The following is a 144,179-nucleotide window of genomic DNA, read 5'->3' as shown; positions in this document are numbered from 1 at the left end:
ATAAATAAATGGGGCCTAATTAAGCTTAAAGGCTTTTGCACAGCAAACGAAACCATAAACAAAATGAAAAGACAACCTATAGAATGGGAGAAAATCTTTGCAAATGAAGCAACCAACAATCTCCAAAATATACAAACATCTCATACAGCTTTATACCAAGAGAACAACCCAATTAAAAAATGGTCAGAGAGTTCCCATTATGGCTCAGCGGTAATGAACCCAACTAGTATCCATGAGAATGTAGGCTTAATCCTTGACCTCGCTCAGTGGTTAAGGATCCAGCACTGCTATGAGCTGTGGTGTAGCTTGCAGACATGGCTCAGGTCCTGCATTGCTGTGGCTGTGGTGTAGACCAGCAGCTGCAGCTCTGATTTGACCACTAGCCAGAGAACTTCTATATGCCACAAGAGCAGCTCTAAAAAGCAAGAAAAAAAAGTCAGAAGATCTACAGACATTACTCCAAAGAAGACAGACAGACGGCCAAAAAGTGCATGAAAAGATGCGCAAATCACTAGTTATTACAGAACTGCAAATCAGAACTTCAGTGAGATATCACCTCACACCAGTTAGAACGGCCATCATTAAAAAGTCTATAAAAAATATATGCTGGAGAGGGTATGGAGAAAAGAGTACCCTCTTACACTGTTGGTGGGAATGTAAGCTGGTGCAACCACTATGGAGAACAGTATGGAAGTTCCTTAAAAAACTAAATGTAGAACTCCATACAATCCAGTAACCCCACTCCTGGGCATATATCTGGAGAAAACCATAATTCAAAAAATACATGTACCCCAATGTTCATTGAAGTACTATTTACAATACTCAAGACAAGGAAGCAACTTAAATGTCCATCAACAGAGGAATGGATAAAGATGTGGTACATATACACAATGGAATATTACTTAGCCATAAAAATTAATGAAATAATGCCATTTGCAGCAGTATGGATGGACCAAGAAATTATCACACTAAGAAAAGTCAAAGATAAATATCATATGAGATCACTATTATGTGGACTCTAACAAAAAAGATACAAAAGAACTTACAAAACAGAAACATACTCAAAGATTTTGAAACCAAATTTAGGTTACCAAAGGGGAAATACAGGGGTGAGGGATAAATTAGGGTGGTGGGATTGACATATACACACTACTATATACAAAATGAATGGGTAACAAGGACCCACAGCATAGCACAGGGTAATCTACTCAATACTATGTAATAATTTACATGGGAAAAGAATGTGAAAAGAAATGGATACATGTATATGTTTAACTAATTTGCTTTCCTCTACATCTGAAACTAACACAACTTTGTTAAGCCAACTATACTCCAATAAAATTTGTTTATTAAAAAAAAAAAAAGCAGGGGTCAAAATCACTTCCCTGAAATGATTCTGGGTTCCTCTCCACACTCGTCCCCTTTGTCAAACCACATGGATAGGTCCCCTCCCCCGAAGCACTTCCTCTGAAGCAAGGGGTGACAACCCCCCTTAGACGTAGAATGATTCCTCACAGAAGTAACAAAATCTGCTCCAAAATGACTTACTGTCTGTTCTTCAACCACGGCTTTGCTACCTGAGCTCCCCACTGGCATCCCTTGTGTTGTTCTAACAACCTCCTGTTGCCCAGGCCACACTCACACCAATCTGGGGATGAGACCCAGACATGGGGGCTGGTTAAAGTTCCCAAATGGTCCCAGGGTGCAGCTATATTGTGCATCAGAGGCTCCTTGCAACCTAAAATAGCCAATGTCTCTCTTTCTCTTTATTTCACTGACATTTCCCCACTATACAATAAGAATATTAACATATGGTCATATTTACTGTATTTATTTGTCCCGATTTGCTGTTTCTATGATTTTGCCAGATACATACACACTCACACAGAGGTGCATGTGTATATGTATCATGTACAAACAATATATACACACATAGGTATATGTGCATGTGTATATAACGTATACACGTGTATATATATATCTTTAGTAGTGTCAGGAAGTATGCAGAACTGCAAGGTGACAGTTAGCAGGTACATTGCTGACTGATACCACGGCTATTAAATAAAGTGTGAGTTCATTCACAGCGGTCCCGGTTTGTTCAGTGTTAACTTGGTGCCATATTCTATACCAAGTGCTGGGAACTCAGTGGTTACGAAAACCGCAACCAGTTTCTGAGCTGATGGAGCTTAGAGAAGGACAGTGGACGGTCATCAATCACACGGACAAATATGATGTAGTTCCAGGCCTGTGCTCTGGAGGAAAAGAACATGCACTCTCAAGTACGTAACACTGGGGGCGGGGGGGCGGGGGGGGGTCCGAGGTGGGAGGGGCGCTCACAGACCTCTCTGAGGATTGTCCCAAGGACGTCTCTTACTCACACATGCTGTATTAAATATGTTCACATCTCTACAGCAAAGCATTTTAGAGTCCGTTATAGGAAAAGAGGCTTTTTTGGAGGTCCCGTGGTGGCTCAGTGTTTAACAGATCTGACTAAAAACCATGAGGTTGCAGGTTTGATCCTTGGCCTCGCTCAGCGGGTTAAGGATCTGGCATTGCCGTGAGCTATGGTGTAGGTTGCAGATATGGCTCGGATCCCACATTGCTGTGGCTCTGGTGCAGTCCAGTGGCCATAGCTCCGATTTGTACCCTATCCTGGGAACCTCCATATGCCACGGGTGTGGCCCTAGAAAAGACAGAAAAAAGAAAAAAGAAAAAAGGAAAAAAAGAAAAGAAGCTTTTTTTTTCTGGAGAAACTCTAGGCTCCAAGATAGACATCTAGAACACTGTTTGGGGCACAAGCTCTTACACTGTGAATTACATCGGACAAGCCTAATCACCAGCAAGCCTTAGATATGCATTCCATATGGGTCTCTAAGGAACTCAGCTGTGGTGTGGCCAACCACAGAGCCATCCACTCTGTGAACTGTCTACTGAGAGCCCTGGAGCCCAGTCTTCCCATCCTGACAATCTTCTCTTTGTTCTCCAGAATTCCAGGAATTCTAAGAACACCAGGATTAAAAACACACAAACAAAACGAAAACCAAACCTATATACACTGGAGGGAATTGGTGATATTTAAAGAAAGTTGTCAAACCGAGGTGCACCCAAAGAGTCAGATCCTCACTCAGTGTAACATTCATTTACCACCTACCCAAGCTCTATAATTGCAGATTATAGACCAAGCCCAGCTCTATAATTGCAGACCTAAAGCCTCTCAAGATCTACACTGTTCCTTCCTATAGGAGGGTGCATTTTTATTTTTTAATCCCTACCCACGCCCACTCTGGGAGCCATGCAGGGACTAGAATTCAGTAGGCATTATTCATGTTAAATAAATGAGGACCATTAGGATGCCTGGGTTCCCAGACATCCTCTGATGGGGTTATGAGCAGGCTGAGGTTGCCATAGGGCTCAGGGCCCTGGGATTCCTTGGTGGTGGTGATGTGTGTGTACCCACTCCTTTTTACTCATAGGAATTTTTTAGTCTTCAAACCAACAAATTGTCCACCAGGGGAAAAAAAAAAAAAAAAACACTGCCATCTCTTGGTCTAGTCATAGGGTGGGGCTTTGGAAAAAATTAGCAAGAGAACTCAGAGCTCCTAATAGTTCTTAGTAATTCTCAGTGGTCTCTGTGCTCTGACCTCAAATACTTTAAGGAGTTATAATTTTACAATCTGACCACCAAAGGCTATCAATGAGATTATGTCATGATACCCACAACCATCCAGGAGTGATAAGAACAAGGCTATTGCGGGGGAGTTCCCATTGTGGAACCAGGCTATTGGGAGAAGTTCCCATTGTGGCTCAGTAGAAATGATTCTGACTAGTACCCATGAGGATACTAGGGTAACTGTCATAGGATACTAGCAAGGCAGGTTCAATCCCTGGCCTTGCTCAGTGGGTTAAGGATCCGGCATTGCCATGAGCTATGGTGTAGGTCACAGACGCAGCTCAGATCTGGCATTGCTGTAGCATATGGGCCGGTGGTTACAGCTCCAATTCGACCCCTAACCTGGGATCCTCTATATGCCACAGGTGCGGCCCTAAAAAAAAGGAAAGTAAGAAAAAAGGAAAAAAAAAGAAAAGAAAGAAAGACTATTGGGAAATACACGTGAGAGGTGACACCCAAATCCTCACAGAGGAATCCTGGAGAATTTGTATTCAGTCATGGTGGCCGAAAAAAAATAGGTGTTACACACACACACACACACACACACACTCACTCACAAGACTGGTTGGTCTCTCAAACCCTATGGAGAGAAGAAAACCAGGTGATACTTGAATTTTAGGACCTGAGGTTCTTGTGCGCTGCCCCCAGGTGGCCAACAGGTTCTTGGATGTAAAGTAACTGTCATACTGATAGGATGTCTTCTATAATTCAATTCATCCCCAAATCACTCGGGTGGGTTTTTTCTAATAATCGCAATTCTGAATTGACGCCAAGAAAATAACTGTACACGCTATAGGCCAGTGGTGGAAAAAAAGTCCTTCTGTGTAAGATATCAAAAATGAGAGCAAGGAGAACTTTAAATCTATTCGCTTAATTGAAAAAATTGACATACCATGATTTTGTGTTTGCTTCCAAATATCTCTTAGGAATTGAAGCCGCCGTACAATGTGACAGAATCTTCAAGTAAATAAATAATTAATTGGGAGTTCCCTTCATGGCTCAGCAGTTAAGGAACCCAACTAGGATCCATGAGGATGCGGGTTTGATCCCTGGCTTCATTCAGTGGGTTGAGGATCCAGCATTGCCATGAGCTGTGGTCTAGGTCACAGACATAGCTTGGATCCCGTGTTACTGTGGCTGGCTGTGGTGTAGGCCAGCAGCTGTAGCTCCGATTCGACCCCTTGCCTGGGAACTTCCATATGCCATGGGTGCAGCCCTAAAAAGCAAAAAAATAAATAAATAAATAAATAAATAAAGTGATTAATTGCTTTCTATTTATGAGTCTACAACTTAGGTATCAAAGTATACATCTGGAAATGCTATTTTCTTTTCTTGCATTCTTAAGGGAAAAATCCATGCTTTTGAGAAAGGAATGTATTTACTTTTTACTCTCATGGCATTGATTCTGATTTGCACTTTTCATTTGACTCCATTAAAAAGAGAAAAGGTATCTTATTCTGCTGGCTCCAGTTGGTGTAAATCCCCTGTCTGATAGGTTGTCTCCGCTGCCACTGCTGCCGGGCAGGCACAGTGCATGGGACTTTGGTGCTGCGGTCAAGGAAATGTGTGCCTAGTGCGCAGTGGGCGTGGATTCCTCTTCCACCCACGTTCTATTGATCCGATACTGTGCCAGACAAAGTGCTCAGCCTGGGCTGAGGCAAGCGTGACCTTGAACTAAAGCTCTTTCAATTACTTTCAAATACTCTTAGTCTCTTCATGTGCAATGCAACTGATCAGATTTCAATATAAGAATAGTATTTGCCAACTTATTTCTATAGGAAATGATTTTTCTCTAGTATGCCCCATAAAATTCTGGCTGTGTGCCTTAGGTATTAGCCAGGAAATAGATTCTTTCTCGAATCTGAGTATTCTGGGTCTGCTTTCTTTGCTGCTGTGACCTGAAAGTGGGAAAGAAGAATCAGAGAAGTATGCATTCAGGAGAGTTGTTTTCTGATTGGAGTCTGAGATTTTGTGCATCTCATGGCCTGTGTGCCACCATTGGATCTTCTTCTGTGCCCCATACCTCAAGTATAATCTAATCCTTACTTACCTGCCCAGTATCAAACCAGTGATAATGTTGACAATTTTAGGGAATCAAGCCATGTTATCAGCCACGGATCTTGCAAAGTGCAGATATAAAATTGCTTTAGTGGTTTCTATTACAGAAACCATGGGAGGAATGATATTCAGAATATTTACAATAGGTAAGTTACAAGTACTGACCATTCAAAACAGACAACTGCAATTAATGAACTGGTATATACTGACTGAATGGTGCTTATTGGAAATTGTTGTTTTTTGGAAAATTTTTTTCATTATTTCCCCCAATACTTTCAGCACAATTAGAGTTTGTCCTTGGAACATTCGTGTTGACAGAATAGTAAGACTGTGTCTGCTCAAAGGTAGGAAGCAATGATCTAGAGTGCATGTGACAAAAATAGCATAAGGGCCACCACGTTTTCGGAGTATGTAACCCACTTGCCCCACGACATCCCTGACCGCTATTTGCAGATGTCTCCGGGGGAAGCCACCGCTGCCCTCAGGAATGCCAAGCAGCAGGAGTGGGCAATTTGCCATGCATCTTTGGATGCTTGCCAATCCACAGCCCTGCCTGGAGCCTTCTGTTTGCAGCTTCCCTACCCGGAGAGACCATCCTTGTGGTCTTCCTTGCTCAGAATAGTTTTCTGTTGATTTGTTGGAGGTTTTTGTGGAAGATGCAAGGGATCATGGAGTAAGTAACTGATTTTTCTTTTTTTTTTAATTTGAGAACGGCCTCTCCAGGGGCAAAAGATTCAGGATGACAGGATTCAAAGTTATCTTAGCAGAGCAGAGCTGAAATTTGACCTGCGAGTACTCAAAAATGGATCCCATCATGACAAAGAGTCCCAGGTTTGCTTTTCCAAATTATTCCGATAAATCAAACCATGCATGCAAATTATCCAGGTAATGGAAGTTAATAACAACTGCTGCTCATTTTAAGCAAAGGTTCTAAACATTTTCAACACTTAAAAAAATATTCATGGGAGTTCCCCTCGTGGTTCAATGGTTAACGAACCCAACTAGGATCCATGAGAATGTGGGTTCGATCCCTGGCCTCGCTCAGTGGGTTAAGGATCTGGCATTGCCGTGAGCTGTGGTGTAGGTCGCAGATGTGGCTGGGACCCTGCGTTGCTGTGGCTGTGGCATAGGACGGCAGCTGCAGCTCCGATTCGACTCTTAGGCTGGGAACCTCCATATGCCGTGGGTGTGGCCAAAAAATAGCAGAAAGAAAATATTCACCAGTTGTTCAGGAACCAGTGCCAACTCGTGTGTATGAATGATAATGAGGCAAGTCACACTGATCTTTTTTTTTTTTTTTTTTTTTTTTTTTTTTGCCTACACCTACACCCCCAACATTTGGAAGTTCCCCACCAGGAACCTGTGCCATGGCTGTGATGTGAGCCTATGCAGTGACCTGAGCCTATGCAGTGACAATCTTTTTTTTTTTTTTTCAGTGACAATCCTTAACCAACTGTGCCGCAAAGGAAATCCTCATATTGATCATTGAAACAAGGGACCAGGTAATTTTAAGGCAGGCAAGGGTGCCGTTTTATCTAAACTTTCAGTTCCTTTGTTAATTCCCCAAGCACGTGCTGAGTTTCCCTGTACATGAGGCGGCATGGGCAATGAATAAGACTAAGTGCTGGGCTTAAAAATTCACCAAAAAATCCTACCCCTTTCACTCACATCCTCAGAATGGTTGCTTAATTTTCTTAGACACATTACCTATGTAGGTAGATACAGCCTGTGAGTGAGTAATTAGAGAAAATGACCCAATAATCTTAGCATCTTCTGCCCTCAGGGAATCATGGGAGCCACCATAACAAAGAAACCAAAGGCCAGTGGGGAGAAGGCCTTTGTCTGAATGCTCAGCTCTGCCACTTGCTAGCTGCAGGTTTGTGTGCAAGTTATTTATCCTCACTTGTTAAAGAGGAATAATATCCAACGCTACATACAAAATGGAAAAATTATCTCACACTGTGCCATTCAGATAGCTACTGTTCAGTTACCATGAAACCCTCAGGATAGCGAAACATGCAGTAATATGAAATTAATACAGCAGATGCTCAGTTCACAAGGCATAAGCCCTCAAAGAGGCCCCATATTGTCTGAGGACCCCACAAAAGGGCTTGGGGAGAAAGGTCCCATATCTTGGAGCAAGGGAATACAATGGACTGGTCTCTTTATTTCCTTTCATCCTCCCAGCAGTCCTGTAAAAGTGATACTGCCACCATTCTGCAAAGGAGAAAATGAAGGCCACACAAAGTTGACCCGACCAAGGTCATACAGCAACTTGGGACTCCCAGTTTACCTGACTCCAACGTGAGTGCTTTTCCTCTAAGCCACTGACCCTCCAAGTCTGGTCTCAGAGGAGCAGGATCAGTACCACCTGGGAACTTGAAACACGCACAGTCTCAGCCTCCCGCCAAACCTGTTGAGTGAGAAACCCCAGAAGTGGGACCCAGGGCTCTGTGTTTCCATATCTCCAGACAATTCTGATACACATTCAAGTTCCAGAACCACTGCTCTAGGCCATGCCTTCCCTCTTCAGTTAGGCTCCAAATCCTTACTCTGTATTTAACAAAAAGCATGGAGGAAATCCCTAGGGCTCTGAATTTGAGTTGATGCCAACTTCTCAGCAATGATGAGTCAAGGTGTCCTAAGCAAGTGACCTCTTGGCCCACCTCAGCCAAAAGTGCACATAGGGAAGAAAAGTGGAAATGAATGATGCGAAGCATTTTTCATATTCTCTTTTTTTTTTTTTAAGGGCTGTACCCGTGGCATGGCATATGGAAGTTCCCAGGTAGGGGTCGAATCTGAGCTATGGCTGCTGGCCTATGCCACAGCCACAGCAACATGGGATCTGACCCACGTCTGTGACGTACACCACAGCTCACAGCAAAGCCAGATCCTCAACCTACCAAGAATGGCCAGGGATCAAACCCATGTCTTCATGGATACTAGTCAGGTTCATTACCGCTGAGCCATGATGGGAACTTCCATTTTTCATATTCTTAATGATGAAGTATTTTTCATATTCTTAGGTCCCTTGAGCATCCCCCCTTGGAGAACAGTAAAGCTTTCCTGCTTGATATTGTCACAACTGATGGTGTCACCCGACCATGCTACTTGGTCTTGGGCAATGTGATATATTTAAGAAGCTCCTATTATGGGCCAGACACTGAAAGAACAGTGGAGAACAAAATCAGCAAAGCCTCCCTTCAAAGAGCATACTATGTGATTTCTCCCAGCATTGGACACCTTTCCTAGAACCCCTGAGCTCCCAAGACAGGTGGACAAGTTAGCAATCCCCTCCACTCCCATCTGCCCACCACCACCACCCATCTACCTTTAGAATGGGAATCACTGTAATTCCTCAGCAAGGATGTCATCACGAGAAACAAGACAATCTGCTCAAACCCCCATGCCACAAAATATACACAGCCTATCCACCCAAAGCAGTGCAGCTGGCCAAACAAGCAAAGATCACGGAGAGGCCAGTCAAGCTTGGAGAAAGTTTTCCAAGCAACCACTGACCAGGATCCCAAGGCTTAGACCCCTAGGCTGCATACCTATGGGTCTCAGAATGAGTCTGAAGAGTCAAGTCTGCCACGCCAAGACCCATGTCTGTCCATAATTTGGTCCAGTGTTCGCTGAGCCTATGGCTGATGGATGCCAGAGTCATCACAAATGATTAGCCACCCTGGCTAAAGGGCAAACACCCTGAATCTGCTCTTTACTGACTATATAAGAACCATATTGCTTCCCACTGAAAATAAGTACTATTTGAACAATAAAAGGACCCCTAATGCATATTCCACCTGCCACTAGCCAGGCCTTTGAAAGCCGTTGCCTTTGCTGAATGATTCCAGCTGGTCCTCTCCTTTGTGCTGACTTTTACAGGCTCTAAGGATGGATACATGAGGTGCAGGTCAGGGTTTGAGAGAATGTAGAAGTCTTTCCCCCTCAACTCAACACATGCTTCTGCTTTTTGCCCCCCCTCCCTCCTGGAATTAATGGGGCTCAAGAGTACTAAAGCATCTAATTAAAAGCTTTTAGATAGTTCTGATCTGTACACAGGATGACTAGAAAACTGACTTCGTCTGAATGAGGAGAATCAATAATTGGGGGAAGGAGGGGTGATGTGTTCATAATATTTATGTTTTCTTGCGCCTCATCTAACTCGCAGGTAATTTCCAGAATCAAATTCTGACATGTTTTTTCCATCAAGTGGAGAACTTGAATTGAGATTAATGGCAGAGCTTTTCCTTACTTAAACTTCCCTCCCACCTCACAATGTGTCTGCTACAAGTTTGTGTCATAAATCCCAGCATAAAATTCCAGGTTGCTTAACTTGCCCATAAACGTGGAGCATGTAGTCATGTTATAAGATTCCTGACCTGAACATAAATTTCCCGTAGTCCAGGGGTGTCTTAAGGAGGAGCTAATATGTTCACCTGCTTGTTTTCCAGGCAATAAACCCAGAACAGGTGAAATGAGGAGGAAATTTAAATAAGATCAAAAGGTAGGTTCAAAAGAATAGACAAAGCCATCTGGAATGCCTCAGTGCTGCCAATCTCAAATAAGAGACCTGGTGGAATTTTAAGTGGAATTTCTAGTTTTCCTTTCTTTCCAATCTTGACTTTTCTTTGGGAGGAAGCTCATTGTCCAAGAGGTTGAGCCAGATACCGGCAAGAGAAAAAAAAATAGGAATTTCCTCTCAGCTTCTTGATGACAACCTCTCTCTCCTCTTCATCCCCCTTGTTGCTTCAAAATGTGTTGAGCTGTCTCTAGCATTTTATCTTGCAGAGTGAGCCTGGGGAGTCAGGAAGGTATTTGTTGAGTTAGTGTAAGGGGAGCATTTTACTTTGGATTTCAAATTTCTCTGCAGATGACAACATTCTATTGATGAAAAGAATTTGCTGGACAAGAATCAATTGTACACATAGGAGTATAAACTGGTATAGACTCCAATACAATTTGGCAATACATATCAAAATCCTTCAAATTATGAACAGACCCAGTAATCCCACTCTTATGAATACATCCTAAAGAGATAATTGTTCCAAGGCAAGAAGGTATGTGAACAAGGATGTTCACTGGAGCGCAGGAAAAGTTGGAAATAATCTAAATGCCCAACAATGAGATTGGACATATACATTCTCATGTATTGATAATTAAGAATATTATGTAGTCATTAAAATGATGATGGAGATATAAGATTGTGACAAAAAAGAATGTCTACTTACAGGAAATTTAAAAAGGCAAGTTACAAAATAATGTATATAGTTATTATCTCTCTAAAATTATTTATACATGTATATATGATTTATGAAATGTCTCCCATGAAATTCTTTTTAACAGACCACACATACTGAAGTTCAATAAATACACATCAAGCAACCGTCATGCTAACATACCATTATGTTTTCTCCTCCAATTATAGTGAAGTAAAATCAACAAATACTTCCCATGAAGATTTGGGTCTTTAAAGCCTTTTCAATGTTGGGCTCATTATCCTCATGCTATTTTGGTCAAATGACATACATCCTTTCATTTTGAAATGTTTTTCATTGAAAAAAAAAAACAGGTTTTATTTGTGGGAGTTGTTAGGAACCCTGACATAAATAAAGACACACACATCAAGGACAGCTATTTCCACATAGTGTCAGAAAATATTTCATTGTAGTGGCTTCTCTTGATTGGAGGCCAAAGCCCGAATAGGAATTGAGTAAGAAGGGAAAAAAAGTCTGACAAGTAATTTTCTCTAAAACAGATTTAGTACTCATTTCTATGAAAGAGCTTTACACACATTTCCATTCTAATTAAAAACATAATTGCTAACATACGTCTTTATGCTAGGAATATTCTGGTAAAGGAAACTCAAAGACTAGCAATTACATACATCTCTAAGAAGCCTAATTACTCACTTTATGGATAAAAACAAAATTTTTTAAACAAGCAACAACAAAAGCAATTTGTGACATTAACTCTTGACATCTTATTCTCCAACTTAGGTGACTTACTATAAAGGATACCGTAAGCTGGAAATCAAAGACAAGGCTTCTACTTTAGCCACTAGTATAACCCTCAACCCTGGCTGCCCCATAAAATCACCACCTCGCTAGTGATTCTGATTTAATATGTCTGGTTGAGAACTGGACATCATGTTCTTCTAAAAAACGTTGGGACTCTAATATGCAAGCATCATTTAGAAGACCTGTACCTTTATAATTGATTTCCTTCATTAGCAATTATTCTGGAGACTGAATGAAGTGTTACAGTTTGAAAGGGATTGAAAACATTGTTGAATACAGCTTTTATTTTGGAGAAGGGGACACAGAGGCCTGGCAAAGTCCTTATAACCGCTTTTTTTTTTTTTTTGTCTTTTTAGGGCCAAAGCTCAGGGCAATGACAGGTCCTCAACCCACTGAGCGAGGCCAGAGATCAAACCCCCGTCCTCATGGATACTAGTTGGGTTTGCTACCACCGAGCCACAATAGGAACTCCATAATAGCTTCTTTATTTTCCTCTTTTGGTGACAAAGAGAGGCAGTGAGACCAGAGGACTTCCTTGCTTCTGTCTTTCATGCACTTAGTTCTCAACCGTCTTTTTCCACATAGGCCCAGGGTTCCACAGCCACAATTTCCCTATTCAGTGAGTGGGATTTTTTGTTTTTTAATGAAGATTAAGACAAAAGCTGCCATTTGTGTTATGCTTTTGCTACATGGGGCAGTACCTCACATCACCACACCTTGGTAACGTAGGTATTATTCTATTCCCATTTTACAGATAAGGAAACTCAGCCTCAAAGGGGTCAAAAACTTTGCCTGAGGGCAGGCAGAACTAGGACATGAACCTACATCTACTCAACTCCAAGGTCCTCCACCCTGAGCACAGCCAGAGTCCAGAATCCTAACTGTTACCAGTTCCCAGAGATGGGATCTCAGCAGAGCCTCTCCAAAGATCTTCATTTCCTTAAGTGCTGCCAAGACAACAGGAAGGGGGAGAAAATCAATTCAATGGGGAAATGAGAAAAAAAAATTCTTGATACCAAGGGTAAAGTCTTTGCTGAACAAATGCCATAAGCAGATTGCATGGGCCTTTACTTGCAGAGTAGAACCAAAGACCAGTTAGGGACACTCAGCATTCTCGGGAAGAGCCTTTGCCCTGGTCCCAAGCAAGCCACTCTCACATGGCTAGGACTCATGTTCTTTGTCATGTGCTCACCTATCCATTGGCACATGCTCCACAATCTATTTGGAACTCCCTTCCCCTCCTCCTTCACCAGGCTAACCCCTCCTCATCTTTCAAGACTCAGCCATCATTCAGTCCACGCGGGCCTCTCTGGCCTCTGAAGGCCAAATCACATAGTGCTTTTTTGTGGCTCCATAACATCCAACAACACTGCTATCAAAGCACACAAGGTTGACTTATGTGTTTGCCTTCCCTCCTGTTACCAAAACACCAATTCCTTGAGGTAAGGCCTGAGTACCCCAGGGCTTAGCCCATTCCCTGTCACAGGGAGGGCACTCAATAAACAGATGCAGAAGGAATACACAAATAAATCATAAATGTGTAACTTTTCCACATGGGTGGATGGAATAAAGCATCCAAATGCACAGGGCGCAAAAAAATGTGTTATAGTTTTCACAGCAGGCATGAGAAACCAAGGGAAAGAACTTGGTTTGAAAAATAATTTTGACAAAGACTGGGGTGCTTAGTGAGTCTCTCTCTTGTCTCCCCACTTTACCCCCTCCCCTGGTGCAATGGACTGAATGTTTATGTCCCCACCTCATTCATATATTCCAACCTATTCCCTCAACACTATGATATTTGGAGGTGGTGCCTTTGAGAGGTGACTAGGTCCCGAGGGTGGTGCCCTCATGAATGGGAGTAGTGTCCTTATAAAAGAGACTCCAGGGAGATCTCTCACCCCTTCCACCATGGGCAGTTATAGCAAAAAGATGGCTCTCTGTGAACCGAGAAGCTAATCTTGGCCTTCCCAGCCTTTTAAATTGTGAGAAAAAATATCTGTTGTTTACATGCCATCCAATCAATGGCATTTTGTTATAGCAGCATGAATGGACTAATACGCCTGGTTAGGTCCTATATGTTGGCTAGAACTAAAGTTAATGAGAATTGGAGATTATTCTGTATCAAAGAGGAATGAATTTTTGAAGTTTCACAGGCAATCAGGAGGAAGGAGTGAGGAGGATGTAAGAGAAATAAGTGAGATGATGAAAGTCAACATACTATGCAATGTGGTGACTCCTATTGATACTCTGAAATTTTTTTTAAAAACCCACTAATTCATAAGTTCTTAATGTAAATGGTTTCAATGTTTTGTAGATTTAAAGACAATACCAAGGGAGCTCCTGTCATGACTCAGTGGTAATGAATCCGACTAGCTTCCATAAGGACTCGGGTTTGATCCCTGGCCTAGCTCAGTGGGTTAAGAATCAGGCATTGCCATGGGCTGTGGTTAGGTCACAGCTGCAGCTCAGATCTGATGTTGTTGTGGCTACGGTGTAGGCCAGAAGCTACAGCTCCGATTTGACTCCTAGCCTGGGAACTTCCACCTGCTTTGGGTGTAGCCCTAAAAAAGACAAAAATAAAAACAACAAAAAAATAAAGACAATGCCAAGTTTCACATTGCAGTAGATATGAAGTGAGCTAGAAGTAGCCCATAAGGACAAAAGCACCAAATACAGGGATTCATCAGCTTCCTGTGCCTCCTCTAAAGGTCTCATCCCAAATCAGGGCACTGGATAAACTGGTGACTTAAGTGCCAACAGCACCAACACTGAGAAGGTGATGCACACACAAAGCAGCTGCCGAGTGAACCCAGCAACTGAGATGCAGCCGCAGTTCACTGCACCAGTACAGATATTAGGTCTACAGCTTCTGTTACAGGTCCAGTGCAGTCAAATCTGGCCATTCAGACGCTCCAGTGTATACAATGCCTGGGGAGCAGCCTAGCACTCATGACAGGTCTCATTACCTAAGTCACTGTGACATCAAGATGGCCTTGGCTGCCACATGGCACACAGCGGTTCAAGTCCCTCTACACGGGAAACTTCAAATGCTCCCGGTTGGGGGTGAAGAGGGGAAAGGCAGGGCAACTCAGATACGTCCTGCTATGCAGGATGGATTCAGAACCAGGTAGGGTCCCAGACATACGAGACTGAGAATGATGGAGGCAACCTTCATTGGTAGAGGGAGCAGGGGTGAATTCTGTCAGGAATAATTGAAGGAACTGTGAAAATGCTTGGCCAGAGAAGACAAAATCTAGGCATGAGAAGGGTGTAGGGTGAGGGGAGAGATAGAAATTCTTTTTACATTTTTTCAACTTGTCCCATAAAGGCGAAGCTGAATGTGATCTGCGCGTACCAGCGGGCAGAGCTAAGACTGATAAAAGTTCTAGGAAGCAGGAGAGGATTCCTAAGAATCAGAAGCTGCTGGCATTGCGCCTTTCCGTGGGGACAATCCTGCCCCCTAGAGAACATTTTAGACATTTATAGGGCCTTTTCCACTTATAATATTGTCACACCTGAGCATTTACTTGTTAAAGTATATGCTGTTATTGTAAGTTTCTTTCCTGTTACCTCTCCTATGTATGAGAGTAAAGGCAACATGATCTTTTTCTAAGAAGAACCATGTTCTCAGTTGTATTATCTGTGAATTTCACTTCAGAATAGATAAGAAGTGGATGCCAAATACATGTCATGAAAACAGGGCACTGAATTTGCCCTCGATGTAAATGCCTGCTCCCGCAGCAAGGTGACAAGCCAGCAGATGTGGCCAAATCCATGCTACAAGCATTTTTGTGAGGTTTCTACCATACTCTCCAGGATAGTGAATTAGCTGCTGACATTTAAGCACTGAGAGACACCTCAACAGCCTGCATCACTGAGCTTGCATGGTTTCTTGACAAAAACACCCTAGAGAGGGTCCAATGACCCCCTTCCAAAAGGGTCCATGCCTCCCCCATCACCACCCTGGCCCCAGGCATGCCTCACCCACGTACACCACCTGCCAGGGTTCTTAGGAAGTCTGAGACTGGCTCCCGCTCGCCCATCTCAGCTCTCAGAAATCAGCGTGGTTCTCATAAGCAGCTGGCCTTCCTCCCTGGCAGGGACTTACGTGAGGGGCTGTAGGGGCCGGTTCAGTGCAAGGGGAGACTGAGTGGGTCATCCGCTTGGGAAAACTTCTCAGTTTTTCAAATGTGTGGCTCTTTGGGAGAACCTCATAAAACCTCTTCACTCTCTCCCCGGAAAAATGCACAGCCCCACCAAATGGTGCTTATAATTTGAGGGGACATAGGACTCATCAAGTATCTGATCATTCCACTTAAAATTAAGATTCTACTACTCAGCCATAAACAAGAACAAAATAATGCCATTTGCAGCGACATGGATGGAACTAGAGACTCTCATCCTAAGCGAAGTAAGTCAGAAAGAGAAAGACAAATACCATATGATATCACTTATATCTAGAATCTAATATATGGCACAAATGAACCTTTCCACAGAAAAGAAATGCATGGACATGGAAAATAGACTTGCGGTTGCCAAGGGGGAGGGAGTGGGATGGACTGGGAATCTGGGATTAATAGATGCAAACTTTTGCCTTTGGAAGGGATAAGCAATGAGATCCTGCTGTATAGCACTGGAAACTATATCTAGTCACTTAATGATGGAGCATGATAATATGAGAAAAAAGAATATACATGTATGTGTGACTGTGTGACCTTGCTGTACAGTAGAAAATTGACAGAACACTGTAAACCAGCTATAATAGAAAAAAATAAAAATCATTTTTAAAAAATTAAGATTCTTAATTCTCACAATGCCAAGTCCAGCTGGCTAGTCAAAGCGCACTTCCTACCCTGATTCTAACTTGGGAGACTTTTCCACGAGTGCCCAGATAATTTTGTGATGAGCTCTGCATAAGGGATAATGACATTCAGTGTGCTACACCTGTCAGTTAGCCACAGAAATCTGGTTAAATAACTGGTTCTCTGAATAAGCGACTAAGTAACATCTAAAATCCACTATTTTGGGAAACTGCCTACTTCCCAGAGGTCTCCAACCTGACCACAACCAATAAATAAAATCAATCATGAGACTAGATGCCCCCCGTCTCCAGTGACTCCTTAGGCCTATAATTAAATAATGAGGACAGAGATACGAACTATGTTAGACAAAGGGCTTAAAGAAATGAAATGTGGCAGCATTTATTTTCTAGAGAACGCCTTGAAGCTAGCGCCTGATCATGTTAATATTTCATTTTTATGTTTCTCCTGCAAAAGCCCCCCCTCCCCCGAGCCCTTCCCTGTCTCACAGCATTCTCAGACTTTAGAAGTCACACATCAAAAAATGTTTTAGATAGACAGCAACGTCCTGCCATATAGCACAGGGAACTACTTTCAATATCCTGTAATAAACCTTACGGAAAGGAAGAAACCATACAGAAACTAACACAACATTGTAAATCAACCACACTTCAATAAAATACATTTTTTAAGTATTTGAAATATACATTCTTATAAAAACCGATTTTTTTCCTCGTCAAGAGGGGAGGGTTAAAAATAACCCAGCATCCAAAAAAAAAAAAAAAAAAAATGACCAACAAGCCTTTCATTTGGCACATGTCCTTCCTGTGATTTAAACTCATCAAACCACAGCTGTCTCTGGATAAATTTAGAATCAGACATAACAAAAACAAGATATATAGAAGACTACTGAGGACGATCTTCAGAGGTGATAAAAAAAATAATATAAGTGTGTATAAAAACTGTGCTTAAAAACACATGCAGGGAGTTCCCGTCGTGGCGCAATGGTTAGCGAATCCGACTAGGAACCATGGGGTTGCGGGTTCGGTCCCTGCCCTTGCTCAGTGGGTTAAGGATCCGGCGTTGCCGTGAGCTGTGGTGTAGGTTGCAGACGCGGCTCGGATCCTGCGTTGCTGTGGCTGTGGTGTAGGCCAGTGGCTACAGCTCCAACTGGACCCCTAGCCTGGGAACCTCCATATGCCACGGGAGAGGCCCAAGAAATGGCAAAAAGACAAAAAAAAAAAAAAAAAAAAAAAAAAAAAAAACACGTGCAACCCTAACTTTACCTCAGGCAATCTATTAATGCAAACACTGGGCAGAGGTACAGCATGAAAGTTGAATAATGCTTTCTTAGAACAAGGCAGTATTTTCACAAAGCACATTTCATCAAGCAATCGTACGACTTCAGAAAGCACTGGAAAGAGAATGGGAAACACTCCCTGAAGCCAATAAAGCTCACTTGCAGTGCCGAAAATCACTGTCAAGAAATGGGGCATTCAGGGACAGGACTTTGGATCAAACTGGTGTGTTATTATATCACTATTTAGAAACGGAAAACTCAATTGTGCCCCTGAATGGCCTGTTTGTGAATCGGAACAGATGAAAACGTCTCTCTCTGCTCCCCTCTCATGCGGATCGGCGGCGCTCTGTCCTCAGCATTCAGACACACGTCCTTCTGACGTTCTGTCCAGAAATACCTGTGCAAATGCATTTTCTGGCCCAGCACAGAATTACAGCTTTTACTTGAAGCTTAGCAAAATAGTGGGTTGTGTGCGGTGATAAGAATTCCCAGGAATGGGTCTCAGGGAGAGACGGCATATTTTTGTTGTCCTTGACTTAACATTGCATGGTCTTTGTGTTTTTCAAGAGCCAAGCTCTCATTCGCCTGCAAATATGCTAGAAAGTGTGGCAACAGGTCAATGAGATCATGCCCTGCCTCTCGGCTGAGGCGCTAACCAGGGCACACTTTAAAAGAGCACCATAAGGAGTTCCCATCATGCCTCAGTGGTTAACAAATCCGACTAGGAACCATGAGGTTGCGGGTTTGATCCCTAGCCTTGTTCTGTGGGTTAAGGATCCGGCATTGCCGTGAGTTGTGGTGTAGGTCGCAGACGAGGCTCGGATCCTGTGCTGCTGTGGCTCTGGCGTAGGCCAGTGGCTACACCTCCGATTGGACCCCTAGCCTGGGAACCTCCATATGCCGCAGGAGCAGCCCTAGAAAAAGGCAAAAAGACAAAAAAATTAAAAAAAACAAAAGAGCACCATAAATCGAAATCCTCAGACTCGGGAAAATTGAGTGGAGGGAGATCAGGGGATGCATGGAAGGATCAAGGCAGCTAGCTCTGTCCCCAGTCAGGTTTTGATGAAGGAGCTGATGAGGGTAAGTTTGACTTCCCTTCTGGCATTAAGAAACCAGAAACTCCTCTGGTCTTATAGGTTTCTTCTGAACAGAGTTATGAACTTCACCAAGATGCAGGCCCCATCTGGGTCTACTGCCTCCGGGATTGAGTTCTGCATCAGCAACACCACACAAGTGTCTTAGCACAACCTCCGGGCAGGTGGAAATCAGAAAGTACCCATCACCTGCATCCTACATCTTCTGAGGTATGCCACCCCTTGAGCAGCACAGGGTGGCTAGTTGGACCTCATATTTAAGGAGTGGATGGGCAGGAAGCCTTAGGGTATTGCACCATATCCTCTCTTCTGAATATCAATAACATCGATTTCAAATTTTCAGACCCAGGAGGGCTTTGAAAAAATGGTGAGAGAGTGGGCTTCTGTCAGGTGGCATTCTCTAGGTGAACCCCACCCACGTTTTGTCACTCCAAGCCCAGGTGGGACCTTGCTTTGGTCCACATCCCAGTGGTGGCCTCCTCCAGAGTCCTGGGAACCCAAAGGAGGTTGTGGGGCGCCCTAGAGGACCAGGTGGGATCTCTGAATCCCTAGGAATGGTCTTACAGGTCTTCAAGAGAGAGGTAAACTCCAGAAACAGATGGGATCTAGGTAAATACTGTCTTCTAAGTGAAGCAGTTTTAATACATCCTCAGAGACTTTATCTCTGAGCATGTCTCTAAATCTAATGTTAAACAAATGGATGCCCCAAGCCATCCACTGGGTTGATTTCTACTTCGATTTATGTTTGTCGAGGGAGTCACTCTCAGTGGAATTCACTGATGCCAATAATCAGGGAGCAACTGCATATAAATCCAGGGATGAGAACCTTAGAGAGAAATTAATACTGTGCCTTTCCCCTCCTCCCTTAGACCTGGGATCCTTGAAGGTGTGTTTCTCTACTGCAGGATTCTGCCTTTGATTTTTCTCTTGGAAACTGCAAATGAAAATTTTTGAGGGCCAATGTAACTTCTTGGGAAGAACAAAAAAAAAAAGAAGAAGAAGGAGAGAGAGACAGCATCCCAGTGGTGCCAGAAAGGCTCGGGGGCACAGAAACCTCTAGGTCAGTATTGCCCAGAAGCTAAAAGAAATCATAACAAGACTTAGTCTCTTTTCATCTTCAAAGTCTGTCATAAGCTCTAAATCATTCATCCTTGCCATGCTGCTGTAATCATGCGATTTGGCAGGTGAAATAGACTTTTCATCTCTGGATCTCAAAGCACTCTATAAATGCCAATTAATCCTTACAACTGGTCCGTGAGGCAATGGAATATCAGCTAACCTACAGGGTACAGAGAGAGGTTAAGTGATTTGGTCCAAACCACACAGTAAACTGGCAACTGAAGTTAAGTTAAGAACTCAACTTTCTGGAGTTCCTGTCGTGGCGCAGTGGTTAATGAATCCGACTAGGAACCATGAGGTTGCAGGTTCGGTCCCTGGCCTTGCTCAGTAGGTTGGGGATCCGGCATTGCCGTAAGCTGTGGTGTAGGTTGCAGATGTGGCTCGGATCCCGTGTTGCTATGGCTCTGGCATAGGTCAGCGGCTACAGCTCTGATTGGACCCCTAGCCTGGGAACCTCCATATGCCGCAGGTGTGGCCCTAGAAGACACACACACTTAAAAATAATAATAATAACTCAGGTTACAGAAAATCCAGCTCTTGCTTTTCTGCCTCAGACTTTAGAGCCAGCTGCACTCAGATAAACGGTCCATTCATGCTTCTTGGATCTAAGGGGGCATGATTACAGGAGCTCACTTGAGCAGCCCTTGTGGATCCCTTGATTTCATCATAAGCCATTTCTTCCTCATCCTGAGTTGGACTCAGTGGGAGGGAAGAAGAGAAGGGGAGGACTGGCCCTCAGAGTTGGCCCTCTTAGCAATAGTCCCAGCCATACCTGGGTGCTCATTTTCATTATCTCAAGGCACCTAAGATCACCCCAATGCCCTTGGGCCTTGTTTTGGGAAGCATCTCTGTAAAGAGAAAATCTCTAGTCACATGGTATCTATCGTATTGTTTCTCCGGGTCATCGTAGTCTCTTCCCCGAGCGTAGCTAAGTGGCCTTAAATTCTATCAAACTCATGAGCTGTAACTATAATTCAGCCAAAGGCAGCAAAGATTTTCCTCATTGCTCTACACAGAGTATTCACCTCTTTTTATTTCCATTGTATCATGGAAATACCAGTGCAGAGTAAGCCCCAAAGTAGAAAGCAGAAGGAACAGGCAGATCTAAAGGCTGAGAAGATCCTTAAATGAAATACTTTTTCCCAGTCAGTGAGGGTTCATTGAACAGGATCTCCTGAACCCGCCTTTCTAGGAATATGGTGGTTGGCTCCAAGACCTTTAAGAAAATCAGAAACCATCCGGGCACCCCAAGAATGCATTCATAGATCAGCTGAAAGTGCTGAAGGGTCCTTCCTTAGATAGCATTTAATCCCGTCTCCTGAGGAACTTGCAGATGAAGCAATTCAGGCCCCAAATGATGAAGGGGCTAAGCTTGCATCATGTAGTCATGATGAGCTGGAATCTGAGGGTCCAAACTCTTCCCAAGGTGATGAGCTACATTCCTCATGCCCAGATATTGGTCCCTACACACAGTTAAAGCCTATTGTCATTGTTTAAGGTCACCTTAACCAGCTACAGATTGAAAATGAAAAGGGCTCCTTTGGGTCAGCCAGATAAATCCATGTCCAAAGCCCCCGAAGGAAGCTGGAGAGAAGGTGGCAGGGCCAGTCCCAGGAAGATTAAGTGTGCTCCTTCCTCCCAGACACTCTCACACCCACTAAGCAAAACCCTCAGTTGCATACATGTGGCCAGGGATACAACTATCAATTTTCTAGAGAAACCCACGGCAACCAGTGGAGGGAAAAAGGCCTCAGTGGGTGAGCAACTAAAGTCTCCTTCTGTGTTATCTAGGCCAGAAACCAGGCTTCCCCACCTCGTTCTATCCATTGCCGAATTTAAATAATGATGATAGCTACAAGACAGCTACAATTTGTTGGGTTGCAAGGGCCTGGACTGGATGATTTTCTTACATCCTCAAAAGCATCCCTATCTTCTGATGAGGAAGCTGAGTCTCAGTAAGGTGAGTGCATCGGTCTCCCTCCAAAACCTACTGCTGCCCTCCCGGCCACATGTCAGTCACCCAGGACAGCAGGTCCAGAGGTGGAACCAAGGGCCTCTGGTGGGTTTCCTGCCCAGGGGTTAGAAGAGAGGTGACTGGGCTTCTGGAATCAAGACTCACATGACAGGACACCAGGATGGCCAGTCACAGCAGGAGCAATTCCTGCTTGAGCTCCAAGTCCCAGTATTAGATATTTTGTCTTTATTTATTTTATTTATTATTTTAGGGCCACACTCGCAGCATATGGAAGTTCCCAAGCTAGGGGTTCAATTGGAGCTGTAGCTGCCGGCCTACACCACAGCCACAGCAACGCCAGATCCGAGCCACACCTGTGACCTACACCACAGCTCACAGCAACACCAGATCCTTAACCCACTGAACAAGGCCAGGAATCAAACCTGCATCCTCATGGATGCTAGTTGGGTTTGTTAACTGCTGAGCCATGACGGGAACTCCAAGATATTTTATACAATTGCTTTCACCTCTCCCTATGACAGTCTCAGGTGGGGCACTGTCCTGCCCTCTTCCCTAAAAAACCTCTTCCACCAATGCCATTCCCCAGAGAGTGACTGACCCCTATGGATTCTGGAGTCATTATACAAGATGTTGTCCTTTTCACAATCTCTGTGCTTCATGGTGGCAGAGTGGGATGATGGCCATGTGACCTGGGGAGATTTCTGCTGTCCCAGTGAGTGCACTGGCCAGAGTTTGCCTGGGAGAGTATAAATCCACACCTGATTGCACGTAGGTGGTGTGTTGTATGGATATGGGTGAAGAGACAGTGTTTGAGATGAGTCCCTGTCTCGAGGGATTTTACATAAATATTTCTCTAATTTTCATGCATCTGTGAAGGCCTCTGAGCTCCAAGGTCACAGCCCAGGTGACTGAGCTGGCCTCTGAATCAAATCAGCCCAGCTCACAGCTCATACTTAACCTCCATCAGAGACTACTTCCTTTTTCTAGAAATTTCTCCTTCTTTCAGGGACTGTCCCACATATGCATTCCCATCTTCCCCCTCCTCATACGCCATGGTGTTTAGAAGGTTCAGTCTTTTACAGACTTGAGAAACATACCAAAAGGGGATGGACTCATACCCCCAGCTTAAGAGAAAGTTTAAAGCTGTCACTCATCACTAGTTATGAACCTGGAAGCAAATGTGGGCACCAGAATTAAATGGCAGTGCTTGGATAGAAGGTGATTACAGCGATGATACAAAATTCAATTGTTTAAAATGTTGAAACACTAAATGTATTTCACATCAGAGTTTCCGTCATGGTGCAGCAGAAGCGAATCCAACTAGGAACCATGAGGTTGCAGGTTCGATCTCTGGCCTCGCTCAGTGAGTTAAGGATCTGGTGTTGCTGTGAGCTGTGGCGTAGGCCATCAGCTGCAGCTCTGATTAGACCCCTGGCCTGGGAACCTCTATATGCCTTGGGTGTGGCCCTAAACAGCAATATATATATACACACACACACACATATATACACACACATGTATATATTTCATATCAAAACACTGAAATAAAAATAATACAGATTTGAAACTTCTCAGTGAACTCATGCATCTCCTGGGAATTCATGGCCGCAGCTTCGAAAACACCTTCAGAAGTGAAGGTCACTTTCCCTTTCTCACAGAGGGGCCCAGAGAAGCCCCTGTGTACTCTGAAACAGGAGACTATGGGGGGTGAGGGGGCTGGGGGGGTGCAGGAGGAGGGAGGGGATGATATTGCTGACATTTATTGAGTGCTTACTTGGTACAAAGCTGGTTAAGCACATCCTATGTTTTATTGACTTAACCCTCGTCTCAAATCCTATGAGCTGGGTGCTGTTCTTACCTCTGCTTTTCCTGATGAAGCGATGGAAACTGATCAAGGTTAAATCAGTTAATCCAGGTCACAGGGTTGGTAAGCAGAGAAGCTCTGTCCATGGCCAAAGGCGGAGCTCCTAACAAACACCTGAGACTGGCTCACTTGCTCGAGCCCTCCTCCCCCACCACACACACACACACACACACACACACACACACACTCTCACACGCCTGATGAGAGGTGGCAGTACGGTCTGCCTTTGTCCTCCCCATTTTCGGTTGCCACCTCTAGTTGCCCCAGCCCTGATTCTAAAAAAGTGGCCTCAGCATTACTCACAGAGCCACACCAGCACCAAGCACAGAAAAACGGCTTACTCAACACTTGTTGGCTTGTCAAAGTGGGCAGAAAGCTTTAAACAATAGTTTGCACATGTGCGTATGTGTGCACGAAATGCTTTAAACAATGGTGTGCGTGTGTGCATGTGTGTGCACGCGCGGGGAATCGTTTGCTTCGATGAACCTTACTGTTCTGTTCCCCGTTTTATGACTAACCGACTGGAGCAAATCCAAGCGAATTAATTTGCTGTTACAGACAGCAGAGCAAGGGGACCAAAATCCGGACCATATCCCGCAAATAGGTCCTCACATGCTTTCTCCGCCTCTCTCGGGACCTGCTCATCTGTGAGAATTTTGCAGAGACAAAGCCCCTACAATTCTGTTATGGGGGTGGGTCTGCGCACAAAGATGAAGAGGCCTCGCTGGGGAGTGACACCCTCTCTGGTGTGGGGTGGGTGGGCCCTGTGCCTGGCGGGTGGGCTCTTTCCCTTGTCCCCCTTCGGGACTTCAGAGGAGCAGGGAAAGACAGCACGGCACCACCATTGTCTTCCTGGACAATAGCTCCAGCGCCCTACCTCTGTCCCTAAGGCTCCATGTGGAAAGACTTGATGGAAGCAGCATGTGTTCCGACCTGATTAAACTTGCTCACTTACAGAGGCATTAAAGGCAGGAAATGAAAAAGAGATGAGCCCCACGACTTTTACCTTTGGGACCCCAGATAGCGTATTTATACGGTCACCCTGAGTTAACAATGTGGAAGGACTCCAAAGTTTGGATGATCTAACCTGCAGGTCTTATGGTCCTGCTTTCCGGTCAGGAATCCTCTCCTTGGAAGGGAGAAGGGCTGTCTGGTGCTAAACGTTTCCAGAGAACTTCTAACCTCTCTCTAGAGACACTCCTGAGCGAAGCAGTGAGTCTGAGTCTTCTCTTTCATCTCACCTCACTGCCTTTGCGTGTGCTTTTGCTCCCCAGCTAAGTCAGTCCTCGCTCTGGTGGGGTACCCCCTTCATGTCTTTGCTGTCCGTTATCATGTTCCCTGAAGTCAATTCTGGGTCCCAGCTCTGTGTTTTTGGTTTCTTTAATCTCTCCTCATAAATCAGTTCCCACCACCACCACCACCACCACCACCACCGGCATTCTCTTCATCATTTTTATCGCTTTTCTCTGAACGCCCTCCAATCTGTCTACATATTTCTCCGGCCGGGTGTCTAAATATAATTTGCTGGCCTAAAAGCCCGTATTTGGAGGGGCCTCACTCATTAATCTCCTGTCCTGAATCCTTTCAAAGGGGTCTTGGCTATAGTTCTAAATACCAGTACCTGGGCTTCCCGTCATGGCTCAGTGGTTAACAACCTGACGAGTGTCCATGAGGACATGGGTTCGATCCCTGGCCTCGCTCCGTGGGTTAAGGATCCAGCGTTGCCAGGAGCTGTGGTGTAGGTGGCAGATGCAGCTCAGATCTGGTGTTGCTGTGGCTGTGGTGTAGGCTGGCAGCTACGGCTCCAGTTCGACCCCTAGCCTGGGAACCTCTCTATGCCACAGGTGCAGCCCTAAAAAGACTAAATAGATAAATATCAGTACCTGTTTACCCATAAATGCGTAATAAATATCCCTAGAAGGACATGAGGCTGCGCATCACAAGACTCTTTCCAGAGAACACTGTCTTCCTTCAGGGTCCTTCTGTACACAGCAAACAGGCCAACGTGGAGGCACCCACCTCAAGCCTTGGTACATTTTTCCAATGAATGGTGTTATAGATCTCAGGGCATTTTCCAGGGAAACCCCCCCCCACACACACACACACACACACTTGTGGAGGAAGGCTATTTCTAAGTTGGCCATTTAGGAAGTATACAGTTTCCTAGAGGAATTGTGCACATTTTGGTTAAGGCCTGAAACTAGTCCGCAAAATGGATATTGCATCAGGTTTTTAAAACACTCATAAACCCCAGAGTGGGCAAGAGAGATGGAAAAGGGGAACCCTCACACACGGATCATGTTTGTGCAGATGGGAACAAGCTTTCCAAGGGGTCATTTGGCAATGTGTACCCCAAACCTTGACCAAGGGTAACCAGGGAGGTACCTGAGAAGAAGTTATCCTAAGAAAATAATTAAAAAGAGGACAAAGACGTGTGTACAGGGATGTTTATCCAAGTATTATTTATAGCAGTAGGAAAATATTGGAAAGAACCTAAATGTTTTTAAAAGAGGAATTAGGCATCTACAACTGAAAAAGGGCACAAAGATGTATATACAAGGATATTTAGCCCAGTGTTATTTTTAGTAGTGGGAGAAAATGGAAATAGCCTCAAATTCCAACATAGGGTGATTGGTTAAACAAATGATGGTCCAGCTCCATATTTATCCACAAAGAAAAATGCCTGTGGCACACAGAGCCAAAGATCGTCTTACAAAGAAGAAATCAGTGGGACCCCAACCTGATTTAGAAAATTTTCTATCTCTGTGTCCTTATAAACACACCAAAAGTCCTGGAGATAAACATTCTGAAATATTCATAGTGGGGAGTTCCCATTGTGGCTCAGCGGAAACAAATCTGACTAGGATCCATGAGGATGCGGGTTCGATCCCTGGCCTTGCTCAGTGGCTTAAGGATACAGTGTTGCCGTGAGCTGCGGTGTGGGTCGCAGACACCGCTCAAATCCTGCGTTGCTGTGGCTGTGGCGTGGGCTGGCAGCTATAGCTCTGATTGAACCCCTACCCTGGGAACTTTTATATGCCACACCTGCAGCCCTAAAAAGCAAAAAATAAAAATAAAATATTCGCAGTGGTTATCTCTAAGTGCTGGGCTGAAGGTGTCTGATTCCATCCCAATGAGCCTGGTTACTTACAAAATGAGCAAAAGGAGGAAAGCCTTTTCCTTTCCCTTTTGAAATTTAAATTATATCCTAATCAGGGTTTACTGAGCTTCTCCTACATACTAGGGCACACAGATAAATGAGGGGCTTTCCCTACCTCACGTAAACATATAGCAACAAGTGGCGCCACGAGGGCTTCGGGAGACTGGCCACACGAGGAAGGGATCAGAGGGGCCTGGGAGGATGGGAGGGGCTTTGGAGGGGAGGAGATGTCGATCAGACCTTGAAGGATGATCAAAGTAGGGAGAAGAAATCCAAGTCCAGGCAACAGAATGAGACAAGCACCCCAAACCACACCACAAAGGGCCACCCAGAGGGCAGCAAAGGGCCTCGTTTGGCCAGAGTGGCCAGTACAGGAAAGCAGTTCAGAAGAAAATAAGGCTGGAAATGTGGGCGGGGTCTTGACTGCCACATTCAGCACGGTCCACCTTATCATGTAAGCAGATAGAAGCCATCAGTTTTTACGCAGGGATGAAATGTGAACAGATGTGTATTTAGAAAGACACTTCTGGGGCAGAGAGGTGAACAGAGTGAAACAAAGCCAGTCTGAAGCCTACGACAATAACCTAAGTGAGAGCATTGAAGGGAGTGGGATGGCCTGAAACAGAAGACAGTTTTTCAGAGACAGACCAAAAGAACTTGGTAGCTGAGCCTAGACTTTGAAGCCTGACTGTCCAAGCTTTGAATGCTGGTTCTACCACTGACTGACTGTGTGATCTCAGACAAGTTCCTTCATCTCTCTCTGCTTTAGTTTCTTTATCTGCAAAAAGTATATGGGTAATAACAGGATCCACCTTAAGAGATGGTTGTGAAAATTAAATTAGTAAATATATGTGACGTACATGTACCACGGAGCCTACCACTTAGGAAGAGCTTGTATGTAGCTATGGTGAAGCTTTGGCCCTTATTCAGTAATAAGAGTCAACATGAATGGAGGCCTTTTCTGGTGCTGAGCTCTGTGCTTTATGTGTATTCTCTCTGCCCTCAATGGCAAGTGCTGTCAAGTGTGTTTTCTACAACAGAGGAAAAGGACTTGGAGACCTGTGATGTGCCCAAGGTCATGGAGCTCTCTGTGTCTATGGAAAGACCGGGTCTCCCCCAGCCCATCCAGGGTCCAAACGTGGCTCTTGCCTTGATACTTGCTTAGATTCCTGGGAGGCAAAGAAGGGAAACAACTCAAGGAGGACTCCAGTCTTTCTAGTGAGGGAACTAGATGGATGGTGATGCCATTGACCCCAACAAGAAAATGACAAGGAGCCTTTCAAGAACTGTAGAGAAAGAACTCTTTCAAGTTATCTAGTTCAATCAACATTTATAATTTCAAAATTTCCAAATCTGTGGCTTTAGCCCTCTCTTCACAACATGCTGCCTCTTGAGTATCACATCTACTTTTTAATTAAAAAAAATACTTCCTTCCCAACATTTTATTGGTCTCCAACTATCTCTTTAGTATCAATATTGTTACAAGAATGGATTACCTCTAGAGCATGCAAGTACTCAATGCTTGTGTTTTCATTATCTACAAAATGATTCATCAATGTCTATGACTAATTTGGTTGATTTTTCTAGCAACCTATCAAAACTAACAAAATTCAAAAAATAAAGCAAACAGTTGCTTTAAAGTCAGGTTCAATCAGACTCTCAGTAAGGGAACACCCAGCACCACACTAGGCACTAAAATAGCCTCCTCAAACCCCAACCCAGCCTCTTCCTCGCTCATGCCCCCACATATGTCCAGCTTTCATCATTGTCCCATTAAGCTGTGAACTGAGTGTTGATAAGTTCTCTTCAGTGTCATTGTGAAAGACTGAATCACATCTGAACTTCCCACCCACTTTCCAGATCCTTGGCTCTAAGACAGAGAAGAGTCAATTAAATTCCAGATGCCAGGATGCACGCACCATCAAACAGAATGATTCTCTATGGAAAGGCAATGCTTCTCTCCCTGCAGGTGACCTAAAAAATAGAGACATTCTTGTTGTGGGCACTGGCTTCTACCATGAAGGGAACTGGTTCTTTGCACAGGCTACCAAAAGCCCTCTGCATCCTAAGTCCGTGGTTTACCAGCTGATCTGCCTCCAAAATAAACGCCTTCACCCTTATCAGAGTACACACTTAAATTCTGAAGCAGCCCAAGAGGATCAAAATGGAGAAACTACTAGAACCCATATAGTTGCCGTCTCCTCCAAATGCAGGCTCAAGTTTGGTTAAAACTCACACATACACATACACACAAACACACACACACAACGAATGGAACCGAAGAAATAAACTAGATATGCTATAAGAGAATTTTCTTGAATTAAAGGAAGACTAGTGTCTGCAGGTAGAGAGAACTCAAGAAAGGCCAGGAAAGCACAACTGTGAATTTCTTAATGTCACAGATTGTAGACAGAAAAATGCTTAAAAAATTAAATTTTATATGATGTGTTTTGCCACAAGAAAAACAAGAAGTATCAAGGAGAACAGACATAAAGTTGGACCCTAATTATACAGCATAGGTAGATAACATATATAATTCATCTGAGTAGGCAAAGAAAATAATCAGGAAACTATTCCACAATATGAACAGGTCTTATCACTAGATGCTGAGAGTTCTGATAAATTTTTTTAATAATTTCCCGTATTTTCCAAATTTTGTATTATGAGTGTGTATTTCTTTTACAATCAGAAGAATGCTGTAAAAAAATAATACTTCCCAAATCTGCCCTTTTCACCATAGCCTTTAGCAAGACCCGCCCCTGCCAAGTGCATTTCACAGGAACTATTTCCATGACTCTCTCCCTAGTGAATAAGATCCTCTCCACTTTGTCCCACAACACAACCAGACATAGAAAGAGCTCTAGAGAAGTATAAGGAGAGGAGACATGCCACACAGGACCATGTAGTATTCACAGTAGCCTTCCCCACTCTACTCCTGGTACATCCCAAAGTCCCATGAGCCCTGCCTTGTCCTTCAACTCCACTCGTTCCTCTTCCTTCCCTTTGGATGAGGCCTAGGATGATGCTGATTTAGAGGTATCAGGGATGGGGGTGAATTTGTGGGGTGTGGTGGGTGAAGGAAATAGGGCAGTGACACCTCCAGAAGTCTCCATAGGAGGAGATTCACATGGAAACTATCTCTACAGCATATCCTTCCCAACGAGGCTTTCAAGATGCAACATCACCCATTACGGAAGAACTCTCAGGGAACTTATATTCTATACTAATTTGAGTTAACCTGGGATGGGGTGATGAAGATTAGGGGGGTTGTAATAAAATAGCATTTGCCAGCCAAACCCATTAGTTTTAACTTGATTGTGTATTCACTTGGGTGGCATGCATTTTGGTTGATGGAAATCAGGGGGAGTTCTATTCCCATCCAGCCACCCCTGGTGTACCTCCACCATAGCTTCCTGCTGACTCCTCATCACTATCTGATCATTCAGTCCAAGCATCACTTTCTCTAGAGATTCTTCCCTGACACCCCTGTCTAGATTACATGCCCTTCTTCTGGATTCTCCTAACACTGCAGGTAAACCTTGATCCAAGCACTTACCACACTCCAGGCTGGTGCTCTACTTGCCTATCCTCTCACCAGACTACAGCTCCTGGAGGACAAGGAACGTCTTTCATCTCACATTCTGAGCACAAAGCACTGTGTCTGGCAAATGACAAGTGCTCAATGACTATTTTCAACAAATAATCATGTGAATGAGCAGAGAAGACGCAAACCTATAGGTAATTCATTTCAAGAACATGAGGGGTTACAGAAAGATAACTGGTCTTCTACACCTCTGTAATCATGATGATTAAGCCAGAAGAAACAGGCTTTTTGTATAGTAAGTTACATCGAACTAGCCTGTGAATCAAACAGTAATTTATGAATTAATGAACTAATGAATTCACCTAAAACAAGGCTTGAGACAAACCTTGAAACAAAATGAAACAACACTGTATTTCATCCGCTAGAGCTGAAGGCAGAGAACAGACAGCAACAATATCACAGGCTCAGAATTAAAGAAAGACCAGGTGAGGATTTGCCAGTCCCACTTAGGCGATAGTTATTCCAAGAACAGATTGTGGAAGCATCTCATATTCTTCTCTAGGGACCTCTAAGTAGCCCTGTCTTCCTCATCTTCCCACTCTGGAGCAGCAACAAAACCACTGTTATCATTAGTCACTTGCAAACCAATGTAATTCTAATTTCTACAGCGCCCTGAAGGAAATGAGTCTTAAGCAATGAACAAAAGTTGTCCAAGCGTGGAAAAGCAGATAGGGGGTTTCAGAAAGATGCACAGCAGGAGCTCAGGTATAAACATGTGGAACTACAAGGTGTGTGTGGCCCAACAGAGAGCAAGAAGCCGAGTACACGTGACAAGGCAGAGAAAAGCAGGATCTGAGGCTGGAAAACAGGTACGAACTAAGTCCAGAATGACACTGTATGCTGCACAACGGAGCCTAAATTTTTATCTTAACTGTGATGGGAAGCTAGAAACAGTTTTTAGACAGAGGGCTGATACTGTCAGATTATTAGCATTTAGAAAGATTTCACTGGAAGTAGAAAAGAAGCAAAGGGGAGCAAGCTGGAGGCAGACAAAAGGCTGCTGCAATAGTCCAGATGTCCATTGGCCTGAAATTTACCTCTACGTTCAAGTAACACAAAAATATGTCCACCCCAAGAAGTTAGAAGTAACAGGGCATCTTAGATGGAGCAATTGTGAAAAGTTCACGTAGCCAACTCCAGTCCTTTATTTGAAAGGACAGCATGTAAAGGATCGCATGTCTAGTCCAGCGTGGCCCAAGCCTGCAGGCCTGCCTGCCTCTGACCCATGTAAACAGCACCTCAAAATAAGTGATTCCAGAGTTCCTGTCATGGCTCAGTGGCAACAAATCTGACTAGCATCCATGAGGATTCAGGTTCAATCCCTGGCCTCGCTCAATGGGTTAAGGATCTGGTGTTGCCGTGAGCTGTGGTGTAGGTCACAGATGTGGCTTGGATCCCACGTTGCCGTGGCTGTGGTGTAGGCTGGCAGCTACAGCTCTGATTCAACCTCCATATGCTGTGGGTGAGGACCCAAAAAGCAAAAGAAAAAAAAAAGTGATTCCCAAACTTTTGCCTCATTCTTGACTTGTGTCCTGAAGCCTTTCAACCTGGATCTGCCTTGGCCTTTGTTCTGGAGCTGAGCCTCATTTCAGCTTCTTCTTCTCTCTCTCTCTCTTCTTTTTTTTTTTTTTTTTTTTTTTAAGGGCCACGCTGGAAGCATATGGAGGTTCCCAGGCTAGGGGTCAAATCAGAGCTATAGCCGCAGAAACCACAGGATCCAAGCCAGGTCTGCAACCTACACCACAGTTCAGAGCAACGCCAGATCCTTAACCCACTGAGTGAGGCCAGGGATGGAACCTGCATCCTCATGGCTGCTAGTCGGATATATTTCCACTGAGCCAAGACAGGAACTCCTCATTTCCCACTTCTGGTTTTATAGTCAGTCCTCAAAACTCATGTCCAATTCTTTGATACATCCTCTGGGCAGCCACTGCCCCATTTCTTTGCTCTCTTTGCAGTAAAACTCTCTAAAGACTTTTCGGTACTAATTGTCTCCAATACCTTTCCCTCCATTCGATGTCAAACCCACCCACCAAGGACCCTGCAATTATTTTTATCAAGATCACCAAAGATGTGTGTGCCGCTCAACACAAGGATGGATTTTCAGTTCTCATGTTTGCTTTTTTATGGCCACTCTTGCAGCATATGAAAGTTCCTGGACCAGGGACTGAATCCAAGCCGCAGCAACGCCAGTTCTTTAACCCACTGCACTGACTAGGGATCAAGCCCACCCTTCTGCAGTAACTGGAGCTGCTGCAGTAAGGTTCTTAACCCACTGCGCCACAGTAGGAACTCCTCGGTTCTCATCTGATTTGACTAATCAGAGATGTGTGACACTCCTCCTACTTGATTGTCTGCACCTTTAGTTTTGTCCTACCTGCCTGACAGTCCCTCTCTCCTCCCTCACGTCTTAAATGCTGTAGGTGCCCCAGGCTCTGTCCTCAGTCCTCTTTCTGCCTCCACAATGCTTTCCCAGCTTTGGCACGACTGACACTTGGATCTAGATCATTCTTTGTGGTTGGGGGCTGTCCTATGTGTTATAGGATCTACAGCAGCGTCTTGAGCCTCTATCCACTAGGTTCCAGTAGCAACTTTTCCTCCCCAGTTGTGACCATCAAAAATATTTCCAGCCAAAGCCAAATATCCCCCGGATGGAGTGAGGAATCACATCTGGTTGAGAACCCCTCCTCTAGGTCTACAGAAAATTCTCCTGTACGTAGTTTAGATTTAGTCATCCCTTCCAGTCTTTGGGCTTTAAATACGATCTGTGTGCCGATGATTCTCAAATTCCTATATCCAGTCCGGACCTCCCCCATGAACTCCAGACTAGAATGTACAATTTTACATTAAATATTTCACTTCCATATCAAACAGATATCCCAAATTCAACATGCAGTCTTCCCATCTCAGTTAAAGGTAACCCTATCCTTCCACTTGTTTTTTGTTGTTGTTGTTATTGTTGTTTGTTTTGTTTTTTGTCTTTTTAGGGCTGGACCCGAAGCATATGGAGGTTCCCAGGCTAGGGGTCTAATTGGAGCTGTTGCCGCCAGCCTACGCCAGAGCCACAGCAACGCAGGATTCAGGCCACATGTGCAACCTACACCACAGCTCACGGCAATGCCGAATCCTTAACCCACTGAGCGAGGCCAGGGATGGAACCTCATCCTCGTGGTTGCCAGTTGGGTTCATTAACTGCTGAGCCACGACGGGAACACCAGGTAGAGCCCTCCATGACTTCTCTCTTTCATTCACATCCTTCATCCTGTGAAGAAATGCTATTAACTCTGTCTTCAAAACACATCCAGCATCTAACCACTTCTCATCTTCTCCACTACCACCACCCTGACCCAAGTCACCCTCATCTCACTCCTGGGTTATTGCAGTAGCCTCCTAACTGGTCTCCCTGGCTTCACCCTTGGCCTCCTACTGTCTGTTCTCAGCAAAGCAACCCGAATGAATATTTGAGAATAATGTAAATATTTCTTTCATCACTATGCTTAACTGCCCACTAATTTATCACATATAGTTCTTATGGTTCCAAATCTTCTCTCCATTTAATTTCCACCTGTTTTCCTATTTATGATAGCATAATAGTTTAAATTAAATGGAAAGCTAGGTGTTACATGAATAGGGCATATTTACGTAGAAATACCAAATCAACACGCCTGAGTAACATCTGAAATGGGATAACTGCAACATTATCTAATTGTTCCTCTTGTCATTTGTCAAAATGAGTAGCTAAGGACCAAAATCGAGGAAAGAGCTGTTTCTAGCTCTACACCTCATCATAACAAAAGCCTCTACACACAAAATAGCTAATATTTAATAATCAATCTAGTATTTATTCAGTTAATATGTTAATTACTCAGTTCATTTCAAGGGTTTAGCCCAATGCTTAGTGAGCGCTGGAACCATTGGAACTTGGCTGCGTCTGCCAGTGATAGGAACGAGCACTGACCTGGCTAGTGTGGTGTTAGTGGATTACCACAGCAAGGCACATGAAGCCAGAACTGGAACTCAGGTCAATGTCTTTACAAAAAAAAAAAAAAAAAAAAAAAAAAGATGCCTGATGCATTTCTAGATGGCTTCATTACTCACTCCCCATGAAGCAGAGGCGGCTGTCTGTTCTTAGCTTCTGATCATCCTTCTACATCAGAAACTCTTGTGGTTATACTAAAAATGGCCTTCAAGGTCCTGTTTCTCCAAATGATAATTGAGCTCCAGAAACTAAGTATCCGCAATGCCCCACATGTATAGGACGGCATATGCTTCCATAGTGTTTATTTCTGACTTCCCTCCTATACACTGCTGTTCTAAGAACTCAAATGTAACCACATATCTACAAGTACCAAATTTTACTAAAAATGTGGAATTAAGTAACCACTTGAAACTTTTTAAAGCACTGTTTTTAAAACATAATGATGAATAGGATCCCAAACCCAAGCTGAGTTTCATTCATATTCCTTGAGGAATCAGATTCCATGAAACTTAGTCAGCTCCTTCTAAAGTTCCTGTAGAACAAACAAGCACAAGTAGTCACGTTGCAGGAATTAGGGTGAAGTCCGAACAGACATACGTTCCAAGTCTGCAAATGGCACAGTCCTGGGAGGGTCAGCTACACCAAATAATAGAAAATGTAGAATAACTGTCAGACCTCCCAGCTAAGTGACATGCAGGACTGTGAGGTCCCCAATACCCACTAATTTAATGAATGGATGGAGAAAGATAAAGACCTGGTTTGTAGTGAAAATTTCTATGAAAAAAGTCCAGGATGGAAAAAAACTGCCCGGACATAGATCCTGACCAAAGAGCCCTGGGGATTGAAATCCAACTCAAATTCAAATGGACAGACATCATAGTAGATGGAAGCCTCAAGATCAAGTGAAGTAATTGTCCCTATACTTGGCATGTATTAGACCTCATCTGAAATGTTATGTTTCGTCCCAAAAAAGACATCATAAGAAGGACACTGACAATCCCAGTAGTTTCCAGAGGATGCCCCAGACTGCTTAGCACAGGTGACCTCAGCTGCTCAAATACTGAATTACCCTTGAGCTGATGCTGAAGAGTCTGGAAATCATATGAGAGATGACTAAGGAAAGTCGAAAGGAGGTGGGCTTCAGCCTAACACTTTCTAACAGAGCTGCCCCACCATGAAACCAGATGCCCAATGAAGTAGGAATCTTAGTACCGGAGAGTATTTCAGCAGGTACTCCAGCTTGGGTTACCCAAGGCTGGTACCACAGAATGGCTTGTACTAAGTGGGAGACAGAAATGAATGACTGCCAAGAGCTCTTTCAGCTGTCATCCTCTGCTTCAAAGAGAGATTGCCGCTTCGCTCCAGGCTCCACTTTACCCTCTGCACAGCCAAGGTCAGCGGCGACGTGAAGCATCTTGTTGTGACACCGTCACCTGCACTGGATGCTGGGTACTGCTTTATGCCTAAATCAGCCATAGCACTTGCTTTCCCCATCATGCCCACACACAAGCTGATTGTGAAGTCATTCTTCAAAGATAATGATCTTTGCCTGGGAACTTTGCACCTCAGTGCTCCCTATCCAAGAGCCAATTTTATATACTTTTGAAAAGTAACAAGAGGGGAGTGTGGGGCCAGGGAGGAAGGAGGGCCCCATGGGAGACTTCCTGGCCTCTTCCTCACACAAACACCCTGAGCCCTTTAGAATAAAATTCCCAGAGCATTGCTAGAACCGAGGCATCTGGTGATATTTACACGAAGCAACAGTGGCACCTAGTGGTTACCTCAGTTCATCACACCGTGCTGTGCTGGAGTGAAGGGAAAAAACCAAAAACCCAGTCCTTCTCCTCCCTTTGTACGGCTTATCCAACCAGACCCCATAGGAAGTCGGTCAGAAGATAGAAAGTCAGTAAAACAAGGTATCATTAAAATGGTGCATGAAGAGATTGCTAAACACTTAATATAGCTAACTCTGCATTCATTTAGCCCTTGATACAGCCAAGGTTTCTTTCCTAAACACAGATCCATGAGGTTGTTGTTGGTCTGTGATTTTTGTTGCATAAATCAAACATCAGACATAATCTACAATATTCAGTTTTTGTTTATTTAAAGAGTTGAGACTCTTAAGACACTTGCAAAACAAGACTCCCTCCACTAATCTTTGTGGGGTTTTTTCATCTTTAGTTATCTCTCATTACTTTTTTTTTTTTTTTTTTTCTTTTTCCTGGACATGCCCGGGGCATCCAGAAGTTCCCAGGCCAGGGACTGAGCCCCTTGTGCTGGGGAAGGCACAAGCTTCTAGCAGCACTATCACTAGGTGGTTTAGGGTGTGAGGGCTGGAACCACCCTCCCTGGTTCAGTTCCACTCTCTGCCACTTGTGTACTCTATGACCTCCAGGGAGGTATTTACCTTCTCTAAGCCAGGTTCCTCATGTGTAACATAAGAAGGAACACCATTTCTCACTCTTAGGATGGTTTTGAGAGTTAAATCAGGTAAACTGTTATGTTAGCACCAAGCCCATCAAACAGGAAGTACTCAAGAGGTAATCAATGCTATCTTGGGTTTATCTTCTTTCACTATCCCAAAGACCAGCAGTTCTCAAACTTTTTAGTCTTAGAACCCTTTAAATTCTTAAAATTTTTAAATTCTTGAAAAGTATAAGGGCCCTAAAGAGATTAAAGCTTATATACATTTTTTATATTTACTTTTTTATAAGTCAATTCAAAAATATTTGAATTCTTTTTAAAACGACACCACTAAATCCATTAAGGTAAATAACATTTCACGAAAAATAGCTTCATTTTCCAAAACAAAAATATTTCATAAGAGAGTGGCATTGCTTTACACTTTGGCAAGTTCCTTTCATGCCTGGTTATTTAGAAGACAGCTGATTTCTCATATCTCCTTCTGCGTGTAATTTGTTCTAATATCACACATCATGTAGACTCTGAAACATGCCTTGTCCACTCATGAGAAAATGAGCGTGAAAAAGACAAGTAACAACTTAGTGTTGTTATAAACGTAGTTTTGACCTCAGGGACCCCAGAAAAGGACCTCAGGGTTCCCAGACCACACTTTGAGGTTTGCAGCTGTAATCCACAGCACCAGTCCAGATATTCTGCTGTCAAGATCAGTACAGGAAAGTTACAGGTCGCAAGTCAGCTCATTGTCAGAATCTGGGAGGATTTTTACACACTACGAGCCCGAGGGACCTGGACATGAAAACCCAATTGCTGCTGCAGCCATGACCTTGACCTGCAGAAAGGAGGAAGATGTTTCATCCCTAACCTACCTTATTCCATCTGGTTCCAAAACTCAGACCCAGGCCACACAGAAGGCCAGATCCCCACTTCTCTATGGCACAAACAAAGCTTGGTTCTGACTAATAAAATTATTACAAGAATTCATCCATTTCTCTGGGTTGAGGTATGCAGTTGGTTTTTGGTATGGTTTTTCTTGTTTGTTTTAGGCTTTTGTGTTTTGGAAGAGAGCCAGTTCAAGGAAACTAAAATGTTCACTTGGTATAATTCCTTTTTTAGAAAATATCTGTTTAAAACCTGAAAACCCAATGATTGGGTATGACAATCATTAGTTATTTTTACGTCATCATAGGTTGAATTGGTTTTTGGCAAGCCTTTTTACAAATTCTGACGCTGAGTAAAATCCTCTTAAAAGCGCTTCTATTCTTTCATTTGGTGACCTTTCAGGATCCTTCAAGGTGACATCATAGTCACTGTGTCCCTCCGTGATACCCCAAGATTACATATGAGGCAAACCCAAGCGACACACTATTCTCTGCACCCAGTGGGGACGGTTCCTCTCTGAGGGGGCCCCTTCCAGAGATCATCTCAGAGAGAGTTTTCAAAAGGAGGGCAGGACCAGGCTCTCTGGGACTGAAGGCTTTGGGTGCAGAGTTTACATTTCACCACCTACAAGGCTCTACCACACAGGTTATCCCACCCCCACCCCCAATTAGTTGCAGAAACTTGAAGAGTTACCGTATCTGTCAAAACCGTGGGCTGCTGGCACCAAAACCTAAACCACAGCGGCTGAAGTGGAGAGGGATTTCTGCAGGAAATGCTCATTTATTGGGAACTCTCAGCAGTGATTCCACTCAGTTCGGGAGTGCTATGAAAAGAAAAAACAATATGATGTGTCCGTGGTTGGCTGTGACACTTTTAACATAGGAATATATTTGTGATATAAACAGACACCAGGTGAAAATTTCCCTACCCTTAGGTGAAGCATACGCTAATCTTTCTCCATCTCTGTCTCTATTTTCTTTTTTTTTGTCTTTTGCCACTCCCTCGGCATATGGAGGTTCCCAGGCTAGGGGTCGAATCGGAACTCTAGCTGCTAGCCTACGCCACAGCCACAGCAACACAGGATCCAAGCCGCATCTGCAACCTATACCATAGATCACGGCAACACCGGATTCTTAACCCGCTGAGCGAGGCCAGGGATCAAACCCACAACCTCATGGTTCCCAGTTGGATTCATTAACCACTGCGCCACGATGGGAACTGCACTGTCTCTATTTTCTATCTTGTGCCTTCCTATGTCTCTATCTACACATATGTTTCCCATCTACTTTGTACTTGCTGTTCCTTCTGCCTGAAACATCTTTCCCCCAAGTACCTGCAGGAGGACCTGTGACACTGGGGTCCTTGACATCGCTCTGTGCTCTCTGTCAAATTCCTGTGACACACCCCAGCTTCAATGTCAATGGCATATACCATGCACACGGGGAGGTGAGGAATACATATGGTTTCTTATCAGAACACCACTGTATGTCACTTAGCTACTCTGAGCTACTGTTGTCATCCATGATAAAGAGATAGTGGGGAGTTCCCGTCGTGGCGCAGTGGTTAACGAATCCGACTAGGAACCATGAGGTTGCGGGTTCAGTCCCTGCCCTTGCTCAGTGGGTTAATGATCCGGCGTTGCCGTGAGCTGTGGTGTAGGTTGCAGACGCGGCTCGGATCCCGTGTTGCTGTGGCTCTGGTGTAGGCCAGTGGCTACAGCTCCGATTGGACCCCTAGCCTGGGAACCTCCATATGCCACGGGAGTGGCCCAAAGAAATAGTAAAAAGACAAATAAATAAATAAATAGATAGATAGATAGATAGATAGTGGGCCAGATCCGTGGTTTTCAAACACTGCTTTCCAGAACCCCAAGGCCTCCACAGAGCATCATGGGGGTGACCTCAGGCAACAAAAGGAGAACCAAGTGGAGAGCTCTCTCCACCCTCCCCCACCAACAATAGCCAGAGTGGCTCTGCTCTGCTATTGCTCAGATTTGCTTGGAATACTAGGTTCTGTTGTGGATCTGAACATCCAGAAATATACCCTAAAACATACAGGAATTTAATATGGGATAAAAGAGGTATTTCAGATCAATAAAGGAAAGGTGAACTGTTTCATAAATGGCATTTGGGCCACTGGGTAACCATCTGGATAAAAAAAAAATGTTAAGAGAGAAACTGGTGCATGTCTTGCACGAAAGTAAATTTCAGATGAGGAATTCCCGTCGCAGCTCGGCAGAAACGAATCTGACTAGCATCCATGAGGACACAGGTTCGATCCCTGGCCTTGCTCAGTGGGTTAAGGATCAGGTGTTGCCACAGCTGCAGCGTCATAGGTCACAAATTCGGCTCGGACCCTGCATTGCTGTGGCTGTGGTATGAGGCAACAGCTGTAGCTCCAATTCGACCCCTAGCCTGGGAACCTTCATATGCCTCGGGTGCGGCCCTAAAAAAAAAAAAAAAAAATTAATAAAAATAAAAAAATAATTCCATGACTCTGTGATTTGTTTCCTACTTGAGAGATACATTAGAAACTCCAGTTCATAGCTCCATGTGGGAAAGGAAAAAAAAAAAAAAACTTTAAACTTTTTACCCCTTGCTAGGTTCTGTTCCATATACATTTGTGGAGTTATCACATTTATCAGCAAACTGACTTGTCACAGACTTCAGCAAATTTTTGGTCCAGATAGGGTCCCTTGTAACAGCCATGACTCAAACCACTATTCTCACAGACGTATTTTGAGACAGTACCTGTTACATCAAGTCTTCCCAGCCTCCTACTACTGGGCAAGGGTTTCTTGAAATCCTCAAGAGGTGCTTCTCCTGTGCTCCCAAACAGGTGGGCAAGTCCCCAAGAGGCCCATTCCCGCAGCCAGCTCTCCTGCTTTCCGGGAGATGCCGTCAAAGCTGTGCCAGAGCCTTCTTAGCAAGAGAGCAGCCTGGGTACCTGAGGGAGGTAGGGGGATGCTTTCTGTTTCCTCTACACTCTCTGAGGGCAGTTCCACCAATATGATCTCTGGACTCCCAAATTTTGTGGAATTTGGAGTTCCCCTTGTAGCTCAGAGGAAACAAATGCAACTAGGATCCATGAGGATGAGAGTTCGATCCCTGGCCTTGCTCAGTGGGTTAAGGATCCACCGTTGCCATGAGCTGTGGTGTAGACTGCAGACGCGGCTCGAATCCCGAGTTGCTGTGGCTGTGGAGTGACTGGGAGCCTCCATATGCCACAGGTGTGGCCTAAAACAATAATAATAATAATAATAACAGTGGAATTTTGTGAAAGCAACCCTTTCATGTTTTGCTTGCAGTTGCTCTATTTGCCACAGGACCAGCTCTGAATGCAGATGTGCCTGGACCAATAGGTCAAACTGGTGGAAAATCGTTTCAGACTCAGAATCCTCCCTCCTTCTATGGCAAGGAGATGCAAGCCCAAAGGAGACTCAAAGGTGGGAGGAAAAAACCCTCTTCATAAAACAAGAACCACACTCCCCGACTCTGTCACTAACTTACACTATCTACTATTATGATGAGGAGGACTGAGCCAAAAATAACAGACAGAGCTCAGGAGAGGTCTGAATCACTATAAACTAAAAATATTAGCTGCTTTTTACTGATTGTACCCACAAAGGCCTTTTTAACCTATAATCATCGGCAAGTGCCTGTTTCAATTAAGAGGTTTTTAATCTGTATGATAGAAAACCTGACCAAATAGACTAAAAGCAAAAACTGAAATGTTGGCTGAAGAAATAAATGATGTAGAGAGATTAATTTAGCTTCAGGTATGGCCTGATCCAGGGGTCATCTGATATAAAAAGGGCTTGGTCTCTGTTTTTCAGCTCTGTTTATTCAAGATTGATTCATTTCTCTAAGAAACTCACCCTTCATGGGGAGACAGTACAAGACCACTGCCAGCCGCAACTCCTAGGCTTTCTCCTTCCAGGTTCAAATTCACTAAAAATTAGCAAATCAGCTTCCCCAAGAGTTCAAAGCAAGAGCCCAGAAATTGAATTTCTTTGCCAGAAATTGAATTTCTTTGCCCATGTGCTTGACCATGGCAGGGAAGAGGGAGATCCCTGAGTGTCTTAGCTCAGGGCCCCGTGCTCCTGGGGCATCAACCTCATCAGATGTACACAGAATTGCAGGAGAACTGGCTCCCCAGACAAAATCAGGGCATTGTAGCCAAAGGAAGTTAATTAATTCTAGGCAGCAAAAATAACAGAAGTCCACAGCAAACCTTATGAGGTTGGAATTCTTATCCTCAGATGTGGAAATAGAACATCCCAGACGTTAAGAAACTTACACGACATTGTACTGTTGGAAAGTGGCATGGGTTGCATCTGACCCTATTAGTGTGTGTGATAAGACCTAAAGAATGGGTGAGTGTTTCCGAGACAGACTGGAGCAAGGAGGGAGCCCCAGGCAGAGGTTAATGAATACACAGTTATGAAGGTGTTGGGAGAGCAAGGAGCCTTCAGAGAATTTCAAGTTGCTATGTACAAAGTTCAAACAGTGCAAAGCAGAGGCGCAGGCTCTGGTGTCAGAGGGATGGGAACTCTGCTATTTACCATGAGATGACTGTGGTCAAGGACATAACCACTCACCCACTTTTATCCTCTCTAACACAGGGATAATATGCTTTGGGAGGTTCTCGAGAGGACTAGTCACCGATATAACATATATAAAAGAGTTAGGACAGTGTCTAGCAGGTAGGGTCTCAACAAATGGTTGATATTCTTGTGTTGATGAAGAAAGATTGCAGAAGACAATGAATGGGAAAGATGATGGGAAAGTAAATTGGAAAAATAGCCAAGAGCCAGATCAAGCTAAGACAAGGGTTTTAGCTTTCATCCTCCAGAAAACAGGAGCCAAACGAAGGGTGCTGACCAGAGGAATGGTCTGATTATTTTAGAAGGATCACTGGCAACAATGTGCAGCCACCACAACTGAGAAAAGTGGAGTGGGATAGAGGAGACTGGTTGAAAGACCATTAAAATAGGTTGACCACTGGTTGCCAAATATAGTTCAGTACTGGATTTTTTTTTTTTTTTTTTTTTTTTTGGCCATACCTACAGCATATGGAAGATCCCTTGCCAGGGGTGGAATCTGAGTCCAAGCTGTGACCTACACCACAGCTGCAGCAACAGAGGATGCTTAACCCACCAAGCTATAGCAGGAACTCCAGTACTGGAATTTCTAAGGCATTTTTTTGTTGCTTTGTTTTGTTTTAATACAGATTTCTAGACTCTCCGGAGGTTCAGAGACACCTGGGTTGTATCAACTAATCCCTACCAAGAGAAATGTTGGCTCCTTAGGAAACTGATCCACTTTCCAAGGTTCAACACTGCCTAAAGAAAAAACAGAAGTGTTATAGGAATATACAGAAGGAATGCAAATATTAAGAAATAGCCAATTTCTGGCTTTCTAACCTAAAAAAGACTCTCCAGGCCCCTGATACAGCACAAGAAATTGGATAAGATCTGCCTGTGCTGGAAGGGATGAAGAGAATGGGATGGAGCATGACTTTGCAAAAGGTCAGTGGGTTTGATCCGAGCTGAGCACCAAGAAAGAAGTAGTAGGTAGTAAGCAGGGAACCTCTTGGGAGATGATCCCACCCCAACAGTCTATGGGGCCCCATCTAGTTGAGGATAGGTGCCTTTGTGGAAGAGCCACACTGCATGGTTCTGATTTTAGCAGTCATCTAGTAAGGGCCTCCAATCCACAGCTGTATCCCAGTGACTCTACAACTCCAGAATTTGCTTCAACTTTCATCTGAACTGCCACATGTAGATAAGAGAGAACTGCCATTTCAGTGGCCCAAACACTCACGGCCACTGTATTTCCATCCCGTAGATTAACCATAATTCACCCAGACATTCCCTGTATTCTCAGATGTTTACATTGTTTCTAAACTTCCCCTCATAGGAGTTCCTGTCATGGCACAGCAGAGACAAGTCCGACTAGGAATCATGGGGTTGTGGGTTCGATCCCTGGCCTCACTCAGTGGGCTAATGATCCGGTGTTGCTGTTAGCTGTGGTGTGGGTCACAGATGCGGCTCAGATCTGGCGTTGCTGTAGCTCCGGCATAGGTTGGCAGCTGTAGCTCTAATTAGACCCCTAGCCTGAGAACCTCCATATGCCGCGAGTGCAGCCCTAAAAAGCAAAAAAAATTAAACTTCCTCTAGTAAATTTAATACTGCAATGAAAATTTCCACATAAAACTTTTACTGTTATCACTTCCGACTCTAAAATATTAATATTCCTTGATGAAATCTGGTAATGGTTATTTTCTCAAGTTCACGATACCAAGGCTCAAGCACTACTTCCTTCTCAGAGGATGCAATTAGAGATCATTTGATAACGTTTAATATTTGTTGATGTAAAAAAAATTATTCTCAGTGAGCAAAGAATAAAAGGTTCTTTCCTTAACCTGATAAAAAAGATACCTACCAGGAAGTTCAGCAAACATCACACTTAATGGTTTTCTTAAAAGTCAGGAATGAGATATGAATGCCCATTATCACTGCTTCTATCAATGCTGGAGGTCCTAGGGAAAAAAAAAAGAAACTACTGCCTCATCCAGAGGTGTAGAGAAATAGGCTTTCTTGTTGACTGCTAGCATAGTAAGTTCAATCTTTAAGGATGGCAATTTGGCATATATATATATATATATATATATATATATATATATATATATATATCTTTAAAATGCACATATTTTCTGACCCTGCAACTCCACCTCAATGAAAATACCCTTAGAAAATCCTTAGGGCTATACACAAAGATATAAGTATTAGGATGTTCTCCCCAGTACTATCTACAAAAAAAAAAAAAAAACCTGTTTGAAATACACAATACCATATATAAAATAGATAAACAACAAGGATTTATTGTATAGCACAGGGATCTACACTGAATATCTTATAATAACCTATAATGGAAAGTAATCTGAAAAAAGAATATAGATAAGTGGATAGATAATGTATAACCAAATCACTTTGCTGTGTTCCTGAAACTAACACAACATTATAAATCAACTATACTTCAATTTAAAAAAAAAAAAAAACCTCTTCAACAGGTGAATTCAGGCATAAACACATGATGAAATAATAATCACTGAAAATGATACTGTAGGAGTTCCCGTTATAGCTCAGAAATAATGAACCCAACAGGTATCCATGAGGACTTGAGGGTTCAATCCCTGGCCCTGCTCAGCAGGTTAAGGATCTGGCCAGTGTTGCTGTGAGCTGTGGTGTAGGTTGCAGACATGGCTCAGATCTGGCATTGCTGTGGCCGTGGCCTAGGCTTGCAGTTGCAGCTCCAATTCGACCCCTACCCTGGGAACTTCCATATACCACAGGTTCAGCCCTAGAAGGAAGGAGGGAAGGAAGGAAGGAAGGAGAAAGACAGAGAGACAGAGAGAGAAAGAAAAGAAAAGAAAAGAAAAGAAAAGAAAAGAAAAGAAAAGAAAAGAAAAGAAAAGAAAAGAAAGAAAGAAAGAAAGAAAAGAAAGAAAAAGAAAATTATACTATAGGAGTTCCCATCGTGGCTCAGTGGAAATGAATCTGACTAATATCCATGTGGATGCCAAGTTTGATCCCTGGCCTTGCTCAGTGGGTTAAGGATCCGCTTTGCCATGAGCTGTGGTCTAGGTCACAGATGCAGCTCGGCGTTGTGGCTGTGGTGTAGGCTGGCAGCTACAGCTCCAGTTTGACCCCTAGCCTGGGAACCTCCATATGCCATGGGTATGGCCCTAAAAAGACAAAAAAAAAAAAAAAAAAAGAAGAAGAAGAAAAAGAAAATGATATTTTAGAAGAACATTCACTGGAAAGAAAGCTTAAACTAGTTTTCTCAAAATACCTTTTTGTAAACAGTGGTATGTGTGTACATACACACACACAGTGGAGAGACCCACACCAAAATACCAATGATTCCTTATGACCTTTCTGTTTTCCAAATTTTCTCAAAATATGTGTCATTTTTCTATTAAGAAACACAATATATATATTTAAAATGCTGCCTCAGATGATGGCTGTTAGGTAGCAAAAAAAAAAGTGGCTCAGAAAGAGTAAAGGGAGATTTTTATGAGGGGAGATGGCAGCAGCTGTACACTTAACCTTGGCTCTCTGTTCATCTCAAATCCATAAGACCAGGAAGCTAAATTGCATTCTTATTGTTCTTTTATATTAAAACAAAGAAAAATGACAGGTCTACAGGTTAATTTTATACACCCACATGCTCACACACATACGCATTCACACACACAAACCCACATCCTTGAGGAACCCACCCTTCTGCCAAGCTCTCGGCAGGTCATAGGACACCCTGAAACCCGGGGATTAGATTGGGGCCGAGGGAATTTACTGGCCGTTCCCCAGTTCACATGACCAAGGTGGGGGTAAAGTTGAAGGGAAAAGAGAAGAGGGTGGGGAAGGTCACAGCGGTGTTCTCACAGGCACTCAGATAAAAAAATGTCACACTAGCTACAACGAGGAGAATCTTTATGCATATATCTTTATAATCAACACAGTTCTTTAGAACAAGAGAGACCAATAAAAGGGGGAATACAAGATTCCAGTTTCAGCCCCATTGATTGACATTACAAACTAGGTTTAAGTTATCTGGAGGCCTTTGTATGAGGACAGAGTTGCAGTCTTGACTCCCGGCATAAGTGCTGACAGGGTACAGACATTACCTAAAAAGAAAGAAACTGCTACTTGGTGGGTACTTCTGGTGCTGGCATAGAGTGTCCAATACAGACAAAGATCAAAGTCCATACGGGTCTTCGTACATGCTGTGTGCTAGAGGCTACGGCAGATTCTTTGTTTTCTAAAGTAGGCAAAGCTCATAAATTGACCAATTCACATGGTGATTACGTGGTACAACGCATGCACTTGAACGGTACAGAGCGCTAGAAACAGGTTTTTTCAATCCTGACAAGGTCATTTTTACCTCAAAGGACTATTGTCCTTGCAGTAATGTATTCATTCCTTCAACAAATATTTATCCCAAATCACGTGCCATCTCAACCATCCCTTTCTCGGGAAGACCCACATGGGGAAACGGGTACAACGTATGCTACGAACCCACAGAGCATTGGTGGACAGCGATGCACAAGCCTAAGAACTGGAGTTAAGTGGCTTCTATCCCAATACTCACTTCCCTGAACCCAGACCCTCTGGAAGCTGGGAGCTGACTCAAGGCAGGAAAGAAGAGTTCTCTATTCAAGTCAGACATCCCTCAAGGGGAGCGTGACTCACTTGGGATGAGGGAGGAGAAAAGAATATAAGGTGGAATCATTCTTATCTGTAAAGTTCAGCAGATGGAAGAAAATTATGTCATTTGCTTAACTTTGGAAAATGCAATGCGTCTTGTCCCCGGGGGTGTTGGAGGGAGGTATGCAAAGTAATCCCAACTCCCCACCTACACCCTTCCCAAGACACAGGCTGTGGGCGCGGTTGCTTTTTAAGAAGCTGCATGCTAACTTTGGATGGCACAGAATTCAAGCCCAAAACTGTAATAGCTTATTAGTCATATTTTCCGTCTTCAGATTCCATCTACAAAAGGGATAACTCCTCTCATTGTACATATCATTCTTGTGTTTCCTGTTTGAAAAAGCCCATAGGGCCACATTCTCTATTTTATTATTAAAAAAAAAAAAATCTTAGTACCTCTCCTTGTAAAATCCTTCCTAAAACTACAGCTTTGGTGTCAGAATTAACAGTTCAAATAGCTCAAATGAATATTGACTACATCAACAAGATGCACGCAGGCCTGGCTACCATCTTCCAGAGAGAAGGATAAAGATACAGAGGCTATTCTTCTAATGATGGTATGAGAAGAGGATCGAGGAAGAAGCCTTTGTCCAGCCAAAGGGATGGCTACATGAAGCATTTTTTAAATGAACTACCTTTTCAAGTAAGGTCAGAGCTGGTTTTGTGAAATGCCATCATATGACTTTGTGCCATCGGGAGAAGAGTCCTTTGAGTCAGGAGGGAGAGCAGTGAATGGCTTCCCAGTCTTGGTTTCTAGAACCTCTGCAGCCAATGCATCTGCGTACAAAGAGCATGCAATGTGCCTATTGCACTAGAGGGAATGCGGCTGAGTCGCATTGAGTACCAGGAGTATTTACCTTGAGTATCTGAAGTGCTACGTCACCTCTGTGTGGCTCAGAGTTCCCATCTGCATAGTAGAGATAACAGGTGCTGTCTCTGACCCACTGGGACCAAGGGAGGAGTGGGTGAGAGAGAGCTAGAAAGCACTGGGGCCTTCTCCAAGGAAAGGCAGTATTCAAGTACCAAAGTACTCTAACCTCCAAAAAGCACAAAATTCAAGTAACAGAGTTGTGGGTGCCATGATCTGGCTCTTGAGCAGAAGCCTCCGGCACCTGCTGTGGAGAGCTGGTAGGTGAATGAGCAGCTTGATGGAGGGAGCTGGACAAGAGCCCATCGAGCCATCCCACCACGGAGGACCCAAACTCTCCTTCAAAGGAGAACATGAACCTCAGGCAAAGCTTAGTGGAATCAGCAAGCTGTTCAGAGCAACTGCTTAGTGCATATCCCATTTGTGTCCTCTGCATAAGACCTTCAAATCAGTGATCAACCTACATTTCAACAGAGAAAGGCTTTCTTCATTGCGCAGTGAAAGAAAGGCTATCTAGATTTTTCTCCTGCACTATAGCATAAGAATAAAAAAAAGAAAAAGTTTTGAGACTGGCTGAAAGAAATTCCTCAAGGAAATACACAAACATTGCTCCCAATAGGACATTAAGAGGGAAATAGGAACGATTTTTGCAACTAAGAAACTTACTTTCTCTTTAGTTTCTGTTCTAGCAAGCTAGTGTCTGCATGCTTGAGTTTAAAAACACCCAGAGAACTGGAAGGTATGGGGGAGAAGGCCCTGAAAGGCCCTCAGAACAGGAGGAAGGAAGAGGGGTTAACAGTCTACACACAAAGTTGTTTCTAAACAGCTCACAATGAAAAGCTGGAAAAACTTCACACTTTAAAGCCACATTATTTATTCTGCCACTGTATCGGTGATCAGTCGGTGGGAAGACATCCCTACTCTAGGTCCCATTATAAAAGTTCCAATTCCCACCGCTATGGACTGTTGCTCATCTCTGAACCCATCTATTCATTTTCATTGGGCAGCTGAAGCTCTTTCGGAGCCAAGCAGCCGGAACCCTTCCAACCACGGTGGAGAGGTGCATGTCCCTACGCTGTTTCTGAGACACGTCACCGTTTCTTAGTGCCGCTGTTTCCACCGCTGGACTTGCTGAAGCTCCTGCTCATGCGAGGAAAGTGCACGGTTGGGGTTCTTTCAGTAGGACCATAGAGTCCCAAATTCCTGGCAGTGGCTGACTTCCGCAGTGGCTTGACGCTGGGAAAGGGGCTGAAGATGGGCGCTTTGGGGTGGCTGCCTGGGGGAGACTTGCCGGTGGCCTTGCTTCCTCCGGGTGTATCTGGTGGCCCTGGGAAGGGTCTCAGGCAGGGCAGGTGCCCCTTGGGCTCAGTTTCAGCAGCAGCATCCCTAGGGTTCAGTTCCAAGGCTTCCAGCTTCACTTGGACATCAGACACATCGGCATCGGCCTCCCCAAGCCCCGGCTCCGGAGACTGCTCTTGCGGGGTCCTCCCGGAGCCGCCATCGGAGCCGCCGCCTTCCCTTCCCGCTGTCACCGAGCAACTGGAGGCAAAGGCTTCCGCAGCCCCGGGGTTGTGCGTCTTGCCGTCGTTCTGCTCTTCTATCAGCCCGATAGTGTCCCCGCAGCCCAGCTGACTCCTGGTCCTCGTCATGTTCTTTTTGTGGACCCGGATGTGAGTTCGCCACGGAGAATTGAGCTTGGCCCTAAGGTCTTCGTAGGGGACAGGAGAGACTTTGCCCCCTGTGTGACCAGGAATGTGGATGACGGCGTTCTTGGCAGCTCTGTTGGACAGTTTCATCTTCTTGCCTAAAAGAAGGTGGTTTATAACTGGAGAGTTGTTTACCTGAGACGGGAGAATGCTGGTCACTGGCCCTTTGTCTGAAAGAAATGTTGAAAGGTGGTGTGAAAGGTACCGCGAAGAAAGATGGACTTCATGGAACAGGAGATACACAGAGGCTGGCCCCAGACCCCCTGCCCACATATTCCCCAGGTATCAGCAGAGTCATGTAACTGGAAGCAGCAGAAACTGAATTCCACCCCCAGAGCCTGTGATTCCTAATCCCTCTTTTGCAAAGAGTCTCCTCAAACCCCATGGCAGGGGCTGAGGATACAAAAATGAACAGACTCGAACCTCTCATAACTAATTAGAGTCCCTAACATTTTTCACAGAGAGCTTTTGTCTCTGAGAAGCAACCTCTGAGGTCTTGTATCCAGGAAATCTTTGAAGAGTTTTTTAAAATAATAAGTCAAACACTCTGACCATATGGATTCCCAGCTGTCAGCTTCTATGAAGCAGTAAAACAACACACTGCATATTATTAAGTGAGAGACAGTAGAATGAGAGAAGTGATAAGAAGGTGGTAAAAATGCAGTGAAATCACAGCTATCTGGTGTCTGGTACTGGGTAGGAAAAACCACTCCTGTGTCCTCGGTGGACTTTGAAAATAGGAAAACACCACAAGCTGTGTTCTCCTGGAAGGCACTGTTTATAGTAGTGTTGTCGTCCTGCTATGGCCATGACCATGCTCCTGTTTCTGATGGAGCTTCAACACTCATGCCCCCAGAGATGAAAGCTGCAGGCAGAAGTAGCAGGGAGAAGGCCCTACAGGGTTGGTCTGGGAAAAAGGGGGGTGGTGGCCACGCCCACAGCATGCAAAAGTTCCCAGGCCAGGGATCAAACCCATGCCACACCAGTAATCAGTCACTGCAGTGACAGTGGATCTTTAACCCGATGGCCACAAGGGAACTCTGGCCCTGCCATCTTTGTATGTATAGCCTTCCTGTCAAGTGGCTGAACCTTCTAAGCTTCTCAACTGCTGTATTCTATCTACCTCTGGTCACAGTCCGATTTTCATTGCAAGTTTGACCGCTATTTCCTCTCTACTCTATGTCCTACTATGTCCCTTGGTTACTTTACTGTCCCTGTGACTGACCCATCCTCATAGTTCCTCAACCTACCCAGGTCCATCCTCAACCTCATCGCCCATATCTGCCTTACAGGAGAAATAGTTAACTCTCACATTCTCCCGACTTTTCTAGCTCTCAGATTCTTGATGTAACTGTAGCTGGTACAGAACCATGGAGATCCCTTGATCCCTCACTCTCCTCATAACCTCTCACCTTCTCTTCGGCTCCCTTACACCCCTATCGGCTAGATGCCTGGCTGATCACCTGGACCACACCTCGCCAACAACCACACATTCCAGGCATCGCTACCCCTTTATCATACATGTCTGGCAAAACATCACTCTAGATCCACAATTCACATTCTCCTTTCCAAAATGAGAGCTGGTAACAGCTGCTGGGGGTGGGGGGAATCACAGAGGCATGTGGATTGATATCCTTTCAATTTCATAACTTCCGATTTCAGTAGGTCTTCAGCACCGCTGTACGAACTTTCTTTCCTTCGCCCATTGCTTTCAATGGCCTATCCAAATCTTCATGATTTCCTTGAAGCTCCTACCCAACCTGCAACTTACTTCCAAGCAAACATTTCCTCCAATTTCTTCATCAAAACAGGAGTTATCAGGTCTGAAAGGCTGTGACTTCCTGTCCTCCCTAATCCAGGAAGCTGCTACCTCAACCACCATCCTTACCACCTTCCTTTAAATCTCAGAACCTGAGAACGTCCACCTCTAGTTCAAGTTCGATTTTTCCAGCTGTACTGCCAATCCTATCCTATACCATTACCATGCCCCATAAAACTCTGCTACTCAAAGTGCAATCCCCACCCAGCAGCAGTGGCATCGCCTAAGGGCTTATTGGAAACGCATAATCTCAGCCACCAACCCCCTGCCTCACCAGCTACTGAAGCAGATTCTTCACTTTAACAGATCCCTAAGTGAAGCATATTCACACTCAAGTTTAAGAAGCAATGCTCCTGAACTTTGCCTTTGAGCAACAGTCTCCCCCTAAAAAGAACCATATAAACCATGATCTAGAGTAGGGGTCAGCAACCTTTTCCTTGCTGGACCAGACTGTAAATATTACAGCCTTTGTACTGTGAAAGCAGAGTCAGAGACAATATGTAGACAGTTGGGCATGTCTGTGTTCCAATAAAACTTTGTTTATTTAAGAAAAAAAAAAAACACAGGAAGTGAGCACAATTTGACCCCCAGACCATATTTTGCTGATCCTTGACTAAAATACAGATGCTGGGCTGATTTAATACTCAGTGACGATTATTCACCATCCCACCCAAAGTTTCTACAAGAGGTTGAAAAAGAAAAATATAAAGAATCAGAAGACGAGGGTTCTGGCCCTTGCCTGACTAGTCATTATAGCTATATTATCTTAGACATTTGCTAAGAATTCCTGAACCACCACTTCCTCATTTTTAAAAAGGGTATAAGAATAGCTGCCCTTGCCTTCCTCACAGATGTGCTTGAAGGACAAATGAGGACATGCTGTGCCAGTGTTTTGAAAATTAAAGTATTACAGTTGTTAGTTTCTTTTGTGATTGCTTCTTTAATAATTCAGGATAAAGTAAGGATCTTCAAGAAGTTGCCTACTCCTCCTCGATAACTGGAAAGTAAATTCAGTTTTTGTGCAAGATCAGTCACATGCTCATAGCCTTCTTAAAAACCTTTCAAATTTGTGCATTGCATAATTCTGGACAGGCATCATTTTCACCAGGACTTCACTTAGAAGAGAAACCAATTCCCAAATCAGCACATATTAAACAATAAGGCAGATTGTTCATTGGGATTTTTGGAATTTAAAGAATAAAAGCAGCTTTGACAATCCTTGGAAAAGAGCATTTCCAACAGCAGCACAATTGTGTTCTTCTCAGCAGACTCCCAAGACACTACTGACCCATCAGCGAGGCACAGTAAAGGCTTTTTCCTTTTCTTCTGATCACATCTGTTATAATACTACCTAAATGACTAGTGAATAGCTTAATTTGCCAGTGCGCAGGTGACTAAATTCTGCTTTCAAATGCCAGAAATTTAGGAGGCCATAGCTGCACAATGTCTCGAGTCCAAGGATTGCATTCATGGCGTTGCAGCATTCTAATCATTTGTAAACCCTTCTCCACAAGCACACATAGTAAACACGGGTTGAATACCATTAATTGCCTGGTCCTTGGGACCTAAAAAGAACCCACAGTCTTTTTCTTCTTTAGAGCCTGATAAGAAAAAAAAGAAAAAAGAAAAAAAAAGATGGAGTTCCCATTGTGGCTCAGTGGGTTACGAACTGGACTGGTATCCTTGAGGATTGGGGGGGGGGGGGGGGGAGTCAATCCCTGACCTTGCTCAGTGGGTTAAGGATCCAGTGTTGCCACAAGCTGCAGTATAGGTTGCAGATGCGGCTCTGATCCTGCATTGCTGTGGCCAGTAGCTGCAGCTCTAATTCAACCCCTAGCCTGGGAACTTCCATATGCTGCAGGTGTGGCTCTAAAAAAAAAATGAAGATGCTATCAACTCCTGCCAGCTGTGCTGGTAGATGCCGGGCCACAAGGAGTGGTAATTCCCAGCCCATCCCGGGAATACGTGGTCTTCCTTTCACAGTTGACACAGAGCTGAAATTGACTCAGTCAGAGTTCCCGTCATGGCGCAGCGGAAACGAATCCAACTAGGAACCATGAGGTTGCGGGGTTCAATCCCTGGCCTTAACTCAGTGGGTTAAAGATCCTGTGTTGCCGTGAGCTGAGGTGTAGGTCGCAGATGTGGCTCGGATCTGACGTGGCTGTGGCTGTGGTGTGGGCCAGCAACTGTAGCTCCGATTAGACCCTAGCCTGGGAACCTCCATATGCCATGGGTGTGGCCCTAAAAGGCAAAAAAAAAAAAAGAAAGAAAGAAAGTAAAAGAAACTGACTCAGTCAAAGAAATACATTACCTGCCCTGATATACACCTGATGAGCCTGCTGCTGCTGCTTCTTTTTAATCCGAGAATATTGCCGCTTCAGGGCGTTGATATCTGTGGTCATGCGTTCCATCATCATACTGTTAAATGCTGCGTGGTATTCACTTCGGCAGGAATTAATCGCTCCTGGACTCAACTCTGCAATGTTATTGGCTCTCAGACTCTGGTCCCCATTTGGTTCTGTATGGCAGACAAGAGACAAGGAGATGGTGTCTCCGGAGGAGAACAGGACTAACTGGGGATTGACCATACTATATAACCTGGGGTAGTATCTTAACTGCTGGGAAATTCTAAGCCACCAAAAAAAACACATACACTAGAATTTGTCTAGTGCTTGTTTTTATTTGGTCCTGAAAATATTTCTGCATTTTCTTGTGTTACAATTTTTTTGGCCATGCCCATGGTATGCATAAGTTCCCGAACCAGGGACTGAACCCTCACCACAAGAGTGACCCAAGTCACTGCAGCGACAAAGCCAGAACCTTAACCTGCTGAGCCACCAGGGAACTTCTTCTGTATTTTCTTACTAGCCTAAGTGTGATGTGAAATGAGTTGTGTGAGTTCATTGTTTGATTTTACTACCACTTTGTGCATCATATGGACATAAAACCAGCTGTTTCCAGATAGAAAAACTTTGCCATCTTCTAAAATTCCCTTAGAAAAACATAACTCTAGATAACTCTAGATAGCTCAGCTCAGAGTTAAGATTTCCATATAACTGCATGAGGATTTGCAAGGGATTCCTAGTTTGTAGCATTGAGTCAAACATTAAAAGTGAGTTTTTCTTATGTTAAAAATAGCAAGACATTCTATAAGATTATCAAGACTTCAGATCACGTTATCACTAGAAAAAAATGTTTTTATTCATTTAACAAGAAGTTCCTGACTGTCTACTGTATGTGCTATGTCTGATGTGGTTTCTGCTCCTATGACACCTACAACTCGTAGATTTGTCCCTTAAATAAAATTGAGGTTACATAAGAAAGAGAAATAGGTCCTGTGTGAGAGTACATTCACAGCACAGGTGAAAAGGAGATGAAAACAAGGCTTTCCTGACACAATATGTAGGAGTTCTCCTGTGGTACAGTGGGTTAAGAATCCCACATTGTCAGGAGAATGGCCCAGGTTGCTGCTGCAGCACGGGTTCGATCCCTGGCCCAGGAACTCCCACATGCCACCAGCATGACCAAAAAAAAAAAAGAACAAAAACCCCACAATATGTAAAACCAGCCTAGGGACAAGCTTTAAAAAAAAAAAAAAAAAAAAAAAGATTAAGATTTCAAGCATCCTACGTCTCTTGAATGTGTTATTCAAATAAAGACTGAACATCTGATAAACTTACTTTATTTTTTACTGAAAATACTTCTATAAGGAGAAGAAAATTAAAAGTGGAACTGCTATGCTAAACTAAAGTAAAACCAACAAGGAAGACCAAGGATGAAACTCAAGAGAAAGTAATCTTATCATCTAAGAGCACATAACTGCACAGAAAGAATAACAGGGGAAAATAAATGGGACACAGACTTAGATTATAGAAATGTAGATTCAAAAGGGTTAAAGTACATACTGACCCCTGGCTAGGAAGCCAAATGCTAAAATTCAGGCAACAAAAGGCATTACAAAATCAATAGGACTCTTGTTGAGTTCAGATTTTTTTTTTTTTTTTTTGGCTTTTTAGGGCCGAATCCATGGCATATGGAGGTTCCCAGGCTAGGGGTCAAATTGGAGCCACAGCTGCAGGCCTATACCACAGCCACAGCAACAAGAGATCCAAGTCACATTTGTTACCTACACCACAGCTCACAGCAACACCAGATCCTTAACCCGCTGAGCGAGGCCAGGGATCGAACCTACAACCTCATGGTTCCTAGTCAGATTCATTTCCACTGAGCCACAATGGGAACTCCTGAGTTCAGATTTTTAAAGGCCGTTTGAAAAGATGACGGGGGGCATACTGAGGACCTACACACAAAACAGCGTGAACCACACCTTAAGCAGGCTAACACTCAAAACAAGCTAAAGCTTGGAGAAAATAGTCAAAACTACCATGACCAGAAAAAGAGAATAAACGAACTAACAAGAAGCCTTCTAAGCAAGAACAAAAATGAGAAAACAGCCCCGTGACTTTGAGAAGGAAATATAAAATCAGCAGATAGAAAAAGAAGGCAGAGGTTAATAATAACATCATTATTTCCGTCTGTCTTCTTTCAGCAAGGAGGATGGTCTTCAGACTAGAAGAGGTAGAATAAATGTCCTAAAGGGAGAGCTGCCACTCAAGATAGGAAAGAATACAGTGGGAGAACCACAAACTGTTTCAAGAGAGTTCATTACATGGATAACATTCAGACCCCAGGAAGTCTATTCTCGGTAAGAAAAAATATATATATCTAGCACAGCATTCAATTCACAGGACCACTTTTTAAAGAGTGATACTACCAAACTGCAGGACATTTAAAGTTGAACTTACAGAATATTAAAAGTTCTGGAAGGCAGGAGTTCCCTTCATGGCTAAGTAGTTAACAAACCTGACTAGGATCCATGATCCCTGGCCTCACTCGGTGGGCTGGAATTGTGGCATTGCCATGAGCTGTGGTGTAGGTTGCAGATGCAGCTAGGATCCCGCATTGCTGTGGCTGTGGTGTAGGCTGGAAGCTCTAGTTCCAATTCCACCCCTAGTCTGGGAACTTCCATATATGGCAGGTGTGGTCCTAAAGAGCCCCCTCCCCCCCAAAAAAAAATTTTTTTTAAGTTCTGGAAAGCATATTTTAAGAAATTCTGGGAGTTCCCGTTGTGGTGCAGTGGAAACAAATCCGACCAGGAACCATGAGGTTTCGGGTTCAATCCCTTGCCTCGCTCAGTGGGTTGAGGATCTGGTGTTGTCGTGAGCTGTGGTATGGGTCGAAGACGTGGCTCGGATCTGGCGCTGCTGTGGCTCTGGTGTAGGCCGGCGGCTACAGCTCCAATTAGACCGCTAGCCTGGGAACCTCCATATGCCACGGGTGTGGCCCTAAAAAGGACAAAAAAAGACAAAGAAAAAAGAAATTGTGAACTTGGACCATGGAAAAAGCTTCAGGGGATGTGATGGCTGTCCTCAGGACTTGAAGAGACATCCAGCAGAGGAAAGGAGTAGACTTGATCTATTTTGTTCTGAAGAGAAGAACTATTACTAGAACTGGTACGTGGAGGTTATCTCCTCAAAGCTAGAAACCATGGGCTAAGCAGAGGAAAGTAGCAGAACGTCTCATGCGATCCTGGGTGTCTGGTCACTGAAATTTAAGAAGAGGTTGCCTTAATGTTTTAGCCTTAGGGAGTATTTCTATAGTGGAAACGAAGCCAGTCTATAAAACATTCAATTAAATTCAAATAGAATGTGGCTCTGCGCTAAGGAACTGAGCATACCAAGGTGAATCAGGTGAGTGGGAGGCAAAAATGGTCATAAAGAAAAAAATATATATTATGCATGCAACACAGAGAGCTTCACCTAATGAAATAAGAAAGAAGATACTTTTAATAAAGACCTTTAATAGTGGTAATCAGATTGAGAAACAACAGGCATTTATAGGACACAATAATGATAATACCCTTGGAACAGTGAACCAACACGTTGTGATCATCGAAACAGGTGCCACTTCCTTACCTTTAATCTGCTTTTGGTACTTCTGCAGTTCAGGTGCCAGGAGCCCACTGAAAGGTCCGAGACACCCCACAGCATTAGCAATGGCATCTTCATCGTCTGGGTCATTCTCCTCATCGCTGTCTCTAACCTTACTGTGTCGTCTTGAAAAACATAAAAGAAGAAGGAATATTGAAAAAAAAAATAGTGGTATTGTTTTAAAATAAGTAGTACAGGAGTTCCCGTTGTGGCGAAGCGGTTAACGAATCCGACTAGGAACCATGAGGTTGCAGGTTCGATCCCTGGCCTCGATCAGCGGGTTAAGGATCCGGCGTTGCCGTGAGCTGTGGTGTGGGTCGCAGACGCGGCTCGGATCCTGCATGGCTGTGGCTCTGGCGTAGGCCGGTGGCTACAGCTCCAATTGGACCCCTAACCTGGGAACCTCCATGTGCCACGGCAAAGGCCCAAGAAATGGCAAAAAGACAAAAAAATAAATAAATAAAATAAGTAGTAAAGTCACATGATTTAAATGACATATGTAATTTATATAGAACAATATATATAATTTATAGAGAGAGAGATAAAGTCCATCTCCATCCCTCTCTACTTCTTTGCTGTTCTTGCCCTCACCTAATTCCAAGAGATGACCGCTATTTCTAGTTTCAGACATATTCTTCAGCTTCCTGATCAGTTAGATAAGCAAATACGACTATATAGCCTTTCTCCTTTTTTTTGTAAGTATTAGCTTAAAATGTATGAATACACTCTTTTACACCTTGCTTTTATTCACCTAGGAAAAAAACCTCTCTCCATATTCATACCCAGAGCTTCTTCCACATCCTTTTTTTTTTCACAGCTGTACTGTATTGTATGTATATATTATTGCATGCATGCATGTATTGTATGTGCATTATCATATGTATGTATGTACTCTATTATATGTATGTGGCCCATGTAATGGAACCAGGTTGCTAATGATGCACACTTGAGCGGTTTCTCATATTACACAATTATATACAATGCTGCAATGAAAACACTTATACATACTATTTTGCATGTGTGCAAACATTTTTGTGGGATAATTTAGAAAGGTAGAATTGTTGGGTAAAAGGATAAATGTGTTAGTAATTTGGGGAAGTACTTCAAATCCTATGGCAATTAACTTCTCACCAGCAATGTTTAAGAGCATCTGTTTCCCTATAGCCTTGTCAACAGCACATTAATCTTTTGAATTTTGATCAATCTGATAGGTGAAAAAAATAGAATCTCAATCTCACTGTAAGCTGCATTTCTCTTAGTCCTAATGATATTGCCTTTCATGTAAACTGCCTATTCCTATCCTTTTATCATATTTCAATTGGGTGGTCATTTTCTTATAGACGTCTTTGAACTTTATGTATGAGAGAAATCAGTTACAAATGTTTTTCCACAAATATTTTTAGGTCTGCTTATGGAGGTTTTCTTTTGCTCTGTTTTGGTTTTAGCCATGCAGGAAAAGTATTTTCAAAGCACTTAATTTTTTTTCCTTTATTGTTTTTTGAGTCAGTTATTAAAACCTTCCCAATTCCAAAAAACTAAAGACATCCTTCTGTATTTCTTTCTGCTAACTGTATTATTTCATTTTTTTTCCCATTTAACTCTTTTGTCTACATGCAATTTATCCGGATATAAAGTAGTGTAAAGTAGGATTCTAATTTTATTTCTTTCCAGGGTGGATCTCATTGGCCCAGTACCATTTACTAAGTAGTATATCTTTTTCACTGTAGATGTGGAATCCCACATTTTCATATACTAAATTCCTATGTATGTATATTTGTCAACTTCTGGAGTTTACAGTATTTTAAAGTAGCCGATCTGTCCCTTCAGGCACCAGCTCTACACTTTTTTAATTACTGAGCTTTTTAATATTTGATATTTTTAAATAAGCTGTAGGGTTGCTAACCATCCCTTCAGTTTATATTTCAACCTTCTTCGGAAAGCACACTTTCGAAAAATCTCCCTCTGGAATTTAAGTCAAAACCTCTGGGAAAGAGAGATTCTGATTTTCAGCACCAAACGACTTGGAGTGTATTTCTGGGGCTTCACGAATATTAAGCGACAATAACAAACTAACGTATTGAGGCTTCCATCATGAAAACAACCAAGAAAAAAAAAAAAAATTCTTACCCAGAAACTGAGGTGGGTTTAACTGCGGCTGGGAATGGCGTAATGTTGTAAGTATATTTTTCCCTCAGCTCGGCCAGTTGCGGGAAAGGGAATGGAGCCATAGAGTAAACCGTCTGAAAAACAAGAACAAAAATGCCCAGTCTGAAAGGGTGGCCTCACCTAGCTCTTAGCAATCCCACAAAGACATTCAAGTTTTATGACTTGGGTGTGAAGAGGCAGATTCTGCTCCTTCCATGTAGGTGGAGAGGTTTCACTTTAACATTGTTTTAGAGACAAAAGCCTACTGATAAAACAACCGTGAGTCCTGAAGTCAATCCAGCTGCAACTGGGAGCTCCAACTGGTGAACATGGGGGCGGGGGGGGGGGGGGAAGAGGAGGCGGCAAATGGGGGCAGTGTGACATCCTCCTGCTCATTTGATAGGTGGGTGATTTCAGAAATTACTTCCTTCACAAAGAACCCATCAATCTTCTTCATAGGTACGGCTCGTTTTTCAAAGCTTCCTGATGACTTTTATAGACATTAAATGTCAGCCTTCCAGATAAAATTAAGTCTAGGGGATGATCTTGTGATCACCTGCAAGCCTTCTCCAAAGACATCACCTTTTCAAATGTCTGTGGATGGGTTCTCGGTGAAAATTGCTAACTGCTATTTTTAGAGGGAAAAAAAAAAAAGGAAAAAGTTGACAGGGTGTAAAGCATAGGCTGTTAGAAATCTATAAATAAAAATGGGAAAAGCACCTGTGCCTCCTCCAGAATTTCAAGATTATATATCATTCTACCAGCTGGAGGGAAATCATCTTGCTTGTTCTTTCAATTTTATTAAAAATTGCTCTAAACATATTTCTGCAATCATTCAGCTCGTATTCACCAGAAAATATATACTAATCACACCACCTTTCATTTTTTTTCCAGAAAGCCACTCAAATTTTCTGATGACACTTTTCTAGGAAAATATTTTGAAGGGGTATTTTTTATTTCAGCTGGTTTATTTTTCTGAAGGCTTAAGAGACGTCTAGTATCTGCACAGGTAGGAAAAGGAGGGATGAAAGGGCTTCCTGGTGCTGCAGCCTCACCCCACAGCTCAGAGCCACCACCAGGACAGCCCACAGGAACTATGATTCTAAACATCCTCCCCAAACCCTGCGGCGTCCACTTACACCCTAGTGTAACATCCCAAGATTCTGAACGACGAAGTGTTGGCTAAAATTCCTTCCATGTGATTCTCCATTAATTATTACAAAAAGTTACGTAGCTTTTAGGGACCACAAACACCATCTCTAAGTTGTCTTATCTCATACATCCTTGATGACAGATGGTCCTCAACTTACAATGGTTCAACTTAAATGATTTTTCGGGAGTTCCCATCGTGGCACGGTGGTTAATGAATCCGACTAGGAACCATGAGATTGCGGGTTTGATCCCTGGCCTTGCTCAGTGGGTTAACCATCTGGCATTGCTATGAGCTGTGGTGTAGGTCGAAGACGCAGCTCGGATCCCGCGTTACTGTGGCTCTGGTGTAGGCCGGTGGCCACAGCTCCAATTAGACCCCTAGCCTGGGAACCTCCACATGCAGCAGGAGTGGCCCTAGAAAAAGACAAAAAAAAAAAAAAAGATTTTTCGACTCGACAGTGGTGCAAAAGTGATACATGTTCAGCAGAAACTGTCCTTTGAATTTTGAATGTGGACTTTTCCTGGGATAAGAGGATACCCAAGATCCTCCCCTGATGCTGAAAAGGAGCAGCAGCCGCCACTCCCGGGCAGTGACATGATCAAATGATTACAACTGTTCTGTACCTGGACAACCAGTTTGGTTTTCATGGACAGGTCAGTATTCAATAAATTACATGAGATAGTCAACACTTCAATATAAAATAGGCTCCATGTTAGGTGGTTTTGCCCAACTGCAGGCTAACGTAAGTATTCTGGGCATGTTTAAGGTAGGCTAGGCTGAGCTGTGATGTTTGGTAGGTTAGGTGTATTAAACACACTTTCAACTTAAGATGGGTTTATCTGGGTGTGACCTCAGTGTAAGTCCAGGAAGATCCGTGTACCCAAGAGGCCAAGAAGAAGTACGAATTTACTAACTGTGAGCTGTTCCCCCTGGAAAGAGGCAGAAGGCACCTGTAATTCCCACTAGTCTGGAGTGTGAGATTAAGCTGCTTCCTAGCCTCTCTGGGTCTCCTTTTTTTTTTTTTCCTTCACTTTTTAGGGCCACACCCACAGCATTTGGAGGTTCCCAGGCTAGGGGTCTAATCGGAGCTAACTGCCGGCCTACACCACAGCCACGGCAACATCAGATCCGAGCCCCATCTGCAACCTACACCACAGCTCATGGCAACACTGGATGGCCAGATCGTTAACCCACTGAGCGAGGCCAGGGATCCAACTCACAACCTCATAGTTCCTAATTGGATTCATTTCCACTGTGCTGCGACAGGAACACATCTGGTCCTCCTTTTCATATGAAAAAGGAAAGCCTGAAACTCCAGATGGTGATTACCTCTGAGAGGGGAGGGGTGGTGGGGTCAGAGAGAAGTGTATGAGGTTGTCCACCTGCCTGTTTAATGTTTTATTTCTTGAGTTGGGTCATGGGTAAATTTTGTTACATTATTTTAATACATTTTGTATCCCTGAAATACTTCATACAGTTTCATTAGTAACAATGGATGGCATAAACGCTCACCTTCTCTGACCCCACAAAAGTTGCCTATAGCTCATGGCCCAAGAAGATGCTTCACTACCAGCATAGAATTCTTCCCTCCTGCTCTTGCGATGTGTCTTAGCTCCACATACCCTTCTGTGGGAAATGGAGAGATGTGAAATCCTCTCTTCAGCACCCTAACTTTAGGTCCTGAGCAGGGCACCTCTGCTTGGGCCTCAGTACGGCAGCACCAGGCTCTGAAACCTCAAACGGGGTCACACTGCTGGGCCAAGAGTCAGCCTACTCTTCACCCATGAGACTTTTCTTCCTTAACAATTTATAAACTTGATTCAGATCGGAAGAAACCCAAACCCGATGCAATGAATAGCATGGTGACCACAGTCAATGATACTGTCTTGTGTGTTTGAAAGTTGCTAAGAGAGTAGATCTTAAAAGTTCTTATCGCAAGAAAAAAATTTTTTTAATTTGTAACTGTGGGAGTTCCCACTGGGGCACAACAGTATTGGTGGCATCTTTGCAGCGCCAAGAGGCAGGCTTTGATCCCCAGCCTGGTACAGTGGGTTAAAAGACCCCATTGTTGCCACAGCTGCAGCGTAGGTTGCAACTGCAGCTCAGATCTGATCCCTGACCTGGGAACTCCATATGCCATGGGGCGGCCAAAAAAAAAAAATTGTAACTGCATATAGTGATGGATGTTGGCTAGACTTTTTGCGATCATTTCACAATATATGTGAATATCAAATCGTTATGTTGTACACCTGAAACTAATATAATGTTATGTGTTGATCATATCTCAGTGAAAATAAAGAAACCCATACCATTTAGGTTTCAAATTTAAAAGATGAAGTTACTAATGCTAGGAATTTCAAAATTCTCTACACACGAAGCAAGATGGCTCACTGGAGAAAATTAGTGCGATGAATAGCTGAAGATTCACTTGTGTTTTATTCTTTCCAGCTTTATTAAAAGTTCTCAGGAAACTCCCCTGGCCAGCCTCATGAAGGAAGAGTATAAGAAAAGAAAGGGGGAGTTCCCATCATGGCTCAGTGGTTAACAAACCCAACTATTATCCATGAGGACTCGGCCCCACTTAGTGGGTTAAGGATCCAGTGTGGCCATTAACTGTGGTATAGGTTGCAGACACAGCCCGGATCCAGCGTTGCTGCGGCTGTAGCATAGGCTGGCGGCTACAGCTCCAATTAGACCCCTAGCCTGGGAACTTACATATGCCTAGGGTGCCTAAAAAGCCTTTAAAAAAAAAAAAAGAAGAAGAAGAAGAAGAAGAAAAGAAACAGAAGTACATTTTGCCCCTACTCTGTCCCATCCTGCCCTAGTGTAAATGGTCTGGGCTCTTACCAAGCTCCCTCAAGGCTCACTCAGCTAAAGACACTGGACACAAAAGAACCCAGGCTCCGCTGAACTTTCATTCTCTATTTCCAGTCTTCCTTTATCATTTATTTTTAGTTAGTCCCTCAAAGAATAAATTGGTCTTCTTGAAACAAATTTGTTTATAGAACTTCACATATATTCACTCACTTATTTAAAGGTGTCAGCGGGCATATTTATCCCATGAAGATACACCATACACCACGACAGTTCTCAGGGTACCTGAGAAGCTCCAGGTTTCAATTGCATAAATCGGGGATTTACAACAGATTCCAAGAAAGGAATTTTAACTACTCATTTTAGAGCCAAAGTATATATATAGCACACTCAAAGTATCTTAGGGTTAGAAAGGAATTTAGACACAATTTAGTTCAACCTCCCTCCCAGGCAGGAGTTCCCTCTAAAGCATTTCCAACAGATGGTCATAAAGGCTCTGCTTAAACAGAATTACAGGTGCACACAATTTTGCAAGGCAGACTATTTCATTTTTGACAGCACGAATTCATCAAACAGTATCCTTCCATTGGACAAGCATCCTCAACCATGTAATTTCCACTCCATCACTGACAGAAAAAAAGAGAACAGTCCAAAGGCAGATGCTGCTTCATGGCAGAGCCCTCCTCAGGGAACAGTCAATTATTGACAACCACTTTAGCTTAGGTTTTTCCAAGCGCCTAAAACCTGTCTATTAATTGCAACTAACTTTTGTCTATATTACATTCAACCCTTCTCTTTATTGCCCTCAAAGAATTCATGAGAGACTTTGTCAAAAAGTCTTACTGAAGTCCATATACACTATTTCATCAGCATTCTTCCAACCTCTTTTTCTAACACTATCCTTTTTTTTTTTTTAATGGCCACTGCTAATAAAATAAAAGAGCGATGTGATTTATTGGGTGGAAAACCCAGTACACCATTTTGCATGTGGCACCGAGAACTAAAAAAAAAAAAAAAAAAAAAGGGAAGACCAAACAGGGTGAATCCTTTCATCTCTTCAACTCAAAAATAAAGACCTTCTCTGCCATCCACATTTTTCATCTGGAGTCATTTCAGTTTTGCTGACAGATTTAGGATCCATTGTAATTGGATTACAGCCATTGAATTAAGTTTTTAAGAGTGAATACTGAAAAGAGAGGGGCTTGAAACCATATTCAGCATTTCTCTCCTTAATACTCTATCATGTCAGGAAAAATCAACCAGTCTATTTACTGCCCAAACTACCAACACACATTTAAACAGACATTTATATTTAGGCACTGCTGAAAAGGAATTGTATTTCTCTTTTTCAGTGCAGACATGCTTTACAAGAAACACGAAAACATAAGTTGTACAAAACTGGGCTCAGTTCATCTTCACCAGATGTTTTCCTCCGCAGGAGAAATGCTACTAAAATGGAATCTAATCATTCAAGCCACAGCCTACGTTTTTCCTTCTAGGATTCTCTCAGAGCAGAGTACAGAGTGTGTGTGTGTGGGGGGGTGTTCTTTTTTTTTCCTAATCCCTAAGATTGGAAATTCCTAGAGGACAAGGACATATCTCAACATACCTATTAGTTCTGGCAATGTTTAAACTTTCAGTGAGATAAGATGATGCTCATGCTTCTAAAGGGGATTTCATCTTTTAGAAAGCCATGTTTTGAGTAAGGTGGAAGCCCTGTGCTGGGTGGTGGGGAAAAGCACTAGGCCAGATAACGAGCTTGGGTCCCAGTTCTGGGTCTGCCTCTAGATGACCTAGGAATTTGGCAAGATGCTCTCCTCTGTGCCTTAGTTTCCTCTCTGTAAAGGGACAGAGTGAGGTGAATAGACCTTCAAGCTTCTTCAAACCAGTGTTTCCCTAAGTGTTATCTCAAATCCATTTGCATCAGAACCACCCGTGGGCCAAATACCTGGCTTTTAATACATTCCTGAGATGCTGCAAATACACTGTCAAGGTTGACAGTGTATTTGCAGCCAAGTGTATTCTTAGCACTATGTTAGGTGTTATGGGGAATACAGTGTAATAATACAGGGCCCCTATACTTCACTAGAGAGATAAGAGTAACATATTTGAAAAAAAAAAAAAAAATACCAACCGTATAAAACAACTCTTAACAAGCATTATGTCAGTTGTTGGAAATCTTGAGTTCTGAAGGAGTCGGGAGGCAGCAGCATAGATAACAGGGGCTGGGGGGCAGGAGGGCAACAAGACTGGGTGGGACCCAGTGGGCAGAAAGGATTTTGACAGAGAAGGTGTCAGAGAGTACCACAATCCCCATCATGGGAATGGGTCCAGACCACAGGGGGCCGGGCGGGGACAGAGCTATGGCAGAGCAGTAGGTTCTGGCTATGAGGCACTGGGGAGTCCCTCTGGATCGGTAGGGAAAGAGGCAGCCGAAGAAAACCTCCACTGCAACCAGTGACGACCAGCCCACTTTCCTCGCCCCATAAACTAGCCCTCTTCTTCCTAAGCCAGAAACCTATGGCTGCCCTTGTCTCCCCCTTTTCTTTCTCCCACAACCCACGTCCGTTTCCATGGCCAAGCCTGGTCACTTCACCTCAGTACTACCTCTGTTCCCTTCATTCTTCTACCTTTCACTCCTCCTCAAAGGCCTCCTATCAGGCGTGACTCCTTCAGGTCCACCCTTCACAGAGCTTCCCCGTAGCTGACATTAGACACTATTGAGACCATTTCCCTCCTCTTCTTAAGACCTCTCAGACCCACGGCTCTTCTTCTTCCCTTTCCAGAGGCCACACAGAAGCCCAAGAACTCCAGCAAGCATAACCTCACCACCATTGCCCTGAAGGTCAAGTCCACACTCTTTTGTGTGTGTGTGTGTGTGTGTGTGTCTTTTTGTCTTTTTAGGGCCACATCCGAGGCACATGGAAGTTCCCAAGCTAGGGATCTAATCAGAGCTGTAGCCATCAGCCTACACTAGAGCCACAGCAACACAGGATCTGAGCCACATCTGCACCACAGCTCACGCCAACGCTGGATCCTTAACCCACTGAGCAAGGCCAGGGATCGAACCCGCAACCTTATGGTTCCTAGTCAGATTCATCTCCACTGCGCCACGACAGGAACTCCTAAGTCCACACTCTTTACCATGGTTTATGGTCTTCCCTCTCTACCAAAGTCCTTGTAGCTTCCTACCCAACCATGAAGGTTTTCACTGCTGACGCCTGGGCTCATGCTGCCCCCTCACGAACTGCCTCTCTGCTCTGCACCGCTGCTTCCAACACCTACAAACATGTCCTCACATGGGAATGCACCCATGCATACATACACACACACACACACACACACACACACACACACACAGAGAGAGAGAGAGAGAGCCTGACCTACTCCTACTCATCTTTAAAGGGAAAACCAGACATTAATTTCCTCAAGGAAATCTTCTGACAGAGAGAGATGCCCAATAAATATTTAGAGACGTTAATACAGGGCTTAGAAAACTTGGCCGAAGCATTTTATTTACTGCAATTAATGACAAAGAAGCATGGAAGGTCTCAGGAAGAACCACACAATGACCACACGCAGTAAGTGTGGACAATTACTCTGGCAGCAAAATGCGGACTGTATTAGCGCAGAGGACCCAGGGAGGAGGGCCATCATCTGTGAGTGTGGTTTCATTCGGCAGAAGGTTATTGAGAAAGAGAAGGCAGAAAGGTAGTCGAGGGCTCTCTATCGGCGTTTGCTTGCGTAATGAATTGCCAGATGTCTCGTGTAGCACTAGCAAAAGGCAAATTGCTTCATGTTACAAGCAAAGCACAGTCCCCGTCCTCAAGGAACTGAACGTATCACTGGGAAAATGAGACAGAGCCTCAGATCAAGGGAGAATGTGATGAAGGCTCACAGGATTTACAAGGAAAATGTCATGGTGAGTCAAGGACAGAAAGGCTTTGAGTTGAAATGATCACGATGTGTTTCCCGAAGCAGGTGGCATCTGAATGGGGACTTTCCCAGGGAGGCAGGCCTGAAACACGTGAGGGGAGAAGAAAGAGACTGAACAGAGAGCAGAGGTACAGAGGAGGCACAGTCCCAGGCATTTCCGGGAGCACGGCCATCAGGGTGACTTCATTAGAGTAGGTCAAGGGTGCGAAAGGGAGGAATGAGAACCATGACTGAGAAGACCTGTCAATGCCAGACAGTCTGCGGCACGGGATGAGACACTGAGAAGCCCAGGCTCTGCGAGGCAGGCAGTGAGTTGTCAGTCCCTCAGGTTTCACGAGTGAAGGAGAAATGGATGAGTTCTCAGAGTCCAGCTTTGGGCACGTGAAACAGGCAGTTCTGTAGGATGTAAAAGACCTCATACGTGGAAAACGCCAAGCGTGGCGTTGCTGTTGTGGCTCAGCAGCTTAAGAACCCGACATGGTGTCCTGAGGATGCGGGTTCTGTCCCTGGCCTCGCTTAGTGAGCTAAGGATCTGGCATTGCCTTGAGCTCTGGCACAGGTCGCAGATGTAGCTCGGATCTGGTGTGGCTGTGGGTGTGGTATAGACTGCAGCTGCAGCTCTCAGTTAACCCCTAGCCTGGGAACCTCCATATGCTGCAGGTGCAGCCATAAAAAGGAAAAGAGAAAACGCTAAGTGTGGACCTTGCGCACAGAACTATGTTCAATAACAACACACTTCCCTCCGAGAAAAAATCAGTGAGGAAGCTGTGGCCCAGGATGTGTGAGAGGAGTTGGAATCAGAGCACAGATGTCAGGAGCAGAGAGAGCACATCCTTCTGAGACAGGAAGGAAGGAATTAAAAAAAGAAGAGATGAGAAAGCAAAGAAAAGTTGAAATGAAAAATATGAATTGGAGTTTCTGCTGTGGTACCGCAGGTTAAGGACCTGGCATTGCCACAGTTATGGTGTAGGTGGCAGCCGCAACTGGGGTTCAATCCCTGGCCCAGGAACTTCCATATGTCACAAGTGTGGCACACACACACACATACACACACACGAAAAAAACTGTGTGTGTATGTATCCAAATGTTCAGGGAAGTTGTGTCAGGTGGCCAGTATTCTCAATGAATTGTGTAGCTGTTTGCTAAAAGTGGGGGATTCTGAGATGGAGCTGGGGGTGCCAGGAAAGGAGCAAAGGAATGGAACCTCTTCACTTCTCAAGTCCTAAATCAGGGCCTGAGACTTTGTTTTCTAACTGGGGGCCCAGCACCCAGAAGTGACCTCAGGCATGGAACCCAACATGAAAGCTAAAACCAAGAAAACAGAGAGAGAAGCCCCAGGGAAAGGAGGAACGAAGGCCCAAGGACAACCTTGGACGAGACACACTGCTGGTCCGTGAGCAGGAGGAAGGAGAACCAGGAAGAGAAGCGGTGGTCAGAGGCACAGGAGAGTGAGAGAAAAAACGCCTTATGGAATCTAATGGAAGAGAGAGAGTTAACAAATCAGCTGTATCTTCTACATCCACTGCCAATTTTAATGATTTGGTGAACATGAGGTTGAGATACAGTAACATACCAGAAAATAACAAAACCCTCAAGTCTTCAGTTATGATCCATAGGTAATAATATGAGTTGAAAATGTGGGCAAAACAAATAAGCCAAAGTGCTGATGAGAATGACTTCCTTTTTAAAAGAATGTGTGTGTGTGTGTGTGTGTGTAAAACACTGCTTATACCTGTGGCACATAAATAATAGACAGCATACACACACACACACTCCCCTATATGTATGACTGGGTCACTTGGCTGTACAGCAGAAATTGACAGGACACCGTGAATCAATTACAATTTAGAAAAAGAATAATCTCCTTTTTATCCTCAACAATCCCTTCCCCAAAATAATTATTTCACCCCATAAGTCTCCCTTTAAGGCTAAAGTATCAGATTCAGGATAAGCACTTGGTGATTTGGTGGTGAGACGGGGGAGGTGTGCTGGTGGTTTTTTTGTTTCTTTTGGTTTATTTTTGTGTGATACTTTATGATTCTTAAGAACACAGCTGGAATGAAAGCTGTAACAAATATCCATTATGCATTTCTTCCCTCCTCTTGTGATGCACATTTTTATCAAATTATATATAGACTCTTGGTCCCTTGAAAACCTAAATCTGAGGACTGGACAAAAACATTTCTCAAGACCGCTGCCCTGGCACTGCTTGCTCCCACGGTACTGGGTTCCCCCGAGCAGGCAGGGTACGTTACCCACTCACCTGCATGAGTTCATGGCTTTCCAGAAGATCATTCTCCAGCATCTCCTGAGTAAGGCGCCCCATGGTGCTGTAGAATTCATCTGCTGTTTCACAACATTCTATCTGCCTGAAGAGAGAAAGGACAGAAAAAGGAATTGTTTAGGACACCTACGCTGTCTGTTATATATGTGTCGCAGGCACAAGCTGCATTTTTCTCTTGCCTTCAAATCAACCAAATTAGCAATCAACTAAAATAAAAATCCAGAGTTCCCATTATGGCTCAATAGAAACAAACCCACCTCTATCCATGAAGATGTGGGTTCAATCCCTGGCCCCACTCAGTGGGTTAAGGATCCAGCATTACCACAAGCTGCAGTGTAGGTTGCAGACGTGGCTTGGATCCAGCATGGAGGCTTGGATCCAGCGTTGCTGTGGCTGTGGTGTAGGCCGGCAGCTGTAGCTCTGATTCAACCCCTAGCCTGGGAACTTCCATATGCCACACCTGCAGCCCCAAAAAGGAAAAAAAAAAAGTGAAAATCCTAGGTTACACTCACAGTACAGCTTGTTGTAGGCAGAGAAAATATTTAAAAAAAAAAAATACGAAGGGCAACGTAGAGGTACTTAATTCCAGGTTGAGTTCCTGTCTTTGCTATACTGCTCCCCAGACTCAGACCTATCTGTGGCATCTTTAATGTTTCCAAGTGACACAATCTACACATCAGAACATCCATCACTGATGAGAAATAATAACTAGGAAATTGGGTACCAAGAACAATGGTTCCCTGCAGGGAATCTGGTGCTCTTGATCTGGATACTGCAGTATCCTCAATAGACTGAAACCAAACCACGGTAGAAGTGAAAGATGGAAAATACAAGAACTTTATCTGTATGTCGCACCAGTTCACAGGATATTTTCACAGTAGTTTTATCAGCCCTTCTCGGGACACTGCTGCAAGGTGGCGATTACACTCTGTTTCTTGCATTTGGTTCAACGTGTAAATAAAGAATCTGTCCCTTGCCATCCTGTGAGATAGGTGAGACTTTAATCCTTCTTCTGGAGGGGAAGGCAAAAGGAATAATCCAAAGCAAAGAGCACTGTGTACTTGTTTTATCTATTACGGCATTCTTCATATAGGCCAAATATATGAATATATAATATACATAACTCTATTTGCCCACCATTAAGACATACTCTGGCATCTGCCAGTGTTGGGAGATTTCCACAGAGCTGTCCAAAAAAATATACGTTAACAGGAAAACTTTAGGCTCCGCAGTGCTGTTCAAATCTCACTGCCACAATCATGTAAATAAATAAGTGAAATGAACTGTTGAAGTGTTATTTCGAAAAGAGAAGCATGTGGGTATACATGAAAAAGTGATTAAGTTGACCCTGCGGTGAGGGGTGAGGAAGAGAAATAATGCTTAGGGAAGTTTGGAAAAATGTTCTACAAGTCGACAAAGAAGAAAAGGGATTCCTAAGATGTGGATCCAGGAGACAGCAGACCTCACCGGGGGAACTGCGTGTAGGTCCACAGACCAGGGCAGGGGCAGCTGCACGGCCGGGGAGCTGGCGAGAGTGGAGGGTAGAGAGATGCAGACAGCAGATCGCAAAGGCCTCACTGAGCCCCCTCAGGACAGAAGTCCCTGAACAGCCTTTAGTAGGGAGAGTGGAAATAGCCGTGCCCTTGGCAAGGGCACGCTGGAAGTGGCATGGCAAGTGTGGGATACAATGCGGAGGCCAGAAAGGACAGTGCCAGGCAGGGGGCAATGAGGGAGGGGGCCGAGGCAGCCAGATCAGAGAGGAAAGGCCACGTGCAAGAGACGCCAGGGGCTGAGCTGATGGTCTACAGCTTACGTGTTCCGCAAGTACCCTTGGTGTGTACAGAGAGGAAATTTCACATTGCAGAAGCAAGGTGAAGGGAGGGGGCCCCTGGATAACCAGGTGGAAGGCCCCTATGTTACTCAGGTACACATAACCTGGAGATCACCTGTATGCTGTTTATGATTTTTCCAATGGAAAGTCTGTGGGGAAGATTACAGGCATTGGAGTCAAAAAGATCCAGGATGAAGTCCCAGCTCTGCTACTCATTAGCTATGGGATCTTGAACTAGTTAATGACCTGTCCTGGGATACTTTCCTCACTTGCAAAAACAGGGAGAATATCCTACCTACTTCACAGTGTTGTGGGGAGAATCAAATGAGGTAATGCGTTTAAAGCTCCTAACGTAATACTTCAGACAGATACTTCATGTTATGTACTGGTTGCCTTAAACCTTTGCTTCACAAGTTGTATGCTCAAAACATGTAGAATTATACTGAGCAAGACTCAGAATACATTTAAAATTCTATCAGTCTGATTCATAGATCCCAGAACTTCATCAACGGGAGCCACTTACAATCAGTAGAGTCACATTATCAAAAGCATAGATTATACAGCCAGGGTACCGGGGTTGAAAAAATCAGGCCTTTCCACTTACTAACTGGATGCTTTAGGACAATGGACTTAACTACTCTGTGCCCACATCTGTAAAATGGGGTGATAAGAGTACATACCTCAAGGGATGATAGTAAGGACTAAATGAATTAATTTTACATCTACAGTACTTAGAACAATACCTATCCATTGCAAGCACTCAATGAAGGTTGGATTTTTAAGTGTAGTTCTTATTATTTCAACGGTGGGACATCCTTGGGATGACCTTGTGAATAAATGCTGATCCTACAGATAACAGATAAATGAGAATAAAATAAGAAGCACCCCTTTCCTTCCTCCCTTCCTTTCTTTCTTTTCTTTTCTTTTTTCTTTTCTTTTCTTTCTTTCTTTTTCTAATGGCCACACCTGTGGCATATGGAAGTTTCCAGGATAGGAGGTTGAACAGGAGCTTTAGGTACCGGCCTTCACAACACCCAACAGCAATGTTGGATCCGAGCTGCAACTGCAACCTACGCAGCAGCTTGTGGCAATGCCAGATCCTTACTCCACAGAATGAGGCCAGGGATCAGATCTGTATCCTCACAGATGCTATGTTGGATCCTTAACCCTCTGAGCCATACCAAGAACTCTGAGAAGCACCTCTTTTCAACTCCTGCCTTATAATTAAGAACTAATAAAAAGGAGACTATAACTGAGTCAGCATACAGTAAAGCACCTTAGTATTTTAATCCTATTAGTAATTATCATGCCAGTTAGAGTATGATAGTGTTTGATGAGAAACCATCAAAGATCAAGGAGTTTATGAGGTGTAGAATAGGTTGGAAATACGTGACTAAAGAGGTGGATGTTGGAAGAAAGTAAAGAGATAAGTAAATAGCACAAAAATAATAAATAAATAAATCTCCCACAGATGAACTTATTTGCCTAGGGAAAAGTAATACACAATAAAACAAAGGCAAAGGAGATAGCAATGTGACATTTAAAAATACTTCCACACAGGACCTAATCAAACTGACAAGATTTTGCACAGCAAAGGAAACCATAAAACAAAACAAAAAGACAACCTATGGTATGGGAGGAAATAGTTTCAAATGATGAAACTGACAAGGGCTCAATGTCTAAAATATACAAACAACTTATACAGCTCAACAGCAAAAAAAAAAAACACCCAACAACCCAACTGAAAAATGGACAAAAGACCTGAATAGACATTTCTCCAAAGAAGACAGACAATGGCCAACAGGCACATGAAAAAATACTCAGCATCACTAATTATTAGAGAAATACAAATCAAAACTACTATGAGGTACCACCTCACACCTGTCAGAATGGCCATCATTAACAAGTCAGCAAATAACAAATGCTGGAGAGGGTGTGGAGAAATGGGAACCCTCCTACACTGTTGGTGGGAATGTAAATTGGTACAACTACTATGGAAAAAAAGTATGGAGGTACCTTAGAAAACTATATATAGACCTACCATATGACCCAGCAATCCCATACTTGGGTCATATATCCAGACAAAATTTTCCTTAAAAAATACACATACACCCGCATGTTCATTGCAGCTCTATTCACAATAGCCAAGACATGGAAACAACCTAGATGTACATCAACATATGAATAGATTAAGAAGATGTGATGTGTATACACAATGGAATACTACTCAGCCATAAAAAAGAACAAAAGAATGCCATCTGCAGCAACATGGATGGAACTAGAGACTCTCATCCTGAGTGAAGTAAGTCAGAAAGAGAAAGACAAATACCATATGATATCACTTATATCTGGAATCTACTATATGGCACAAATGAACCTTTCCACTGAAAAGAAGCTCATGGACTTGGAGAATAGACTTGTGGTTGCCAAGGGAAATGGGGAGGGAATAGGATGGACTGGGAGTTTGGGGTTAATAGATGCAAACTATTGCATTTGGAGTGGATAAGCAATGAAATCCTGCTGTATAGCACAGGGAATTATATCTAGTCATTTATGATGGAACATGATGGAGGATAATGTGAGAAAAAGAATGTATATATGTGTGTGTGACTTGGTCACTTTTCTGTACAGTAAAAATTGACAGAACACTATAAACCAACCATAATGGAAAAAATGAAAATCATTAAAAATTCAAAAATGTATTAAAAAATAGGAGTTCCCGTCATGGCACAGTGGAAATGAATCCAACTAGTATCCCATGAGGATGAGGGTTCGATCCCTGGCCTTGCTCAGTGGGTTACGGATCCAGCGTTACTGGGGGCTGTGGTGTAGGTCACAGGTACGGCTCGGATCTCATGTTTCTGTGGCTGTGGTGTAGGCCAGCAGCTACATTTCCAATTAGACCCCTAGCCTGGGAACCTCCATATGCTGTGGATGCAGCCCTAAAAAGACAAAAGCCAAAAACAAAAAACAAACAAAAAAATAAATAAAAAATACTTCTACACAATAATGACTTTTTTTTTAAATCCCTGAATTGATAGTTGGTGAATCTTATTAAAAAGTAAAAAATGCTCCAAGTCTCCCAGGAAACAATTTATCATAAATAAAATGGCAAAAAATAAAAGGTTTTCTAAATAAAACACTGGCAGTGATTTATAAGTTTTCTGACATGTTGTCTGTGGGTACCCACTCAAGTCATTTATAGCTCAAGAAAAGAAACATTAAAAACTTCTCTGCATCTTCATTTAACGATTTCATCCGGATGTCTCTTCCATTACACAAAAGGTGGAATTTTAATGTAAGAGTCATAAAATATTAGAGAAGGGTGAAAATACCCTAGTTTTTTTTTTTTCAGCTCTGCTACTAGTAAAGAATGTAAATAAAATCTGTTTGGTAGTAATGAATTTCAAAGCAGAATTAACTTTTTTTTTTTTTTTTTCTTTTTAGGACCTTACCCAAGGCATATGGAAGTTCCCAGGCTAGGGGTCAAATCGAGCTACAGCTGCCAGCTTACACCACAGCCACAGCAATGCCAGATCTGAGCCACATCTGTAGCCTACACTGCAGTTCACAGCCACGCCGGATCCTTAACCCATTTAGCAAGGCTGGGGATCGAACCCGCATCCTCATGGATACTAGTTGAGTTTGCTACCACTGAGCCACAATGGGAACTCCCAACACAGAATTAACTCTTGATGAAAGGAAAGAAGTTCTGTGTATTCTATCATTGACTAGGTACCAAGCACCGTGCTGGACACCCTTATACACAGTATTTCATTTGACTTTATCACAGCCCTGAAAGGCAGAACAAAATAAAATATAATGATTCAAAGATAAGCCAAATTGCAGTCCTAACCAACAAATCCACCCAGTCCTCTTCAGATCTGCCAGTTCCCCTTCCCCCAACCCCCCTCCCTCCCTCTCCCCAACCAGTGTCAGGAAAAATGCTGACAGTGTGGACCAGCCAGGATGTCAGCACTGAGCAGGAGGAGACCTACAGGCCTGAAACAGCCTGCCCCCTTCTCTAATATAGATTCCACCTGCCCTAATATTCACCAAAGAGCCAGCTGAGAGTTCAGAAGGGGAAAGCAATTGCACAGAGTTCACAACTTTCTCTTTCCTCCTCACACTTCAATTATCAATGCTTTACATGTCAGAGCGTAAAAAGGGCGTAGGGCTCTCACCACCACAGAACAGGACAGGAGGGGAAGTCACTTACTCTCCCAGTTTCGCCCAGATGGCCAGCGACACCCTTAGGATGATTTCTGAACCTTCAAAGAAGACTGAATCCCAAATCTTCAAAACTGTTTGGTTAGGGAGGCACGTCGCGAAGAGAGTCAGAAACCACTGCATCGTGAAGACATTGGTAAGTGGAGGCTCATATCCACCTGAAATAAAATAAACCCTCTGCATTTCTTCAGAATCAATGGGGGGCAAGGCATAAAAATACCCTCTTTCCGTCTCCCAGGTCCACCCAAATACATTTCCTGACTGATCTCTTTCACAAATTCTTTATATTTCAGAAAGCTTAACCTAAACGTACTTTTGTTCCACCTATTGTGGGGTGCTGAAAATTAAGGAAAATGTTTTCCTTACTAACAACAGGATAAAAAGAAAGGATTTTTAACCTCTCAAAGTCAAAAGCTGATTTTTTTCAAAATCTCCTAAAGCCTACTTTTATTCCAATGCTGCTGATAAAAAGAGAATTGCTCATTAGCAATTACTTGTATGCTTCTTACTTCATACATAGTTTTCGAGCACAATGGAATTAAACCAGACATCAGTAACAGAAACAAGGCTGGGGAGTTCCCACTGTGCCACAATGGGATCAGCAGCGTCTCTGCAGTGCCAGGACACAGGTTCAATCCCGGACCTGGCACAGTGGATTAAAGGATCCGGCACTGCCGCAACTGTGGCTGGGATCTGATCTCTGGCCCCGGAACTCCACAGGGCAGCCAAAAAAGAGAGGAGTTCCCACTGTGGCTCAGCGGTTAATGAACCCAACTAACATCCATGAGGACATGGGTTGATTCCTGGCCTCGCTCAGTGGGTTAAGGGTCCAGCGTTGCCATGAGCTGTGATGTAGGTTGCAGACAAGGCTCAGATCCTGCCTTGCTGTGGCTGTAGCATAGACCGGTGGCTGCAGCTCCAATTCGACCCCTGGCCTGGGAACCTCCATATGCAGCGGGTGAGGCCCTAAAAAGACAAAAGAGAGAGAGAGAGAGAAGGCAAGCAAGCTAGGATAGTTCCAATTGTGGCCTAGTAGAAACGAATCTGACTAGTATCCATGAGGATGTGGGTTCTATCCCTAGCCTTGCTCAGTGGGTTAAGGATCCAGCATTGCTGTGAGCTGTGGTGTAGGTCACAGATGCAGCTCGGATCCTGCTGCTGCAGCTGTGATGTAGGCTTGCAGCTGTAGCTCGAATTCGACCCCTACCTAGCCTGGGAAATTCCATACCCTGTGGGTGAAGCCCTAAATAGTATTTGAAAAAAAAAAAAAGCTGGAAAATCCCCAAATATTTGGAATCAAGCAGCAAAATGAAATTTTAAAATAGTTGTAACTAAACTTTACCCAGTTTTAAAGATCTGGGATCCAGCTTACTTTGAAATGTTTTGAATTCACTAACAAAACAGAGTCCCCTCCATTTCCTTATGATGGCATAAGTGTATTTTAATGAAATATAAAAATTTAGATATTTGGGCTAATCATCCCCTCCGCCCCAGTTACAGTCAGAAGGTGCATTTGCCCAAATACAAAAGAGATCTGTTCTCCTGCATTCATTTCTTCCTTCTTACCTATGAACAATGGAATATCTTTGTTCACAGACCAGAAAGAATCTGAAGTCACTACTTTGGCAAATACAGGGCACTTGAGGGAAATCTGGAGCCCAGTAAAGCATATGGACAGAAAAGTTTGGTCTCATGGGAAGTTTTATGAAATCCCCTCCAGTGCACAACTGCACAGCCAAATTACACAGGATTATTCAAGTGACTTAAAAGGAAATGCTTAGAGACATTCAGGTATGACTACAATTTCCCGTATATTTTAATTATAGATTAAGTCCTCAAAATCCTTTCATATTTTCCCAAATTTAGGATGCATGGGTCAGGAACTGGCAATCATTTAAAGAAAACATAACAAACTTCTGATTTTCTATTTCTGGTAATCTGCGCATAGCTGGGGAAGTGCAGGCAGTGGGTATAATGACAGCTATGAACTCAGATGCTTGGGCAAGCCGACTGGACGGTGGAGACCCAGAGCTACCTGCAGAGCCACCTATCGCCACCCCACTCAACCCAGTCCCTCCCCTGGGGACTCAAGTTCCACCCGGAGATCCAAAGGAGCCCTTCTCCAGCAAGAACTAGCCCCTTCATTTCAAGTAAATCTAGATACCCTTTGAATGCATGAATAAAAGCAGCATTAAACATCTCAATCCAAAGGACTGCTTTTATCTCTTACAACTTTATGAAAACACATATTCCATTTTCCGTAACCTCAAGGGTTCAGTCTGTGCCAAACTGTACCTGTAGCTCAGTTTTAAAGAACGCCTATAGTTTTGGAGTCAACTTAGAGCCATTTAACTAGATGGCCAGACATGGATACTGTTCTTTACCTAGAGTACAATATATAATTGTTGATCCAGTACTGGTGAAGTAATAGGTTCCTAACTGACTTTCTAACCATAAGCAATTAGAGGTTCAACATGTGGCCCTCTGTTTGTTTGTTTGTTGGTTGGTTTGTTCTGTTTTCTGGATTTGTTTGTTTGTCTTCTTTAAGGCCTCACCCTAGGCATATGGAGGTTCCTAGGCTAGGAGTCAAAACGGAGCTGCAGCTGCCAGCCTACACCACAGCCACAGCAATGCCAGATCCAAGCTGCACCTGTGACCTACACCACAGCTCATGGCAACGCCAGATCATTAACCCGCTGAGTGAGGCCAGGGATAAAACCCACATCCTCATGGATACCGGTCGGGTATCGCTGAGCCGCGAGGAGAACTCCTTTGGCCCTCTGCTTTTTGTTTTTGTTTTTAGTTTTGTTTTTGTTCTCCATACATCTATTTCCTCACACCAAACTCTCACCAAGAGAAACATCTGAGGCGCTTCCATTGTGGCTCAGCAGATTAAGAAGCCAACTAGTGTCTGTGAGGACACAGGTTCGAAGCCTGGCCTCACTCAGTGGGTTAAGGATCCAGCGTAAGTCACAGATGAGGCTCGGATCCTGAGTTGCTGTGGCTGCGGTGTAGGCTGGCAGCTGCAGCTCTGATTCAACCCCTGGCCTGGGAACATCCACATGTCACAGGTGCAGCCCTAAAAAAGAAAAAAAGAGAGAGAGAGAAACATCTGAAAACATATTCAATTTCCATTCAAGGCACTGAATCATCACTACCTCCACTTTCCTTGTTTGCAGTCCTCTGAAGGGTATCCAGGTGCTGAGATAATTCAGGTAGCTTGAGTCTCAAGAGGTCTCGGAAGACAGCCATATCTACAGACAGGGCCCGGAGATTGTTGACAAAATAGCTTTCAGGAAGTACCTTGTCAATAAGGTAAATCATAATCTGAAGAAAAAATAAAGAATAAGACTGCTTCATAAAAACCGGTATACTCGGTTTAAACCAAGTTTCCCTGTGTAGGCAAACCCTGTTTTATGGCACTTTGCAGATATTGCAGGATTTCCTTTTTTTTTTTTTTTTTTTTTTAACGAATGGAAGGTTTATGCTAACCCCGAGTTGAGCATGTCTAGCTGAGCTATTTAGCCAATACCATTTGCTCACTCTGTGTCTCTGTCATATTTTGGTAATTCTCACAGTATTTCAAACTTTTTCATTATTATTATATGCATCGTGGTGACCCATGATCAGGTAGCTATATTTGAATTACTACTATGACTCACTGAAGACTCAGATTATGGTTAGCATTTTTTAGTAATAAAGATTTTTTTTTTTTTTTTTTTTGCTTTTTTTCTTTAGGGCCATACCTGCGACATATGGAAGTTCCTAGGCTAGGGGTCGAATTGAAGCTGCAGCTGCAGGCCTACACCATAGCCACAGCACCATGGGATGTGAGCCACGTCTGCAACCTACACCACAGCTCACAGCAATACCAGATCCCGAACCACTAAGTGAGGCCAGGGATGGAACCCTCATCCTCATGGATACTAGTTGGATTCATTTCCACTGCGTCACAATGGGAACTACCAGCAATAAAGATTCTTCTTATTTAAAAAAATACTATATACTAACATGTCCTACATAGAACATAATCAAATGGGTAAAATGCAGTTAGCCAAAGCAAATTATCCTTTACAAGCATCAGCACCAAATGTTCTGGACTTTCTTTTTTGCCTTTTAGGACCACACCTGCAGCATATGGAAGTTCCCAGGGTAGGGGTTGAATCGGCACTCCCCAGAGCACAGAAAGAGCAAAATGTGCATTGATGAAGAAGTAGCCATCTCACATTTCAATTTTCAGCATATCACAAAGCACTGTTTTCAAAATATATATATATATATATGTATGTCTATGTATGTGTATATATATATGATCTCCCAGATCTACCAAGGGCCCATTTTTCCCTCATCCTTTGCTTGCAACTTCTACTTTCAGGGTCATGGTTTTGAGTAAGTCAATAAGGATGGGGACATACTCTCAAAAAGGCCTCCTCTGAGGCCTTTATTACAGGAGTGAACAGGCCCAGGGAGCCACGTTTGACAAGGATAGAATTGACCAGGTAATTGTATCATCACCCTGGGAATAGGAACTTAGCAATCAAAGGAGTAGATTCAGCCTGTGTGAAGGGAGGAAGTCCTGGAGGGAAGCAGGCCAGCAGAGGAGGGAGAGGAGATTCTTCAGCAGAGCAGAAGGTCCTATCAGGGACCTCATGTTCTACCAGAAAGAAGAGGGATTGATGGGATCATGAGAGCAAAATTTATTTATTTTTTATTTTTTATTTTGTTGTCTTTTTAGGGCCACATCAGCAGCCTACGGAGGTTCCCAGGCTAGGGATCTAATCAGATACCACAGCCACAGCAACGCCAGATCCGAGCCACGTCTGTGACCTACACCACAGCTCACGGCCACGCAGAATCCTTAACCCACTGAGCAAGGCCAGGGATTGAACCCGCAACCTCATGGTTCCTAGTCGGATTCGTCTCCACTGCGCCACGATGGGAACTGCCATGAGAACAAAATTTAAAGGTAACATTTTATTACTGCACTTCCCATCTAGAATAAGTTATAGGATATAAGAGATTTTTATGAATTATATAAATGAATTTATAAGTTTTTATGAAGCAACTACAATTCCTCAAAATTACAAGAAAACAAGAAAAAAATTCCAATTATCACAGTAATTCTCGTGACATAATGAAATGCATCTGTCCAAAGGCATCTCAACATCTAACATAAGACATAAAAGCCAGCTATGTTTTACGTCAGCTGTCACTCTATACCTACTACTATATTTCAAAGACCAAACATTCAATTAGAAAAAAACAGGATAGGAGTTCCTGCTGTGGTGCAAAGGGATCGGCAACATCTGCAGCACTGGGACGCCAGTTCAATCCCCAGCCCAGCAGAGTGGGTTAAGGACCCAGAGTTGCCACATGCTGTGGCATAGGTGGCTCAGATGTGATCCCTGGTCTGGGAAGTCCATATGTCATGGGGTGGCCAAAAAAGGGGAAAAAAAAAAGGTAAATAATGGCAAGAGAACAAAGACGGTCTCTTCAATAAATGGGGCCAGAAAAACACTATACCCTCCACCAAAAGTAACCCAAAAGGGATCATAGATCTAAAGGTAAAACCTAATACAACAAAACTCCTAGGAGATAACACAGCCTATATGGGGATGATTTTTTTTTTTTTTGTCTTTTTGTCTTTTCTAGGGCCGCACCCATGGCATATGGAGGTTCCCAGGCTAGGGGTCTAATTGGAGCTACAGCCACATCAATGCCAGATCTGAGCTACATCTACGACCTACACCACAGCTCATGGCAACACCGGATCATTAACCCACTGAGTGAGGCCAGGGATCGAACCCATAACCTCATGGTTCCTAGTTGGATTCATTAACCACTGAGCCATGACAGGAACTCCGGGAATGACTTTTCCAATACAATACCAAAGACACAACCATAAAAGAAATCCTTGGTAGGCTAGACTTCATTAAAATTAAAAACTTCTACTCTGTGAAAGACACTGTCAGAAAAGTTAGAAAACAAGTCACAGACTGGTAGAAAATATTTGAAAAGATACATCCAACAAAGGACTGTCACCTCAAATATACAAAGAACTCTTAAAACTCAACATTAAGAAAATAACCCGATTTTAAAAATGGACCAAAGACCTTAACAGACACCTCACCAAAGAAGATATACAGATGGCAAATAAGCATATGACAAGATATTCCACATCATATGTCATCAGAGAAATTCAAACGAAAACAGCGAGATACCACTATATGCCTGTTACAATGGCCAAAATGTGGAATGCTGACAACACCAAATGCCGACAAGGATGTGGAGCAAGTAACAAAAACTCTCAGATTTTGCTGGTAGGAATGCAAAATGATATAGTCACTTTAGAAGACAGTTTGACAGTTTTTGTTTTTGTTTTCACAAAACAAAACACACTTGTACCACAATTGCACTCCTCACTATTTACCCAATGGAGCTGAAAACTTATATCCACACAAAAACCTGCATGCAGATTTTTACAGCAGCTTTATTCATAATTGCCAAAACTTGGAAGCAATCAAGATGTCCTCCAGGAGGCCCGGATAATGGAATATTGTTCATCACTAAAAAGAATGATACTCTCAGGCCATGAAGAGACATGGAGAGACTGTAAATGCATATTACTAAGTGAAAGAAGCCAATGTGAAAAGGCCATATTGGAATTCCCATCATGGCTCAGAGGAAACGAATCTGACTAGTATCCATGAGGACGCAGGATCCACCCCTGGCCTCAATCAGTGGGTTAAGGATCCAGCATTGCCTAAAACTTTGGTAGAGGCTACAGATGCATCTTGGATCCCAAGTTGCTGTGGTGGTGGCATAGACCAGCAGCTGCAGCTCTGATTCAACCACTAGCCTGGGAACTTCTATATGCCGTGGTGTGGCCCTAAAAAAACATACATACATAAATCAATTAATTAAATAAAAAAGCAACGGGGAAGTTTCAAATTTTTAACTAATAGTTTAAAACAAAACAGTTACTAAGAAAAAACAATAAATGCAAAAAAGCAGGGAAGACGGTTTCCCTATTTCTGATAAACTATTTATTTCTCTAATCATTACAACTTGCAGAGGCCAAAGAGTTGCTGGAAAAGCACTGACATCCAATATTTTCCTTTGCACTGGAAGTGTCTTCATGAACCCAGTCTTGCTCTGCATATTAATTGTCTAACCACAAGATTCCTAAATGACGATAATGTCATTTCATCCCAGAGTTCATTTTCTTAGAGACAGAAATATACTCAGTGTCTCAGCTTTGTCTAATCCCCTTTTTTTTTTTGTCTTTTATTTTTAGGGCCATACCTGAGGCATTTAGAGGTTCCCAGGCTAGGGGTCCAATTAAAGCTGTAGCCACCGGCCTACACCACAGCCACAGCAAGGCAGGATCTGAGCCACATCTGCAAACTACACCACAGCACACAGCAATGCCAGATCCTTAACCCACTGAGCAAGGCCAGGGATTGAACCCACATCCTCATGGATACTAGTTGGGCTCGTTAACCACTGAGCCACGATGGGAACTCCTAATCCCTCTTTTTATGTGAATTTTTAGTTTCTCAAGTATCCCTGAAATTTCATGATTTGATTGGCATGTATATGTCCTTCCCCAAAGCCTGTACCCTACTCTCCAGACTGAACTGTTTATTCCAACTTTTCAACTGAAGAGTTCTAATTTTATAGTCATACAAATTACATCTGAAAAAAACCCAACTAAAGCTGACAGACTGAGTAAACAAAATTGCTTTTTAATAAAAAAAATGTTTTAAACTCATGTGCTGGATTTGTCTCTGCCTCCCTCCCCCACCCCTGCCTATTTGATGAACAAGGAGCTTCAAAGCTATTTCCTTAAACACATGAATGGAAAAAGAGAGAGGGTGAATACAGATTTAAATCATGTCATGCTGGATTTACAATTAATTCCACCATGATGTGTAGAAAACCAGAAGAAAAACGTGTTTATTTTTCCACATGACATTAGTGAGTGATTGAGAATATCACTAAGGTATTCACCACAATCAAATAGAATTGGAGGCTGGGGGAGTGTCTTGAATACAAAGAGGAAGGATTCAACCCATCCATTGCAATGCATTGCAATCAACAGCAGTTTCAGGGTTCAAACACAAATTAGCAACTCCACATTACCCCAAGCAAATAAGGCAGTGGCCACCTCCACATGTGAAATGCTTCATTTCTCATCCAGACTATCTGTGGTGACTCACTGAGTCACACTGAGACCTATAAGTTTGAATGGCTAGCATCCCATCTCAAATCATTTTTTTTAACTAAAAAAAAGGCCTTAGACATTAAAGATTAAAAGATAATAAATACAGAATTCCCACTGCGGCTCAGCGAGTTAAGAACCTGAAATAGCATCTGTGAGGATGCAGGTTCGATCCCTAGCCTCATTCAGTGAGTTAAGGATCTGGTGTTGCTGCAAGCTGCAGCAGAGGTCGCACATGCGGCTGGGATCTGGTGTTGCTCTGCCTGTGGTGTAGGCCAGTAGCTGCAGCTCCAACTCAACCCCTAGTCCAGGAACTTCCATATGCTGCACATGTGGCCATAAAAATAAAGGGGGGGAAAAAAAGACAATAAATATAATTCACTTCCAGAACTCTTCTCCATCAGAGACATTCACTCTCAGTGTTATTTTCTCCATACCTCACCCAGAGATGAAAGAGTAAAGCAACCTATTAAGAAGATCCAAGTATGGAGTTCCTGTCATGGCGCAGTGGAAAAGAATCCGACTAGGAACCATGAGGCTGTGAGTTTGATCCCTGGCCTTGCTCAGTGGGTCAAGGATCTGGCGTTGCCATGAGCAGTGGTGTCGGTGGAGGACACGGCTCAGATTCTGCATTGATGTGGCTGTGGCTTAGGCAACTGTAGCTCCAATTTGACCCCTAGCCTGGGAACCTCCATATGCCGAGGGTACAGCCCGAAAGAAAGAAAAAGAAAGGGAAGATCTAACCAGAATTAAACCTAACAAATAAGGCAGTATATGTGTGATGCAACCTCCTGGTGCTCCAAGCTCTTCCCCTTGAATATTAGTTGGATCTTATGACTGGCTTCTAATAAATAATAGTAAAGATGATGGAACGTCGCTTCTGCTGCATATCTGTAACATCATCTCATCTGCCTTGTTCTCTTCTACTCTCTTTCTCATTCTGAGGGATGCCAGCCACCATGCTATAAATGCAGAGACCCACATAGCAAAGAAATGAAAAAGGCCTCCAGCCAATAGCCAGCAAGAAACTGAGACCCTCCGTCCAACAACCTGTGAGGAATTAAATCCTGCCAACAACCATATGAATGAACTTGGAAGTGAATACTCTCCCCATTCAAACAAGCCTTCAAATGAGACTAAAGCCTCAGCCAAGAGTTTGAAGGCCACAACGATGGGACTCTGAGCTGGCTAAGCTGCGCCCAGATTCCTGACTCAAAGAAACTGTGAGGAGGAGCTTCCATCGTGGCACAGTAGTTAACAAATCCGACTAGGAACCATGAGGTTGCAGGTTCGGTCCCTGGCCTTGCTCAGGGGGTTAAGGATCCGGCATTGCCGTGAGCTGTGGTGTAGGTCGCAGATGCGGCTCAGATCCTGCGTGGCTGTGGCTATAGTGTAGGCCGGCAGCTACAGCTCGGATTGGACCCCTAGCCTGGGAACCTCCACATGCCGTGGGAAAGGCCCTAGAAAAGGCATAAAAAAGACAAAAAGACAAAAAAAAAAAGGAAAAAAGAAACTGTGCAGTAAAACACATCTGCTCTTTGAAACAACTAATTTGTTATGCAGTACCAGATAATCAGCACAATTAGTATTTCATTTGCTTTAAAAATATGATGTCACTGGAGTTTCCTTGTGATTCAGTGGAGTAAGGATCTGGCATTGTCCCTGCAGCAGCTCAGGTCGCTGCTCTGGTGCAGGTTCAGTCCCTGGCCCAGGAACTTCCACATGCCATGGGCATGGCCAAAAAAAAAAATACATGATGTCTCAAAAGGGAGACTAAAAACTTAATTCTCCTCAAATGTGACAGCTACATGAGTCTGTCATGTGACCAGGCTTTAACCTCCAGCACATGGTATCACAAGTAATTAGAAAATGTAGTAAATACCTTGGAAGGAGGTGGGGCACCAGGGAAGAGAAATTACTGTTCCAATATTTCACTCTATGAAGAATTTCAGTTGCCTTCTTCAGAGCCTGATACTCACTTTCAGAGCATCCCCTTCGTTGCCTTCCACCACTTCCAGGATTAGTGCAGCCAGGATGTTAAAGCCTTGGCAATATCCAACATTCTTGTTCCATCGGGCGTAGGCCAGCAGAACCCGCTTCAACACAACCCTGTCCTGCTCAGCCTCCTGGCCACAGTAAGAACTGCAGCCTGTGCGGTGAAGATCCTAAAATGAGAGGGAAACAATATTTTTTTAAATAAGTCCTTATGATCTCTAAAAAAAAAAACACCAAAACAAACAAACAAAAAACACCTTGGAGTTTCTGCTGTGGCTCAGCAGGTTAAGAACGTGACATAGTAAGTATGAGGATGCAGGTTTGATCCCTGGCCTCACTCAGTGGGTTAAGGATCCGGCATTGCCACAAGCTGTGGCATCAGTGGCAGATGCGGCTTGGGATCTGGTGTTGCCTTGTCTATGGTGTAGGACGGCAGCTGGGGCTTCAATTTGACCCCTAGCCTGGGAACTTCTATATGACGCACATGCGGCCATAAAAAGAAAAAAAAAAAAAAACTTTAGTTATTTCTTTGCCTCATTATTAAGTACAGTCAGATTATCAACATGGATTTCAGTTTCCAAAAATGTATATGCAATTTAGGTAGTCCAATTTACAAGGTAGTCCAATTTACAAGGACTAAAGCTTTTTTTTTTAAGTTTTCTAATATGCTGAGGAAATTTTCAAGAAGAATTTCAGTCCGGCAAATTTTCTACCTAAAGTGTTTCCAGAGTTAACACAAAAAGGGACTCAGAATTAACAAAAATTGCATTGTAATTGCATATAAATTGACAGTTTATTTTAATACATCTCAAATAAAAAAGTCATTTCAACACATATATGAGAGATGCTAACATTATTCCTTTCTATAAAAACATATAATGTTTAGCTATCAAAACTTCAATTAAGGAGCAAAATGAAAATAATTTAAAAATACAACCTGCACTGTAAACGGACAGAAAAATCATTTTGTCCAAGTTGTTTTTTACAAATTTGTATAAAAAGGACAGAAATACTTGCTATGCTTTAATAGTTAATGAGGGCAATATCTATAATTTAATCAGCAAGCAGAGACTGTTTTCAGGAACTGAAGTCATTTTATCAATATATTCACTTCAATGAAAAAAGAAGACTTTTCATAACATGATTATTATAAAATGTACATTGCCTTAATTCACAACTTAGAAAGAAAATATTTCTAATGTGGAATACTTCATCTCCGAGAAACAAATTTAAAAAAACAGCACATGTGTGGATAATGCAAAAGTTTTTCAAGCACACAATATAAAATTCCGTACTTTTTTTGGCATTTGTCTAACACAGACGAAGTTAGATGAGAAAAAAGCTCCTTTTAGTTAGTACTTTCTCCTGAAAAAAATATCTTCAAATCTGCCAAAACATTAGCCATCTTTTGGTGGCCAAAATTTAGATGAAACAACTTTCCTTTTAAAACCTCAGCTTAGCATCACACATAATATACTCATATAAAATAAAAAGTATGTTCTAGAGGCTTATGTAAGAGAATAATAATGGATTAAATCAAATCAGCATCCCTGGGTTTTGGCAGCAGGCTCTAATCAACCAATCCATGTAGGCAAACCACAGCTGCCTCCACAGCTGGCTTGAACACTTGACCTATCCAGTTTAAAGTAGACCCACCAATCTAACTATCTTCATAAACTGACAGCTAAGAAGTTATCAAAACCCTAATAAGCGCCCTATTATTCTAACATGAAATAGACTTAACTTTAAATTTCTCCTTGACTTTTATGTAAAATCCAGTTACAAAAGAACTGACCAATGCTAAAGGAAAAAAAAAAAAAAAAGGAATTTCAATTTCCTATTATGTGAGCAAGATAACTAAGTTGAATATGAATGGAAACATTTTCTTCTTACTCATAACATACAAATTTATGAAGAAAAGGCATCATCAAGTTCTTCATTAAAAAGCTGTTAACAAGGAAATTAGGATGCAGGAAATACACAGACATTTAAACAATAAGGCTTGATCCTCTGTCCAGGAAACACGTGGCCCTTGGACTCTTCCTTCTAACTTAGGACAATAGGCCAAACTCAGGAGCATTACCTTGACTATCTGAATCCCCATGGAGTCATCATCGGGATTACTCCTTTCATTGAAAGTGAAGCGCATGGTTTTGTCCCAGTCAATGGCTATACTGTGCAAATAATGATCTGCCAAGGTCAACCAAACCTGAAATATTAAGAAAGAAGAATGATAAAGTAAAAGACATAATTTCATCTTTTTTTTTCTTTTTTTTTTTTTTTTTTGTCTTTTCTAGGGCCACACCCGTGGCATATGGAGGTTTCCAGGCTAGGGGTCCAATCAGAGCTGTAGCCATCGGCCTACACCAGAGCCACAGCAACAAGGGATTTGAGCCGAGTCTGCCACGTACATCACAGCTCACAGCCACGCCGGATCCTTAACCCACTGAGGAAGGCCAGGGATCAAACCTGCAACCTCATGGTTCCCAGGTGTTCTCTAACCACTGAGCCACATCAGGAACTCCTCAGCTTTCTTTATTAGGAAATAGTGACTGCATCCAATAAGAAAATGACAGCTATTCCTAGACCAGATAGAGTTCACATGTAGAAATCTCTAAGAATCTCATTGAGGGAGTTCCCGTCGTGGCGCAGTGGTTAACGAATCTGACTAGGAACCATGAGGTTGCGGGTTCGATCCCTGCCCTTGCTCAGTGGGTTGACAATCCGGCGTTGCCGTGAGCTGTGGTGTAGGTTGCAGACGCGGCTCGGATCCCGCGTTGTTGTGGCTCTGGCGTAGGCTGGCGGCTACAGCTCCGATTAGACCCCTAGCCTGGGAACCTCCCATATGCCGCAGGAGCGGCCCAAGAAATGGCAAAAAGACAAAAAAAAAAAAAAATGAATCTCATTGAAATGTCTGGTGTACTAAATAGCACCAATTAGGAATTTTCATTTTTTTTATTTCAATGAATATTTATTGAGCTCCCACTAGATATCAGGCAATGATCCAGCCGCAAGGGATACTGTTAAGAAAGCAAAAATGATTTTCAAATTTTATTTCAGTTCATTACAATAGCTATATTATCTTGTGAGCTTGTTACACTTGGCTTTGAACTGCTCTCTATGCTTGGGCAAGAGCTACCTGGTCACTCGTAGAGAATGGCCTTTTTTCCACCAGGGAGTAGAAAAAAAGGCCTCTGTTGCCTTTTTTTTTTTTTTTTTCTACAGCCACACCTGCGGCATATGGAAGTTCCCAGGCCAGGGGTCAAATCGGAGCTGCAACTGGAGACTACGCCACAGCCACAGCCACACAAGATCTGAGCCGCATCTGTGACCTACGCCGCATCTTGCAGCAACGACAGATCCTGGAACTCACTGAGCGAGGCCAGGGATCGAACCTGCATCCTCGCCAGTACCATGTTGGCTTCTTAACCCACCTAGCCACAATGGGAACTCCCTGGCCTCTGTCTTTAAAGCATCCCTCTTTCAAACACAAAAAAACTGACAGATGGGTTCTCATAATGAATAACTTTTTTAAAGGAGACACTGGAGGGAGTTACCGCATAGCTTAGCAGTTAACAAACCCGGCTAGAATCCATGAGGATGTGGGTTCAATCCCTGGCCTTGCTCAGTGGGTTAAGGATCTGGCATTGCTACGAGCTGTGGTGTAGGCCGCAGACACCTCTCTGAACCCACACTGCTGCAGCTGTGGCATAGGCCAGCAGCTGTAGCTCCAATTCAACCCCTAGCCTGGGAACCTCCATAGGCCATGGGTGCAGCCGTTAAAAAAAAAGCAAAAAAAAAATTAAAAAATGAAGGAGTCACTGGATATTCTTATTCCTTTCATTACCTTATCCTGAAAAGCTGTTTCATAATGCAGGGTTTGTTGTTGTTGTTGTTGTTTGCTTTTTAGGGCCACACCAGTGGCATACGGAGGTTCCCAGGCTAGGGGTCCAATCAGAGCTACAGCTGTCGGCCTACACCATAGCCACAGCAGTGCCAGATCTGAGCCACATCTGCAACCTACACCACAGCTCACAATAACACCAAATCTTTGACCCACTGAGTGAGGCCAGGTATCGAACCTGCAACCTCATGAATTGGAATTCGTTTCTGCTGAGCCATGACAGGAACTCCCATAATGCCATTTTTAATGTATTTCATAATTCTGTATCACAGCATTCAAAAGTTCCCAGGCCAGGGACCAAACCTGCATCACAACAGTAACCAGAGCCATCACAGTGACAATGCCAGATCCTTAACCGATAGGCCAAAAATTCCCCACAATGCCATTTTTAATGTACATTTCAAGGAATACCCAATGTTCAAATTCTAGGAATATTAAGACTAGGTTTATAGGTTAATAAGAGAGTATTCCAAGTTTTGATATTGAATATAATTTAGCAGGAATAACACTGGTTGGAGTTCCCTCATGTCTCAGCAGATTAAGGATCCAGCATTGTCACTGCTGTGACTCTCGTTACAACTGTGGCATGGGTTGGATCCCTGACCTGCGAACTTCCACATGCCTTGGGTGTGGCCCAAAAAATACATAAATAAATAAGGAACAACACCGATCATTATCTCCAGCCAGACTTCTCTCCTAAGCATCATGATCATGTGTCCAAATGCCCACCTAACACCTCCAACTTAGACATCTCATAGCCGCCCCTACCTTAACAGATCCAAAAGCAATCATCTAACCCACCGCCACCCCAACTGCATAGACATATATACAAAGACACGCACCTGCTATTCCTCTCTAGGTAAATAGTAAGTACCCTTCCAGTAGCTCAGGGCAATCTTGAAATCATCACTGACATCATCCTTACACCCTATATTCAATCCAATAGGAATTCATGTCAACTCAGCCTTCAAAATACATCTAGAATCTGACCCCTTCTCTCCATCTTCTCTACCACAACCCTGATCCATCTCTTGCCTGAATTATTGCAAGTCTCCTACTGGTCTCCTTAAAGCTGCCCTTGTCCCTTCTGTTCTCAAGTTAGTAGGCAGAGTGGTCCATTTAAAATATAAGACAGGAGTTCCCATCGGGCTCAGCAGAAACAAATCTGACTAGTGTCCATGAGGACGCGGGTTCTATCCCTGGCCTTGCACAGTGGGTTAAGGATCCAGCATTGCTGTGAGCTGTGGCGTAGGTTGCAGACAGGGCTCAGATCCCGCATTGCTATGGCTGTGGTGTAAGCCAGAGGCTACAGCTCTGATTCGACCCCTAGCCTGGGAACCTCAATATGCCTCAGGTGTGGCCCTAAAAAGACCAAAAAAAAAAAAAAAAGAATGAAAGAAAGAGAAAAATACTTAAAAAATTATATATATATAATGTCATATGGTGTTATTCCCCTGCTCAAACCTTCCCAATGCTTCTCATGTCACACTGCGCAAAAGTCCTATTATGGCCTATAAGGTCCTACACGATCTGCCATCCCCTAAGGTCATCACTTTACCTCTATGGCCCTCTCTCCTTTGCTTTCCCATTTGTTAATGGGCTTCAGCCACCCTGGCCTCTTGCTTTCACTCACATACTCCTGAGATGGTCTCCCCTGGGGGGTTTCCTATTTGGAATACTTTTCCAGCAGTTAGATACACAGTCACCTGCTCATCTCTTGAAGGTAAGCAAACCTCTTTAAGATATTCAAACATCCCCTTGCCATTTAAAATGCTACCTGCTTCCCTCCATTCCCCTACACTCTCCTTTTTCCATTCTCTGCTGTATTCCTATGCATGGCATTTAGCACCATCTGAAATATTTTGTATTGTATTTTTTGTAAACTCCACGAGGACAAAAATTTGGGCCTGTTCATTTGGTTTTTTGTTTTTTTTTTTTCTTTTTTTCCCTACTGCCATATCCTCATTATGTGTAGAACAGTACATGGCATAGAATAAATAGTTAATAAATACCTACTGAGTTAATGAATAATGAAGAGAAACAGATTTCAGATTACCAAATCTAGAATATTCTTTTTGACATTCCAGATGCTTCAAAGAGGGACAGAGTGATGGTCCTTTTGTATTTTAGTCATGCAAATCCTCCTCACCTTTCTCCTCCATTCCTTTGGTATTCCTGTTGAAAGTCTGGCAACTGCCTTGAGAGCATCATACCACTAGAAACAAAGAAGTATTGTCAAAGTGATAATATTGACCTCGTTAAGCACTTTTCAACCTTCCCCCCATCTTGACATTCATAGAGTATGATAAAATTAATACAGCATCCTGCAGTAAACAGTCAGAACTTCTTTCCACCAGATACGACGAGTCTAAGGGCTATGACTGCCCCCAAGCTCCCCCACCGAGGTACCCTTAACACACCTGTGATCCATCTGCAGTATACACACAAGGTTGGGAAGTGCTGGTTCAGCAATCAAAACATGTTATTATAGATTTGGAACGATAGCATTTAGTTTTAAAAATTCTTTTCACACTTGAACCATTAAAAGAAAGTGCAAAAGTTTTTTTTTTTTTTTTAATGCTTTCTTGCTCATTTGTTTGTGGTCATTCATTCATTTAAGAACGATTTTTTTGTCTCTTTTTTAGGGCCACACCCTAAGGCATATGGAGGTTCACAGGCTAGGGATCAAATCAGAACTATAGCTGCCAACCTACACCTCAGCCACAGCAGTGCTGGATCTGAGCCGCCTCTGTGACCCATACCACAGCTCACAGCAATGCTGGGTTCTTAACCCACTGAGCGAGGCCAGGGATTGAACCCACGTCCTCATGAATAACCATTAACCACTGAGCCATGACAGGAACTCCAAAAGTACAAACCCAAGCCACATAGCCACACAAATTATTATATCTATTAATTTTAAAAACTTACTCATCTTCTTATGTGTATCCAAGCACATGCTAATTTCCCTACTTTAAGAATATATCCTGGTGTACCCTGTAAATACCCTGAAATAAAGGTATTTTCAAAACCAAAAATAAAATTACCTGCTGAAAACCATTTTGACCTAGAGATGGCTCAAGAGTGAACTTCAACTTCGTGTCAACTCCTAAAAGAAAAATAAATAATTAACAGTTATTTGGGGAGAAAATATGCTATAACAAAAATAAAAGTAAACATTAACCTGATTCTACTGAGTCACCATAAAATTTTTACAACATCTATTTTTACCAAATTGACATAAGTTTTGTTAAAAGAAAAAGAATATTGATTATTCAAATAGAAAAAAATATCCTACGGTAATAGAATGGAGCTTGTCACACAGAATGGTGATTTCTTAGCTGTCTGGAGTAGTACAAAAATGAAAAAAAAGACACCACAGGCTTGGAGTCATACAGACGTCCATTCAACTTTGGTTTCTAGAGACAAACAAATTATTTAACCTGCCTCAATCTCAAATCTTTATCCTTAAGATGAGGATAATATCTACCTCAGTTAATTGCTGTGATGATTAAATGTAATTAGTATTTATGAAACTTAAGAAGAGAATTCCAGCACAGTCTAATTAGTATTTATGAAACTTAAGAGAATTCTCCACCTACTGGATTTGTTTTCTAGCACACTTGCATGGACGAAATCTAGTAAGGAACCTTCAGTGAAATATCAAAAGTTATAAAAAATAATGTTACTACCTTCCCACTTGTGGAATAAACCATTTCAACAAGACCATTTGGAAATTTTCATGTCTTTTAAAATTCCGTCATGATAGACTTATTCATGAAGATAAGTTTGAATGTTTAATTATAGTCTACAAGATAAAAGTATAACTGACTTCTATTTCCAGGTTATCTACAACTTTAGATAAACTTCCTTGACTCAAACTCCAAATCTATGGAATAGATTAAATAAATAGAAGATTATAGAAGGACCATATGTTATATTCATATTGGCTTTTTCTTTATTATTAAAGTGAAATTACATGACAATTTTTATTCCCACTTAAATTGTAGTAAAAATAACTTAGTCAAATCTGAAAATGCTACGTGTTCTTTTTCTACAGTTTCAAAATCAATGAAATGACATTTTGAAACACTTTTAAAGTGACATTCCTTAAAAGTTCAAGGACCAAGACACACCAAACATTATCAATAGTGCTGTTTTACAATTGACTGTCATTTATGATGACATTTTTGCTTCTAAAACGTTGAATGGTAGATTAGGCATACTGAAAACCTCTTCACATCTTCCACTACTTAGGGAATGATCTTCAGAATTTGTCCAATTATAATAATACACTTGTCTTTTTAAAAACATACATATGGAGTCAAGAAGGTGAAAAGAGATGTGTCTGATTCACCCAAGCTTATGACAGGATGTAGAGACTGTTCCTGGAGTCCTGAAAGAGTACTATGAGTAACATACATGAGTTGGGTCCCAGATTTCTAATGTCAAGCTGTGTGTGTTAGAGAACCCCAGGCATCCAATCAGTGACCTGAAAATTCTTTTCAGTGCTTCAGGACCAACACCGTATTCTGCCTAGATGGAAAAGATTTTCTTTTTCAAAGGCATTTGAAGCACCCTTAAGATCCTCATATCTCTGAGTTGGTTTAAATGAAGTCCTGCCTCAGTAGAGCACAATGATATAGTGGCCAAGGGAGTGTCTCCAGCTGGAGCACATGATTTAAGACCTGATAAAACGGACCTCTTTGTGAGGTTGCTGTCCAGACCACAGGGTGCTGAATGGAGGAGCGTGTAGTCATGACGTTTGCTTTATTTTAACAAAGACCAGGAAATTCAGTCCCACACTCTTATCCAACCGGCCTAAAAGCCTCAGATTCCCTGCATGTATGACCGAATATGCTCTCTTGACTTTTTCAGAGTACCTGCTGGGCATCATGCCGACTGCCTTGCAGCGCTGAAACCCGGCTGGGCTTAGCAAAACCACAACTATTTTCTCACGATCAAAAATGAGTCCCAGGATTTAACTGGAATTGATCATTCCCTGCTTGCATGCAAAAGCTGAAATCAGGTCATTTCCACCTCTTCTAACTGAATAAGGGCGGGGAGAGGTTTATGTTTCATTTGGTAATCACTGGCTGTTTCGGATTCAGAAATACAAAACACTTTTAACGTGGGAAGGAGATTTCTTTTCTTAAGGGTAAAGGAAAACAGTGAATAACTACTATGGTCTCTGCAACTAGACACTTCCTTGGGGAGAAAAACAAAGAAACCACGAGCTTCGTAAGGCAGCGACGCGTTCCACCCTCTGGGGCTCAGTGCCTGAGCTGATTCTCTCCTGCAGCCTCAGGAAAGCATGTCCCCAAAGGCGCTGGGAGACGGGGAGTTGGGGGAGTATGAACCCGCCTGGCGGTCAGCTGGTGCCACTCTAGAGACAAGTGTGCACTAAGCACGGGTACGAGTACAGCCGGCTCCCTCTGCTGCCACCTCTAGCCAGAAACCCCTATGCCCAGGGGTCCGCGCCAGGGCCGGGCTCATAAAACCCCGGGGAGGGATCCCCGGTGGCGGAGCAGGCGCGGAGTTATGCAGCCTGAAGAAGCACGTAAACACGGACTGACTGCAGAAAGGGCCTAGCCTAGCACAGCCGGGAACGGTTTTAACCTATAGAAAAGATCTCCACTTTTCAGTAGTGTTTCCTGCCCCCTCTCCACCCAGACACACAAATTAGAGGCTCCTGGCGAGGTGATTCTGACACTCATGAAGCAGGGGGGACCCTCAGGAAAATGCACCCCATATTTTTTCTTCGCAGCCGTTGCCTTCTCTTCCAACCTCAAGTAACAAACCTGTGACTTTCTCCCCCTCGCACACCTTTTTAAAGGTCTAGCTTCTTGTGAGGCCGGAGCACAACTGGTTACGCGGCCTCTGAGAGCCGGGGCAACCGCCAGCACTTTCCCACCACGCGGAGAAGGCCAAGCGCACAGCTCGCCAGCAGCTCCAGGCACAAGCAGAGCGGGAGAGTGCACAGGCCGCGGGGTGGGGGCGCGCAAGCAGCCGGCGGGAGCAGCCAGTCCTCCGCGCCTTGGGAGGCCGCTGCCCTCGCTTGGGCCTTGGTCAGTGCTCTTCCCTCCAAGGAAGACCCCGTCTCACCAGCGCCCAGCCGCGGTACCCGGGCCCGCGGACACTCCCTAGCCTAGGCGGGGACAGAGACACCAGCTCCGGGGATGCCACACTACTTTCCGGTGCCCCATCTGCCGCCTCGGGTCCTCACCGGGCTCCAGGGTGCAGAGCAGCCGGGGCGCGGTCCGGGAAATGCAGCTGCGCTTCTTGAGCACATTGCTCAGGATGGTGCCCACGCCGCCACCGCCGCCGCCACCACCACCACCCTGGCGCTTCAGGCATCTTCCTCCGCGCCTCAGGGAGCCGGTGAGCTTGTCCTGCCGCATCTGAGAGCTCCCCGGGCTCAGATGCAGCCAGCCTCCGCCTGGGTCCCCACTGCCCCGCCGGCGTAGCGGCTCCACGCGCGGGGGCTTAGTAAGACCACCTAGCCTAGGTTCTCTTGGGAGCAGCGAGAGTGTGGCAGGCGCTCAGGGGTCAAGGGACCCTGAAGAGCACCGCGGGCACTGCCGAGCACGAGGCAGCTGGCAGGCATCTGCAGTGCGGTGCTTGCAAAGCTGAGGCAGGAGAGGGCTTGGGGCGGGGAGGAGGGCGGGAGCAGTGAGCGAGCGAGTGCTCCAGAGACTGAGGCGGCGCTCCCGCCCCCAATCCCGGCATCACCGTGCGCAGGCGGGGCGGCCTTAGATCCCTAGCGCCCAGTCGGCTCCCAGCACCTGAGCCTGGGAGCCGTGGGCCCCTGAGCGGGTGGGTGAACAACTAACTGCAGCCGGGACCAAGAGCGGCGACAGAGATGTGCGGGCTTCTCCCAAGATCTTGGAGGGCCTGGAGGAAGCACCAAAAGAAGCAGGTCTCAGGTGCAGAACACCAGCGAGACCAAGTGCCCACCCCATCCGAGCAGCGTCGAAGATCTGTCAACAGATGGCAGGACGAATCCAGCAGCACAGCAGAGAAGTTGGTGGATGGTGAAGCACCACCTTCGTACCAAATTTTGTTAAACTATTTCCTGGCATCTTAAAGAGGAACGGGGGAGCACGTTAAATTTGTTCTTATTATTCTATATTACTGCTATTAATATAAAGTGTATAAATTATTTATGTTAAGTAAATATATAATTATAACAATAATAATGATTGTTTCTTTTGGAAGAACAGATTTCAAGATAAAGGTGATCCATTTAAAAGCAGATTTTTTTTTTAAAGTGCTTCCCCTATCTCTCCAGCCAGAGGCATCAGTATTTAGAACTATTAGCAATAATTACTTCTTAAAAAGTCATCCTTAAACCATGACATTACGACATTCACCAATGGAATATTAATCATAAAGATGAATGAGTCATAAGAAAGAAAGGATATAGAGAGAAATACAAAGATATTTGTACACGCTTATATTTAAAAAAGGAACACCAGGTGGATTTTTTTTTTTTTTTTTTTTACGTATTTCTATGGAAGGGAAGAGAGAGGAAGAGAAAACAGATTTCTCTGGATGTACCTTACATAGTTTTGACTCTGGAATAACATGTTATATTAATAATATTAACAAATTGCACAAAAAGAAAGTCCTAAAAATTGAAAATGAATGGAAGCAAATGTACGCAGCTAAATACCTTGTTGATAGCCTAAGAACAAAGAAAAAATGAGTAAGTTGCTTTATAGTATTATTACTGTTCATAAGTGGTGGTATATATTCTAAGGGCAAGTAGAGCTGCAAAGAAATCTTAAATGTCATTCAGTAGAATTATTAATAACATCTGTTATTTTTTTAAATGCTTATGTATATTACAGGATAACCTAAATAATTATGTTAATGTCAAAAGGAACCAAGATGTTTTCAGTGTAACAGAAAATATGAGTGTGCAAAGAAATTGTTTTTTTAATCCTGCAAGAGTATATTTAAAATAGAAATAAGAGTTTGAACTCATCTTTTTTTCTTTTCAAAAATACATGGAAAGCCACTGAATAGGTTTAGAACTAAGCACAACCAAGCAGCAATGAACACCCTCAGCACTCAAGATGTGGTCTCTAAAAACCACTCCTCACTAAAAGGAACCACGGCCCCTTTGAAGTGTGATTGATTCCAGATTTGGGCCAGAAAAAGTACAAGATGAGCCTGAAACACCTTGATGAATTCAGGAAGGAAGGACATGCTCCAAGACTAGTGGGGTCATATCAAAAAGACATGAGAACCACATGAATAGGATATTACTGGCCAAAGATGAAACACTTTAAGCATCAAGAAACAATGGCTGCCAATCAACAGATGAATGGATAAAGATGATGTGGTATGTATACATACTCAGCCATAAGAAGGATGAAATAATGCCATTTGTAGCAACATGGATGCAACTAGAGATTATCATACTAAGTGAAGAAAAAGTCAGAAAGACAAATACTATATGATGTCACCTTTATGTGGAATCTAAAACATGACACAGATGAACTTATTTATGAAACAGAAACACACTCAGACATAGAAAACAAAACTGTGGTTACCAAAGGTGAAAGGAGGTAGGGAAGGAAAAAATTAGGAGTTTGGAATTAGCATATACAAACTACTATATATAAAAAAAAAGTTTCAACTTATAGCACAGGGAGCTATATTTAATAACTTGTAATAAACCATTGTGGAAAATTTGAATGTGAAAAAATATGTATATCAGTATAACTTAATTTGCTGTATATCAGAAATTAACACAACATTGTAATTCAACTATACTCTTTATACATTAAAGGTAATAAATAAAATATTTTAAAAACAATGACTGCTATTGATTGAAAACTATTGAGTATTTTTTAAAAGCATTCCTAATGGTATACTGAAAGAACTAAAAAAAGAAGTCACTTATATGACTCTGGCACACTGTTTTGTAATCAGTACCTTCTGGACTTTGTGAATCGACCATGGGATTTGAGGACAATGTCAGAAATAACACTGAGCATGAAATACACATTTCATGTAAAAGAATCTGTTAAAATGAGATTTGTCATCTGCAAAAGTAAAGCCCAGTGATAGGGCTATGGAAGCTATTCGGTTATGCCGGCATGACTGAGATAAAGATGGCTTGAAAAAGGTGGTACTCTGCCTCCTCACCTTAGAAGATGAGGTCACTATTGAGCCTGGTCGTGATGAACGGTTTGGCTTAGATTTCCCAACACTTCATACCAAGCTCGGGGACAGAAATCTAAGGTTCATCAGCCTGATGTTTATGGTTTCAGCACATGTTCATTCTCCTTCAACTTTCTCTTAACCTTAATAAGAAGTCCACTGACTATTCTGGCCTGAGAATAATCAATGAAAGATGTCTGATGTTCAGCTTCAGCCAGTTTTTTAGAGGGCACCGCAGACCCCCCGGGTGAAGATGGTGACGAACACCCAGAGCGAAAGGACGAAAAGGAGAAGGTGAGGCAAAACCTCAAAACAAGCTGGGAACTGCACGTACAGCCTCATCTTCCAGCGCTCTCATCTGCTCACGTGGCAGCGAGTTTGTATTCTCTTTTAAGAAGAAAGCCTATTCACGCTCTCTGTCTAGCCCTGGGCCAGCAGGAAGGACGGCCTTGCCAGCCAAGAGGAGGAGCAGAGCTCCGCGCTACAACGCGGCCTCTGGGGTAGAGGGGAGGACATCCAGGGCTGGCTGACATCTGCCACTCAGACTACCCTGCTCCCTTTGGCTCAGGCTCCAGGCTCACTAAACAAACTTTTGATTAGCATCTGGCTTCCCATAGGAACTTTGCACCAAGGAGAGAGCACAGTGACCAGTCAGCAGCAGTTGGTATCCCCAGGTCTGCTCGACTCTCAGTGAGCTGAAGAAATCAAGTCTCTGGGCAGCCAAAGCTCCAGTGTAGACTCTACACTGCCAACCCACCCAAGTGTGTCGTGACTGACAAAAAAGCCTGTCTCTGAAACTCTTCTTCAGTTACAGCACCTTTCTTGGTGATAAGAGCTTGTTTACTTTCAAGATGAAAATTCTATTTCATTCAAATTCATTAAAAGGAAAAAACTGGGGGGGGGGGCGGGGGTGAGGGTTCAAAAAAAAGCTATCTTGAAAACTTCCCATTCTGGAGTTCCCGTTGTGACTCAGCAGGTTAAGGACCCACATTGTCTCTGTGAGGATGTGGGTTCTATCTCTGGCCTCGCTCAGTGGGTTAAGGATCCGGCGTTTCTGTGAGCTATGGTGTACATCACAGTTGCAGCTCGGATCCAGTGTTGCTGTGGCTGCGGCGTAGGCTGGCTGCTGCAGCTACAACTCTGATTCAACCCCTAGCCCAGGAACTTCCATATGCTGTAGGCAGGGCTGTGAAAAGAAAAAATAAATAAATAAATTCCCATTCTAAACTACATAGACGTTGACCAAAAAAAGAGAGAGAGAGAGAGAAAGTTTCTACCATTAAAGCAAGATGTAACGAAGGAATTAAATAATATTATTTTGTTTACATTGGAGAGGAAAGCCAAGACTGCCAACTTTTGTAGCAAACAGATAATTAAGCACTAAAATACAATGCTCTAAAAACAGCCATGGCACAAGCCTAGCATTATATTTATTGTATGACTCATAGTTTCTTATTCATGTCTGGAATATTGTTTTCCAAAAGCAAAAGATGTCATCTGAAGTCAACGTGCAGAGGAAACAATGCCAGCATGAACTCTGCTTGAGGATCTCAGATGGTGAGATTTCCAGCCAAAGCCAACCTACCACCACTCTTTACTAACTGGGCGATCATTACTAATAATACCAGCGAATTCACATTTGGGCAAATCGGACTTGAGCATGGTCCAGAGCAGTAACGGTTTAAGCTAAATTTGGGAAGAGGAGGGCTCCATGAAACCTTCGTCTAGGATGAGAATCTGTTGTTTGGCTTGCTGAAGGAAAGGAGTGCTTTGAGGAACCACCCCGAATGGCTCTGAGAGTCCAGTATCCATGGAACATCCCCAGGAATGCAGGCTCCTGGACCAAAACAAGGAAATAAGAATCACTCAGCGACCTCTGCATCTTCGGGCCTATGTGCTGGCAGTGAAGCTTCCTTGAGAGCAAACTATTCCTTTAATGGAGAAAGGGGACAAGTCGGAAGGAAAAGTAAATGGAACATAAGAAATAAAAGGTGGAGTTCCTGTTGTGGCTCAGTGAAAACAAATCTGACTAGTATCCATGAGGATGCAGATTCGATCCCTGGCCTCACTCAGTGGGTTAAAGATCTGGAGTTGCCTTGAGCTGCGGTGTAGGTCAGAGATGCGGCTTGGAACTGGTGGTGTTGTGGCTCTGGCGTAGGCCGGTGGCTACAGCTCTGCTTCTACCTCTAGCCTGGGAACCTCCATGTGTCACAGATGCAGCCCTAAAAAGACAAAAAGAAAAAGAAATAAAAGCTATGTCCCACAGGGCTTCCAGAAGGGAATCAGGTTTGGGACTTCTGTGATTCCCAAATGCTGCTACTTTAAAAAAAAAAAAAATCCTTCTTAAAATAAAAAGGGTCTATGTTTTAATCTTCAGGGACTGAACAGAGCCCATGGTGACAATTACCAAGAGAAAAAGCTCCAGAAGCCTGCAGTGAGGAGAAAGGAAAACCACAGAGAGTTGGCCTGTTCTGGAGAGCTGGGCCTGGAACTCATTCTCATGGCTTCAGAACGAGCACTCTGGCGGCTCTTTTCCAGCCCACAAGCCTCTGAGGGTGAGAAGAAATTGTACCTGACATCAGGCCCAGTGCTACCCCCCATTGGACAAGAAAAGGGTACGTCTCTGTATTTGTGCTAATGAAAAGGGTGATGGTCTGATAGCACAAAAGTCAATCTTCTCAGAGTTCCCGTCATGGCTCAGGGGAAACAAATCTGACTGGCATCCATGAGGACGCAGGTTCGATCCCTGGCATCGCTCAGTGGATTAAGGCTCTGGCATAGCCATGAGCTGTGGTCTAGGTTGCAGAGGCAGCTCAGATCCTGCATTACTGTGGCTGTACTGTAGGCCATAGCTACAGCTCCGATTCAACCTCTAGCCTGGGAACTTCCATAGGCCATGCGTGCAGCCCTAAAAAGCAAAAAAATAAAATAAAATAAAAGGCGCTCTTCTCCTCTCTGCTTTCCCCACAATTGCTGAAGTTCTGTGAGCAACTCCTAAATAGGAAAAGTAATATCTTCTGAAGAAACAGTAAACTGTGACCAGTCCCATAAGAAGTTAACGCTATCCTCAGATCCACCTAAAAGTAAGGCCTTAATAAGTAGTTCTTTCAACTCATTATCCAGGATGGAGCCCACACAACTATGAGCTCATGGTGACGAGCATCAAAACCATTTTCCTTTATGAAAGAGAAAGAGGCAGGGCAGCAGGAAGAAATGAAGGGGAAAGGAAAAATTTTACAAGGATCCAATACATCACGTGATGGACATGGCACATTTTGTTTTCTATTTGTATGGTTTCTCTTCTTAGTCATAAAAGCCTATTTCTCTACATAAATCTACCGGCATCCTTGAAGACAATCAGGTGAGGCTTTTGTATTTCATCTCAGAGAAAGGATTCTGTCAAGCGCGAACAGAGAAGCTTTGAAATGCAACACCAGATCACAGCACTGCCTTCTCTCTTTTTATGCTTTCACGGGACCATTCTTTTAATCAGATATTTTCAAAAACAAAACCACTGCTAACAATCCTCCCTCCCCCCGAAGCATGCTCAAATTTCTTGGATGGAATATTTTGAGAATAACCAGTTTTACTTACAGACCAGAAAGTTTCACACTCAAAACTTGCCTAATATAAAAATTTAACTCCTAGCTGGAGAGAGGTCCCATTTCAGAGTACCATACTGGAAATGTGTGTAAAAGCCTGCAGCCAAGTCCATGGGACCTTAGACACAAAGCTAACCCAAGATTTTCTATTTCCTAGGAAGTTTTTTCTTGCTTCAAAATAACTGAAATTGATTCCATAACATATGAGGTATATTTATGTTGACCATATAAAGATGCCTTTATATTTCTTTTATTCAATCATTCATTAGTGAAATAAACACTTATTCCTCAACCGTGTAGGAAAGGCACTGTGCTATGGCCTGTGGGGAATAAAAGTATGAATTCAGTACGTTCTCTACCCTCAAGAAGCTTATAGTTTATTGAGCGACAAAGTGGGTAGTGACAGGACAGTATGAAAGATTCATTTAAAATACTATGCAAAGGAGTTTCTGTCGTGGCACAGCAGAAACAAATCAGACTAGGAACCATAGAACCATGTAGGTTCGATCCCTGGCCTTGCTCAGTGGTTTAAAGATCTGGAGCTGTGAGCTGTGGTGTAGGTCACAGACCCAGCTCGGATCCTGTGTGGCTGTGGCTGTGGCATAGGCCAGTAGCCATAGCTCTGATTAGACCCCTAGTGAGGGAACCTCCGTATGCCGTGGGTGTGGCCCTAAAAAGAAAAAAACAAATAAATTTTAAAAATAAATAAAATACTATACAAGGAGTTCCTGTTGTGTCTCGGGGTAACGAACCTGAGTAGTATCCATGAGGATGCATGTTTGATCCCTGGCTCGAATCAGTGGGTTAAGGATCTGTAACTACCATGAGCTGCAGCATAGGCTGCAGATGTGGCTCAGTTCTGGCATTGCTGTGGCCGTGGCATAGGCCAGCAGCTACAGCTCCAAGTGGACCCCTAGTCTGGGAACTTCCATATGCTGCAGGTGCGGCCCTTAAAATGTAAATAAATAAATAAATAAATAAATTACTATGCAAAAAAAAGATTGCTACAATTTATGTCAAAGAGAATCCTGCCTATGTTTTCCTCTAGGAGTTTTATGGTATCCAGTCTTTTTAATTCAATAAACATTTATTAAATGTCAAATATATCTATAATTTTGTAAAGTTCTGACTTGACTAGGCAGTAGATATTATGGAATTATATTAATTCTTTTTTTAATTTTTTATTGCAGTATGGTCGATATGGTCTTACATTTATGTCTTTAATCTATTTTGAGTTTATATTCACATGTGATGTTAGAGAATGTCCTAATTCAATATTTTTACATGTAGCTGTCCAGTTTTCCCAGCACCTCTTATGTTTTTTTCTCCATTGTATGTTCTTTCTTGCCACTGTTGTATATTAACTTACCATAAGTGCATAGATTTATTTCTGGGCTTTCTATCCTGCTCCCTTGATCTGTGTGTCTGTTTTTGTGCCAGTACCACACTGTTTTGGTTACTATAGCTTTGTAGTATAGTCTGAAGTCAGGGAGAGTGATTATAGCAAATATTTTACAATAACTAAAGTGGAGGATAACTTTTAAAACTTTGAACCACTATATTGTACATCTGTAACATAGAATATTATGCATCAATAATACTTCAATAAAAATTTAATTAATCAAATACTAGGCAAGTACTTGGAGGAATACCATTATCTCTATCTCCTCCTAAGTATTATACATTCCAATGTTTTCCCGGGGCTTCATTTTATTGACCTATTAAATTTCACCTAAAAGCAGGCCAAGAACAAAGCTCATCTGCATTCTTCTCACAATTGTGATATTCAGGTCTATACTTGCACATCAGTAGAAGTGGAAGCCTGAGACCCATCACTTTAGAAGATGAAATAATTGTTCAACCTGGTCACAACTGATGATGCAGCTCAGATTTCCCAACCTTTACACCAAGCCATGTTGACTTTTTTTGACACAGCTGAGGGATATGAAAGGAGAGGTTTCTCATACCTACTGATGTAGATTCATTTGGCTTAGAAATATATGTTCCCAGAGAGGAAAAAGATGATACCTCTGAAAAAAATAAGCTTCACTTTGCTGGTGAGACTAGAAAAGTACCAGGAAGCCGAGAGAGACTCAAATTAACATCAATGTTGGCTTGGCTGGCCTGGGAGCCTTAGATCTCCAGCTGGAGTCACTCAGAAGAAAAGACATACAATGTGTGAGTGATGAGACAGCTCATGAAAACTGCACCTGGTAAGGCCTCCAGGAGGCAACATGGTGTGTCAGAAAAGTCCTGGCCATGGCAGCAGGCAGACCAAGGTTAGAATTCCAGCGCCCATACTTATTAGCTCTATGTCCTTGGGCGAGTTAGTTAATTTTGGGAGTTCCGTTTCCTCATCTTTAGAATTAATGATACTTACCTGAGTAATTGTGAGAACTGAGAGGCACGGTCAAAGTCAACGTCTAACACAGCAGTGCTACGAAGGCACTCAATATATCTGCCTAAGGGTGTCTCCTTAGTGTTTGCTGTTTATGGTACAAGGTAAAGGTTAAAATGGCCCCGTTCGCAGTCTACCCAGCAGAGGACCAGGACCTGAGCCCCAGGGAAAGTCTAACTGGCCAGAACACTGCCCTGAGATCCTCACCAGACACTCTTCTTTTGCTTTCTTACACTGGTGCCCTCACTCAATAGGAGGAATATTGAGTTTAGCTTCATGTTCACTCCAAAATGCAAAATCAGAACTATTTAATGGGGTTATAGAGAGTCGGACATCAAAATTTAAGGACGCTCTGACTGTAATAAAACATAGCCTCAGGAGATTATAAATGTTCTTTCTTTGTAGTTCTCAGGCAAAGACTGCAAGCCCAGCAGTCAGGAGTGCTATGAAAGGACATTTAAAAGGAGGTAAGGTTCAATTATCAATACCAGTAAAGCAGCTTCCAACACAATGATTCTCTGAGATCAGTTAAATTGATATTCAGAGTCCATTATTCTATAAGAACTCCTCAATCCAATATAAATGTTGACCAACTATAATGCTTGGAGAATACAGCTTGGATTGTTAAAGTTTCAGGTAAACTGAATTTTAAGCAAAAAAAAAAAAAGATCCATTTGGCTTCAATCTTCATTAAGGATTTTTTTTTTGGGGGGGGTCTTTTTAGGGCCACACACGAAGATATGGAGGTTCCCAGGTTAGGGTTTGAATCGGAGCTAAGCTTGCAGCCTATGCCACAGCCACAGCAACGCAGGATCAAGCTGCATCTGCAACCTACACCACAGCTCACAACAACACTGGATCATTAACCCATTGAGCAAGGCCAGGGATCGAACACAAGCCCTCACAGATACTAGTCAGGTTCGTAACTGCTGAGCCACGGTGGGAACTCCAAGGATATTTTTTAAATGTATCATTACACTTTCTTAGAAAGAGTAGTCTGGGAGTTCCCGTCGCGGCTCAGTGGTTAACGAATCTGACTAGGAACCATGAGGTTGTAGGTTCGATCCCTGGCCTTGTAGGAAAACGTATGTCTCCTGAATTATTTGGGTGACAGATACTTGGAGGTAAGAGAAATATTATGGCATGTCAGTCAATAGAGATCTCAGCATTTTAAAGGGTAGCCTATCTGTGACTTACACGCAGAGACAGAGAAATTAACTCATATAGACTTGAAATGGTCGTATATGGTTCTAGTTTTTGCAAGTCAAACTCAAGTTTTGGTGAAAGAGAAAAAAAATCTAAAGGAAGCAGATGCTTTTAATAAATATTCTTTCTATGTGCTCCCTCTCTTTTTGAGGCAATATGAGTGTGGCCTCTTATACGTGTGTACTTAATATAGCAGCACTGGCACCTTTAATTACCACTGTCTTTAGTCCCAGCTGACCACAGAGTGTCACTTGGCAGTACATCAGTCTGGCCTAGTGCCAGCATCAATCAGATATGACAGCTCCTAAGGAGGGAGTAGATTATGTCCAAATTATGTTACCTCTGGTTTCTCTAAATTTTAAGCCTTCCCAGTACTTGAAAACTAAGTACCACACTGTGTCTTAGGAAAATTCAAAGTAATTTTCCAGCACAGGACCTGAAGTACAGTAGAGACTCAATGGCCTTTTTAAATTGCATCTATGACACAGAGAATACCAGGTTGGAATCCTGCTGATGGGACATTTTTAAATGGCACCTGCGTTCATACCTGCATTTCAGATGCCACACTTCTCCCACCCCCACACCTGATTCATCCATGCCCTTGAATTATTTACAGGCGGACCTTTTCTTCTCAACAGATCATAAAGTCTTTTGAGCACAGGGGCGAAGACTCTTCATTCTGGGCTCTCCCCTCCCTTGCCTGCAGCTAGCATGGGGCTTGTACACTCAGTACATGAACAATAAATAACGTCATAAAGTCATCATGGCAAGAAGAGAGCCAGACTTTCCCACTCATTAAAAAAGGGCTTTTTATTCAACTACAAGAGAAATAAGCAGATGTGTTTATGAAGTTATTTTGATTGACATTTATGCAATGTACCAAAAAAAAAAATTCAAACACTATTCTTCATCTCCCTGACAAGTTTCCAAAATATGTGATGTTCAAATACCACCTGTTTGCTCTACTGATTGGGTGAAAGACGATCCCCAAATTCTAGATATAATGGCAGTCAGCATAGCAGAGTAAAAATCAGCCTCTAGAACATGCTACCTGGATTTGAAACCTGGCTCCACTCAGTAACTGCAAAAACTTGGGTAAGTTAATTATCTCACCTTTCCTCATCTACAAAATGGGACAACTATCTACCTCATAAGGGGTATTCTAAAAATCAAATGATACAGGGAAAGCACTTAGCATATTGTCTGGCTCATGGTATGTTCTATATACATAACTTATTGGATCATTAATGTCTAGTATTAAAGGCACTTAGAATATTTAAAGGAAAGACATTTTAAGTTCATACATCAACATTGTGTAGATTACAAACAATGCCACCTGGTCACTTGAGCATCTTTGCTTATTAATTGCGTTACCTTCCATTTGGGCATAGAGATTTTAGAGTAAAACTAGTCTAAGAAGCCAATAAAAAGGAGCATTCATTTAAATTGACAAATTGTTCACATTTCTCACCATCCTGATTTTTTTTTTAACATGTTACTTGAGGAGAATTCACTTCAGTGCAGACAAGCTAATCCCTTCCTATCCTTCATGCATTAATAAAGTCCCAGCATTAATTACCCAACAGCCTCTTGCTTTGCAAGATCATTACAAGGAAGAAATCAATTTTTCACAGCAGAGTTTAAGTACGCAATTTTCTTCTCAATCTTTCTATTCCTCCCATTTTACAGCTTTTTAAATAATGCATGCAGTTTTCTAAAATTTGGTTCAATCATTTTGTTTTAAAGGGTTTTCCCAGTGAGGTCCATCATTCATCAGAAAGTTCTAGTCTTTCAATGTATTTTGATTATTTGCAACATAAATGAGTTTTATGGTGTATTCTTTTTTTTTTTTTTTTTGGTCTTTTTTTGTCTTTTTAGGGCCACACCCACAGCATATGGAGGTTCCCAGACTAGGGGTCGAATCAGAACTATAGCTGCCAGCCTACACCACAGCCACAGCAATGTGGGATCTGAGCTACACCACAGCTCACTGCAATGCTGGATCCTTAACCCACTGAGCGAGGCCAGGGATCAAATCCACAACCTCACGGTTCCTCGTGGGATTTGTTTCTGCTGCACCATGATGGGAAGTCCAGGTTTATGGTGTATTCTACCCATTTCTACATGTATCAACACTAACTCCTCAAGTTAGGGGTTGCAAATAGATTCTAAAAGGAGAAAGAGCTTGTCAAAAAAATCATTTTGTAAGTTTGTCAATTCTCCAGGACTATATTTTCTAACAGAGATGTGTGAAGAGAGAAGTAAAGAGGAGAAAAAAAATGACAATGACAGGTACCAGCTATCTGCTATGGATCAGGCACTGTCAGCTAGGTACTTTTAAATATCTTACCTCATTTTTTTTTTTTTGTCTTTTTGCCATTTTCTTGGGCCACTCCCTCGGCATATGGAGGTTCCCAGGCTAGGGGTCCAATCGGAGCTGTAACTGCCGGCCTACGCCAGAGCCACAGCAATGTAGGATCCAAGCCAAGTCTGCAACCTACACCGCAGCTCACAGGCAATGCCAGATCCTTAACCCACTGAGTGAGGCCAGGAATCGAACCTGCAACGTCATGGTTCCTAGTCGGATTCGTTAACCACTGAGCCACGATGGAAACTCCATTATCTTACCTCATTCTAACCCAACAAGGTATAAACATGATTCCCCCAAGAAATGGGAAATAAAAGGAGGGTGTCCACATATATTATCAGGATAATTTTTTACTAAGCATGGGGGTAATGACTAAAAGAAAATATTTTCAAATATAAATAGTTAATTCCAAAGGATGGGAATTTATTGTGTTTTCCTTAAACTTTTCTGTTTTTTTTACTCCTGAAGGAAAGAAAAAAGAAACAAAGAGGTTAAATAGGTTTCCCAAGGTCATACAACTAATAAGTGGTGAAGTTGGGATCTGAACACAGGTCTATCTCACTAGAAAGCCACACTCTACTCACCACACCAATAAAATACGACCAGATATTTTTGATCTGAGCAAAGTCAAAAACATTTTAGAAATTCTGAACGAGGCCTGTTCACATGCTCATTTACGTTACCAGGTGAATGAAACATCCCTCATTTCCTCAAACTCCCCATATATTATGTACCTATTAAAACAAACAAGATACTGGTGGAGATAACAGAGAAGCAGCATCAACAAGGTCAGCCTGGCATTGCTAGTCAAACAAAAGAATTCCACGATGCCAGAGCAAACACGAGAAGCTTAGGTAAGGATAACCGAAGGCCAGCAGTATCCTATGTGATAGGAGGCAGGGTGTGCAGGAGTTAATTAGAGCCTAAAGTGAGATGGGGCTTGGTGGAGACCTCACAGGCAATCCTTTCTGCATCAACCCACCCTATAATTCACCCAAGAAAAATCTGGGCCACCTTGAAGTTCCCCCCACAAAATTGCAGCTATGACTTGTCTCTGAAAATAATTTGCCAAATGTGAAACAGAAAACAGGAAGCTGATTCATTAGCTTGGAAAGCAACAAACCAGACCTCGCCATGAGAGCAAAAGTCAAATCACGAGGACGTGGGATATAATCGCTCCTTGAATAATATTTGTGCCACTGTTGTGTTCCCTCTTGTGCAGGGACCAGCTGTCACTGTGTCTCCAAGTTAGGATAACATTTGGGATGATTCAAACTAAATTGACCAGACTTTTTAAAAAAAAAGTGTTTGAAAACTCTCATGCAATATCACACACAGCAGAAAAATCTCATTAGCCACTCACTGATGTTGAAGCTTTGATGCCATGAGTCAATGCTTCAGATGCTCGCTTGCTGTAGGCCCAACATCTGCATTACAAAATGTGGATATATGACTGGTCAGAATGACTATTATCAAAAAACACACTCGTACACTCCTGGTGGGAATGTAAATTGGTGCAGCCACTGTGGAAAACAGTATGGAGAATTCTCAGAAAAACTAAAAAGAGAACCACCATATGACCTAGCAATTATACTGCTGGGTATATATCTGAAAACAAACAAACAAAGACCCCGCTCATTTGCGAAGATACATGCACCCCAATGTTCACAGGAGCGTTATTTACAATTGCCAAGATACAGAAATAACCAAAATGTCCATCAACAGCTGTAGGGATAAAGAAGACGTGAGGCACACACATGGTGGAATACTATTAAGCCATAGTAAAGAATGAAATTTTCCCATTTGCAGCAATATGGATGGATCTGGAGGGCATTATGCTAAGTGAAATAAGTCAGATAAAGACAAATACTCTATGATACCACTTACATATGGAATCTAAAAAAATAAAACAAACTGGTAAATAAAACAAAAGAGCAGCAGACTCACAGACAGAGAAAAAAACTAGTGGTTGTCAATGGGGAGAAGGAAGTGGGGAGGGGCAAGATGGGGTAGAGTGAAGAGTTATTATGGGCTTCTACCAAATCATGTGTGTGAAAATTCTGAAGTTTGCAAAGCATGGACTTCCCACTGTGGGGCAGTGAGTTAAAGATCTGGCTTGTCTCTGTGACATTTCCAGTTCGATCCCTAGCCTGGTGCAGCAGGTTAAGGATCTAGCATTGCTGCCTCTGTGGTACAGGCCACAGATATGGCTCTGATTCAATCCCTGATCCTGGAACTTCCAACTGCTGCATGTGCAGCTGAAAAAGTAAAAAAAAAAATAACAATAAAAATAAATATTTTTTTAAAATTGTAAAGCACGACAGAATTTTAAAATGCTTCCATTCAATAAAAAATAGACAAAATACTAAGTGAAGTTAAGTCAGAAAGAGAAAGACAAATACCATGTGATATCACTTATATCCAATCTAATATACGGCACAAATGAACCTTTCCACAGAAAAGAAACTCATGGACTTGGAGAATAGACTTGTGGTTGCCAAGGGGGAGGGAGTGGGATGGACTGGGGGTCTGGGGCTAATAGATGCAATCTATTGCCTTTCGAATGGAAAAGCAATAAGACCCTGCTGTATAGCACTGGGAACTATAGCTAGTCACTTGTGATGGAACATGATGGAGGATAATGTAAGGAAAAATATGTAGATATGTATGTGTGACTGAGCCACTTTGCTGTACAGTAGAAAATTGACACAACACTGAAACCAACTATAGGGGGAAAAATAAAAATCATTAAAAAAATAAACAAAATTTAATGTACAATGGATTCAAAATGAACTTCAAAGAGAGATGCTGAGAATGCCTTCACCATCCTGCCTGGCCGCATCCAGGTGAGTCGGGATGACCTAGAGAGAAGCTATAGGTGGCAAATTGAACTATGGCTGACGCTTTCACGAGGAAAAATTTAGGTTAGGCCAGTGATTCGGATTTACATCTAACTCCCAATCCTTCTGGCTCCCTAACAGCAAGAGCAGTGGAATCCTAAAATAGATTACTGGGGCCCAAAGGAAATGGGAAGAAAGCCAAAGAACCTTTAAGAGCAACAACGCCTAAGACTCAGGTCAACAGTCAGCCACCTCCTGTGCTCCCTCCATGCTGCAGCTTCCCTCTGCGTCACGCCCAAACCTTCAGCAAAGTGAGGACTCAGAGCAGCCTCATGCCAGTCGTGCTCTGGAGACTCACAGAGGGGGATGGGTTCCAAGTGAAGAGAGAAGCTGATGCTGCAGGGATAGCTTGGGGCGATGGAGAGGCTGGATGGCCCCAACCAGGACAGATATGAAACTAGCCGCTCCCCCGCTGGGTCCCCTAACAAGGGCTGTTGGGAGTAGGGGCTGTATTTTGCACTTGCCTGCCTCTAGTTCAGAAGATCACTGTTCCTTTCTCCAAGGCCTTATAATCATGGGAAATGGGGGTGGGGGAGCAGTGGGGGCCCAGGGTAAGAAAGGGGGCTTCATGCTGAACAGAGCGTGGGAGGGCTGCTGCCAGGAAAGCCTCCTCTCTCTGATTAAGAGTAGCCGACAAAGACAAAAGCCTGATGGGGAGAAGAAAGCAGAGGAGGAGGGGGAGGGGAAGACATTCTGTCAAGACACCCCAAACTCCAGGAGGCAGAGCAGCAAGTCTTCAGCCTGGACCTGTAGCATGACTGACCCGAAACTGCAGGTTAAAGGGATGGTTATGAGGCACAGATGCAGAAGGAAGCCTCAGAGGCAGTTCTATATGTGGAAAACAAGCTTTAGATCAATGCCGGGGAAACGAGAACAGGACAAAAAGCAGACAGATGAAGAAAAACGGTTCAGCATGGAAGCCGAAGGAATTCAGGGTATTAAAGGTGTGTTTTTTATGTGGTGCTATAATGACGGCACAAGGATGGGCTTCTCATGCTTAAAAAGTTAGAGCTGCCCCATGTTCAAGGCAGCATTATTCACCAAAGCCAAGGGATGGAGGCAATCCAAGTGTCCACTGATGGATGAATAGATAAAAGTGTGGTGCATACATTCGGTGGAATAGTATTCAGCCTTAGAAAGGAAGGAAATTCTGAAGCACGCTGCTACATGGATGAGCCTTAAGGACATGATACGAAATAAAATAACCAGTCACAAAACAATACATACTTCATGGTGGTTGCCACGGACTGAGGAGAGAGAGGAATGGGGCGTTACTGTTTCATGGGTGCAGAGTTTCAGTTTTACAAGATGAAGAGTTCTGGAGATGGATGGTGGTGATGGTTGTAAAACAATATGACTGCACTTAATACCAAGGAGCTGTGTAGTTAAACATGGCTAAGATGGCCAAATTGACATTATGTGTATTTTACCACTTTTTTTTTTTTTGGTCTTTTTAGGCCACACCCAAAGCATATGGAGGTTCCCAGGCTAGGGGTTGAATCCGGCTACAGCTGCTGGCCTACTCCACAGCCACAGCAACGCAGGATCTGAGTCATGTCTTTGACCTACACCACAGCTCACGGCAATGCGGGATCCTTAACCCACTGAGCAGGGCCGGGGATAGAGCCCACATCCTCATGGATACTAGTCGGATTCATTTCCACTGAGCCACAATAGGAACTCCCCACAATTTTTTAAACAAGAAATACTTTAAAAAAAAAAAAAAAAAAAAAAAAAGCTAGATGGAATTTCCATTGCGGCTCAGCCGTAACAAACCCGACTGGTATCTATGAGGACAAGGGTTCACTCCCTGGCCTCACTCAGTGGGTTGAGGATCTGGTGTTGTGGGGAGCTTCGCTGTAGGTCTCAGACGTGGATTGGATCTGGCATTTCCCTGCCTGTGGCGTAGGCCAGCAGCTACAGCTCCAATTCAACCCCTAGCCCGGGACCTTCCATATGCTGCAGGTTCAGCCCTGAAAAAAAAAAAAAAAAAAAAAAAAACAGAGTTGCAGATCAGCAACTGGTGTTGGGAAGTTTTGGACATGCCTCTCTTCCAGCAGAATCTTCCAGGACACAATTCATCCTCAGGCATAGGTGGCACCTACCCTGTGCAAGGAGTGAGCTAGTCACTGGGTAAGTATGGCACAGTGCAGCAGACCAAGGAACAGAGTAGGACAATGCCACAGGGCCAGGATGAGCCTGAACAGAGTCAGCCCCAATTCAGACTATGCGGTCAAAACTACTTTCCAGGAGTTCTCTTGTGGCACAGCAGATTAAGGATCCAGCATTGTCACTGCAGCAGCTTGGGTTGCTGCTGTGTCACAGGTTCAATCCCTGGCCTGGGAACTTCCATATGCCATGGGCATGACAGAAAGAAAGGAAGGAAGAAAAGAAAAGAAAGTATTTGCCAGAAGAAATGATGCCTCAGCTGGATCCTAAAAGTAAAAGGGACTATACAGACAGAGGTAGTGGAGAAAAGAGTACCAAAGAAAATAGCATGTGGCCAGAGAGAACGTGGTGAATTTTCGGTACCACCTGCGATGCATCTTGCCTGGAGCACAGAGTGGGAAGGAGCAATCTGAAGAGAGGAGGATGGAGAGTCACAAAGCATCCACACATCAATAGGGAAAATTATTTTTCTGGGCAGTGACAAACCAGTTGGGGGTCAGGATGCTTCAGCTTCCGATCCAGGGTGAACTGTGTGGAAAGAATGCCATTAAGGGCATGGTAGGACAAGCACAGAATAGGGAACTGAGACTCAATGAAGCACCCAAGTATCCATGTGGCCATAAGATCTTTGCGGGGCAGGGGTGGTAAGACACTCATAATATTTACCACCTTAACCATTTTTTTAGTGCACAGTTCCTAAGTGTTAAGTACAGTCACACTCCTGTAAGAGCAATCTCCAGAACGCTTCATCCTTGCAAACTGAAATTCTGTACCCATTAAACAGCTCCTCACTTCCCCCTCTTCCAAGCCCCTGGCAATCGCCATTCCACTTTCTGTCTCTATGAATTTGATTGCTCTAGGTACCTCCTATAAGTGGCACCTATTTGTCTCTTCATGGCTGGCTTATTTCACTTAGCATAACGTCCTCGAGGTTCATGCATGTAGTTGCATTATCAGAATTTCCGTCCTTATAAAGGCTGAATAATATTCCACTGTATGCACGTACCACATTTTGTTTATCCATTCATCTTTCAATGGACATTTGGGTAAGGTTGCTTCCACCTTTTGGCTATCATAAATAATGTTTATGATAAACATAGGTGCACAGATCTCTTTTCCAGGTTCTGCTCTCAATGCTTTGGGGGATACAGTTGACCTTTGAACAACACAGATTTGAACTATGCTAGTCCTCCTATACATGGATTTTTTTCAATAAACACCACAGTTCTATACAATCTGCAGTTGGTTGAATCCACAGACATGGAACTGCAGATACAGAGAGACTTGAGCATCTGAGGATTTTGGTATCTGAAGCTGGCCCTGGAATCAATACCCGACAGGCCCTGAGAGATACCTGTATATGCAGAATTGCTGAATCACATGGCAATTCTATTTTGTTGTTGTTGTTGTTGTTGTTGTTGTTGCTATTTCTTGGGCCGCTCCCACGGCATATGGAGGTTCCCAGGCTAGGGGTTGAATCGGAGCTGTAGCCACCGGCCTACGCCAGAGCCACAGCAACACGGGATCCGAGCCGCGTCTGCAACCTACACCACAGCTCACGGCAACGCCGGATCGTTAACCCACTGAGCAAGGGCAGGGACCGAACCCGCAACCTCATGGTTCCTAGTCGGATTCGTTAACCACTGCGCCACGACGGGAACTCCGCAATTCTATTTTTATTTTAGGGGGAACTGCCATACCATTTTCCACAGCAGCAGCAGCATCTCACTTCCTCCCCAAAAGTGCACAAGAGTTTTCCATTGTTCGCACGCTCTCACCAACACTAATTTTCTGTTGTTGTTGTTGTTTTTCTTAATAGCAGCCATCCTAATGGGTGTGAGGTGGTTGCAGCCATTTGACTGGCCCTTCTGAGCCTCCAGTTTCCTCATCTGTAAAATGAGTACATTGGACTAGATGATCCCCAAGGATCTCAAATGTCATTGTTCTATGAATTGAGAGGTGATTTAAGTTGATTTACTGGGAAAAACTCAGTCAGGTCATTCAATCGTTGTGAGGCTCACATTCCCTAACTATATTCACAGCACTGACACACACCTGGATTTGGTTTCAAGTAAAACACAGATGGAAATTCAAGTGCAAGGACTGTAAACTTAATGGAAAAGTTTAAGGGAGCCTGGTCCCAGCGATCACCGGAGAGGACGTGGATACCGCTGGATCCTGAAGGTAACTGGTCCACACAGGGGTGGGGAGAGGGGAATTTCACGTTCCACTGATCTCCTTACAGGAGGGGTTGATTATTAGCAATGACTAGAGCAGAGCCCTTCTACTCATTGTTCAACTTTCACTCATATAAAGGAATAAAGTGATTGCAATTAGTTTCTTTTGGCTGCACCTGCATCATGCAGAAGTTCTTGGTTCAGGAATCAAACCTGAGCCACAGCAGGAACCCAGGCCACAGCAGTGACAATGCCAAGTCTTTAATCACTAGCCCACCAGGGAACTCTCAACTAAATTTTTTTTTCAGGGCTGCACCCATGGCATATGGAGGTTCCCAGGCTAGGGGTCTAACCAGAGCTACAGCTGCCGGCCTACACCACAGCCACACCAACACGGGATCTGAGCTTCATCTGTGACCTACACCACAGCTCATGGCAACACCGGATCCTTAACCCACTGATCAAGGCCGGGGATCGAACCCACAACATCATGGTTCCTAGTCACGACGGGAACTCCTCAACTAATTTTTTTTTTTTAATGCTCAGGCTGAGATGATGAGAGAGAGGGACGGGTCAGAGAGAGAAATGGTCATTTCCCCAGGAAATGTGTTGTGTTTTCCAATATGGGGTGAATCCTCCCCACTCTCAAATACAATGGCTAAAATTGTGAGAGAGAATATGCGTTTTCCTCAATAAGATACCCTGAAGAAGAGTCACCCACAAGTCCCAAGGAAGAATACTGTTTTTTCAGACATGTAAACTAAAGGCAACAGGATGATGTGCAGAAAATCCAGCAACAACAAAAACAGAATCCAGGACTCCTGAACTCATAACCCAATACTGTTTGCAAATTTTGTTCCTCCTCTAAAAAGAAGAATTATTATTACCACATCTTTCCAAGAATAACAACAACAAAAAAACTACCAATATGGATGCACACAGACTTAAGCTGCATGTAAGTCCATCTTTCTGTAGGAGTTCTGCAACACTGGGGACCCCGATGTGGAAATCAAACTTGAGAAGCCTCCTTAACTGCCTATTAAGAATCATCATCCAGGGAGTTCCCATCGCGGTTCAGCAGAAATGAACCTAACTAATACCCATGAGGATGAGGGTTCGACCCTTGGCTTAGTTCAGTGGGTTAAGGATCCAGCGTTGCTGTGGCTGTAGTGTAGGCTGGCAGCAACAGCTCTGATTCAACCTTCGACCCACAGCATGGGAACACCCATATGCCTCAAGTTCAGCCCTAAAATGCAAAAAGAAAAAAAAATGATCATCGAACACCTGAAGACCACACACCTCACATGATAAGGGTTGAGTCGTTTATACCTTCTGTGGATTCCTCAGAAGGTAATCAGCAGCAGCCCAGAGAGGATCACACACGTAGGCTGAAAGAGATCTGCCCCCAAAAGGATCGAGATGCTATTGGAGAAAACAAGAAATGACTTGTAGGATTTCCCATCATGGCCCAGTGGAAACAAATCCAACTAGGAACCATGAAGTTGTGGGTTTGATCCCTGGCCACGCTCAGTGGGTTAACGGTCCAGCGTTGCCGTGAGCTGTGGTGTAGGTCGCAGACACGGCTCGGATCCCATGTTGCTGTGGCTGTGGTGTAGGCCGGCAGCTGTAGCTCTGATTAGACCCCTAGCCGGGGAACCTCCATATGCCACAGGTGCGGCCCTAAAAAGATGCAAGACAAAAGACAAACAAAAAAAATGATTTCTGCACCTTTTTCCCACTAGTTTTTAATTATATTACAGAACTGATTCTAGAAACTGTGTGAGCTGACCAATCAGAAAACTGCTGGTTATCAGGGAAGACAGACTGGGCAGTAAGAACAGAAGGCAGGTCCAAGATGACGGAAAGGAGCAACCCTGCCCTCTGCTGGCAATCCTGGGTAGTGGAAGTAAGATGTGAAGAGATTACCTTGAGCTGGAGAAAGTAGACACACACACACAAAAACCAAGGCACCCACCTACAGCAACTTTCATACATGGCAGAAACCTTACAGGAGAGATCAAAGGCCACAGACTAAACTTGAATGTTGCCTTAATGGCCATGTCCTGGAATATGCCTATTTGCAAATGGTGTTGAGAAGGCAATGATGGATACGACCAAAGAGAGCCTTCTGTCTTAAAGACTAGGCATGGGAGTTCCTGCTGTAGCTCAGTGAGTTAAGAATCCAGCTGCCGGAATGCCCATCGTGGCTTGGCAGAAACAAATCTGACTAATATCCATGAGGACGCAGGTTCAATCCCTGGCCTCGCTCAGTGAGTTAAGGATCCAACGATGCCGCGAGCTGTGTGGTGTATGTCACAGACACAGTTCGGATCTGGCATTGCTGTGGCTGTGGTGTAGGCCGGCAGCTACAACTCTAATTCGACCCCTAGCCTGGGAACCTCCACATGCCTCAGATGCGGCTCTAAAAAGACAAAAAAAAAAAAAAAAAAAGAATCTGACTGCAGCGGCTCAGGTGGCAGCAGAGGCATGGGTTCCACCCCCAGCCCAGGGAGGTGGGTTAAAGGATCCCATGCTGCCGCTGCTATGCTGTAGATCATAAATGTAGCTTGGATTCAGCCTCTGGCCTGGGGACTTCCATGTGCCGTTAAATAAATAAATAAATAAAAGACTAGGCATGGGCCACGATGTACATTCATTAAAAATTATTCTCTTTACGATAGCAAAATACATTTCTATACAGAGTCCATTACAAACATTTACTTCTTCATGCCCTCTACAGAAAAAGTATTACATTATTCTTCAGTGACATCAAAAGTGAAATCATGATGGCAATGCCAAGAAGCAGGTAGGAAAAAAAGAAGTCCTATGGTTTGGAGAGGGAAATAGAGCATATGCATATTTAGAATTGAGTAGGTAAATTTCTGCATTGCAGTTAAGGAGATATTCTATAAAAACACAGCTGAATTATCTGTCTTAGATATTCTCCTGCTGCCTGATACATAAATTTTCAAACTATTTTTCAGATTTTCTTTCTAATGAGAATATACTTTTCTCTACTCACTTCATCTTCACATAGAGATAAGACTGCACTATCAGTATCAGTTACTACTGGTACTAACATAATAAATATCAACTTATCAAATAGCTATTTCTTCTTTATTTTTTATTAAAGTGTAGTTGATTTACAATGTTATGCTAATTTCCGCCATATAGCAAAGTGACTTAGTTATACACATATACACTTCTTTTTTTTTACTTTTTAGGGCCACACCTGCAGCATATGGAGGTTCCCAGGCTAGGGGTGAAATCGGAGCTACACCTGCCAGCCTACGCAACAGCTATAGCAATGCAGGATCCGAGCTGTGTCTGTGACCTACACCACAGCTCACGGCAACACCGGATCCTTAACCCACTGAGCAAGACCAGGGATCGAACCCGAATCCTTATGGATCCCAGTTGGGTTCGTTAACTGCTGAGCCATGAAGGGAACTCCCCATTCCTTTTTTTATATTACTTTCCATTATGGTTCACCCCAGGAGATTGGATACAGTTATCTGTGGGCTATAACATAAGACCCTGTTGTCTATTCATATTATTTTTTAAACTTTTTATTAAAGTATAGTTGATTTACAGTGTTCTTTCAACTTTTGCTATACAGAAAAGTGACCCAGTTATATGTATATATACATTCTTTTTCCCATGTTATCTTCCATGATGTTCTATCACCAGTGATTGGATATAGTTCCATGTGCTATACAACAAGACTTCATTGTTTATCTATTCTAAATGCAATAGTTTGCCTCTACTAACCCCAAACTCCCAGTCCATCCCATTCCCCCAACCTTAGAAACCACAAATCTGTTCTTCATGTATGTGAGTCTGTTTCCGTTTTGTAGATAGGCTCATTTGTGCCATATTTCAGATTCCATGTATGAGTGATATAGTATGCTATTTGTCTTTCTCTTTCTGACTTACTTCACTGGTATTAATATCTCTAGTCGCATCCATGTTGCTGCAAATGGTGTTATTTCATTCTTTTTATGGCTGAGTAGTATTCCACTGTATGTATGTACCCCATCTCCTTAATCTACTCATCTGTCAATGGACATCAAATAGCTATTATTAAGTAGCCACAGCCTCAAACAGCTCTCAGTCTAGCTGAGAAGGCAGTTCACATACATTAATGTTCTATTTCAACAGGCAGTTACACTAGATTCATTCTGAGGTTTCCTCTAGCTCCAATTTTATATCCAGAAACACTAGGTTATTAGCAGTATCCCAAGTGCTCGATCCTCACAGCCTCTGCACCATTATCTCTGTCTGGAATATTTCCCCACTCCACCTGCTTTGGCCCCGAGCACATTTCTGTCATTCTTCCAATCCTAGTTCTTCTTTGAAATGATTCAGGGAGGATCTGGGTGATTCTCACCTTGAACCCTATTGCACAGGCAGTTGCCTACTTTCAGATATAACACGTGTCTCCAAAACACTTTTTTTTTTTTTTGTCTTTTGTCTTTTGTTTTTAAGGGCCACACCTGTGGCACATGGAGGTTCCCAGGCTAGGGGTCTAATTGGAGCTGTAGCTGCCGGCCTACACCACAGACACAGCAATGCCAGTGAGGCCAGGCATCGAACCTGCAACCTCATGGTTCCTAATTGGATTTGTTTCTGCTGCACCATGACGGGAACTCCCCAAAACACATTTATATGTCATCTTTTCAACTGAAACACGTAAAGAGGAGCAATTTCTGTTCATGTTATTGGAGAAGAGTAAATTATCTTTTCCCAAAGAACTAAAAAAAGTCTAAAATCCCTAATTATGATTATCCAATATCTCCTCCTTAAATAATCCTATCCTATCAATTTTTTTAAAAGTGAGGAGACTTCAAAATTGTCTTAAAAAGGCAAGTATCCAAAGGCTGGTGAAAAGGCAGCCTCTAAACCTCCCCAAAGTGGGAATAATAGCAATAATAGTAAATACTATGGCCAGACACTGTTCCATAAGCATTTTATATAATTTAACTCAATTCTGATAACCACCCTATGAAGTGGGTATTATCATCATTCCACACCTTTGTTTTTTACTGATGAGAAAAATGAAGCAGAGATATGGCAAAGAACTTACATGAGGTTACACCTCCAGTAAGTGGCGAAACCAGGATTCAAGCCCTGATGGAGAAGAGAAGTTTAACAAGGTTCTTAGGGGAGTTCCCTAGTGGTGCAGCAGGTTAAGGATCCAGCAGTGCCACTGCCATGGCTCGAGCCACGGCTGCAACATGACATCAATCTCTGGCCGTGGGGCAAAAATACCAGGGTTCCCAGAAAAGCTTAAAAGAGGAAGAAGATTCCCCCTGCTGGCTGGATATATAGTTTTCTTTTGTCATAACTGATTACAAGGGCACCACTGCCAGGGCACACCGCAGTCACCAAACAGAGGAATGAGTTCCAGCAAAAATTCTTAAGTATAGTTGATTTACAATACTGTGTTAGATTTAGGTGTACAGCACAGGGATTCTGGTTTATTGTTTTGGTTTTTGTTTTTTGTAGATTATATTTGATACTGCTCTTAACTTTGCCATGCCCTACTTTGCTCAGCCTTAAGGCTGGAAGGAAACAGAAATCAGGCTTACTTTCTCCTCCAGCTCCAAAATATTATGACTTGGAGATTCAGATTTTTTTTCTCTAAAAACCAGTTCTCTTTGTAATGAGGTTATAAGAAACATCTAGTAGTTTGTTTTTTTCCCAAAGCCACAGGAATCGCATAAGTTGGTGGTTCAAAAGCTATTACAGTACTTTCAAATATTTCACTAATTTGCAGTATGGGACAAGAATAATTAAATTATGACACAATGGAAAAAAATTGCAGCTGCAAGACACTGAAAGTTCAAAGAAAATGAGAGGGAACTGTTGCTAAAATACGCTGTAAGCAATTATAACGCAGTTTCTTTCATCTAGTCATGGTCTTACTAAGTTACTTTAGGGCAGAGCAAACTGCTAATTATATATCAAAACATACCTAAATCTGTCATCAGTGTTAATAAATTTACGCCAAAATTCACAATTCTGCAACCAAGTTCCATAGTTAAGGCAGGAGCTCCTGTCATGGCTCAGTGGAAACAAATCTGACTAGGAACCATGAGGCTGCCAGTTCGATCTCTGGTCTCGCTCAGTGGATCAGGGATCCAGCGCTGCCCTGAGCTGTGGTGTAGGTTGCAGACACAGCTCGGATCTGGTGTTGCTGTGGTGTAGGCCGGCAGCTGTGCTTCCCATTAGAGCCTTAGCCTGGGAACCTCCATGTGCTATGGGTGCAGGCCTAAGAATTAAAAAAAAAAAACCCACAAAGTTAAGGCAAATCTACCTTAATCTAAATGCTTACTTGTTTATATGTCAATTATATCTCAATAAAGCTGAAAAAATGCTAATTTCTTTCCATCTATCAAAACTAATGAGCTTATGAAAAGGGAATACACACATTCAGGTTAAGAAGGAAGAATGAAAAAAATTCCATCTAATTTTGGTCGCCACCAAAATCACACTAAAGATACAGTTAAATGGTTTTTGTTAACACAACATTTTAAATCCAATACACTTCAATAAAAAAGAGATTTTTTTTTCATCATAACCCACAAAGACCAGGAGAGAAAAAACATCAGAGATGACAGTGGAATTCAAAGCTGAAAAAGCTAAAGACCAGTAGAAATTGATTAGCAGATTCTAGAAAGCCAGATCCCAAAACGGCACGGGAAAGCTGAAATCTAACCTCTATTATACCGCATATTCCACAAAGGACTCAGAGACAGGTAGCCAACTCTTGCGGAGGCTTAATAGGAGAACTGGGAAAAAGCTTTTTTTTTTTTTTTCTTCCGTCTTTTCTCTTTTTAGGGCCATACCTGCAGCAAATGGAGGTTCCCAGGCTAGGGGTCTAATCAGAAGTACAGCTGCAGGCCTACACCACAGCCACAGCCATGCCAGATCTGAGCCGTGTTTGCAACCTACACCACAGCTCACAGCAATGCCAGATCTTTAACCCACTGAGCAAGGCCAGGGATCGAACCTACAACCTCATGGTTCCTAGGTGGATTCGTTTCTGCTGCACTATGATGGGAACTCTGGAAAAAGCTTTTGAGAAGCAGCTGGATCCCTACATCCTCTCCTCTACTTCATGAGGCTGGACAATTACTCCTCACCCCTCCTTGTCAAAGACTGAAGGTTTCGTTTCTGAAGAGGGTTAAAACAGAGAGTTGCTGGACAACCAGCTGAGGGTGAGTACCTTACCTGAAACAGAGGGATTCAGTGACCCCTTGTGTACTGAATGCTGAATGCAGAGACCCCGCACAGATCCCCAAAGATCTTCACCATCCAACAGGAAGTAAGGGGACCCTTCCCTGAGAAATCTCACCATCCCCACAAGAAACACCTGGGAACACTGACCTGGGGCCTCCATAAGAAGGGCCCATCCAGATGACACCCCAGAAAAGCTCAACATCCATACACTCTACTCAGAAGCTCAGAGTTCAGGTCGTTCCTTTAGATTCTCACACTTATGAGCAGACAGCCAAGATTACCAGACATCTGAGGAAAGACTTGAACTATAACAATAGTTTTAAAGGTTTCATTCCTGCAAGTTCCCATCACAGCTAAGTGGTGATGAACCCAACTAGTATCCATGAGGATGTAGGTTCAATCCCTGGCCATGCTCAGTGAATTAGGGATCCAGCATTGCTGCAAGCTGCAGCATAGGTCAGAGACACAGCTCAGATCTGACGTTGCTGTGGCTGTGGTGTAAGCCAGCGGCTGCAGCTCCAATTTGACCCCCAGCCTGGAAACTTCCACATGCCTTGAGTGTGGCCCTAAAAAGAAAAAAAAAAAAAAAGTTTCATTCCTCCCTGTAGCACCTATTTCCTCCAAATTGTTGCTTTCTGTTTGTCCATTTTAGTCTCTATCATTAATATCCTTAAGGCAATAAGAAATATATTGCATCTATGAAAGAAGACAACCATATACATACATGAAACATTCAAATAACAACCAAAAAAGGGGAAGTCTCAATAAGAAGATTGGGAAATAAAGTTGAGATAATCTCTGAGAAAATAAAGTAAAAACAAACAAACAGATATGGGAAATAAGAGAAGACTATTACAGAACTAGTCCAGAAGTTTCAAAAGCCAAACAATATCATTCCAGGAAAAGAGAAAAGGAAAAAAATATACAAAGAGATAATAGCTGAAAACTTCCCTAACACGGGAAAGGAACCACTCACTCAAATCCAGGAAGCACAACGAGTACCATATAAAATAAACCCAAGGAGGAACACCCCAAGACACATATTAACCAAACTGACCAAAATTAAAGACAAAGAGAAAATCTTGAAAGCAGCTAGAGAAAAGAAACAAATTAACATACAAGGGAACCCCAATAAAGTTATCAGCAGATTTTTCAGCAGAAACTCTAAAGGCCAGAAGGGAGTAGCATGATACACTTAACATGATAAAAGGAAAAAACCTCCAACCAATATTACTTTACCCAGTAAGGCTCTCATTCAGATTTGAAGGAGAAATCAAAAGCTTCACCAATAAGCAAAAGCTAAGAGAAGTCAGCAACACTAAACCAGCTTTATAGCAAATACTAAAGGAACTTCTCTAGGCAGAAGAGGCCACAACAGGAAACAAAAATACCACAAATGACAAGGCTCACCAGTAAAGGTATATACACAGTAAAGATAGGAAATCATCCATGCACAATTTACCACCAAAATCAGAAATCATGAAGAGAGGAGGGTACAAATGCAGGACAGGAGATGCACTTGCAATTAAGAGAACAACAACTAAAAACAATCTCATATATATATATATATACAGACTCATATCAAAACTTCAGAATAAATGCAAACCAAAATCTACAATTGATACACAAACAAATAAGAAAAATCAACTCAAATACAACAGTAAAGATAGTCATCAAACCAGAAGAGAGAACAAGAGAAGGGAAGAAAAAAGAGCAACAAAAACAAATTCAAAGCAATTAATAAAATGGCAATAAGAACACACATATCAATAATTACCTTAAATGTTAATGGACTAAACACCCCAACCAAAAGACAAAGACTGGCTGAATAGATATAAAAACAAGACCCAAATATATGCTGTCTTCAAGAGACCCACTTCACTTCTACAGACACATACAAACTGAAAGTGAGAGGATGGAAGATAATATCCCATGCAAACAGGAATCAAAAGAAAGATGGAGTAGCAATACTCAGATCAGACAAAATAGACTTTAAAATGAAGAATATTTTAAGGGACAAGGAAGGCCACTACATAAGGATCAAAGGATCAATCCAAGAAGAAGATATAACAATTTTAAATATCTACACACCCAACATAGGTTCACCACAATATATAAGGCAACTGCTAACAACTTTAAAAGGACAAATCAACAATAACACAATCACAGTCAGGGACTTTAACACCCCACTTACAGCAATGGACAGATCATCCAGACAGAAAATCAATAAGGAAACACATTAAACCAGATGGACTTAATAGATATTTATAGGACATTTCATCCAAAAGCAACAGAATACACATTCCTCTCAAGTGCACATGGAACATTCTCTAAGATTGATCACATCCTGGGCTACACATCCAACCTCGGTAACTTTAAGAAAATTGAAATCATATCAAGCATCTTTTCCGACCACAACGCTATACAACCGGAAATCAACAACAAGAAAAAAACTGCAAAAAAACACAACACATGGAGACTAAACAACATGCTACTAAACAACCAATGGATCACTGAAGAAATCAAAGAGGAAATTTAAAAATACCTAGAAGCAAATGACAACAAAGATACAACACTCCAAAACCTATGGGATGCAGCAAAAGATTCTAAGAGGAAAGTTTAGTAATACAAGCCCACCTAAGGAAACAAGAAAAAGCTCAAATAAACAACCTAACTTTACATCTAAAGCAGCTAGAGAGAGAAGAACAGACAAGACCTATATATACATACATGTATTAGAATATTCTCCTTTATGATAGAATAATTTTAAAATAACAATAATAATAAATAATTTTATAATAATAGATTTTTAAGTAGTAAGTGAATTCCTATTTAAATCAGTGATAATGTTTTTTTGTTTTGGGTTTTGTTTTTGGTGAGGGTTTTTTGTTGTTGTTTGGGTTTTTTGTGGGGTTTTTTTGGTGGTTTTTGTTGTTGTTGTTGTTGTTTTAGGGCTGTACCCACAGCATATGGAAGTTCCCAGGCTAGGGTTGGAATCTGAGCTGCAGCTGCTGGCCTATGCCACAGCCACAGTAACACGGGATCCAAGTCACATGTGCCACCTACACTGAAGCTCTTGGCAATGTGGGATCCTTAACCCACTGAGGGAGGCCAGGGACTGAACCCACATCCTCATGGATATTAGTCAGGTTCTTCACCCACTGCACCACAAAGGGAACTCCAGTAATATTGTTTTAATATCTTGAAATACTAAAGGACCCCAAAAAATATTAACTAAAATTTTTATACCTATAAATCTGAAAAAATATGTGAAATGGGGAAACTGTATGTAATTTACCAAAGCTGATAGAAGAAGAAATTAAAAATACAAATAATCCCATAATTTTTAAGTTGAATTCATAATTAAAACATTATCACAAAGGAAATGCCAAATATTTTACCAGTGAATTTCACCAAATATTTATGAAAGAATTCCAGTCTTACACAATCTCTTCCAAAGAATGGAAAAAGAGGTACCCTAACTTCTAAAAGAAGTTAGAGACTCCCTAAACTTGACAAGAGCATTACAAGAAAAGAAAATCATAAGCTAATCTCACTCATGAAGACAATCATAAAAAATCATAAAGAAAATATAAGCAAACCAAATCTAGCAATGTATATACGAACACATATAGGTTGGGCATATATATATAAATAATATTGTACTTAATGGTGAAATGAAGAAAAGAAAACTTTCCCTCTGAGGTTGTACATGAGACAAAAATTTCCATCCCATTAATCACTACTTCTATTCAATTTTATACTGGAGTTCCGAGCCAGCACACAGGACAAGAAAAAGCAATGAAAGAATGGTAAAGAAAAGAAAAAAAAAAACGAAATGCATGCCATTAGCAGTTACTTCCCCTTCTTCCTACCCCCAACTCCTGGCAACCACTAATCTACTTTCTATTTCTATAGATTTGTCTACTCGGAACATTTCGAAGTGAATCATAAAGTATGAAAGCTTCTGTATCTGCTTCTTTCCTGTAGCATAATGTTTTCAAGGGTCATCCACATTGCAACATGAGTTAGTAACTTCATTCCTGTCTATGGTTAAACAATATACCTTCATATGGATATATCTCTTTTGTTTATCCATTCATCCATTGAAAGACAATTGAGTTGTTTCCAATTTTTGGCTATTATAAAAAATGCTGCTATGAAAATTAATGTACCAATTTTTGTAGGGATAGACATCTTCAGCTCTCTTGGATAACTATCTAGGATAGAATTGCTGGTTGGATGCATTACTTTTGTTTGTTTATTTTTGTCTTTTGAGGTCCACACCCACAACATACGCAAGTTCACAGGCTATGAGTTGAATTGGAGCTGCAGCTGCCAGCCTGCACCACAGCAACCAGATCCAAGCCACATCTGCAACCTACACCACAGCTCTCAGCAACACCAGATCCTTAACCCACTGAGTGAGGCCAGGGACTAAACCCATGTCCTCATGGATCCTAGTCAGGTTTGTTACTGCTGAGCCACAACGGGAACTCCCATTACTTATACAATTTTTTAAAAAACACAGACCTGTTCCTTAGTGGAAAATGTCGAATGTCAGTGCCACCAAACTCAAGGTCACATAAATTCCTTCTGCTTGTATAGAGGACAAGGTGCTATTGTAGAGAAGACAGGCATAGAAAAAGAAGAGCAAAACCACTCGCTACAAAGTATCAACTCAAAAGTATCAATCTCTACCAATCAATTAATTTCAAGGGCAAGATTTAATCACACCAAGATGCCAGGGTTAGACACATGAATAAAAGGAGGCTGTAAGCTACCTAAAATTCCTATTCCTATAGTCCAGGCTAAAATAAAAACAATACTTCATTTACATTCGCATTTTTTTCATGATCTCTTCTTTTTACATTTTCCAATCACCACTAGATTTTATCACTTGATTTATAACACTATTTCACAAACTCAACCAGCATAACTGAAACATTTAATACAAAGTGCCGAAAACTGTAGAACTAGGCAATTCTGATCATTAAGATGACCTCCCTTCTGCTTGAAAAATAGTTAAACCATAGGATCAGCAGACTACTTAAAAATCTGTATTCATCTTATTCTACCCATTGTCTTGAAGCCTTTGGGTGGGTCTTCCTGCACACCACACCACATTTGTTCCATAATCCATCCAGGCAAGAAAAGATAAAGTATTTATTTCACATGCAAGCTATGCTAAAGCAGCATATTTTAATAAATCTAAAACTCCTTTGCATGTTACAAATTTCTTATTGCTCCAACCACATTCCAGTATTATAGAAGTATCAATCTAATTGCTAAGAAAATGTAGAACCCTCTGTTGTCAAAGAGTGAACTTTGGAGATGTCTACCTTCAAATTCCATCTCAATCACTTATGAGCTATGTAACCTTAGGCAAATTACTTACACTTCCTGAATCACAGTTTCCCAATAAAATGTGCCTAAAGATACATATATTTTTGGAATTGCTATAAGAGATAAAACCAAAACCAGTTTGGCATAAAGCATGTACTTAGTGAACACTAACTGTTGCTATCATTCCTCTTATTAGTAATTTTATTATTAATATTAAAGTGATTATACTATGGTTATCCTTAAAGGAATGGTAAAATATACAAGGGAAATCTGCTGTTTTATAAGGCAAATATGCTCCCACCCCAGTTTGAAAAATAAAGGGATTCTGCCACAAGGTTTGGTATGGAAAATCATCATGAAGTCTAAGCAGTTACATCTCTGTGTTAGAAATAAAAATGACTTACTCATTTTGGTTCATAATCTACACTTGTGATTCTTATTTCAAAATTAATATGTCCCCTTAGGTATATAAACAGGAAATAACCCATTTTAATAAAAGATTAAAATCATTTTCTTCTATAGCATATATAGAAGGGAACAAGTCCCATATTATGGAAAAAACCATAAGCACTGAATCCATATGGAGGGAAAAATAGGGGCTATCTGGACTTCTGCATATTAAATACAAACGATTCAACATGTATGTTGTATCTGAATGCATTACTGACCATCACTACTAAAATGAAAGTTTAGTGATTAATCTTATTAAATATATTTTTTAATAGGTGACTTTGAGGAAAGAGGCCACATGTGCACCTATTGGAATCATGCATTTAGTCACTAAACATCTGACCTCTGGAGTTCTCAAATGGATAAACAGCTGTTTAGTCAAATTTCAAACAATGGGCAATTCCCACTGTGGCTCAGTGGTAACAAATCTGAACAGTATCCATAAGGAGGGTCTGATCCCTGTCCACCCTCAGTGGGTTAAGGATCTGGCATTGCCATGAGCTGTGGCAGAGGTTGCAGACGCAGCTCGGATCCTGCATTGCTGTGGCTGTGGTGTAGGCCAGCAGTTACAGCTCTGATTTGACCCTTAGCCTGGGAACCTCCATACACCACACATGCAGCCCTAAAAAGCAGGAAAAAAAAGAAAAAAAAAATTGAACAATGTCTACATCATAATACAGTATCAAATTATGAGAATGATAATTCTGATACACTGTTATTTCTTAATTCAACAACAACAAAAATTCTATTCCATTTAATAGAATCTTTTTTTTTTTTTTTTTTTTTTTGTCTTTTTGCTGTTGTTGTTGTTGCTATTTCTTGGGCCGCTCCCACGGCATATGGAGGTTCCCAGGCTAGGGGTTGAATCGGAGCTGTAGCCACCGGCCTACGCCAGAGCCACAGCAACGCGGGATCCGAGCCGTGTCTGCAACCTACACCACAGCTCACGGCAACGCCAGATCGTTAACCCACTGAGCAAGGGCAGGGACCGAACCCGCAACCTCATGGTTCCTAGTCGGATTCGTTAACCACTGTGCCACGACGGGAACTCCCATTTAATAGAATCTTATTATTAGCAAGGTGAGAATTAAACTCTAAGGAAAGAAGCCATTAACCCCAAATTCTTTGAAATGAAAAACTCTGGCTTTAAGGAGACAAAATCTAAAATACATAGGAATACTGCATCCACAAATTCACAGGTTAAATCAGGGACATGAGGATAATTTTCCTAAAAAGACCTAAGTGCTGGTCCTTTCATCAGGCAAGTAAAGTCAAATTCTAAATGATCATTAGTCCCTGATAATTACCAGCCTGTGCTAGCCTGACATTCCTGTCCGCTGACACTGGCTCCATCACATCCCTGACCCCACCCCACCGCCCACCATATACTTTCCTACAATCCAAATCCATGAATTTACCAATTTTGTGCTTTCAATTTCTGGTACAATCATATTGAAAAGATAAGAACAGAGTTTAAAAGAGAAAAATCAAAACATCTTAAAATAAAAGGGGAAGATAACATTTTTATCGGACACTTGTGAATCAACCAGAATTCATGGAATAATGCCTTTTTTTTTTTTTTTTTTTAAAGGGCTGCAGCCAGGGCATATGGAGGTTCCCAGGCTAGGGGTCAAATCGGAGCTACAGCTGCCAGCCTATGCCACAGCAACGCAGGCTGAGCCTCATCTGAGACCCACATCACAGCTCATGGCAACACCAGCTCCTTAACCCACTGAGCGAGGCCAGGGATCCAACCTCATGCTTTCTAGTTGGATTCACTGCACCATCATGGGAACTCTAAATAACAAATACTTTTAACACATGATGACTTTTTGTAGATACATAAATAGATAAACACTTATATGTGTACTAAATGCTATATACTACCATGTATATCTATATATGCACATTTATATCTGTATATCTATGCTTTCTTTCTCCAGCTATTTCAAACAAGTGCCTGCTCTGGAGGAAACCCTATTCAAAACCAGTCTACTCAATTAAATTCCTGCTTCGTGCATGGACTATTATACCACTAGGCCAATAAAGCACTATTCTGTTTTATACACATTAGGTTGAAATCTTCTTTGGTAAACAGCATGAGCAATAATTTGGGGATAACAGTGATATAATAGAAGGAGAGAAAGAAAACTGTATTTTCTTTTAATAACAAACATAAGAGTGGAAATTTAAGCCATTCCTTTGACTATCTGAAACTAATCAAGCCCTGAGAATTATTTTATGAAAACAGACACATCTTAATTTGGAATTTAAAAAAAAAATTCTAGGAGGTGTCGCTTTACAGATAAAATGTGACAGGGTAAAGAAACAAGAAAAGGCAACTTTCACATGCACCTAAAAAGCTGCCATGGGCAATCTATCAAAACACATCACTGTGCCTCTATTTACCATACCTGAACATATTGTTCTGCCGTGCTGCATGTTAATAAAAAATACAAAACAAAAACAGGGAAATATTAGCAGAATAAAACATAAAACTACTTCATGGAAAATTTTAAAAATCAATTCACAACCTTTTATATCTAGGATCTAACACAGACCGGTAGTTTAACAATTTGTTTTTAACTCAATTAACAAACCATGTATCTCTTAGTTATGAATGGATTACCCATGAGACAGGTTTAACTTGTTAAAATATTTTGTCCTTTTCAGATTTCAGAGCAAGCTGTAAGATCCTGTACAAGAGTCTCCTCTTTTTAAGTCAACTGCTTCGTTTACTTATTAGAGCAACACATAGCATAAGACAGCAGAGACATGCCTTTGAGGTTATGTCTTTTTGCTGCTGTTTTTATTTTCATTTTTTAGTATTTTTGTCTTTTTAGGGCCGCACCCACAGCATATGGAGGTTCCCAGGCTAGGGGTCCAATTAGAGCTGCAGCCACCAGCCTACACCACAGCCACAGCAGCACTGGATCTGAGCCGCATCTGCGACCTACACCACAGCTCACGGCAACACCAGATCCTTAACCCCCTAAGAGAGGCCAGGGATCAAACCCGCATCCTCATGGATGCTAGTCGGGTTCATTAACCACTGAGCCATGACTGGAACTCTGTTGCTGCTTTTTAAAATAAAGACTTAAATTATTATTTAGCATCTGGCAAAAAGAATCACTGTCCAAGTGAAGTGCTACCTCCTATCTAGAATAACAAAGCTACATCTGTAACATCAGACATGGGATATATATTTTCACTGAAAAAGACAGGAAGCTGTCTGAATTGTTCATCATTCTTAGTTCCGAGGGTCCAGGCTTCCATTTAAAACTTCTCATTACATATATTCAAAAACACACTGACTACTGACCCGGCTTCACTCACACTCTGGTCCCACACGGCAACAGGGCTAACCCCACTCCGGCACTTACTTCTCTTCTGAGACACAGCCTGCAGGCACGCCGTCACAATATCACAGTTCTTCTGCACTTTATGCACAAGCCTGTCTTTCTGCTTCAGCTGCCGAAGTAACCTGGCTGATTGGATGCCAATCCTGTACTTGAGCTCTTGAAGGAGCGTCTTCAGTTCATTTATGTCTAGCAGTAAAGAAAAAGAAAAATTGAACAGGAAATACTCTGAGAGGGACAAAATTCCAATGTGATATCCATCATAAGATGAACATCTGAAACATCCACATAAACCAATCCTGGATTCGCACCCAGGATTGTATGCACTTATTCAGCTAAGAGATTCTGATGACGTAAGTCGCTCATCCATTTCCTGCCCATGAAATAAATACTGTAAGGTCAATTTTCTTCTTGAGGCTACCTGTAACACGTAAGCAAAGACTCTCACTTTTACTATATTCAGTTCTGATTACGAATTTGTTTCCTTGCCTTAAAATTGACATGTACATTTTGTATTATTAAAGAATCTTTTTTTTAGTCTGTTAATGATAAACCTAATAGCTGATAAAAAAAAGTTTGCGGAGTTCCCGTCGTGGTGCAGTGGTTAACGAATCCGACTAGGAACCATGAGGTTGCGGGTTCGGTCCCTGCACTTGCTCAGTGGGTTAACGATCCGGCGTTGCCGTGAGCTGTGGTGTAGGTTGCAGACGCGGCTCGGATCCCCCGTTGCTGTGGCCCTGGCATAGGCCGGTGGCTACAGCTCCGATTCAACCCCTAGCCTGGGAACCTCCATATGCCGTGGGAGCGGCCCAAGAAATAGCAACAACAACAACAACAACAACAACAACAAAAAAAAGACAAAAAAAAAAAAAAAAAGTTTGCAAATGATCAGTTAAGAGTAAATAATATTACATTTTCTAATGTAGATATGTGTAGTGATAATGGTTTTGTTTTAAACATACAATCTTCCAATAGCTCAACTCTTGGGTACAATATTTCATCTTCAAATACCGTAAATTTGAACAGATAAATAGCAGATAATGCACATCCTTAAAACTAATATCCTCAACAGGAGTTTTTCTACAAGTGAAAAAAGACTTGGGAATCAGAAGTGACCACAACATTTATATGAATAATAATTATGGTTTGGGAGCTTTATTTGTCACACTTGATATCATTTGTCACCATAGTGTGAACTGCCAGGCAAGCAAAGCCTTGCACTCAGTGTGGCATTTGCTAGGCCCTCATTAGAGGTTCTGTTGATGGTCGGGGGGTGGGGGGGGTGGGGGGGAATCTACTCACTTTGAAAAGGATTTGGAGAAACTAGAGAGGATCAGAAAAGAATAAAAAGCAATGTTCAAAAGTAAGAAAAATACTCCAGAGGTCAAAGGAAGTGAACTTTGGGTGTCTGTAGAAGGGGAGGGGGGTGCTTTAATAGTTGTCATACTTGATTAACCTCATTATGGAAAATACATTTGACCTTGACTTTAAAAAGAATTGCCTTTAGGAGTTCCCATCGTGGCACAGTGGTTAACGAATCCGACTAGGAACCACGAGGTTGCAGGTTCGACCCCTGGCCGCGCTCAGTGGGTTAAGGATCTGGCGTTGCTGTGAGCTGTGGTGTAGGTCACAGACACGGCTTGGATCCTGTGTTGCCGTGGCTCTGGTGTAGGCTGGCAGCTGTAGCTCCGATTGGACCCCTAGCCTGGGAACCTCCATATGCCACGGGTGCAGCCCTAGAAAAAGACAAAAAAAAAAAAAAAAAAAAAAAAAACTGCCTTTAGATCAATCAACTATCTGCATGAGCTTAGGCAAGGCAGTGCTCCAAATTTCAAATTATACAAGATTATTCTGAGACATAAATGTAAATAGTCTTTAAAAACATTAAAGAGTCCTAAGGGAGTTCCCGTCGTGGCACAGTGGTTAACAAATCTGACTAGAAAGCATGAGGTTGCAAGTTCGATCCCTGGCCTTGCTCAGTGGGTTAAGGATCCGATGTTGCTACGAGCTGTGGTGTAGTTGCAGATGCAGCTTGAATCCCTTGTTGCGATGGCTCTGGCGTAGGCCAGTGGCTTCAGCTCCGATTAGACTCCTAGCCTCAGAACCTCCATATGCCGCGGGAACGGCCCTAGAAAAGGCAAAAAGACCAAAAAAAAAAAAGAGAGAGAGAGAGAGCACTAAGGAGTTGCCTTGTGGCACAGCAGGTTAAGGATCTGGTGTTGTCACTGCATCAGCTCAGGTCTCTGCTGTGGTGCAAGTCTGATCCCTAGCCTAGGAACTTCCACATGCCTTGGGTGTGGACAAAAACCATAAAAATAAAAAAGCACTAAAGTAAGATTAAGGAATTTCTATGGAGAAGAAAATAAAGACTAGTTACCTCTCTCACCTTGAGTTCAGATGTGGTGAGATATAATGGGAAGTAAGACACACTTAGATTAACTGAACATTTCTGGGTTCTGAGGATGAATAAATATGGAATCAAGCTACAAGAAGAGACCAAAGGAGTTGTGGCTCAGTGGTTAGCGAACCTGACCAGCATCCATGAGAACGCAGGTTTGATCCCTGGCCTCACTCAGTGGGTTAAGGAACTGGCATTGCCATGAGCTGTGGTGTAGGTCACAGACGTGGCTTGGATCTACCTTGCTATGAAGTAGGTCAATGGCTACAGCTCTGATTGGACTCCTAGCCTGGGAACCTCCATATGCCTCAGGTGTGGCCCTAAAAAGACAAAAAAAAAAAAAAAAAAAAAAAAAAAAAAAAGACTGGAGATTCTTCAACCATGGATTCCTTCCAATGGACCAAATTTCAATGTTTAAAATGTTTCCTTCTAGAAACCAAAGCAGTAGGAATATCATCATCTTGCATTTAAATTATACTTTCCTTCCACAAAAGTCATTTTCAGTGACTATTAAAGTACCTACAGCTCTATGATTTTCTGAATGATATGTACTGTTCGATATAGGAAAAATCTTCAGAGCTGAATTGGAAAATGTCTTCTGTAGCAACATCTGCTGGTACATAAGCATCCTGAAGACAGAAATAAGGTCTCCTTTATCTTTGTATGTCCCCACAGACATAGAAGAATCAGCCATAGCCCCTAACACAATGTTAAATAAACAAGGAAAAATGAGATCATCTACTGATAAACTGGACCAATTTCCTCTTTAAGGATTTCCAGTGTACATGATATGTAACATTTGTTGAGTACTTCACACACATTAACTTACCTAATTCTCCCCGCAGCCCTCTAAAGTTGTAGTTTTTTAATTGAAATATAGGTGATCTGCAATATTGTTTTAGTTTCAGATGTATGGCAAAGTGATTCAGTTATGTTTCTTTTCAGATTTTTGTCCATTATAGGTTATTACAAGATATTGAATATAGCTCCCTGTGCTATAGGGTAAATCCTTATCATTTAAATGTTTTATATATAGTCATATATATCCATTAATCCCATACTCCTAATTTATCCCTCCCCCCCTTTCCCCTTTGGTAACCTTAGGTTTGTTTTCTATGTCTACAAGTCTGTTTCTGTTTTGTAAATAAATTCATTTGTATTATTTTTTAGATTCCACATATAAGTAATATCATAACAATGTCTGTCTTTCTCTGTGTGACTTATCATGTCATGGCATTATTATCCCAATTTACAGGCGAGGAAAATGAGACAGAGAGAGGTTAAGAGCTTGCCCAAGGTCACACAACTAGCAAGGAACAGTGGCAGGATATTATTAACTCAAGCCTTCTGACCAAAGTTCATGCCCTTAGTGAAAACACTGAGAAGAGCACCAGATTTCCTGAGAAACCATTTTGGTGCCTCCTGTAAAGGACCCACACATGCTAAATATCTAAATAGGTGCTACAGCAAAATCCTGAACAGAAGGAAGAGAATTAATACACAGGTTGTCTACATTATATGAGCTCTTTTTTTAGGAGGCATATTTTTCAACCCTGAAAAAAAAATCAAATAACCTGATAAGTTGTAAAATGACAGCTGTCTCCATCACCTGATTGGACTTTATTCTTAGTACTCTAATGACGTTTATCCATAAAAGGGTGTGCGTAGGACTATTCTAATATGCCATCGAGTTCAGCATAATAGGGTTGACTCCAAGAAAAGAAGAGATTGGCAGGTAGCTAACCAAAGTAAGACTGCGACCTGGGCAAAATAGACTCTTATAGGTCTTAAGAATGATTGGTGAAGTGGTTACTCATTTGAAATCTATTTCCGAAGCTGTACTGGAATCTCTTCCTTAAACTTTAGCTTGCCAAATTTCCTCTTCCAAAAGGAAATTACTAATCCACAAAATTCTCTCAGTAATAAAAAGTGAATAACCTGGTAAAAAAAAAAAAAACAGAAAACCAAATCATAATTTTTCAAAATTGCTTTTGTTGGATTCTGAAAGAACTCTTGCCCTGCGGAATTCCTGGCATAAACAGACACTCTGAGAACAGCCAAATAACTGCTTAAAATTAAATGGCACAACTCCAGCTAAAGTCCCAGGCAGAGGGAGGAAGGTGGAAACCATTTGTAACAATCGGCTGGGAAACAAAAAAAAAAAGAATCTGCACAAGGAAGCCTAAAGAGGAAGCTGAAAGCTGTTTACATAGATTTCAAAAAGCAGACAGATCTATGCCTTTTCTGTTTAGTTCCCCACCACCACCAACTAGATACAGGGATTTTACAAGTAGGAAAGAGGAGACCATTCTATAGTATTCTCTTTGCTCCTCCTCCTGATAATTTAGCACAAGGACATTAATTCAAGAAATGATATGGTGGCTTAGCATCTGTTTTCCACACCTGATTTCATTTAGTAAATTGAGGTCCTAATATATCCAAAAGACAACTGTAGTAACTGTTTACGTGCCTGAAAGGCAAAGAATTATGAACAGCTAAGAAAAAGAAAAAGGTAGTCTCAATTAGGACAGAGTATCAGAGTGTGATAACAAAAGAAACACCAAATTAGCCTCTTCCCAAGAACGCCAAGGCCTTTTTCAGATCAACCTCCCCAACTAAAAGTACCAACAGTTAAACGCTGTGATAACCTCAATGCCCCAGGGCCCTCCACTAATCCTTTCCCCAGGAAGGAAAAAAAAAAAAAAAATCTACCTAGTGATCTTGAAAACCGGCATTCTGAGAAAAGGAATTCACACGTTCTGCTTAGAAACTCTATTACTGAATTATTCTGCCTCACTAGTTAAACACTATTCAAGTAGTATGGCCAAAAAAGGAGGATTTAAAAAAAAAAAATGTTTTTAAACTGGTCCCAAGAGTCGCCTCTATTCTCCCGGCGCCCTCTGGGTAACTTCAGGGAGACAAATCAGAAACTCCAAACCTGTCCTAACAGCTGTTCTGTTGCAATTAGAATCCGGACTCTCTCCACTCGGGCCTCCACCTGAAGATGAAGGACGTGGGGGAGCCAGGAGATCTGTGACTACCACTGCAGCAACTGATGCTCCCCCCGCCCCCCCGACAACTCCACCGGGGATAGGGGGACAATAAGAACTAAGTCTAGTCATGATTCCGTGACTCTGTGGGCACCCGCGACAGATCTAAGGAGACGCCCCAAACCTCACACGTGGGCACTGGGCTGATCCGCACAGGTGCGCACAGCTGAGCGCGGGAGCGTGGATCCGGGCAACTCCAAGGATCCCCTCCCCGGGCCCTCACCTTTCTGCCGCAGGTACTGTATCTGGTGCCGCTGGCTCGGTCGCTCCTGCAGCTCCTGCAGCACTCGGGAGTCCCCCAGGCCACCGCGGCCGCCCAGAAACACGTCGGAGCCTGAGGCCTCGGTGGAGCTGTCGAGGCTGTCTCGGCGCCGCTGGCGGCCCCCGGGCCCGCGGCCCCCGCCAGCCGCCTCCTCCTCCTCGGTACAGCTGTACAGCTCGGTGAGCAGCCCGCTCACCAGGGACGCCGTGCGGCTGCCCCGCGGCTCGCCGGGCTCTGGGTCCTCCTCGCCCTCCCAGGAGTCCCGTGACGCCGGCGCTCCCTCCGCCGGGGGCGCCCCTCGCAGGGTTGGAACTCGGGGCGCTTCGTGTTCCGCGTCCTCCGACCTCGCTTCGGGCTGCGGGCGCCAGGTCTGCCCCCCGCCCGCGGGCAGGACCTCCATGGCCCCCGGGCGCTAGAGCCCGGCTCCCTCCTCGCCGGCCAGTTCCGGGAGGAGGCGCGGCCTCGGCCCCGCAGGGGTTGCCCTGAACCGGGCGCGGCGTCCGCGGGCTCCGAATCCCCCAGGCGTCCGACCTTCCCCCTACAGGTACTGGGGCCACTGCCCCTCGGCTCCCTGCAGGAAGAGGGGAGGGGCCACGCTGCCGGATACCTAGAGACACCTGCAGCAGGTGAGGCCCGCCGGCGTCCGGGAGCGCTCTCTGAAAAGCGTCAAGGAGCAGGATGTGGCCAGAACGTACGAGGATGAAGCCTTTAGCCCGGAGGGGGAAGGGCGCTCTGGCTGCTGCCACCTTCACTTTAATGCACGTGATTCACTCAAAAAGAGGGCAACTCTTGCATCCTATTCACCCACCACCTCGAAAGAGTGCCCGGGAGAGTTCTAAACGCCAATCAACAAGCCGAGGCCAGGAGCTCCCTCCTCCACATACTCTGGGCACAATGCCCAGCCCTTCTCACCTTCCCACCTGATCTGGGCGCCTTTAAAGGCGTTCTTAGTTTCTAACAATAACCTTTCTGAAGACCTGGCATATACTTGAGATTTAATAACACTGTGAACTTTTTTCCTTCGGTGAAAGATAAAAGACTGGATTAAGATCAACTAATTCTCTGGCACAAGACCTAACAGAGAGTGAGGATTTAATAAATGACATGAGAAGGCAAAACTAATAAATTGATGGAGCTGATTCTATCAGTAAAACCAAAAGTTTACATGACATCCTAAGAAATGTATCTTTAAGCTAGACTTTAATGAAAGAACTGAGTGCCCCTCTACTGTAGATATTTTTTTAATTTAATAATAATTGTCAACGTTTTTCAGCACTTTTTGTGTGCCAGCTGAGTTCTTTGCATGAATTTACTTCGTTTAAGTCTCACTTTAACTCCATAAAGCAGTAAGCACTGTTTTTTTATTAAGGCATAATTGACATATAACATTAGTTTCAGGAGAACAACATATTGATTTGATATCTGCATATGTTCCAAAATAATCACCCCAGTAAGTCCAGCTCACACATGTCAGCAGATATTTACAAAGGTAAGAACTATTTTTTTCCCTCACTTTTCAAATGAGGGAACTGAGGCACAGAGAAGCTAATTAACTGCCCATTCACAAAGAATAAAGTGAACTTTCCTTAGAGCTTAAAGTGCCTGGCTTTCATTACGAATGAATACATATTTTGTTGTGGATAAGTATGTATTTGTCTATCTCCTAATGCTATTAAATACCAGCCATATTTTTTTAAGGAACAACAACACACCTGGTGAACAGTGGTGATGTTTTATGTGTGTTCAGCACACTTTTTTCAAGGCACTTTCATAACTGAGCCTGTAGAAACCTGGCGTCCCTTGGCACCACCACCAAAATATATGTGAACACAGAGTGAGGTCTATAGGATCCTTTTAGAAACCAGAGTTCATATAAAGAAAGCGGAAGTTTTATAACCTTTCCCTTATGTATCCAGAATTAAATTATGCTAAAGATGGTATTTTTAAGGTTTTGTAACTGTATTAACTACTACTCTATACATTTAACTTTAAAATGTATGCAATAGACGGAATGGAATTATTTAGTTGTTGTTGGTTTTTGTCATTGTCTCTGGCATTGCATAGAGTTCTGAAATCCTTCCTTCAACTGCCTAACTTTGCAACAAGCAGGACTGAAACAAAGACAAACACTGAAATTCGATCTCTTTTCTTTTTTTTTCTTTTTTTGTCTTATTAGGGCCATGCACCCATGACCTATGGAAGTTCCCAGGCTAGAATTGGATCTATAGCCACTGGCCTATGCCACAGCCACAGCAATGCTACCTCTGAACTGTGTACATGACCTACACCACGGCTCACGGCAACGCCAAATCCTTAACCCACTGAGCGAGGCCAGGGACTGAACCTGCGTCCTCATGGATACTAGTCAGATTCGTTCCCGCTGAGCCACAACAGGAACTCCCTCATCCCTTTTCTTAATTGACTTTCCAGCCCTTTCTATCTCCACTCCTTCAGAGATGTCCTAAATACTAGTCTTTAGCACAGTTGGCATCTATCAGGACCTATGGATAAAGACACCCAAAGTGAGCTGCCAGGGATGGTGAAAGAGGCCAGGCAAAACAGTAGGTCATCTAAATTCATCGGAACTTCAAAATCACCTCCTGTTCCCCATCATCACCAAATCACCTGAGAAGAGAACGCTGGCAAAATAAAAGCTAACAAGAAAAGCCGATTCAAGGACCTTGACCTTGCAGGAGTGATGTCGGCCCAGATGTCACATGACCCTTCTCTCACCAGGTCACAACTGTTTATTATTATTTTTTTTCATTACTGTTAAGCACATGCACAATGTAACAAAGAATACATGGGTGGTAACTCTGAGTCCTAGAATATCTAAAAATCTCTTTGTGTCCTGATTGACACTTTGGCTTAGAATTTAGATTAAAAATATTTTCTTTTCTCCTAAGACCAGTGAAAATACTGCTGAAACATTTCTTTCTGAGATCCAGAGTGGTAAGTTTTGTTTTGTTTGGTTTTGTTTTGTTGTCTTTTTGCTTTTTCTAGGGCCGCTCCTGCAGCATATGGAGGTTCCCAGGCTAGGGATCCAATCAGAGCTGTAGCCGCCGGCCTACGCCAGAGCCACAGCAACTCAGGATCCGAGCTGTGTCTGCAACCTACACCACAGCTCACGGCAACGCCGAGTCCTTAACCCACTGAGCAAGACCAGGGATGGACCCACAACCTCATGGTTCCTAGTCGGATTTGTCAACCACTGAGCCACAACGGGAACTCCTGTTTTGTTTTTCTTTTTAAGGGCCGCACCTGTGGCATATGGAAGTTCCAGGTTAGGAGTCGAATCAGTCGTAGCTGCTGGCTTATGACAGAGCCACAGCAACACTTTATCTGAGTCTCATGTGTGACTCATACCATAGCTCATGGCGATATTGGCTTCTCAACCCACTGAGCAAGGCCAGGGATTGAACCTTCATCCTCATGGGTATTGGGTTTGTTTCTGCTGAGCCACACAGGAACTCTGAGAGTGGTTACTTAAGTATGATTTCAGTCTGATTCTTGATTCTTTATAAGTCAGTGCTTTCTGCATAGCCTTGTTATTCTGAAAATTCACAAATTATATAAGGTAGTATAGTATTATATAAGGTAGTATAGTTGATTTACAATGTTACATTAGTTTCAGGTGTACAACACAATGATTCAGGAGATATATATATCCTCATAGATATTAGTTGGGTTTGTACCCCACTGAGCCACAACAGGAACTCCTGGAACTTTAGTTTTAATATTTAATTAGTTACATTATTTATTTTATGTATTATAAGGTCCAATATTGCATTATATTTACAAGGAGCTAAGAAGCATCTGTCTCGAAGTTGAGTACGATTTACTATCGTCTATGGAATGTAATTTATATAAATCTGTGTGCAAGATACAGACTATAAACATTTAAATTATTTCTAAACCTGTATCAGGGTTTTGCTAATAAACCTTCTGACACCTATCATTTAAAACCACATGACAAAAAAAAAAGGAGTTCCCGTCGTAGCGCAGTGGTTAACAAATCCGACTAGGAACCATGAGGTTGCAGGTTTGGTCCCTGCCCTTGCTCAGTGGGTTAACGATCCGGCGTTGCCGTGAGCTGTGGTGTAGGTTGCAGACACGGCTCGGATCCCATGTTGCTGTGGCTCTGGTGTAGGCCGGTGGCTACAGCTCTGATTCGACCCCTAGCCTGGGAACCTCCATATGCCAGGGGAGCGGCCCAAGAAATAGCAAAAAGACAAAAAAAAAAAAAAAAAAAAAACGCACATGAACAAGGAGTTCCACTGTGGCACAGAATGTTACGAATCAGACTGCAGTGTCTTGGGTTGCTTGGAGGTATGGGTTCAATCCCTGGCCCAGGCCAGTGGGTTAAAGAATTTGACATTGCTGCAGCTGTGGTATAGGTCAGCAGCTGTAGCTTGAATTCAATCCCTAGCCCAGGAACTTCCTTCTTCCTGCTGAGGGGGAGGCCATAAAATTAAAAATAAATAAATCTATAAAAATTGAAAAAGAAATAAAACTACCTTAACAAGACTCTCAACATTTTTGATAATTTGATAATTTTTTTCAGCATGTGCAGACGCACACATGAAGACTAAATTACTATAATGAAAGTTATGATTATTCTTGGGATGGCTGATTTGTAAAATCTAGCGGTTAACCTTTTACTCTGATCCTTCAGGGATTAGTCATTCTTGAGTTACAAGAGAAATGCACGAGGTCATTGTTGGGTTTCAGTTTCTCCTCTTGGAAGCTCACTTTTGCTGTTTAATTGTGCTGATTATAATTTATTTATATCCTTGGAATGCAATACAATGTGTATTTTCAATTTAATAACTACATATGAAGAAGACATATATTTCAATCCAAAAAGTTGTGATGAGAGGTAAAAAGGAGATTTTCTTACTTTAAAAAGCCATCAAGTACAACTGACAAGGGCTTAATCTCTAGAATATACAAGCAACTTACACAACTCAACAGCAAAAAAGCCAACAACCCAACTGAATAATGGGCAAAAGACCTGAATAGACATTTTTCCAAGGAAGAGGTACAGATGGCCAACAAGCACATGAAAAAAATGCTCAACGTTCCTGATTATTAGAGAAATGCAAATCAAAACTACCACACCAGTCAGAATGGCCATCATTAATAAGTCCACAAATAACAAATGCTGGAGGGGGTATGGAGAAAAGGGAACCCTCCTGCACTGTTGGTGGGAATGTAAGCTGGTATGACCACTGTGGAGATCAGTATGGAGATACCTTAGAAATCTATACATAGAACTACCATATGACCCAGCAATCCCACTCTTTGGCATATATCCAGACAAAACTTTCCTTAAAAAATACACATACACCCGCATGTTCATTGCAGCTCTATTCACAATAGCCAAGACATGGAAACAACCCAAATGCCCATTGACAGACGATTGGATTAGGAAGACGTGGTATATATACACAATGAAATACTACTTAGCCACAAAAAAGAATGACATAATGCCATTTGCAGCAACATGGATGGAACTAGAGACTCTCATCCTGAGTGAAGTCAGAAAGAGAAAGACAAATGCCATATGATATCACTTATATCTGGAATCTGATATAAGGCACAGATGAACCTTTCCACAGAAAAGAAAATCATGAACCTGCAGAATAGACTTGTGGTGGCCAAAGGGGAGGGGGAGGGAGTGGGGTGGTTGGGGAGCTTGGGGTTAACAGATACAAACTATTGCCTTTGGAATGGGTTAGTAATGAGATCCCTCTGTGTAGCACTGGGAGCTATGTCTAGTCACTTATGATGGAGCATGATAATATGCAAAAATAGAATATGTTCCATGCTGTACAGTAGGAAAAAAAATGTATTGGGGAAATAACCATTAAAAAATGATAAAAATAGCAAAAAAGCCATCAAGGTGTTCCCTTGTGGCACAGCAGGTTAAGGATCTGGCATTGTCACTGTTGTGGCTC

At 42.8% G+C, this 144,179-nt stretch overlaps 1 protein-coding gene across 7 annotated transcripts; it reads right to left on the bottom strand.

The window, feature by feature from the left end:
• Window positions 46,436-138,703, bottom strand: TBC1D30 (TBC1 domain family member 30). 7 transcript variants are annotated; one of them, XM_021091948.1, is made up of 14 exons: window positions 138,181-138,700; window positions 132,534-132,698; window positions 93,163-93,224; window positions 92,265-92,330; window positions 88,295-88,420; window positions 86,196-86,381; window positions 79,151-79,319; window positions 75,982-76,150; window positions 69,911-70,016; window positions 59,727-59,839; window positions 57,585-57,724; window positions 53,921-54,127; window positions 53,151-53,210; window positions 46,436-49,960 (listed from the first exon to the last, which is right to left on the bottom strand). In XM_021091948.1, the coding sequence occupies exons 1-14, from the start codon at window positions 138,617-138,619 to the stop codon at window positions 49,176-49,178; spliced, it is 2,793 nt and encodes a 930-aa protein (XP_020947607.1). In that variant the 5' UTR covers window positions 138,620-138,700; the 3' UTR covers window positions 46,436-49,175. The 7 variants fall into 7 exon arrangements, with proteins under 7 accessions (XP_020947607.1, XP_020947609.1, XP_020947610.1 ...); XM_021091950.1 differs by having other exon boundaries at window positions 46,436-49,888; XM_021091951.1 differs by lacking the exon at window positions 53,151-53,210 and having other exon boundaries at window positions 46,436-49,888; window positions 138,181-138,699.

This window comes from Sus scrofa, chromosome 5 (assembly GCF_000003025.6).
Source record: "Sus scrofa isolate TJ Tabasco breed Duroc chromosome 5, Sscrofa11.1, whole genome shotgun sequence".
NCBI lineage: Eukaryota > Metazoa > Chordata > Mammalia > Artiodactyla > Suidae > Sus > Sus scrofa.
Note: the sequence above shows the minus strand (reverse complement) of the source record. Positions and strands in the feature narration are given on the sequence as shown.

Coding starts and splice junctions, on each gene's coding strand:
- TBC1D30 (XM_021091948.1), bottom strand. CDS start 138,619: ATGGAGGTCCTGCCCGCGGGCGGGGGGCAGACCTGGCGCCCGCAGCCC. Junction 132,699..138,180: donor ACAGTACCTGCGGCAGAAAG/GTGAGGGCCCGG, acceptor CTTTACTGCTAG/ACATAAATGAACTGAAGACG. Junction 70,017..75,981: donor ATCTGGGCGAAACTGGGAGA/GTAAGTGACTTC, acceptor TTCTCTCTTCAG/GCAGATAGAATGTTGTGAAA.